General features: G+C 43.1%; 2 protein-coding genes across 4 annotated transcripts; one reads left to right on the top strand and one right to left on the bottom strand.

Annotated features, from left to right (window-relative positions):
* The first annotated feature begins 3568 nt into the window (after nucleotides 1-3568).
* On the top strand, nucleotides 3569-21935 carry YEATS4 (YEATS domain containing 4). The gene is made up of 7 exons (XM_075856928.1): nucleotides 3569-3774; nucleotides 14680-14799; nucleotides 16115-16181; nucleotides 16256-16350; nucleotides 19934-20026; nucleotides 21473-21560; nucleotides 21663-21935. The coding sequence occupies exons 1-7, from the start codon at nucleotides 3724-3726 to the stop codon at nucleotides 21830-21832; spliced, it is 684 nt and encodes a 227-aa protein (XP_075713043.1). The 5' UTR covers nucleotides 3569-3723; the 3' UTR covers nucleotides 21833-21935.
* A 4135-nt stretch (nucleotides 21936-26070) lies between these two features.
* Nucleotides 26071-120626, bottom strand: NUP107 (nucleoporin 107). Of its 3 annotated transcripts, XM_075856925.1 has the most exons (29): nucleotides 120449-120626; nucleotides 118458-118549; nucleotides 116476-116556; nucleotides 116071-116186; nucleotides 115597-115729; nucleotides 102013-102116; nucleotides 99919-100046; nucleotides 92909-92957; nucleotides 81723-81794; nucleotides 80568-80656; nucleotides 71559-71634; nucleotides 69888-70001; nucleotides 69494-69584; nucleotides 69094-69170; nucleotides 68779-68802; nucleotides 51927-51986; nucleotides 51305-51450; nucleotides 51182-51230; nucleotides 50383-50452; nucleotides 49097-49215; nucleotides 47725-47763; nucleotides 37705-37855; nucleotides 37461-37573; nucleotides 36566-36668; nucleotides 36092-36252; nucleotides 35459-35584; nucleotides 35155-35268; nucleotides 26431-26598; nucleotides 26071-26251 (listed from the first exon to the last, which is right to left on the bottom strand). In XM_075856925.1, exons 1-29 carry the CDS (start codon nucleotides 120550-120552, stop codon nucleotides 26144-26146), a joined length of 2877 nt encoding a protein of 958 aa, XP_075713040.1. In that variant the 5' UTR covers nucleotides 120553-120626; the 3' UTR covers nucleotides 26071-26143. The 3 variants fall into 3 exon arrangements, with proteins under 3 accessions (XP_075713040.1, XP_075713041.1, XP_075713042.1); XM_075856926.1 differs by lacking the exon at nucleotides 68779-68802 and having other exon boundaries at nucleotides 120449-120625; XM_075856927.1 differs by lacking the exons at nucleotides 26071-26251; nucleotides 26431-26598 and adding an exon at nucleotides 26635-26783.
* Nucleotides 120627-144179: the final 23553 nt, after the last annotated feature.

The following is a 144179-nucleotide window of genomic DNA, read 5'->3' as shown; positions in this document are numbered from 1 at the left end:
GGGGTTGAGATCTGGTGACGGCGCTGGCCACTCCATTACAGATAGAATACCAGCTGCCTGCTTCTTCCCTAAATAGTTCTTGTATAATTTGGAGGTGTGCTTTGGGTCATTGTCCTGTTGTAGGATGAAATTGGCTCCAATCAAGCGCTGTCCACAGGGTATGGCATGGCGTTGCAAAATGGAGTGATAGCCTTCCTTATTCAAAATCCCTTTTACCTTGTACAAATCTCCCACTTTACCAGCACCAAAGCAACCCCAGACCATCACATTACCTCCACCATGCTTGACAGATGGCGTCAGGCACTCTTCCAGCATCTTTTCAGTTTTTTCTGCGTCTCACAAATGTTCTTATGTGTGATCCAAACACCTCAAACTGCGATTCGTCTGTCCATAACACTTTTTCCAATCTTCCTCTGTCCAATGTCTGTGTGCTTTTGGACATATTCATCTTTTCCTTTTATTAGCCAGTCTCAGATATGGCTTTTTCTTTGCCACTATGCCCTGAAGGCCAGCATCCCGGAGTCACCTCTTCACTGTAGACATAGACACTGGCGTTTTGTGGGTACTATTTAATGAAGCTGCCAGTTGAGGACCTGTGAGGCGTCTATTTCTCAAACTAGAGACTCTAATGTACTTCTCTTGTTGCTCAGTTGTGCAGCGGGGCCTCCCACTTCTCTTTCTACTCTGGTTAGAGCCTGTTTGTGCTGTCATCTGAAGGGAGTAGTACACACCGTTGTAGGAAATCTTCCGTTTCTTGGCAATTTCTCGCATGGAATAGCCTTTATTTCTAAGAGCAAGAATAGACTGTCGAGTTTCACATGAAAGCTCTCTTTTTCTAGCCATTTTGAGAGTTTAATCGAACCCACAAATGTAATGCTCCAGATTCTCAACTAGCTCAAAGGAAGGTCAGTTTTATAGCTCCTCTAAACAGTAAAACTGTTTACAGCGGTGCTAACATAATTGCACAAGGGTTTTCAAGTGTTTTCTAATCATCCATTAGCCTTCTAACACAGTTAGCAAACACAATGTACCATTAGAACACTGGAGTGATGGTTGCTGGAAATGGGCCTCTATACACCTATGTAGATATTGCATTAAAAACCAGACGTTTGCAGCTAGAATAGTCATTTACCACATTAGCAATGTATAGAGTGTATTTCTGATTCATTTAATGTTATCTTCATTGAAAAAAACTGTGCTTTTCTTTCAAAAATAAGGACATTTCTAAGTGACCCTAAACTTTTGAACGGTAGTGTGTATATATACACAGCACTAGATCCAAGCTCATACATCAATACAACACCAGAACCAAGCTCAGTATATATATATATATATATATATATATATATATATATATATATATATACACACACACACACACACGGCACTGGTACAAACCTCAGTACATATATAAGACACCAGAACCAAGCTCAGTACGTATATAAAACACCAGAACGAACCTTAGTACATATATAAAGCACCAGAACAAACCTCAGTACATATATAAAACACCAGAACCAAGCTCAGTACATAAATGCAGCACTAGAACAAGGCTCATACATATATACAGCACCAGAAGAAAGCTCAATACATATATGCAGCACCAGAACAAATACAGCTAAATTTAGTGCAACCCCTGCTGTATAGGTTTGTACGGTGTAAAACTACAGCTTTCAGCATGGACCGAACAATGGTGAGGATATGCTGGGAGATGCTGTTTCACAAAAAAAAAAAATCATACCACCCATCATCTCGCTGCAGATCATACAGTGACTACAGTACTGATTAGAGGCAGAATAAACATTTACATTAAGTAACTCACCGGTGACGTCTCAGATTCTAGTTCTTTTCTTCTCCCTCCGGTCCGGACCTCTATGATGACTTCTCCCGGCCATGACCCATTTCTGCAGTTTTCTGCTCAGATGTCTTCATGCATTTCTGCACCTATAAACAAAGTTAAAATTCTCTCAACCTCTAAATATAATAGCGCCATACACTGTGTCCCTGATTATAATAGTACCATACACTGTGTCTGTAGATAGTACCTTACATATAGCTCCCCCTGTATATAGTGCCCCACATATAGCTCCCCCTGTATATAATGCCCCACATCCCCATATATAGACCCCCCTGTAAATAGTGCCCCACATATAGACCCCCCTGTATATAGTGTCCCACATCCACACATATATATACCCCCCTGTGCATAGTGCACCACATCCCCATATAGACCCCCCCTGTATATAGCGGCCCACATCCACACATATATACCCTCTTATGCATAGTGCCCCACATCCCCATATAGACCCCCCTGTATATAGTGGCCCAGATCCCCATATAGCCCCCCCTGTATATAGTGGCCCAGATCCCCATATAGCCCCCCCCCGGAAAATGGTGGGCTACATATAGACTAGACCCGACCCCCCCCCTGTATTCAGTGGCCCACGTATAGATGACCCCCCCTCTAGATAGAGCCCCCACTGTAGATAATGGCACTCACAGTTTTAGTATAGAAAAAAGATAAAACTTTACATACTCACATGATCCCGTCCGGTGGCAATGCAGATCTGCTCTCTTCTGAGCAGGTCTGCTGGAGCTGAACGACACGTCGTTCAAAGGCGCTGATTGGCGGTGCAGAATGATGACGTCATCACGACGCTAGAGTTGTTGAAAGGCGCTCCAATCAGCGTCATTGTAAGGTGTTGAATGGTCAGGCATGGAACATGCCCGGCCATTCAGAACTAATGCATGTATTTGTACCTGCGTGCTATAGACGCAAGTACAATTACTGCAAGATGGGGTGGCTGTCGCTAGCACCGGGGCCCCCTCCGGTGCTAGCGACGCCCCTGGGCATGAGGGGGCCCGTGTCGCCCGGCCCATAAATGTTAGAGGCTCAGCGGTGCGGGCCCCATAGTAGCCTTCCCTGCAGCAGTAGTAGCCATAACAGCTGCTAGCGGCGCCAATGGGGGGGGGCGGCGTGTCGGCTAGCGGCACGGCCCCTTCAAGCCACGGGTCCCGTAGCGGCCGCTACCGCGATAGTTACGCCACTGCCTGCCTGTATACAACCAGAGCGATGCTAGCTACCAAAATAGTTGTCAGCCAAACTAGTGCAGAAATTTTTGTTCCTTTATTTGTATGCAGAAATTCTGGAAAGCCACGCCCTCCTAAGACACACCCACCAAAGACGTCACACCCGAAGTGTCCCTGGAAATTTTTTCTAAATGTTGGAAACTATGAACGCTTGCCGTTGGATGTGCAAATTATTCTTACTGAATCCTATATTATGCTCCTACTTATTAGAAAACAAATATTTTCTCACAACAATGTGCCAAAAAAATAAACCCGGCCTATAAAATATTAGCTTGACCAAGAAAAAATCCAAAACAAAACAAAAACCAAAACGGAACTCTTCACTGCGTTCTCCCGCATCTTAATTGTACGTCACTCCTTAGCCCCTCCCGTCACTAAGCCCGCAAGTTGTCGCGACAAAGGGGGAGTGTGTTTGACTGGACTGTACCATTCTCACAATGAAATAGGAGGGTTTCGAGTACCGCAGAAGGTTTGTATCAGCATTCAGCTCACGGCTTCTGGTGCTGAAATTCCCGCAACTCTTTGTACAGTGTGTGCTATCTTCTTGGCGTAGTCTGGTCGTTTCCTGCAGCGAGTGGCGCTGGCTCGTCCGTGAGCTGCTCCTGCCCCTCCCCGGCCGCCTCCCGCTACAATATGTTTAAGAGGATGGCTGAATTCGGCCCGGATTCCGGAGGGAGAGTAAAGGTGAGGGGGCCTGGACCCTTCTATGTATCTGGCCCTAGACGAGTCGTCGACCCCCCAGAGGGCTTTATCTGGAGGTTGTGTGCCCAGAAGTGGGCACTAGGTCGTTGGCATGTGTTCATTATTAGTTTAAACGACTTTTTGTTGTAAGGTGCCATTAGCAGTCGTCATGTGTGCAGCTGGCGCGCGGTCATACGAGCGTGTACCACAACAATGGGCGAGAAGAAGGGTTTGGATTTACTCTGCAGCCTCCCCGAGCTTCTTGTTTTCCTTGTATAGTTATACAAGATTAGGTACATTTGCTAGGGGAGTGTGTTTTACAATATATATATATATATATATATATATATATATATATATATATATATAGCACAATAGGAGTCTGATGGAGGTAGTAGTCCTAGCTGCAGTAAGTCAGTAAGTGGGGGAGAAATCGTCACTAAATACGTGTTTTACCTGAGTTAGGCTATGTACACCTTTTTTATTTATTTATTTTTTAAATAAAAATGTCCATCAGTATATTTGGTGCAACTTTCAGGCAGGATCCACCTGTAATTGATCACCTCTAAATGATGAACCTAGATGTGATAGATTACAGGTGGACCCTGCGTGTCACAGACCCGCCGACACTGAACCTGACCGGTCCGCAGGACTGACTGGTTCAGGCCATGTTTACACTGAGTTTTTTGCAGGCAGAAAAGATTTTGACCTACCTGCAATTTCTTTACCACATTTTTTGCGGTGTTTTTTGGCTGCGGCCATCGAGTGCCGCGGGCAAAAAACACTGAAAAAAAACGCTTTCTCTGCCTCCCATTTATTTCAAAGGGAGGTCAATGACAAAACTGCAGGAAGAAAGAGCATGTCGTTTTTTTTTCCGGCAACAGGTTTTTTTTCCACTCGCGGGGAAAAACTCCTCCGTCTCCCATTGAAATCAATGGGAGGCGATTTTGGAAGTTTTTTGGTGCAGTTTCCTCATCAAGAACAGCGCCAAAAAACTGTGAACTAGACCTCAGTGTAAAACGAACGATACAGCTGTTCTGTATAAAGAAGACAAAACAGCTGTATCCAAAGGTAAAAGGAATTTTGAATAAAGACTAATTATAAAGTTACTCTAAGCACACTAAGGGCGGATTTACACGAACGTGACATATACGTCCGTGCAAAATCACGCGCCTCGCACGGACCTATGTTAGTCTATGGGGCCGTGCAGAGAGTCCGTGATTTTCACGCAGCGTGAGTCCGCTGTGTGAAACACACGACATGTCCTATATTTGTGCGTTGTTCGCGCATCACACACCCATTGAAGTCAATGGGTGCGTGAAAATCACGCGCAGCACACGGAAGCACTTCCGTGGGACGCTCGTGATTCGCGCAACAGCAGTAAAAAGTATGAATGAAAAAAGAAAAGAACCACGTACTTCTCTGTTTACAAACATACAAACCGTGTCATAATGATGGCGGCTGCGCGAAAATCACACATCATATGGTGATGCCACACGGAGCTGTTAAGTACCTTTTGCGCGTGCAAAAACGCCACGTTTTTTTGCGTGCGCAAAATGCACACGCTCGTGTGAATACGGCCTAATGCTTCGTTCACATCTGCGATGGGATTCCATTCATGGGTTCCGTCGGAGCTTTCTGTCAGGGAAACCATAGTTTTTCATTTGCATCACCATTGATTTCAATGCGTAGTTTACTATGGTATTGATTTAGGCAAAACGACGGAACCCTTACACAACGGTGACCCATTTGCATCGGCTCCGTCATTATTGAAATCAATGGTGAACCTATGGTTTCGGTTTGTTTGTTTGGATTCTGTTCATGGGTTTCCCTGACAGAAAGCTCTGAAGGAACCCATGAACGGACCCTGACCTATTTGTATATGCCCTCAAAAGGTCTCCATAGCCTTTAAGTTCCGCCTAGTCAAGAATTGGTTCACCAGCCATAAGGATGCACTGGGTGAATTTATATTCTAAATTTGAGGCTTGCTTTTGGCGAATTTAGGATTATCGGAAAATTGATTTGCCCCTTGTGATTGATGACCTGGTGAATTAGGTGAAACTATTCGCTCATGTTTAGCTGTCAACTGTTAGTCTATTCACACGGTGCGGTCAAATAGCGGTAATCACTTCAATAAACCGTGATTTGATCGCACCATGTGAATGGATCCTTAGGCTGGGGCTAGACGTAGACTTTTGTTTTGCAGGGAGCGATAAATCGCTGACCAAAGGAATTACATTAGGCTAGGGCTCAGAGTACTACAAAAAAAATAGCTGTGATAAATGGCTGTCCCTGGGAATGCATTGTGTAGCTTAACCCCTTAATGACCGGGCATGTTTGTACCTTAATGACCAAGCCAGATTTGTCAAATCTGGTATGTCTGACTTTATCAGAGAATAACTCTGTGAAAGTTTTGAATATCCAAGTAATTCTGACATTGTTTTTTCGTCACATGTTGTACTTTATTTTAGTGGTAAAAGTAGACTGATACGATTTGCGGAAATTAATTAAAAAATAGAAGGAAGAAACTTTGTAAAAATTACCATTTTCCCCTATTTTTAACTGCAATATGTCACATATGTACACACATACTGTACAATTTTTTTAATTAAATATATATTTCCATCTCTTTACTCTATTTTGGCAGCACTTTTGAAAAAATAAAATACATTTTCAGCAATTTAGAGGACTTACAAATTGAATAATAATTTTATAAATTTTGAAGTACATTTTGTTTTCCTGCACCAAGCCAGGTTTTCAGAGGCTCATTGGTCTCAGAGTGATGGAAACCCCCACAAATGACCCCATTTAGAAAACTAGACCCCTTAAGGTATTTACCTAAGGGTATAGTAAGTATTTTTACCCCACAGTTTTTTGCTAAATTGAATACATAGCAGGTGAAAAAAAAAAGTCACTTTTTTTTTCATAAAATTATCAGTTTGAAGACCAATTTCTTTGTAAAGCGACCATGAGAATGAAGAAACACCACAAAATCTATAACCCTGTTTCTCCTGTTTTCAAAAATACCCACATTGTGGCCCTAATGCGTTGTTTGGACACACGGCAGGGCCCCAAAGGAAGGGAGCACCCGGAGGCTTTCAGAACTCATATTTTGCTTGAAAATGTTTTAGGCCCCACTGTACATTTGGAGAAGCTTTGAGCTGCCAGAACGATAGAAACTCCCCATAACCGACCCCATTTAGAAAACTAGACCCCTTAAGGTATTTATCTAGGGGTATAGTTAGCATTTTGACCACACAGGTTTTTCGCTAAATATATTGGAATTAGTCTGTAAAAATTAAAATTTACCTTTTTTCTGAAACCTAGAAATTTTTATTATTTACAAGGAATAACGAAGAAAATGCACCCCAACATTTGTAAAGCAATGTCTCCCGATTACGACAATACCCCATATGTGGTAATAAACTGCTGTTTGGACCCACAGCAGGGCTCAGAAGGGAAGGAGCGCCATTTGGATTTATGATTTTGCTGGAATGGTTTTCGGTGCCATGTCGCATTTGCAATGCACTGGAGGGACCAAAACAGTGGAAACCCACCAAAAGTGACCCCATTTTGGAAAAACCTTCAAGGAATTTTTCTAGGGGTATAGTGAGCATTTAGACCCCACGGGTCTTTTGCAGAGTTTATTAGAATTAGGGCGCGAAAATTAATATCAACATTTTTTCCACTAAAATGTTGCATTTTCTCATTTTCACAAGGGATAAAGGAGGAAAAAAACAACCATTTTTTTATAAAGCAATTTCTCCCGAGTATGGAAATACCCCACATGTGATCATACGTTTTTTTCATTAGAAATGAATTAACCCTTTCAGGACTGATCCATTTTTTGCTTTCATATTTTAGATTTTCACTCCCCGCTTTCCAAGAGCCATAACTTTTTTATTTTTCCATCAATAGAGCGGTGTGAGGGCTTATTTCTTGCGGGAGGAGCTGCAGTTTTTATTGGTACCATTTTTTGGTACATAAAGTGATTCAAAAGTTGTATTACATTTTTTTTTTAGAGCGAAGATGACGAAAAAAAAAAACAGCGATTTTGGCGGTTTCAATTATTTTATTTTTTTAAGGTGTGCACTGTGCAAATTAAATAATGGTATATTGTAATAGTTCGGACTTTTACGGACGTAGCGATACCGATTTTGTTCATTTTTTTTACATTACTTTAGAAAAAAAATGCGAAAAGGTGTTTTGTTTTTTTTAACTTTAAAAAAAAAATAATTCTCACTACTAATAACTATAATTCTTCTACACATTTTATTAATCAGTCCCCTTAGGGGACTTGAGCCAGCGATCATTGGATCACTGGTACAATACACTGCAATACTAATGTATTGCAGTATATTGTTAATCTTACAGGCTTCTGTAACAGAGCGATCGCTGTTCCTGTCCGTTAGTACCGAGGGGGCCTGCTGTAATACACAGCCAACACCCGCAGCGTATGGAGCGGGCTCAGCACGTGAGCCGGCTCCATACATCAAGCCCCGCACCATGACGGGCAATTAAGTCATAGTGCGCAAAGGGGTTAATGCACAGCGGATGGTTCAAAGTGAATATTGCAATTTTCCACTGATATGCCATTTTAGTGCATAATATGTTGTGCCCAGTTTGTGCCACAGAAGACAAATACCTCATAAAACGTTAAGCGGGTTCTCTCGGGTATGGCGACGCCATATGTGTGGGCGCAAACTGCTGCTTGGGCACGCTGCAGGGCTCAGAAGGGAGGGACGCCATTTTGCTTTTGGAGCGCAGATTTTGCTTGGCAGTAGTTTTGTTTTGGGTTTTGCTGGTATTTCAGTTTATAATGTGGGGGTATGCGTAATCTGTGCGAAGAACATCAGAGTATAATAAGAGGGTATAATAATGGGGTAAATAAATAATAATTCATAGATATGTGGCCGGCGTCGCACTGATAAATGGCGCCCGATCTTATCCGCTTTTGGACACTCTGCACATTTTGCATCGCCATATTCTGAAAGCCAAAACTTTTTTATTTTTTTCACCACCGGAGCCCTGTGAGGGCTTGTTTGTTGCGGGACAATCTGTAGTTTTCATTGGTACCATTTTGGGGTACATGCGATTTTATTTATTTTTTTTGATCACTTTTTATTAAATTTTTTTTGCAATCCTGAGCAAAAAACAGGAATTCTGACACCGTTTTTTAGGTTTTCTTTTTGCGGCGCTCACCGTACGCTATAAATGACATTTTTACTTTATTCTGCGGGTCGGTACGATTACGGTGATACTATATGTATATAGGTTTGGTCCTTTTTTTTTTTTTTAGCGTTTGCACAATAAAATGACTTATTTATATATAAAAAAAAAAAATTCTGTCACCATATTCTGAGAGCCATAATTTTTTTTATTTTTTTAGTCCAAAAAGCTGTGTAAGGGCTTGTTTTTTGTGGGACGGATAGAAGTTTTTATTGGTACTATTTTCGGGTACATGCGACTTTTTGATCACTTTTTATTCTTTATTTAGGGAGCGGTGGTGACCAAAAAAATTGTGATTCTATCATAGTTTTTTATAGATTTTTTTTTTTTTTGGGGTGTTCATCGTGCGGGAAAAATAACATTACAGTTTTATTGTTGGGGTCGTTACGAACGCGGTGATACAAAATATGTGTACTTTTTTAACGTGTTCATTTTTTTTCTATAATAAAAGTCTTATTATAGGGGAAAAAAGCATTTTGTGTTTATAGAACTTATAACTTTTATTTTTACACTTTTTTTAAAACCTTTTTTTTACTTTTTTCACTTGTCCCACTAGGGGACACTTAGTCTTGCAGCTTTGATCGCTGCTAGAGTACATTACACTACACACGTAGTGTAATGTACTCTAACTGTCATTGTGACGTGACTGTCACACTGACAGGAAGCCGAGGAGGCCCGGCCGGAGGATGCTCCTCCGAGGCTTCCGTACATGGCAACCCGGAGGTCATTATCTGACCTCCGATTGCCACGACAAGCATCGGTAGCCCCCACGATCACTTCGTGGGGGCTGCCGATGTGCTTCAAACCACTTAAATGTGGCGACGGCAATCCGTCGCCGCACTTAAGGGGTTAATTGCCGAAAGCAGCGGCGATGGTCCGCTGTCCGGCGAGACTGATATGTCAGCTGTCTAGGACAGCTGTCAGCGCGCGCCTGGCACTCTGTGTTTACACAGAGTGACCGTTTTAAATACTGCCGAAAATGAACGTCCTGGGGCAGGAACTAGCAGCCGACCAGGACGTTAATTTTCGTCATTGGTCGTGAAAGAGTTAAAGAGGCTCTGTCACCAGGTTCTCAAATCCCTATCTCCTATTGCATGTGATCGGCGCTGCAATGTAGATAACAGTAACGTTTTGTTTTTTTTAAACGATCATTTTTGGCCAAGTTATGAGCAATTTTATATTTATGCAAAAGAGCATTTCTAATGGACAACTGGGCGTGTTTTCTCTTATTTCCAACTGGGCGTGTATTGTGTTTGTAACATCTGGGCGTGTTTACTTGTTTTACTAGCTGGGCGTTGTGAATAGAAGTGTTTGTCAGAATCATATGTCAGCATCATCCACTTCTATTCACAACGCCCAGATGTTACAAACACAATACACGCCCAGATGTTACAAACACAATACACGCCCAGATGTTACAAACACAATACACGCCCAGATGTTACAAACACAATACACGCCCAGATGTTACAAACACAATACACGCCCAGATGTTACACACACAATACACGCCCAGATGTTACACACACAATACACGCCCAGATGTTACACACACAATACACGCCCAGATGTTACACACACAATACACGCCCAGATGTTACACACACAATACACGCCCAGATGGAAATAAGAGAAAACACGCCCAGTTGTCCATTAGAAAGGCTCATTTGCATAAATATAAAATTGCTCATAACTTGGACAAAAATGATCGTTTTTTAAAAAAAACAAACGTTACTGTTATCTACATTGCAGCGCCGATCACATGCAATAGGAGATAGGGATTTGATAATCTGGTGACAGAGCCTCTTTAAAAATCGCTGCAGCTCTGAAATCCCAGCATGTCGCGATTACAAAAAAAATGCTAAAGTCGCTTGACTGGAACGATTTTGAAGAGTTTTTCAAGCTACTCATTGCATTCCTCTGTACAGCCAGTTATCACAGCTTTTTCTGCCTCCCATCGATTTCAATGAGAGATCAGAGGCGGCAAGAAAGAACATGGCCCTCTGTTTAAAAAAAAAAAAAAAAAAATTAACTGGAGGCGGTTTCAGACAATTTTTGGCGCTAATTCTGACACAGTTTCCAAGACACAATCCGCACCAAAAAAACTGTGTGAACTGGCCCTTAGATAAATCTATAGGGCCTTATCAAAACTGTGGTTTTGTTGACCATTTTAGTTTAACCCCTTAAAGGGAGTCGGTCACCAAGTGTATGCTGCCCTATCTGAGGGCAGTGCCAGAGATCCTGATTGCTGTATTACTTTCCTGAAAGAATTTTGAGACAGATTTTTTTTTATTTTTAAAAACTCAGTGTGAACAGGGCCCAAAGCTTTGTTCACATCTGCGTCAGTCTCCGATAGGATCTTCCATCGCAGATCCAGTCTAAGCATGCTGCGCAATTCTTTAGGTATTTTAAAGATGGTGTCCGTATTGCGACGGATCCTGCACTTATGTTGACAGAGCAGAAAAACGGAAACCCGGAAAGAGTAACTTCAAATTTTTGATGTGTCGTAGAGACATATCAAAAGTTTGATTAAATGGACGTCTGGGTGCTGAGACCCCGCATCGACGCTGAAATGAAGGTGCAGAAGCACTTAGCTGAGCGCCCTGCACCTTTGACCGTAATCAGCGCTCCTTATTAGACTGAAGATGGCTCACATAGAACGTCTGTGAGCCGTCTTCATCTGGACAAAGAGCGCGGATCACGGCCGAAGGTGCAGAGTGCTTATCTTGGCATTTCTGCTCCTTGGTTTCAGCAACGGTTGGGAGTCTCAGCACCCGGACCCCACCGATCTAAACATTTCATATGTCTCTATGATATATCAAAAGTTAGCAGAAAGTGCAGTTACTCTTTTCAGCCCTGCACCGTTGCTATGCTTCGCCCCCTGGGATGTTCCCTAGCTGAAAATGAACGGATCATCATGGTTTCTACAAGACTGTAGGATTTTCTACATGTTCCTAAAACAGACTGACAATCTGGAGCAAAATATCTCCGGTTTACGTTTATCCATTAATTTCTATGTTTATTGTCCCTTTAATGTCAGTGCAGTGCATATAGAAGCATATTTTATCATTATAATGTAAAATATGTCGACATAAGGCCTCATGCCCACTTCAGTTTTTTCCCTTCAGGGTGCTGTCCGTTTTTGTCACTAATAGCACCCTGAACCCATTTATTTCAATGGGCCCATGCACGCTTCCGTTATTTTGACAGATCCGTTGTTCCGTTACGTCAAAAATAGAGCATGTCCTACTTTGATTAGTGAATCTGTGACCGTGGGGCCCATAGAAGTCAATGGGTCTGCCAAAAATACAGGCGGCACATGGAAGGTTTCCGTGTACCGTCCGTTTTTGACGGATCCGTTGCCCTAGCAACGGCAGGGCGTGCCAAAGTTCACAGACTGGGACAAGTTCAAATAAAGTTCAATACCTTCCGTTTTTTTAATGGAAACACGGAAGCCAAACGGAAGCACAACGTCCGTTTGAAACGGAAACACGGAACGGACACGGAGTAGACACGAATACCATAACGGACACACGGATCCGTGAGAAACGCCTGTGAAAATGGTGATGGAAGTGTGCATGAGGCCTAAGGGGGAGTTAACACAGCGTTATTTTGTCTGGCAGAAAAAATCTGCCTCAAATATAGATCAGAAATTGTGAGGCAGATTTTGAAATGGCAGCATTTTGTTAAAGCTTTTTTTTTGCAGTTGTTTTTGTTAGCCGTATGAATGTAATGCATTTGTTAAAGCTTTTTTTTTGCAGTGGTTTTTGTTAGCCGTATGAATGTAATGCAACAAAAATGCTCCAAATGAGCGTTGCAGATTTTTTTTCTACCTCCCATTGATAAAAAAAAAAAAGTGGCATGCTCTTTCTTAGAGCAGTTTCTGGTTTTTCCGCGAGCTGCCCGGTATAATAAAAATGCCTCTGCCACCCACTGAAAAAAATAGGGGGCCATTTGGGGTGTGTGTTTGGTGCTGATTCAGATGCAGTTTCTGCATCGATATCGGCACCAAAACATGCTGTGTGGACTACCCCTTAAAGAGGCTCTGTCACCAGATTATAAGTGCCCTATCTCCTACATAATCTGATCGGCGCTGTAATGTAGATAAGTGTTCTTTTATTTTGAAAAACAATCAATTTTGAGCAAGTTATGAGAACGATCTCACCTTAGAGGAGCGCCGTTTTCTCTTCTTTTTTTATCTTTTTCTCAAGAAGGAGCAAGTTATGAGCAAATTTAGATTTATGCTAATTACTTTCTTAATAGACAACTGGGCGCTGTAAAGAGAAGTGTATGACGCTGACCAATCAGCGTCGTACACTTCTCTCCATTCATTTTTAGCAGTACTCGCAACATAGCGTGATCTTGCGAGATCACGTGCACTGTCATTCACAGAAACTTTACCGAAGTGTCGGGAGTGATGAATAGACATCGCTTCCTGGCTGGAGGTGGTGTCTATTCACTCCCAAGACACTTCGGTAAAGTTAATATGGGAGTATGTGACAGCACAGCGTGATCTCGCAAGAGTACTGCTAAAAATGAATGGAGAGAAGTGTATGACGCTGATTGGTCAGCGTCATACACTCCTCTGTACAACGCCCAGTTGGTAAAAAGTAAAAACACGGCCAGTTGTCTATTAAGATACTAATTAGCATAAATCTAAAATTTTTGATAACTTGCTCAAAAATGATTGTTTTTCAAAATAAAAACCACTGTTATCTACATTACAGCGCCGATCACATTATGTAGGAAATAGGGCACTTATAATCTGGTGACAGAGCCTCTTTAAAGAGGCTCTGTCACCAGATTTTGCAACCCCTATCTGCTATTGCAGCAGATAGGCGCTGCAATGTAGATTACAGTAACGTTTTTATTTTAAAAAAACGAGCATTTTTGGCCAAGTTATGACCATTTTTGTAGTTATGCAAATGAGGCTTGCAAAAGTCCAAGTGGGTGTGTTTAAAAGTACAAGTCCAAGTGGGTGTGTATTATGTGCGTACATCGGGGCGTTTTTAATACTTTTACTAGCTGGGCGCTGTGAAGAGAAGTAACATCCTCTTCTCTTCAGAACGCCCAGCTTGTGACAGTGCAGATCTGTGACGTCACTCACAGGTCCTGCATCGTGACGGCCACATCGGCAGCAGAGGCTACAGTTGATTCTGCAGCAGCATCAGCGTTTGCAGGTAAGATCGACTTACCTGCAAACGCTGATGCTGCTGCAGAATCATCTGTAGCCTCTGGTGCCGATGTGGCCGTCACGATGCAGGACCTGTGAGTGACGTCACAGATCTGCACTGTCACAAGCTGGGCGTTCTGAAGAGAAGAGGATGTTACTTCTCATCAGAGCGCCCAGCTAGTGAAAGTATTAAAAACGCCCCGATGTACGCACATAATACACACCCACTTGGACTTGTACTTTTAAACACACCCACTTGGACTTTTGCAAGCCTCATTTGCATAACTACAAAAATGGTCATAACTTGGCCAAAAATGCTCGTTTTTTTAAAATAAAAACGTTACTGTAATCTACATTGCAGCGCCTATCTGCTGCAATAGCAGATAGGGGTTGCAAAATCTGGTGACAGAGCCTCTTTAAATAGAAGCTGCCATATCTCTGTGGTGTTTTGTTTGTGTTTTTTCTCTGTTCAGAATTTTAGTATTTCTTTTTTTTGCTCAATTTAGGGAGTCACAATTGTCAAACCTATCGTCTATGGAAATGTTGCACGTTACTTTGGTAAGAAGAGAGAAGAAGATGGGCATACTCACCAGTGGACCGTTTACGTGAAACCTTATCGTAATGAGGTACTGGCAACAAGATTTTTTTTTTTTTTGTCAGATATGTTATATATCTATAATGGTGACAATAAAGGTAACACATTATTTACGTTGCACGGTGAACTGGGCAAATTTCAAACGCAAAAAACAATGGCGGAATTGCTGTTTTTAAATGGGTTTTCCAACATTTGAAAATAAGATAACAGCAGCAAATGTTATAAAATAACAAAAATAATAATATCCACCTTTTCGATTCCCTATCGCTCCAGCACAGATATTTTGACGGGCCCACCAGTATTTTTTTTATGTACTACTGTTATCACTGCGCAGTGATGGGAGCCATGATGAAAGTTGAAAGGAGCTTGACTGCGGAGGCCACTGATTGGCTGCAACAGTCCCATTTGCTGCTGATCTTATTTTTTAAGAGTTTAGATAACCACTTTAAGTTAATCAATAAGTTATATGTACCCCTAAATGGTGCCATCTCGTCCCACAATAAACAAGCTCTCATACGGCTCTGTCGACAGTAAGGCTGGGTTCACACGACCTATTTTCAGGCGTAAACGAGGCGTATTATGCCTCGATTTACGGCTGAAAATACGGCTCCAATACGTTGGCAAACATCTGCCCATTCATTTGAATGGGTTTGCCGACGTACTGTGCCGACGACCTGTCATTTTACGCGTCGCTGTCAAAAGACGACGCGTAAAATAACAGCCTCGTCAAAGACGTGCAGGACACTTCTTTGGACGTAATTTGAGCAGTTTTTCATTGAATCCAATGAAGAACAGCTCCAAATTACGGCCGTCAAAGACGTCTTGCAAAATGCGAGTACGAGCAATTACGTCTGAAATTACGGAGCTGTTTTCGCCTGAAAACGGCTCCGTAATTTCAGACGTAATGGTCGTTATCGTGTGCACATACCCTTAAAGTTATGGCTCTCAGAACGTGGTGCCGCAACAAATTTTAATTCAATAAAAACTGTTTGTTGTGCGATAGTCGTAAAACCGAAAAAAATTCTAAATTTGTCTCACCGTAATTGTAGCAAGCCACAGAATAAAGTTCACATGTCATTTATACCACACAATAAACGATGATAAAACTAATCCCAAAAAGTGTTTTTTTTTTTTTTTATCCCCCTCCCCATAATGTATATTTTTGTATACTTTAAATGTTCCCCAACAAGGGTGCCATTAAAAAATAAAAATTTTCTCACAAAAAACAAGCCCTCATACGGCTATATAGACGGAAAATTTCAAGTTGTGTGCCTTGGAATACATTAAAGTAGAACAAATAGCTGCTTCCCGAAAAAGGTTAATATGTGGCCTTTATTTCTTTTCAGGATATGTCGGCCTATGTGAAGAAAATTCAGTTTAAATTGCATGAAAGCTATGGAAATCCTTTAAGAGGTAGGTTTTAATCCCCTTACACAAAAAGGGACATCGTACAAAATATTAAATCTAATTTTTTTATTTTATTTTAGTTGTTACGAAGCCACCTTATGAAATTACTGAGACTGGATGGGGTGAATTTGAGATAATCATCAAAATATTTTTTATTGATCCAAATGAACGACCTGTAAGTATTTTTGCATGTATTGGTAGTATGCAAGGTATTCAAATAATTGGAGTTGGATGAATAGAATATTGCTGCGTAACAACTTCACGGACACTTATTAGTTAGATAAAACCGGTAATGGCTGTTTGGGCAAGTGCTCGTACTAACAATAGACGCTTAAAGGGAATGTGTTGCCAGAAAAACATGTTTTTTTTAAAAAAATTAAACATTTAGTGTGTGGGTGATTAAACATTGTTCAAATTTTTTTTATTTTTTTGCACGAGTCCATGTAATATTATAAATTATTTCTAATTTATAATACTACCCATTTTTGGTCACTAGATGGAGCTGTTCCCAAAATTGCAGCATTGCAACATTGGGTTAAAAGCCCTCGCTCTAGTGAGCTCTCAGCATCCCCCCCTCCTTTATCCTGGCTAGTGCCGGGATAAACGAGGGGTTTGAACGATGTAACCTCCTACACTGTGTGTCGCCATTTTTTGAGCTAACCCACAGTGTAGTAGGTTTGCATACAGTAGTAAACACACACAAACCCGAACATACATTGAAATCTCTTACCTGCTCCTGCCGCCGCGGCTCCCTCCGGCCCGTCCGCTCCGTTTGCTGCCGCTGGTGCAAGTGCACAAATCCGGAAGCCGCGACCGGAAGTAGTAATATTACTGTCCGGCCGCGACTTCCGGTCCACAGGAAAATGGCGCCGGACGGCGCCAATTTCGAATAGGACTGTGTGGGAGCGGCGCATGCGCAGTTCCCACACAGACGCCGTACACTGCAGTCAATGGGACGGGAGCCGTTCGCAGTCCCTATGGGACTGTGGCTGCCGTATTCCATGTCTGTATGTGTCGTTAATCGACACACACAGAAATGGAACAAAAAATGGCAGCCCCCATAGGGAAGAAAAAGTGTAAAAATAAGAAAAAGTAAAACACAAACACACAAATGAATATAAACGTTTTTAATAAAGCACTAACATCTTTAACATATAAAAAAATAATTTGTGATGACACTGTTCCTTTAATTTTACTTCTATATATCTTACTTTCCACTCTTGTGTGCATTGGTAATGGAGACAAATAAATTGTCACTCAACTAATCTTTGTCGGTGGGAAATGCGCCAAATTTAGAGGTGCACATCATACTAATATATAAAAGGCAAGCTGTGTTGCCAATGACTGACTTCTTCTGATTGGCTGCAACAGTCACATGGTGTATACAGCCAATCAGTAGCAGGTTGAAGCAGACATATATAGTGCTAACTGTTAGGGTATTTTCACACGCAGAGTCTAAAACGTCTCAAAATACGGAGCTGTTTTCAAGAGAAAACAGCTCCTGATTTTCAGACGTTTTTGTGCCACTTGCGAGTTTCTGAGCTTTTTTCAGTAGAGTCTATGGAAAACAGCTCTAAAAAGTCCCAAGAAGTGTCCTGCACTTTTTCGCAGCCGTTTGTTTACGCGTAAAAAAACGCTCCGTTGGAACAGAATGCAGTTTTACCATTGAAATCAATGGGCAGATGTTTAGAGGCGTTCTGCCTCTGATTTTTCGGCCTGAAAAACGGACGAAAATAAGTCGTGTGAACATACCCTTACTGCTTTTTAGCTTTCCCTCTTTAATGTTAAAAATCACCTGTTTACCTATAAAGAAAAAAACAAAAACCTTCAAAGTCATATGCAAATTAGCTGAAAGTCACACACTGTCTGTTAACTGAGGAGGAGTCGGGCTGAGCGGCTGGAGGGGTCACTTCGGATGCCCCTATCTTTGGCTCTGTAGAACCTAAAACCATGGTTCTGGTGTAGATTTAAAGAGAATCTGAGCTGTAGACCATTGCGATTTTATGTGCTATAGAACCAGCGATACAGGTGGTTAAAGACATATAGTGGAGAATGGGATCTACAGCTCGCATTCCCCAGTCTTTAGCTGCCCGTATCTCCTGGTCTATAGCACCTAGAACTGTGATTCTCTAGAGCGGATATTCTCATCTTTAAAACCACACCAGAACCAAATATAGGGGCATCTAAAATGACGACACCCCCCCACTTCAGCCTCCCCACATGACTCCTCAGATAATAGCCAGTTATGACAGAACAAGTGACAACCGCAAACTGCAGATGAAAGAAATGCTGAGCTGAGCGTAATACTAGTCCGGGTGCTGTTTGTTTAAATAACTCACGGCACACAGACCCCTTCATTTCCATGGGGCTATTCAGATATGCGTGAGTTTTCACATTGCGACTGTCCGTTGCGTGAACCTCACTGCATGTCCTATATTGGTGCGTTTTCACTCACCTAGTCGCAAATTGCAGTCTGTGTGCGTGAAACCCACGGGCAGCATACGGACGACATCTGTGTGCTGTCCGTGTTTCACACATCAAATACATTGAAAAGCAGAGAAATAATTTTTTTTTAAAAAGTGCTTGCACGGACGTGAAAAACGCATGCCACACACAAAGCACACTGATGCCAATACGTGACGCACTCGGCAAGAAATGTAGGAAAACGCTGCGTTTTTTACGTGTGCAAATCGGACACGATCGTCTGAATGCCTTAGGTAAATATGGTTTCATTCTAGTGCAGTGTTGCCATAAACACTTTGTATCTCCAAATACAATTGAATAGTGTGTGCGTGCGTGCGTGCGTGCGTGTGTGTGTGCGTGCGTGCGTGCGCACGCACATCTATGTATTAGGGGATTTCAATACACAGTAGATTGACATGAAAAAATTGCACCTGGCCCAAATTTGAACAGAAAATATCGGAAATTGGCCCAGTTAACACCAGTTCTTTTTGACGCGGAAACCCTATTTGAATCAGTGCCAAAAAATGTCCGAAACCGCCACCTATTGATTTCAATGGGAGGCGGAGGAGTTTTATTTTTTGCTGCTTGCGGTAAAAAAACCAAAAACCAGCATGGTCTTTCTTGCCACGTCACTTGCACCTCTGACCCCCCATTGAAATCCATGGGATGCAGAGAAAGCGGTTTTTGCCCGCGGTGCTCAGAGGCCACGGGTGAAAATCGCAGTAAAAAATTGCAGGCAGATTTTCCGGCCTGCAAAAAACTCTGAACAGAGCCTCTCTCTTCAGGCTTTAGTCCTGTAAACAAGCAATATCTGAAACTTCAGGACAAATTTTAAGAAAAACTTTTTTTTTTTTTGTACACAGCCTTTTTGTTTTATCTGGTAGGTGTCTTTTAATTTGATAATAGTCCATTTCTAATCTTTCAGACGCACTTAAAAAGTCCCTACTAGCAAGGCCACGTATTGCATGTGGTGGATGCCTGAGGAATTTGATGAACTTTGCTACTACACCTTTTTATCCTAGAACCGCAGTGAACAAAATATCATTCCTCTCATATATGCTAGACCACCAGGTATTAATCCCCCACTTTTATCTTAGACTGCCAGAAATAGTGACATTAACCCATCCACTACTTTGACCAACAGGGAAGTTGTTTTTTTTTCTTCAAGCCTGGATGCGTTACCTTTAGTTTAAAATATACGGTAGTTCTTTAGTTAAGGATGGCTTGTTTTACAAAAGCTTAGTGGTTTAGTTGGCTATTTTCTTTTTCTGATTTTTTTTTTTCCTTCTGTTTAGGTCACTTTGTACCATCTGCTTAAGTTATTTCAGTCAGACACAAATGCTATGCTTGGGAAGAAGACTGTTGTTTCAGAATTTTATGATGAAATGGTAAGAAACCTCTGTCTATTCAAGGGAAATAACTTGTGCATTAGATTTCACTTTCAGTATGGTGTTGTGATTGATCTTCTAAGGGTAAGAACGCACACATGGTGTTCAAGGCGGATACGCTGCGTCAAGTTGCACAGCGTATTCACCCTAAACACCGCAGGGACCGCCGTATGAAAAAAAATATTCGCTGCGGAAAGCAGCATCTGAAAAACACAAACCATGTTCGTATTTACCCCTTCCCTCTCTTCTGTGGATTCCGGCCTCCTGCGATGACGTTGCAGGTCGTGTGACACCTGCAGCCTGTGATTGGCTGCAGTGGTCACTTGGGATGAAACGTTATCCCAGGAGGCCAGACTGGAGCAGCGGCGAACTCTGGGTAAGTAGAATTATTATTTTTTTCTCGCGCGATTTTTGTTGCGGAATTGCTTAGATTCTGCCACAAACGTCGCAACACACACTTTGTTGTGGCTTTAAGCACCCTATTAAATTCAATGGGGGGAAACTGCAACACATGAGCAGCAATAAAACCGCACCGCAGGTCAATTTGTGCGTTTTTTTTTCCCAGCTGTTTTTTTCCGCTGTGTGGGGAAGAGATTTGTTAAAATCTCACACACACTGCTGCTGCTACTGTAATATGCTGCAGATTTTCTGCGATGAAATCCGTTGCGGAGGATCCACAGTTTATGCCTAGTGTGTTGCTACCCTATAGCTGTCTAGCATCAAAGAAAAAATAAATCAGATTACGCCTTTTATTTCTCAGAGGCCCTCTGAAAGCAGCAAACAGATTGTTTGCCATGAGCAACTACTCCACTTTTCCTTTGCACCATAAATCGGTCTGTGCCCAACGCTCACAGATAGGGCTTGATTTCATACGTGGCATTCTCCATTGGATGCCATATGTGCGGCGTCACACGGGAGTGATCTGGTATGAGGCTTCTGTAATTGGCTCCTAGGAAGGATGCTCTTTTATCTTGCCTAGTTCTAGGTAGGAGTAAGCCTATCTACACAGTGTTTTTTGCCTACGTTTAATGTAGTAGTCAGCAAAAAAGCAGTCGACATATTTTAAATGTAGGCTGTGGCACATCCGTAATAGCCTATGTAACTGATAAGCTATGAACTCTCATGACATATTTGTTAAACATTCTATAATATATGGGTGATGGATGCTACTGTTGAACAGAGATCAGTGACTGGCTAATGGATATGTCGGAAAGCTCCAGTGACCTATATGGACAGTTGCACTGGAGCTTACAAACACAGCAGGGGAAGCTTGGTCTGCCCTGTCAACTCACCGGGATCCACACATAGAACATTTTCCCGACCTACCTGCTAAACGTAGGGCATTAAGGCCCTGTTCACATCACATTTGTCTCTTTTACTTTTGTGTGCACATATTGACCTATATATTTATATAGTATCTGAAGAATTGTCATGTTATTACTGTAGATTTTCCAAGACCCTACAGCAATGATGCAGCAGCTTCTAACTACTTCCCGCCAATTAACCCTTGGAGCATATAAACATGAAACGGAATGTAAGTTTCAGTTCATCATTTTACATTAAATGACAACCTCATTCGGAATTTCTTTAACCCTAGTTTTGGTGATCACCTAAATGCTTTCATTTGCTATTTTAGTCACAGAACTAGAAGCTAAAACCAGAGAAAAATTGGACACTGCCAAGAAGAAAACAAGTTTTGAAATCTCTGAGTTGAAGGAGAGATTAAAAGCCAGCCGGGAGACAATTAACTGTTTGAAAAATGAGATCAAGAAACTTGAAGACGACGATCAGTCTAAAGATATATAGACGGAATATAGACTCTGCCTGTGTAGTTTTTTTTGTTTTTTGTTAGCAACATTGTAAATAAATGTAATATTTTATAGCATTAAAAAGTGATCTATGCTTTAAACTAACGTTAAGATTTTAGGGCATTGGTACCTTGTGCGACTATATTTAAACCAGCATTGACATTGGCCATGGGCAGAAACATCTTTCCAGACCCTTTGGTGCGAGGGTATATTCACACGAGCACGTTACGTCCGTAATTGACGGACGTATTTCGGCCAAAAGTACCGGACTGAACACACTGCAGGGAGCCGGGCTCCTAGCATCAGTTATGTATGACGCTAGGAGGCCCTGCCTCGCTGCGGGACAACTGTCCCGTACTGTAATCATGTTTTCAGTACGGGACAGTAGTTCCATGGAGAGGCAGGGACTCCTAGCGTCGTACATAACTATGATGCTAGGAGCCCGGCTCCCTGCAGTGTGTTCAGTCCGGTACTTGCGGCCGAAATACGTCCGTCAATTACGGATGTAATGACCTCGTGTGAACATACCCTGATAGTTTATCCATGAAAAATTGTTAGTCTCAAGTGCAATGCTTTTCAAACTGAAGCACCCCCTACTAGTTGTTGTGTAGGGTAGTTTTGACAGGCCTGTGCCGCATAACCCCTCCTGTGGTTTTGTTGGAGTATCCAAGGAAAAGTTGCAGCAAAGTGGATGAGATGATGAAAATCTCATGCCCACGCTGCAGAAAAAACCTGCAGCATAAACATTAAATGACCTGCGGTGCAGAATTTAATTCCGCAGCATGGCAATGTGATACGTTTTTGTTCTTGCTTTGCGGGTTTTCCCCATTGAATTCAATGGGGATGCAAAACCTGCAACAGAAAACCCAGTGTCGTGGCTTTGGCGGCATATGTGCAGCGAGACAGACAGAAACCACAACGTGTTGCAGGTCGATACGCTGTGTAAAAACCACACAGCGTATCGGTCCCGTGGGAACCCAGCCTAACCAATCAGATGACAAACATAGAATACGTACGTCCAAACTTCTATATATGGCAGCACATTTCTTCCAAGCTAAAAACTTTCCAGATGTATTCCAGGTATATTTGTAATGTCTCATGATATCTATATACTGTCTTGAGTAGTGGGGGAATTTCTTCTTACAAAGAATTTAAAACATCTCTACAATAGTTAGATACAGCAATTTAGTTAACTAATATACATTTTATACATATTACTCAGTTTCAGCAACATAACTCATTTTGTGCTTCTATTTATTAATGTTCTAGTGGGTTAAGGAGACATTAATATAAAATTGAGGTAATTATTTTTATACATCTTGGCATAGACTGGCCACTGGTAGGGTCTCACTAGAGCAGGGTTTCTCCATATTTTTCTATTAAGTGGTCAAGTAAACTGCTTTAAGAGTACGCTTGTTTCCTACAAGGAATTAGCTGGGGGTTTTTTTTTTCCATTTTACCCCCTTCCCTTTTAAAATAGGCCCAAAAGCAGTTTTTTTTTCTTTCTTGTTAAATCGGAAAATACCCTGAACCGAGCATTAGCTGAAAAATAAGCAAGTCAGTACCTATAGGAGAAGTTTACCTGTTATTTTTTGCTCAACGCTTGCTACAAAATTGCAGGTACATTATGCGACTATATTATTCTAAGGAACGCACTAACATGGTCATATGCGTTTGTCCTAAAAGTGAACGTCAAGTCATATGAAGCATTCTAGCTACACTGGTTGATCTTGTGATGTTACACTAATAAATTACAAGCATTAACATTCTATTCTCTCGGACAACCCCTTTAAGTTAAAATAGAAATAAAGTACAAGTACCAAGCCTATTTTGGAAGCCCTGAAGGAATTTTTTCGTTTTTTGCATCACCACATTAAAGCAAGCCATAATGTTATTTTTCCATCAACATAACCATATGAAGGATTCTTTGATGCGGGATGAGTTGTAGTTTTCAATGGCACCATTTTTAGGTACATATACTTACTAAGGGTATGTTCACACGTAGTCAACCAAAACGTCTGAATATCCAGAGCTGTTTTCAAGGGAAAACAGACCCTGCTTTTCAGACGTTTTTTTACCAACTCGCATTTTTCGCGGCGTTTTTCACGTCCGTTTTTGGAGCTGTTTTCATTGGAGTCTATGAGAAAACAGCTCCAAAAACGTCTGAAAGAAGTGTCCTGCACTTCTTTTGACGAGGCTGTATTTTTACGAGTCGTCGTTTGACAGCTGTCAAACGACGACGCGTAAATAACAGGTCGTCTGCACAGTACGTCGTCAAACCCATTCAAATGAATGGGCAGATGTTTGCCGACGTATTGGAGCCCTATTTTCAGACGTAAAACGAGGCATAATACGCCTCGTATACGTCTGAAATTTGGCCGTGTGAACATACCCTAACTTAGAGAACCTTTCACCTCCCCAAACATGTGCAGCATGTTATAGGAAAGGCTTCACAAACCCAGTCTCACGTAAAAAAAAATAAAAAAATTCTAACTCCCTCCGTTATTTACATATCGGTGCCGTTATATTTGGCGCCCGATATGTAAATAAGCCCCTGAACAGTCAATGGGGCGTTTCTAACTAACTAAAAGGCAAGGGGGCGTTAGGTCTCCAATCTGACACTGTCCAATCAGCTGCAGACAGTGTCAGGGCGGCTAGCGCTGCGTTCTCCCGCGAAAACACACAGCCGTTTGCGCGCACAGACGGATGTAAGTAGATCTCCTCGTCTCTTCTTGTCGGTGGCAGCGGTGTCTGACGTCGATGTGCGAGCGAACGGCTGTGAGGGTGCGCGCACTCTATCTGCAGCACAAACTGTGTGTGTGTGTGTGTTCTCTCACGGGAGGGAACACAGCGCAAGCCGCCCTGACACTGTCCGCAATGGATTGGACAGTGTCAGAGCGAAGACATCACGCCCCCTTTCCTGTTAGTTAGAAACGCCCCATTGACTGTTCAGGGGCTTATTTACATATTGGGCGCCAAATATAACGGCACCAATATCTAAACGGAGGGAACTAGAAGAATAATTTTACGTGAGACAGGGTTTGTGAAGCCTTTCCTATAACATGCTGCACATGTTTGGGGAGGTGACAGGTGCTCTTTAAAAAAATAAAACAATTATGCAATTAACAGTTTGCCATAAAGAACAGGTTACCTCTGTCAAACCACTTAAAATGCCACAGTTCCATTTGACTGTTGCATTTAAGGGGTTGTACTGCTCATCTCCAATCCCTCGTGTTGCAGTGGGCCCCCATAGCGATTGCTCATGCACAGCTTCAACTAATTTGCCATTACTATGTCATGGTGGCTTAATGTTAACTGCACATCATTGATTGGCTATGTCATGGTTGGTTAAGGGGTTAATAAGCGCATGTACACACACACACACACACACACACACACACACACTATTTCTGACCTAATTAGCCAATAATTCTGGATTTTTTTTACTCTCTAAAGCAAATAAATATCTATCATCATAATCTTAGAAGTCTCCATCTCCTCCCTCCAAGTTACATGATCATAACTGACCAGCTCAATCATCCACTGGCCTAGGTTGTTTCTCCCAATTAGAATTACTTTTGGAGGAGGATGATGTTGGCTGTATTTCTTGGAGACGTTCATCCTTCCATGAATTCAGATGTTTGATGATATCCAACCACCTTGGCAATGAATCCTTGACCGTTGTTTTCTTATAAGTTGATGCTAGCCCTTTCCCACAAATAGCATACTTTCCGCAGTGTGGTTTGTGCAGGGTCTTGGAATTATAGCTGCATAGGGATACAACCAGAACCACAAAGCCAATTGCACACTCACTGAGCTGGAACTCCTTACAGATGTCCTTACAATCTACACTGCACACAGAATAGCCATTCGGTGTGTGCTTACCTTATATGAAGACCTCAGACCAGAGCCTTGTTTGGATTTTCTACTTGCTACTCATTACAGCATCTCCTCTCAGGATTCTCTGCTATTTATATGCAGCTTTCCAACTTGGACGCATGATGTTAGAAAAGGATGTCCTACCGGTGATCCAGCCACTCAATTGACCTTTATATTCGCCAACTACCAATTAGTCCATATTGAAGGGGAGCGCTGACTAGACAGGGAGTATGCACAAGGCAAAATGAGGCTGCTTGTACTCGCAAATGAATAGTATATGCCCAAAGGTGTTTGTGACCCTCCAAAGACACAAGCGTGAAATATATGTATTGACAAATAAGCGCTACCAATACAAAATTCATTTATTTATTTTTTAATACAAAAAATACAAACTATTACAATACCAGATAACCAGAACTTCAAGTAAACTTTAGGGTTGATTTTCATAACCCAAAGGATCAAACTGTAAATCCAACAACATTAGGGATGATTCTCTCAGTTTTTTCAGGAGCTTCTTTAGTTCTGACTTGGAGAATACCTGCAGACACAAAGAAAATATATACATAGATATAATCTAGAATATATAAAGATGCACATGCATTGCAACTAATGGAGTGTTTCCCTTAGTATACGATGCCTCTTAATAAAACAAGGTGGTAGGTCTCAAATGGTCTAGTGCGTGCAGAAAATCCAGAGTCTGTGATGGATACTACTTACCTTATATAATTTCTGATTTTCAGATGCGATTACATCCGCCAGGCGGAGACAATCCTGGTATTGTTCTGTATTATGCAGCACTGTGTGCAGCAAGAAGCACATCATGGGCAAACAAAGACTCCGAAGAAGTTCCATTTGATGTTTACGTTCAGGATCTTCTTCCGCATCCTACGTTACATTATAGCATTTAATGTAACACAAAATCATACAGAAATTAACACCCATGTATCTATAATTAGATGAACGATCACATGTGAATATGTCTGGTTCTCCACAAAGCTATTTAATAGTCCATGTCATTGGTGACACAGATGATGACCTTGGGTGTAGCTGCTGCAACCAGAGGGAAGACGCTAGGTGAAAAAAAAAAAAAAGTGTTAGCTCCTCCTACTAGGCTATAACCCCCTCTGGCAGACCACCTTGCTAGACATGGAAATGAAGATGGACCTTTTAGGTTGGAACCACAGGATCAACTTAATCACCCTTACCCATTATGAGGGGGGACGGAATGGGGGACAGTGCGACAAACTCACTGTTGACTGTCCTACCTCTAAAATGATAAGGTGACGCCCCCCCCCCCTTACCTGTGGGAAAACTAGCTATAAAAGGAAATCCCTATCTTATGACTTCTCTCGAGGCATCCAACTCCATATAAAAAAAAATAAAAATGTTCTTCTCACCCCTTCCGGTCTCTGCACAACTCCCAGGTTATGGCCAACAATCCTCGCTGCAGCTCTCTCACAGATGGCAGCACGTGGTCTCCTCCTCCTCCCTCCACAGTGCGCACATAAATTTGGCTGCTAGTGTGTGGCCGGAGGGCCCACACTGACTGTCATAAATTTAGTCCCTGTTTTTTTTTTTGAGAGCCAAAAGGGCAGGGCATTATTTCTACTGGTTCTCATTGGCTGCAAAACATGCAGTGGGATCTCCCCTCTTCAGCACGCTCCTCCCAATAGTGTGTTCGCACGCTTTCATAAACCAGAGATGAAGACAGGCAAAGGCAAAGGGCTGAGTCCAGCGCTGAAGAGGATAAAAAGGAAACTAGTTCCAAGTTTACTGAATTTTCAATTAAAAAGGTCCAATAGGTTGGAGTCCTGGTGTGCAGACAGGAGTAAGTAACGATCCAGTCCTGGAGCCTACGCGTTTCAGACGTTAAGCACGTCCTTAATCATGGCTGTTTTTGAAGACCCCAGAAAGGAAACAGCCACGGCTAGCTATTTTTCCGGTTTCTGCTGTAATACTAAATTTCAGTGCAGCCAGCCTGACCACCTATGCACAATTTTGTCTGCAACCAAGACCGCAACCTTGAACCACCTCATACCGTGCTTACTGCTCAGCCCCCATTGGGTCCTAAACCAGAATGGGAACGCTCTTTTCTTGGCGGTATCAGACCTTACCAGCGTTTCCCAGTTCATACTCGGCACACTAGGCCGGTTGCAAGACCAGACTCCTCATGGTTCATCGAACTGCATAGCTTCCTACTCCGCAGACGTACTTCAGGGTAGACCCTGTAAACAGGCTACAGCTGCTTGCTGTCGCCACTACTACGTCTCTCATGCTTCTACCTCCCAACCCTCCATGAGTACGCTCCGATGTCTCCTCCAGGGATGAGGACAGTTCCAAGGGCGAACAAATGTCTCTATGGTCGACAGCCTCATTGCGGCTGTGCGAGACACTTATGTGCTCCAGAAAGGTTTCCTGCTCACTTGAAGTTAGAAGAAATTCTCTCATGAGTGTAATTCCTCTCATGAGTGGAAGTTTGGTTTTGAAAAGCGCGTAAGCCCCTATACGTTATCTATTCCAAGAGGATTTGTTGGAATGCTTTGTCAGGCTATACTTTCTGGCACACCCACTGAGGAAATGACAGAAATTTGGCCACCAACTTTTGTCCATTCAGCAGTCTCCGGGATAAAGGTCATCTGAGGCCCCAAAGCAGTTCCATCACTCTGGTCCTGCCAGAAAGAGAGTAGCTCCATTTCAGCCCTTTTGGCACTTCTGAAGCCCGAAACCCTTCTCCCAAGAAGAAAGTCTCCCAAGATCAAAAGAAAAGGCCATTCTTTAAATTATGTCCCTCCTGTCACACCCAACCTCAGCCTTCCAAGCTGGCCCACAGCAGAAATAGTTTTGGATGAAGGATGGCCCCTGCTAAAGTTCACTTAGCCAGAAAAATGAGTTATGCCCACCATACCTATCCCATATTTTCGATGCCTGGATAGGCACGGTGGTCTCTACAGTCTACAAAAAAAGATTTTTTTGGGTACTCACCGTAAAATCCAGTGTATTTGGGGGGACAGAACCTGGTAAATTCTGTTGCCACTAGGAGGCACTAAGAATAAAAAAAAGTATTGACCCCTCCTACAGGAACAGAGCTAGCCAGTCTTTACAGAAGAAGCAGAACACAAGGTAATAGAAACAATATCAGAACCAGATTAGAAGCATGTCGAAAGGACAACCTTTACTCTACAACAAAAGGCTGGGAGCTATATCTCCCAATGGGGCGACCGGCGTGTCATTGTCTGTCTGGACTCTGACTTGGCCGCCGGCCAGAAGAGTTGTCCAGTGACAGAGGAAAATTGCCCTTCGTTCCAGAATGTTGATGGGAAGGCCAGATTCCTGGTGAGGACGGCGGCCACTGCAGACACGGTCGGACGGTCTGGGGAAGTCTGATTCGGTGGTCTAGAGAATCTGGGGAGCAGTTCCACAGGAAAAGGAGAGTCTTTTGAAGAGGGCAAGTGTGAAACTGTGAAAAGGGGGATGGCCTCGATGGTGCCCAGTACCTTTATTTAAAAGCGAGAAGTTGGGAGTGCCTTGGGGCAGAGCACGGACCCCTCTTGAAGGGTGGACAGTTTCTCTGGAGGAAGGGACACCCAAGCCGAGACCGTGTACCATTCCCAGGAAGACAAGTCAGACAGGACTTGGACTTGTTAAATATCCATCCGAACCGAGCCATGGTATCCAGAGGGAATTGTAGTATGGCCAGATTGTCCTGTCAGGACAGAGGACTTAATGAGAATATCGTCCTGATATGGGACAACTAAAATCCCTGTGAAACAAAGAATCGCCACTGAATTTTGGTGAAAAAATGCACGATCTTCGACAGGCCTGAATGGGAGCACCACAAAATGGTAGGGGTGAGCGAGAACTGCAAACCGCAGAAAGTTCTCGTGTGATGGGCAAATGGGGACGTGTAGGTACACGTCCCCCTGTTCCCTGGAGGAGATGACTGACCACAGAATGATGAATTTTGACAAAATTGTTCAACCATTTGCAGTCCAGGATGGGACAAACAGATCAGTCTATTTTGCGAATGACAAAAAGATTGGAGTAAAATCCTCATCATGCTTGGTCTGGAGGAACGGACAACGATTCCTTGACTCGATTAATCTTTTGCCAGAAAAAAAAGTCAGCTGCCCTGGCAGGCAACAGGTGGGGTGGACTGGAAGAATCTGTTGGGTGGAAGGTACACAAAACTTTATCCTGTACCCTGAGGAGACTACGTCTCGCACCATGTGAAAGAGACAGATGTCCTTGAAAAGTAGAAGTCTGCCCCCCACTCGAGAATCTAGTGTGGGTGCAGCTCCAGGCGGAATTGGACTTACACACTGCAGGCTTAGTAGCCTGCGTGCAGAGGCACCAAGAAAAACGGGGCTTGAAGTAAAAGTTTCACTTTTCTGGTGGAAAGTTGTCCAGGTGCCATGCACCAAGGAATCTGCGAAAGGGGCAAAAACAATTTTGGTTTTCAGGGAGTGGGAGCACAATGAACCTTAGTTTGGAGGCGAATGAGTACTCTTCCCACCAGTCACTTCTGCGATTATTTTGTTAAGGAAGTCCCATAGATGAGAGCCAGTGAAGGGAAGAGCAGTCAAGGAGCGCTTAATAGTGGTTTCAACGGACCAGCATTTAAGACATGCAGTCCAGTGCATGGCGACAATGGATGAGGAGGAGCAAACCACAAAGCTACCCGAATCCAGGGAGGCCTTGATTAAGTTGGTGAACCCATTCAGAAGTGTACCGAAAATCGGCCTCCTGGGAGAGCCAGCGGATTCAAAAGGAGGACCGGGATAAGAACTGCCTAAGAAATTGTGGAAAAACATGGAGCATGTCAATTGATAGAGTAGTGGTCTGGGCCAGAAGAGATAGGAGACTTTGCCCATTTTGAGGAAATATTCTCTGGAAAAGGATACATTAGATCCTGACTTGAGGTCTGGGCAAATTTCTTGTCAGTTTGTTTCAACTCCTTGCATACTACCTCTTCAAACTCTAGGGACAAGGAAAACTAACCGTCTCCATTGGAAGGGACGGGTCAGTATCAATGAGATGTAAGTTGTATCTGACCACAGTGGGGAGACTGTCCACCAAGGAGTACAGCTTGGAGGATTGCTCTTCATACAGTTGGAATTCAAAGTTTCTGTCAGGCTGAGGCTTCCTAAGACAAGATAGGGGATACAGAGAGCGGGTGGGACCGTATTGATCTGACCTGTTTAGGAGGCCTGCCACGTGAAGATTGATGGGGAGCCCCAAAAATTTTGGTGGGAAAGGTGGATCAAGACGCCCATCATGGAGAAGACAAAATTAGATGGGTCACCGATGACCCTGGAAAGGGAATGAGCCCATTGCAGTTCGGCCTGTTCAGCACTAGGTGTGGGTAATGCTTGGGGGTGGCCGAGACAGCTTGGCCTGGAGGCCAGCACCCATCGCAGAGGAGTAGGTTGACCACATGAGATTTTTTTTGGACACACGTGGAACAGGTGATACATAAAAAGGTACCTGTAGGGAGGATTCTCCTCTGATGTCTGACATGGCAGCATAGGGGGGTACTGGGTCAGGAACACCACCAAATGATCAATCAGTGTCTTCAACTGGAGGATAGGAGGAATCCTCCAGCTCACCTGAACATAATGGTTACACTGTCAGTAGCGCTCGGGTCCTCGTGTCGGCACACGCAGTGAATGAACGAGAAGGAGAAAGGAATGGATCCAGCGCTGAGACCAGGTGGTTTGATTTAAAATCGGAAACTTCTTCCAAGATTTATTTGGCAAAAAACAAAAAGGGTGAGTTAAAAAATAGACAAACGGTGTTCCTTCAGGATACAGTGGCTAGTTGAAGGGAATAGGCTGGTGCCTACACGTTTCAGATGCGATCTGCGTCCTTCGCCATGGCTTCCTTTTTTCAATAGTACTGAGGTTGCGTGTTTTTTCGGATCAAGTGGTTCAAACCATGCTTAAGCCCTTGACGTATTATCACGTACATGATAAATGTCATAGGGAAATCTGGAGGGCGCTCGCGGGCTGAGTGCCCTCCATATCCTGCGTGTCAGCTATGTTTTACAGCTGACAGCCCAGACTAACGGCCGGGAACAGCGATCCAGCTGTTCGTGGCCGTTTAACCCCTAAAACGCTGCGGTCAATCGTGACCGCAGCATCTGATACGTCGGAAAGAGGGGGTGGCGCCCACCGCGATCGGGGGACGCTGTTGGTTGTCATGGCAGTCTAATATAGGCCCCCAGGTCTGCCTAATGAAGGCCCCCAGGTCTGCCTTTTGTCTGCCTCTGTTAAGCCGTGCTCCGGCACGGCTTAACAGAAACCTGTGTTAATGACGATCTACTTCAACACGTTCGTATTGCAGTATATTGTACCAGCGATCTAACGATCGCTGGTTCAAGTCCCCAGGCGCAGTGATCCACAACCACCGGCCCGCGGATCATTTAGTACAGGTCCGCGGTATCCGCCCCGGTGGCCTCAGGGAATCGGGCGAAAAACCGCACCAAACTGCACCTGGGATGATGTTTCATCCCATGTGACCGCCGCTGGTCCCAGTTCCAACTGCATCCTGCTGGAGCAAGGAGTGACGGCCCCTTGCCCCAGCATTCACTCTGCTGTGAGCGGCTCAGCGCAGGGCAGCTATGGGAGGCATTATACTATTGGGGGATTATACTGTGTGGGGTCATTATACCGCTGAAGCAGCTATGGGGGCATTATACTGTGTGGGGGCATCCATGGGGACTGTTGGGCAAGGCAGCTGGACATAGGCGCGGGAAGGGGCACGGCGAAAGCCGTAAAAACGAAAAGCCCAAAAAAAACACTGTAGGAAATCAAAGTTTTTTCCAATTTCAGCCCGCAATTATATATTTTTTCAGTTTCCCAGTACATTATATGGTACTTTAAATGGTGTCATTAGAAACTACAACTCCTCCTGTAAACAATCCCTCACACCGCTCCACTGACTGACTGAAAAAAAAAAAAAAAAAGTTACGGCTCTTGGAAGGCGGGGAGTGGAAAACGAAAAATGGCTCGGTCCTTAAGTGGTTAAAAGGGAATGTATCACTTAGATTTTTTTTTTTTACAAATGAAAAACCAAATGGTGAAACAATCCCTTCTTTTCGTTTTTTTCTTTTTTGATTGTAGATTTTTTTTAAATTCTATTTTCTGTACATAATTATGGGGGCAGCCATCTTGCCTAAGCTGCTATCAGCATTTAGAGATATGCTTTACAGCAGCCACATGGCCCATAGGAAGCGGTGAACACGAGGTGACCCAATGACTTCTATGGGAGAGTTTTCTAGGCATGCACTGTGACCTGTGCAGTGGTCATTATGCAGAAAGGGATAGGAGGAAAGCGGTCTCCACTACCTATTCTCAATGGTGGATACTGTGTTACGTATGCATGTATGTGATCTACGCAGAACAGGAACTGTCTATTATGAGGCTCAGTGGCCAAATGTGAAAACTCCAAGATAAGAAGATTATTTAATACAGATAATGACATAGAAAAAAAATAACAAAAAAAGCACCAAAAATTCTTATGTGTTGAACATAAAAACTTAATTTAAACAATAGGTCATTTTCTGATGACATTTCCTTTGAGGATAGAAAAGAATCTTCCTCTCCAATCTACCATAGACATGGAAAAAAAAATTCCACTGATGTGAGGAGAGACAGTTTCTTCTGTTACCTTTCTTCAGGAAGCCAAGTCCACTGTTCGTACCGTCCTGCAGGGGGTGTTCCATGCTGTGACCCCCCTTTTCCCTACAGTCAGCCTACTTCTCCATGGGACCTTAATGTGGTACTTGATGAATCGCAGCCTACTCAATTTGAGCCATTGGACAATATTTCTATTCGCCTCATTTCTTGTAAGGTATCCTTCTTGGTGGCAATCAGCTCAATTTGGCATGTTTCTGAATTGGCATCCCTTTCCTGTAAGTCCTAGTTTCTGGAGACTCACCAGGACAAAGTGGTGGCTTAGCCCCCTGTGCCCACCTTACTTCCCAAGGTAGTTTCAGCCTTTCATATTAATGAAGACATTGTTCTCCCGTACTACGGCCCCCCACTTCCTACTCTAGGGAGCGTTCCCTCCACAATTTGGATATAGTTTGTGCATTATAGATTTACCTTCATCAGACTTCTTCTATCCCATAATTGTACTCCTTCCATTAGAATGACAGCTCAATCCATTAGAGCGGTGAGTGAAGAGCCAAAGCCCTATGCTAAACTGCCCCCAAGTCAGTTTGTAAGGGCGCTACTTGTTCTTAACACCTTCTATAGGGTGCATACCGTTGCATCCTCTGGCACCTCTTTTGGTCACAGGGTTTTGCAGGCCACGGACCTCACTCAGTTTTCTTTGACAACCATAGGGACTGCTTTTGAATGTCATCATCTTGGTCCCCCAATGACACGGACGAGAAAAAATGTTTTTTTTACTCAATGTAAATTCCCTTTCTTCTCACATTCATTGGGGGATACAGCATCCGCCCAATGTTTTCCTTTCAGGTGTTATGACTGTTTCCTTCTACGGAAATTTCTCTCTGGTTTTTCATTTACGTTTTTAGTTGTAACGTTTATCTTTTTTCTCAGCTTCTCCTATGGTTTATGTACAAGTAGCTCAGTGTCTGCAGAACAGATATAACCTTGTAGGGGGAGCTAACACTTTCACTTAGTGTCCACGTGTTCGTGGCAGCAGCTATACCCAAGGTCATCATCTGTGCCCACCAATAAACATGACAGGAATGGGATTTTACGGGAAGTAAAAAATAATTTTGATTTTAGCACACTTAAAGAGGCTTTGTCACCACATTATAAGTGCCCTATCTCCTACATAAGGAGATGGGCGCTATAATGTAGGTGACAGCAGTGCTTTTTATTTAGAAAATTACCATGTATATGACAGGTTACAGCGAGATTACGCTTGCTCTGCTGTAAATACCACAGAAACATTACCGAAGTGTCGGGATTGTGAATAGACATCCCGTCCTGTCTGGAAGGAATGTCTATTCACTGTCTAAACACTTCAGTATTGTTAATGTGTCAGTATAAGACAGCACATACTGATCTAGCAGGATCCCTATGCGCTGACTAAATGAATGAAGAGTACATGACGCTGATTGGTCAGCGTCATACACTCCTCTAGACCAAGTGGGCGTTGTACAAAGTAAAAATACGCCCAGTTGGGCATTAAGAAAGTCATTAGCATGAAGCTAAAAATCGCTAATAACGTGGTAAAAAGAGTTTTTCTAAATAAAAAGCACTTCTGTCACCTACATTATAGCGCCCATCTCCTTATGTAGGAGATAGGCCACTTATAATGTGGTGACAGAGCCTCTTTAACTATTGCACATTTTACCTACTTTCGCCATTTTCACATGCTATTCTCCTATGCATATTCTAAAATATTAGATGGGCACAAATTTTACACATATCTTGACATTTGAGTAAAAGAAAGATGACGTACATCTCTTACATCCACCATCCAGCCTCCATCGACAAACAGCAAAACATTGTACATTTTCTCTTTCACATCAACTGTTAACGCATCCAGGTGATTCTTCCAAGTAATATATTCCATCTAAAAAGAAATAAAATAAAGATCTAGATTATTCTAATAAGACTTACTATAAGGACGTTCAGACTACATTGTGAATAGGTTATTCTCTTTCAATGTGTAAAGCAATATGAAGTATTCTGTGAATTTTACATTTAAACACAATTTTCTTATTACCCCCTACCTGCATGCCAAACGCAGCATAAATACTTGCCTCATACTTCTTTTCCTTGTGCTCATAAGCCACTTTCTCTGTGAAGGAAGCATGTTCAACCAGTCCTGGTTTCTGAGGTGGAGAATTCATATGCTTGAACCACTCATTGAATGCTTCATGTGCTTCCTGTAGAATAAACCGCCAGACCTTTTACAGTTACTTAGGCAGAAGAGATACACCTTGATCTAGTTTAACCTCTGCGATCTAGATATTTGCTCTAGAGGAAGGAAAAACAAACCCTTCCCAGCACACCCAGGCAATGGTAGAGCATTTCAACGTTTACCTATTCTAACTGTACAGAACCCTTTGATGTTTGAGTCGCCTTTTCTCCACACAATGTATAAAAGGATGTTCTCTTGGTTCTCTAAGGTGTCTTACAGGGAAAAGGTTGGGACATTTTTTATCTATAAGGGCTCTTGCACATATTGTGGATTATGGATCAGTGTTAGGACCAGATCCTTAATACGATGCACATAGCCTGATCATATTCAAGATAAAAGGGATTTATAACAGATTACTACATTTAGCTGCTGGTTGCATTAGACTCCTATCTAAGTTTACTAGGTTATCCAACTGCTTTAGTACTGCTTTAGTACGCAAATAATACCCATCAACAAGATAACAAGTTCTCACCAAATAGGCTCTTATACACAAATGCTCCCGGATAGCATTGTCATCCTCAGCTGGCAGAGCACTTTCCATCCCTTGCTCCTCCCATTGAGAGTAAATTTCTGCTATTGAGTCATGTGGTATTTTACCAAATACCTCTTTTGCAGCTTCATGCTTCTTTGAGGCTAAGAAAGTGTATGAAAAATAAATAAATTAAAAAACCACAACAATTATTTATCTGAGAAACCAGAAACCAATTCGGCAGCTACAGATAAAGGACACTACTAAAATACATAAATATCCCAAATACTAGCCTTAAGGTTTTTGGGAGTTTCAGATTATTCTTGTTAGGTTATGAAAACTATTCTCAAGAAAGTGGATACTCTGTGTGGCAGAGAGTTACACAGTTACCACCCCGCCACACAGTTACCACCCCATTTGAATGTTGTACTTGCTGGATGAAATACTGCACCACTTTGCAAAAACACAGAAGCATACCCAAAAATGTCCGCATGATAGCATTGCTTTGTTTTAAAGCTTCAGCCCTTTGTGAAGGATCGAAAACCAGCCAGTCTATCACATCAATCTTTGCTCTGTCCTCCTGTTCGGAAAAAAAAGTAGCATTTTAAAAACAAACAACTGTGTTAATATTTAGAAATGAAGGTAGGAACACTTCTATACATCAACATTACCCATCACGTAATATTTGTCACAATAAACGGTGATGCAAATCTCATGTATTTTGTAAGAGACAACAAGCAGACCAGGTGAGCCTTCACACAGACTGTTTTATTTATTAAGCTGTATGGTCTGGTGAATTTCTGACCTGTAGTCCTTGAGGTATTCTGGTCTTAGCCACAGTAATTCTAAATTCTTGTTTTACTGGAGGATGGCGCATATAGATAATGGTTTTGAGCAGCTGTAAATCAAACTTGGATTTTTATTTCTATAATGCTGCATGAATACACTTCCGACGTAACGGAGCCCTGACAGACACAAACTGAAACCATAGGTTTCCGTTTCCATCACCATTGATTTCAATGGTGACAAATCCGGTGCCAATGGTTTTCCTTCCTCTCCGTTGTGCAGGGGTTCCGTCGGAATACCGTAGTCGATTACGCTATTCAATCAGTCAAAACAATGGAAACCTTGCACAACGGAGACAAACGGAAACCATTGGCAACGGATCAGCTACTATTAAAATCAATGGTGATGCAAACGGATGCCTATGGTTTCCGTTTGTGTCGGTCAGGGCTCCGTTCCGACGGAAAGCTCAGACGGAACGGAGCCCTAGCGCAGATGTGAACGAAGCCTAACAAGGGTGAATGCTCAAACAGTTGAGTGACAGGTTCTTTCAGATTAACATAAGAGTAGATTAGACTAGTTTTATTACCTCATTCGTGCCAGAATCCAGAGCTGGTGTAAAGTCATGATGCGCAAATTCACCAACGTTTTTTCTTCGAGTGTTTTCGACCACTCGCTTAGTAATGGTTGCAACATCCAAACCTGCATATAAATAAATGACATGTTTACCACAAAATGGAGCAAACAGCTTGTTTGATTAGACAATGCAATTCTCATCTATCACTGCCCCCTTTTTTTGTGGTATTGTGTAAGACATTTGTCTCTGTAATAACCTGCTTCCTTTGCAAGTTCCAGACACCGATGGCGCTCTTCTGGTTCGGTCACATTTTCCAAAAATGAAGCATATTGGGAGATGCCCAGGTCTTGTGGAAGGTGGCTGACATAGAAGGCAATTAAACTAACTTGCTTCTCATTTACAAGTTTCTAAAGTATAAAAAAAGACAACAAAATAAATAAACCAATGAGCTAGGGTTACATTTAATTCATGTTTAATAATCCAAAACTTATTCATAAAAAAAACACTGGAGTTGTTATAGACTATAATGGCACCCACCTACATTAACGTGTGCACCATAAATAGAACAGGGTTTGTAATCAGATTGTGTAGAGGTAAGAAATGGAGAGGCAACAGCATTTCTGACTAAAATCAATAGATCTCTTTATTGACCAATCATGTGAACCAAAATGAACGCCCACATGCTTGCTCAATAAAGACATCCACTGAAGTGATTGAGGAATGCGGTTGCCATTTTAGAATACGATGATCGAATGAGGAATTAGATTAGCCCTTTAGCGACTCAGAAAATGAAACTCTACTGCACGGCCGCTAAGGGGGGGGGGAAAGAGTATGGAGCGGGCTCAGCCCATGAGCCATACTCAGCGGGTGTGAAGAGGAAAATGAGATGAGCCACCTGTTATGCTACGTATTACATTCTCAGGTTACATAGGCAATTCGCCACATTCCAAGGTGTGGGGGGGGGGGGGGGGGAGGGGTGTAGACTACTGCAAAGAATGATTAGTTGGGCTTTGGACAGGACAAAATTTGGCCTAGTGAGACTGATGTAAGCAATATTTTGACCATGAGAAAACAACTAGAGAATCACAAGCTGTGCATGCATTTGTGTGTCCAATGGGATGGAGGTATTGATGTTAGTCACCCAATTTGGGTAAGGATTTGTTGTACAACTCAATGTATAAAAGTAGAGGGGCATTTCATTGAAACTGTACAAGATGTGGCAATGCTCCCGGCTGGTCGTGAATAAACATTATTTTGTTGAAGACTCGTTTCTCGTGAGTGGTATTCTACGACAGGTGTCAGCTGTATGTTACAGCCAACATCGCACTGCAACAGCCGGGAACAATAGCGACTGGCAGGGCTTAATAGGAGCTAGTTAAAAGTATCATACACTGCAATACATAAATATTGCTGTGTATGTTACCAGTGATCAAACGATTGCTTGCTCAAATCCCCTAGGAGGCTTAAAAAAAAAAGTTAAAAGTGTAGCTAGATGTTTGACAAACTTCTGACATGTCATAGTGACATGTAAGAAATTTTGATTGGTGGGGATCCGAGCACAGAGTCCCCCACCAATCACTAGAACGAAGCAGATGAAGTGCTCGTGTGATCGCTCAGCCGCTTCGTGTCTGTTCGGCTTTTTACGGAAATCAACGTATCGGTGTACAGACTCAATAGAAAGTCTATGAGCCCGTACTCCAATACATCGGCTTTCCAGAAAAAGCCGAACAGACCCAAAGCGGCTGAGTGCTCACACGAGTGCTTCAGCTGCTTCGTTCCAGCGATTCTCAGTTCTTGGACCCCCACCAATCCAAACTTCTGACATGTCACTATGACAGGTCAGAAGTTTGTCAAAAGTTTAGCTAAACTTTAAAGTTAAACATTAAAAATAAATTAATATACTAAAAAAAAGTTAGGAAGTTCTCATTTTTCCTCTAAAGTGTTAAACCCCCAAACAAACCATAATTGGTATCGTGTGTCTAAAAGCCCAAATTCTAATATAACATTTGTCCCGCACAGCGAATTCCATAAATAAAAACGCTAATAGTTTTTTTTTGTCATCTCGATTCCTCCCCCAAAAGAGGATAAAAAGTGATGAAAAAGTTGCATGTACCCTAAAATGGTACTAATAAAAATTACAGCTCGCCCCGCAAAAATAAAAAAAAAAGCCCTCACACCACTCCATTGATAGAAAAATGTAAGTGTTATGGCTCTCTGATTATAGAGACAACTAATTTTAATTTTTAACAGTTTTTTCTTTGTAAAAGTAGTTAAAAAAACAAAAACAAACAAACGTAGGATCCCAGTGTCATTTTTATTGTACTATGAACGCCGTAAAATCGAAACCCAAAAACCAATGAAGGAATCTGTGTTTTCTTCCCCAGTTTTTTTTTAACAAACTTTCCAGAAATCAATTGTACAAGTAAATATAAGAAACTTTGAAATATATTTTATTACATAAAAATGCATTTTTCTCCACTCAACAGCCTCCATTCCTCCACCACCCCTCCCCTCCTAACTGTTCACAATCTCCGAAAGACAAGATGGACTATCAGCTCACTGAGGGATCAGGTTACATGCTGCCCATAACAGTCTAGAGGAGTGAGAGAGGCAGAGAGACATATAGAGACGCTGCTGCTCATAGTAAGGATACATTCACATGAGCGTATCAGATTTACACTCGCGTAAATCTGGTCCGTGTGCGCTGCGTTATGCATCAGTGTGCTTTGGGAGTGGCATGCGTTTTTCACACACTCGCAAAGCACATTTTATTTTTTTAGATGGAATTGATGCGCAAATCACGCACCGCACACTGATGTGCATCCGTGTGCGGTGCGTGGTTTTCACGCAACCATTGACTTCAATGGGTGCGTAAAAAATGCACCAATATAGGACATGCAGTGAGTTTCACGCAACAGACATGCTGCGTAAAAACTTTTGCATGTGTGAATGGCCCCATTAAAATCAATGGGTCCATGTGCTGTGCGTGATTTTCACGCACAGCACACAGACGAGTTTTACACTCTTCCGAAAGAGCCCTAAGGCTACATTCAGACGAGCATAGCTGACCTCGGACGTGAAGAACTGCAGCTTTTTACGTTCGAGGTGCACCCGTGCGGGGCACGTTGTCGCGGATCCCTCATAGACTAGAGTCTATGGAGGGATGCGTGACACGCAGTAAAATAGGACATGTCCTATTTTTTCACGGACCCTTCACACGCTCCATTGAAACAACAGTCGTGTGAACGGCCTCATTGAAGTACATGAGTCCGCGTGAGGGCCGTTGTTTTAACGGCCGTCACATGGACTACCTATACGCTTGTCTAAATGAGCCCTCAGTGTTACATTTCACAACTACACTGCACATTACTGCTGTATGAGCTCCTCTATGCTGCTGCGGTTTCCACAAAGAGCCATGAGAGCAACATGTATGTGCATGGCAGACATGTTAGCAGTTGGGCTCCACCCACTAGCTCAGGGAAAACTGAGAATTAGAAATAGAATCTGCAGAGAGCAAAACTGATAAAATTATTAAATGCAGGATACAAGTCATAATGGCCAGAAAAAGTGTTATTCCTCATTTACACACGACAGCCTATTCTGAAATGTCACCTGAAACAGATGCGCTTTAAAAGGCAATTCTGTTGCTACTGGTCTTTCTATTAAATGCAGTATTTATTAACCCCTTCCCGACCATCCCACTAGATTAACGGGCTGCAGCGCTTGTCTGTGTGCCTGCAGCCCGTTAATCTACGTGTGCTCCTAACAGAGCACACAGACGCTCCCCGCAGCCCGGCTTCTCTCAGTACAGGCTGCTACTACCGTAGCAGCCTTAGTACTGGGGGAAAACAATCGGGTTGGATCACAGCAGTTATCCCCGTCGATTAACCCCTTAAATGCGGTGGTCAATAGCGACCGCCACATTTAAGTTGTTATAACAGCGGCACGATTGCCGATTGTTGCTATGGCAACCGGAAGTCTAACAAAGGCTTCTGGTCTGCCATCTATCAAAGGCGATTAGGTTCTGCCAGGGACAGGACCTAATATGCCCCCTGTCAGTGTGAAACTGACAGGTAGAACACGTATTGCAGGGTATTATAACAACGATCCAACAATTGGAACTTCAAGTCCCTAGTGGGACTAAAAAAAAAAAAAAGCACGAAAAATCGCCCTTGTTCCCTTATAAAGTCCTTTATTAATTTTTTTTTCTAATAATAAACTATGCATAATTGGCATCGCCACGTCCGTAATGGCCTTAACTATGAAAATATAATGCAATTTATCCTGCACGGTGACCGCCTTAAGATAAAAAAGCTATACCGGAATCGCTATTGTTAGTCACTTCCGCTCCCAAAAAATTGAATAAATCGGGATCAAAAAGTCGCATGTACCCAAAAATGGTACCAATATAAACTACAGTTTGTTCCGCAAAAAACAAGCCCTCACACAACTTTCTTGATGGAAAAATAAAAAAAGTTGTGGCTCTTCGAATATGGCGACGCATAAACAAATCGTGCAAACACCGTAAAACATAAAAAACCTATATACATATGGTAAAGCCGTAATCGCATCGACCCACAGAATAAATTAAATATGTCATTTATAACACACGGTGAACGCCGAAAAAATAAATAAAATTAAAAAAATGAATAAGAAACAATAGAAGTTTTCACAGCCTGATTACACTAAATTCAGCAAAAGACCTATGGGATCAAAATGCTCACTATACCCCCTAGATAAATTCTTTTTAGGGCTGTAGTTTCCCAAATGGGGTCACTTCTGGGGGGTGTCCACTTTTTTGGTATTTGCAAATGCGACATGACACCCGAAAACCAATCCAGCAAACTTAGGGCTTATCCAGACGAATGGGATATACGTCCGTGAAAATCACGCGCGTCGCACGGACCTATATTAGTCTATGGGGCCGTGCAGACAGTTGCGTGATTTTTACGCAGCGTGAGTCCGCTGCGAAAAACTCACGACATGTCCGTTCTTTGTGCGTATTTCGCGCATCACGCACCCACTGAAATCAATGGGTGCGTGAAAATCACGCGCACCACACGGAAGCACTTCCGTGGGACGAGCGTGATTCGCGCAACAGCTGTAAATCTATGAATGATAACAGAAAAGCACCACGTATGTAGATGTGCCGGCTCGAGGGGAACGTTTCTTCTGTTTCAAGTGGCGAATTATCAAGGCCCCTAAAATTAGGGAACCAGGAAGGGGAGGGCCCAAACATATCTGCTGGAAGTGAGGGCGCCCGTATTATACCAGGACAACACTTCCCAGCAAAATTCCCCAAACTTCAAAGGTGCCGAGTGTGGAACAAAAGTAAAGACCATTTATTAGTGCGACACCGGCCTGTGCAGAAAGGATTGTGTCACAGCATAACACACATCTATGGATTATTTTATTGTTTTTTTTTACCCCACTATACCACCTGACTATGCCCCTTATATACTCCGCCCGCCTTACATGTACCCAACATTATAAACGGAAACACCAGTAAGACTCAAAACAAAACTACTACAAGCAAAATCCACACTCCAAAAGCCAAATGGCGCTATCTCCCTTCTGAACCCTACAGTGTGCCCAAACAGCAGTTTACTTCCACATATATGGCATCGCCATACCCGGGAGAACCCTTTTAACAATTTTTGGGGTGTGTGTCTCCAGTGGCACAAGCTGGGCGCCACATATTGGCATATCTATTGAAAAAACATTTTCACACCAATTTCTGCAAATCACCTGTGGGGTTAATATGCTCACTACACCCCTAGGTGAATACCTTGAGGGGTGTAGTTTCCAAAATGGGGTCACTTCTGGGGGGTTTCCACTGTTTTGGTCCCACAGGGACTTTGCAAATGTGACATAGCGCCCAGAAACCAATCCAGCAAAATCTGTACTCCAAAAGCCAAATGGAGCTCCTTCCTTCTGAGCCCTACTCTGTGCCCAAACAGCAGTTTACGACCACATATGTGGTATTGCCGTACACAGAAGTTGCTTTACAAGTGTTGGGGTGCTTTTTTTCATTTATTTGTTTAGAATATGAAACATTTTCAGCTAAAACTACGTCTTATTGAAGAAAAAGGATTTTTTTTATTTTCACTGCCCAATTCTAATAAAATCTATGAAAAACCTGTGGGGTCAAAATGCTCACTACACCCCTAGATGAATTCCTCAAGGGGTGTAGTTTCGTGAATCGAGTCACTTTTGGGGAGTTTCCACTGTACTGGTACCTTAGGAGCTTTGCAAATGTGACATGGTGTCAAGAAACCAATCCAGCAAAATCTGTGCTCCAAAAGCCAAATGGCACTCCTTCTCTTCTGATCCTTGCCGTGTGCCCAAACAGCCGTTTATGACCACAAATTGGGTATTGCCGTACTCCAGAGAAGTTGCTTTACAAATGTTGGGGTTCTTTTATTCCTTTATTTGTTGAGAAAATGCAAAAATTTTGAGCTAAAGCTACGTCTTATTGGAAAAAAATGTTTTTTTTTTAATGTTCACTGCCCAATTCTAATAAAATCTATGAAACCCCTGTGGGTTCAAAATGCTCACCCCTTGAAGAATCCATCTAGGGGTGTAGTTTCCTAAATGGAGTCACTTTTTTGGTGTTTTCACTGTTTTGGTCCCTTAGGGGCTTTGCAAATGCGACGTGGTCTCCGCAAACCATTCCTGCTAAATTTGAGCTCCAAAAGACAAATGGCGCTCTTTCCCTTCTAAGCTCCGCTGTGTGTCCAAACAGCCGTTTATGACCACATGCGGGGTCTTGTTTTACTCGGGAGAAATTGCTTTACAAAAGTAGTGGTGCATTTTCTCCTTTTAGTCCTTGTGGAAATTAGAAAAAATTAGCTAAACCTACATTTTCTTTGAAAGAATGTAGATTTTAATTTTCACGGCCTACTTCCAATAATTTCTGCAATAAACCTGCAGGGTCAAAATGCTAACTATACCCCTAGATAATTTCCTCAAGGGGTATAGTTTCCAAAATGGGGTCACTTTTGGGGGATTTCCACTGTTTTGGCGCCGCAAGAGCCTTTCAGACCCGACATGGAGCCTAAAATATTTTCTAATAAAAAGGAGGCCCCAAAATCCTCTAGGTGCTCCTTTGCTTCTAAGGCCTGTGCTTCAGTCAATAAGTGCACTAGGACCACATGTGGGGTATTTCTAAAAACTGCAGATTCTGGGCAATAGATATTGAGTTGCATTTCTCTGGTAAAACTTTGTGTTACAAAAAAAATAGATGAAAAATGAATTTCTGCAAAAAAAAAAAAGAAATTCGAACATTTCACATCTACTTTGCCTTAATTCCTGTGAAACATCTAAAGGGTTAATAAACTTTCTAAATGCGGTTTTGAATACTTTGAGGGGTGAAGTTTTTAAAATGGGGTGACTTATCGAGGGTTTCTAATATATAAGGCCCTAAAATCCACTTCACAACTGAACTGGCCCCTGTAAAAACAGCCTTTTGACATTTTCTTGAAAATGTGAGAAATTGCTGCTAAAGTTCTAAGCCTTGTGATGTCATAGAAAAATAAAAGGATGTTCAAAAAACGATGCCAATCTAAAGTAGACATATGGGTGATGTTAATTAGCAACAATTTTGTGTGCTATTACTATCTGTCTTACAAGCAGATACATATAAATTTAGAAAAATGCTAATTTTTGAAATTTTTCGCTAAATTGGTGTTTTTCACAATTAAATACTTAACTCCTTAACGCCGAAGGACGGATATATCCGTCCTCAGCAGCTGCTAGTTCGTGCAGGAGGACGGATATATCCGTCCTGTGATGGCGCGGGTACTGCCACTGTACCCATGCGATCAGCGGCAGGAGCACGGCTGTTATACACAGCCTGGCTCCTGCTGCAACTGCCGGAATCGAAGCGCGCGCCGATTCCGGCAGTTTAACCCATTAAATGCCGCTGTCAATAGTGACAGCGGCATTTAATGTGTTTGACAGAGGGGGGAGCTCCCTCTGTCACCCGATCGGCGCCCCCGCAAACAAATCGCAAGTCGCCGTCGGGTTTCCATGACAGCCGGGGGTCTAACAAAGACCCCCAGGTCTGCCTTCAGCATCTGCCTGTTAGGCGATGCCAGAGGCATGACCTAACAGGTTGCCTGTCAGTTTTACACTGACAGGCAATAATGCTTCGGTATACTAAGTATACCAAAGCATTATATATGCGATCGGCACATCGCATAGTGAAGACCCCTGGTGGGACTAAAAAAAAAATGTAAAACAGTTAAATAAAGTTTGTGAAAAAAAAATAAAAATAATTACAGTCAAAGTCAAATAAAACTACTTTTTTGGCCCAAAAAGTGGTTTTATTTAGTAAAACGGTCAAAACAAAATCACACATACACATATATGGTATCCCCGCGTTCGTAACAACTTGACCAATAAAATGAACATATTAATTAAACCGCCGGATGAACGGCGTCCAAAGAAAACGCAAAAAACGTCAAAATTCTCTCTTTTCTCCCATTCCCCCCATAAAAAATAAAATAAAAGTTAATCTATAAGTCCTATGTACCCCAAAATAGTACTAATAAAAACTACACATTGTCCCGCAAAAATCAAGCCCACGTACGGCCACATCGACGGAAAAATAAAAACGTTACGGCTCTTGGAATGCGGCGATGCAAAAACAAGTAATTTTTTTCTAAAAGGGTTTTTATTGTGCAAACGTAGGAAAAACATATAAAACCTTTACATATTTGGTATCCCCGTAATCGTGCCGACCCACAGAATAAAGTTAACATGTTATTTACGCTGCGTAGTAAACGGTGTAAACTTATAACGTGAAAATCAATGCTGGAATAGCTGCTTATTTTCAATTCTCTCCTAAAATAAAGTTAATAAAAGTTAATCAATATGTTATAAGCATCTAAAAATGGTCCAATTACAAAATACATCTCGTCCCGCAAAAAACAAGCCCTTATATGGCTATATAGACGGAATAAAAAAAGAGTTACGACTCTTGGAATGCGACCGTGAAAAAACAAAAAATAATCCTTGGTCATTAACGTGCAAAATGGCCCGGTCATTAAGGGGTTAATGTATCGAGCAAATTTTGCCAGTAACAAAGTCCAATGTGTCACGAGAAAACAATCTCAGAATCGCTTGGATAGGTAAAAGCATTCCGGAGTTATTACCACATAAAGTGACACATGTCAGATTTGAAAAATAGGCTGTGTCCTTAAGGCCAAAGCAGGCTCAGTCCTTAAGGGGTTAAAGGGAATGTGTCATCACAAAATGAGCTATTGTTTAAGTCAAGTTTTCATGGTCAACATTTACTTTTAAGAATTTCTGGCGATTGTTTTTTACATTTTCTATGTCACGTTTAAAAATAATGCTAAAATCTTGCAGTTTTCACTCTGACCACAGAGCTGCACTGTAGACTGGCACTTCCTGTTCTGTGGAGATCACTTCTCAGCAGTCATCTCATTATCATCACATCCAGGATTACAACGAAAGGTAACACCTCTATATGGATAACATAGGATCTACCATTTACAATAGGTGATTGTCACAGCTCCCCTCCTATCCTTTCCTGCACTGGTCCAAAAACATGCCTAGAACACTCTCCCATAGAAGTTAATGGATCCCCTCTTGTTTAGAGGTTCCTATGGTCAATGTGGCTGCTGTAAAGCATCGCTCTAAATGCTGTTAACAGCCACTCAAGCAAGAAGGCTGTCCCCATAATCATGTACAGATAAATTAAAAATCGAAAATTAAAAAATGAAAACAGATAAGAAAATATATAGGCGATACATTCTTCCATACTTTAAAACGATCTTCCACAACTGCTTCTGACTTCATAAGTGGAGCCTCTCTGCCGAATTCTCTCTCAGGCCCATATGTAAAATGTTATCTGTGACCACAAGAGTTATGTCTGTTGTGAGACTAAACTCTTCGGTCACTGAAACTCTAAGTGATGTCATTTGCTTGACATATGCAGAAAGGAGGACATACAGTACATCAGTAAGAACTTTCTGACATATTCTAAGTCTTTCTTATGTACAAGAAAAAACCTTGTGACAATACAGATAAACATGGCTTTTCAGAGCTGTAAATATCCATTGCATTCCATTTGCTAAAAAAATAAAAATAAAAGACTGTAGAAATCTCGGTTAAACCAAAGCCGCATATTTGCTAATTGCAGGCATCTATGTTATGCCGTCAGACATTTATGTGGAAGTAGAAAATAAAGTTTATCAAAACGATGCAAATAAAAACGCTTTTGCTAAATCAACATCAATAAAACGCTTACCTGTATGTAAGTTGTTAGGACCTCTACTGAGACTTCCTCCTAAAAATAAGTTGGTAAATGAGTTATAGCATCGTAATTGGTATTCTAAGACATAAAACAAATCTGAAATTCAATTCAAAACTACCCCACTAAAGATACGTACAAAGCAATTACTTCAATATTTGGCAATACTTCATTATGATAAAGAGTACTACAAAAAAATAGAATGTGTGCTAGAATACGTTATTTTTAAGCTGGAATCACACGTGGTTTTTGATGTAGTTATTTTTAAACGAAGCCACAAGTAGATCCAAATGGAAGGAAAAAGTATAAAGTAAAGACATACATCTCTTCTCTTTGTAACCACTCATGTTTGGCTCAAGAACCTGCATACATCATTCCTACAGCACATGTGAGAAGCTACTTAAGTGTTCTAAATAAGACCTTATTCACATGAAAGTATTTCACATCCATGTGCTGTCCGTTTAAATAACTGGCAGCACACTGAGCAATGCAATTCAATGGGGCTGTTCACACAAACGTGTTTGTTCACGGAACTTGTGTCTGTTGCGTGAAACGCATCGCATGTCCTATTCTGGTCCATTTTTGCGGATCAGACTCACCCATGGGCACGTATAAAAGACGGAGTCATCCGCGCACTGTCCGTTTTTCAGTTGCTAATGAAAACAAAACGAAAAAAAAAAAAAAAAAAAAGGAAAACCAGGAAACGCTTGCAGAGGAGAAAGTCGAAAAAAGCGTATGACATACGGAAACCAAACTGACAACACGGAGAGTTGTTTGAATGGAAATCATCCTGTTTTTTTGCAGATGCTAATCTGACACTCGTGTGAATAAGGTCTAATAGACAAGGGGGGGTAATATATGAAAGTTATACATAAAAATAAAAAAGCCATAAGCTTTGCCGTTTGCCAAATTTTCCACTTACTTCTCTCGCCACCTTCCCAACGTGACGAAAATAGGGTTGGGGGGGGGTTTATCAAAAGAGGGTGTGGCCTCTACCTGAACAGGGTAAACATAATTTATGCAAAACTGGCGTAAGTTATGGTGCAAATCGACACCTGCTCATAGCAGGTGTAGATTTGGATTTGTCACAAGGATAGAAAAAGTGGCGCCAAATATATTAAGAAGCATGCACCTCTTAATAGATGTGGCACATTCTCCACGAACGGAAATTCGTTGAAGACTGGCCTTTGAAACGCCAGTCTTAATATATTCCTACCACTGACTTGATAGGCTTAGAGGGCAGGCAGTACAAACACCTTAGCACCTCTACCGTAAACACTGGATATGAAGTTCACATTTCTCAGGAAGGATCTACAATGTTTAATTTTAGTCTAATTATTTTAGTAGATATTTCTGTTCAAAACGCTACCTTGGTTTGCAGTCCGAGTGTTCGGAAGAACAATATGAGATGTGTCATAAAACGTAGAAGGTGACCAAGGAGCAGATTTTTTCCTTTTGACAGCCATTCACTGAGCTCGTCCATTAAACCTAGAATTTAAATGAACAAAAAATAAATAATCAAATACAAAAAACTATGTAATCAAAATCCATAAGTAATTTATGTAAGCTCAAGCTTGCATGAGTTCATTTGTGTCCCATGTAAGGCTCAGCACACATCACGCTTTTGGTTTAACGTATATGCCGGGAAAAGCGCACGACGGATGTGTTAAATGAAGGCTGTGACTGGCATTTGTCACCATAGAGTTTAATGGTATATGTAAGGGTATGTGCACACGACCTATTTCAGGTGTTTTACGCCTCGAATTACGCCTGAAAAACGGCTCCATTACGTCTGCAAACATCTGCCCATTGCTTGCAATGGGTTTTACGATGTTCTGTTCAGACGAGGTGTCATTTTACGCGTTGCTGTCAAAAGACGGCGCAAAAAATACGCCCGCAAAGTGCAGGACACTTCTTGGGATGTTTTTGAAGCAGTTTTTCATTGACTTCATTGAAAAACAGCTCCAATTATGTCCGTAATTGACGCCGCGAATAACGCGAGTACTTGCAATTACGTCTGAAATTCAGGAGCGGTTTTCGCCTGAAACCAGCCCCGTAATTTCAGACGTATTTTGCGTTTGCGTGTGAACATACCCTTAAACGTATACATCATGAACGCTCCTGACCCTGTTCATTGGCCTGACAGAGCCCGATAGACACGTTTATACATACATGCCAAATCCTAATGGGCACAGAGCCCAAGGATACCACATCAACATATATCTAAATAGTTTTCACAACCCAAATTCTCTAATCGAGGGGTGATGGAAAAATGATATGATATATACTTAAATAATATAATCAAACACTTAGTGGCCAGTTTATTATGACCAGGACGACAGTTTATACAAAGCTCTTATTCCGCAGATATTGCGGACATTAGATCACAGGTGTAGAAAATTAATGTGAGGGCACTTCGCAACGTTCAAAAAGTTTACTTTAACCTGATGCCAGTGATGAAACAATTATTGGATTTTGTAACTGAGCAGATGGTTGTTAGACGTGAACAGGCAAACAGGTATCGAACAACTAAATAAAAGACAATCTGAAACCGGGATCATCCAATCTCAGCCTCTCAAAAAATGGCCCAGCAAGGTATTAATTACTCATAATAAACTAGCCACTAAGTGCATAGTATAAAAAAGTAACACTTACCATCTACATCTCCCAAAATGATATACTTCTGAATGATATGGTAATGCTCTTTATTTTCTTCCAACACCCTCTGGAAAAAAATAATAATTCATCATTACACGTAAAACAAATCTATTGCTTCTGGCCATGGATAGAGCATCCTTAAAAATGCATCACTAACACTAGCTTGCCCGAAGGCAAGATAAAGCCCTGGTTTCCCAAGAGCCTACTAACTAATCAATTGAAAATATAACAACTTTTATTCAGATATATTTAATGCTTAATTTAACCACACTAAATTAAATTAAAATTGCCACTGCGATCTGGTAGTGTGGGTAATATCAAGATTGAAATGTAGCAACGCTATTGCAAAATTAGTACAACATATTCGTTGTATATTTGCTAACTTGCAGCTACAGTCCACCAATAACATACAACTACCAGTTTTATCTTCAGGGGTATTGGGGCTAATTGCAATCTTCTCCCATTTATAACCACTTATGATGGGAGTGGCAAATTGGCAATTTTAATTTTATTTATTGTGGTTAAATTAACCATTAAATATATCGAAATAGAAGTGAAGCTATATTTTCAATGGATTAGTTAGTAGGCGCTTGGGAAACTAGGTCTTTATCTGGTCTTCGGACAAGCTAGTGTTAGTGATGATTTAAATGGTCGCCCACCAGATGCCTGGGTCTATTTTTTTTAAATTCTTAAAAATGAACAAACAAGCAAGCACCTTAAAAAGGCTAATCACAATGTGAACAGAGCCATATTATACTAGTAGAAAGGAAAACGTATAGAAAAATAAATGGCCTACCTTCTTATCAGTAGCTTGAAGTTCCTCAAAAACCCTCTCTAGAGTCCAGCTAGAAAACAAAGGGATACATTGCAATGAGAACCGGAGGCACACTGGCAGTCTGAACAATAGAATTCCCCTTACTTTGCTTCCAAGTACTCTCTGGGCAATTCATCTTCTTCAATAGAGGAGATAAAAGATGCTCGGATCTCCTGTTCAACCAGACTGTCCACCATTACTCGGAAATGTGCCCAAACGGTGTCTTCCCAAGTTTCACAAACCGGAAGTAGCTGTCAAAATAAAACGATCTTGTATAAATGCACTAATGTTTAGCTATAGATCGTATACTATAATTAAAAAAATGGTTTACATTTGTCTCAGTTGTGCAAGGGTTCCGTTGTATCGACGGAATCAATACCGTAATCTACTACGCTATTCATTCCGTCAACTGACAAACTGAAAGTATTGGCACCAGATCAGTCACCATTAAGATCAATGGTGTTGCAAACTGAAACTTATGGTTTGTTTCAGTCAGGGTCCAGTTCTGACGGGAAGCTCCGAAGGAACGTCAGAACGGGACCCTGACGCAGATGTGAACGAAGCCCAACTTCGGAGAAAAAATACATTCTAAAACTGGCATTAGCAAACATTCTAATCAGAACTAGGAAGCATGGACATACATTTTATCGATTGTTTTGTTATACGACTAGTGGTATACAGTGAACATATGTATCAACAGTAACTAGTGTAAACATGAAAATCATACCTGCTTTAGGTTTCCGCTTAGCGTGGCATAAATGGCTCTTTCATATCGACTGAACTGCTCCTGAGACACAAAAAGTCATACAAATTTATGTTCACACTAAAAACAAAATAGCAAGGGGGGGGGGGGGGGGTTTGAAGGGGTTGTCCAGTGGCAAAAAATTGCTTGCCTATCCTTAGGATAGGCAATCAATATCTGATCGGTCAGGATCCGGTTACTGGGACCCCCGATCAGCTGTTTTGAAGGGGCCGCAGCGCTCGTACGAGTGCTGCTTCTCCTTCATTCCTTATCTGCTCGTACTGTGAATTGCCGACACGCTTGTAGCGGTGGTTCACAGTATTACAGCCTTCTTCTACCATTGAAGTAAATGGGAGGAGGCTGTAGTACTGTGAACTGCCACTACTAGTGTGTTGGCGATTCACAGTACGAGCAGATAAGGAATGAAGGGGAAGAATTGCTCACACGAGCGCTTCGGTCCCTTCAAAACAGCTGATCGGCCGGGGTCCCGTGAGTCGGACCCTCACCGATCAGATATAGAAGGCCTACCTCGAAGAAAGGGCATCAATTTTAGGGACTGGACAATCCCTTTAAAACTTCACATACAGCATTTACAGAAAACAGCAGAAATAGATAAGGTAAAGCTTTTTTTCATCTGGACACACACACACACACTTTTGATAAGCCTGCATGAATTTCAGCAAGCGGCAGGGACAAGCAGTTTTACTGAAATTTTGCAGGAATGAGGGAGACCTTTCCTCCCAGCCTCCTCCACGACGACGGCTCCCCCGGACGAAGGCATTTCCGCCGAAACGCGCATCGGGTTTGACGCTCTCTCTATGCAGAGCTGGTATACTCCTTTGCTACTTTAGCATCATATCCCTACATGTCATGACAGACTGTTAAGGTTTTTTTTACCTAGCTGCTATCAGACTTGTGGATAGATCCATATTGTGTTACATATTTATGTATTGTTCATACCCTTCTTTCAATTGATTGTTTACATTTAGGCATCTGCATTTGACAGATGTTTTTATTCATGCTTTGCATGACTCATCTTTTAACATGTTGTTATTTTTAATAAAATGTGTAATTTTTCATTACTTATGTGTTGTGTTAATTCTACCCCACACTCTATAGGCTATATATCAAGTATTGTGGGTCAGTGCACCAAGATACTCTTGGTTAAATTGTGGTCTTGTTTTAACCCCTTCCCGCGATTGGGCGTAACTGTACGTCCAAATTCCAAGTGATTTCCCGCACTCGGGCGTACAGTTACGCCCGGCAGATAAAGCGAGCACAGGAGCTGTGCGCGCTTTATCTTCAGCGGCTGTCAGCTGTTATACACAGCTGACATGCCGCTGCAATGGCTGTTACCGCCGATCGCAGCCATTTAACCCCTTCAATGCGGCTGTCAATGACGTCCGCCGCATTGAAGTGGTTTACAGAGGGAGGGAGCTCCCTCTGTACCCCCCCGGGCCTCCCCGCGATGGATCTCGGGTGGCGATTGTTGCTATGGCAACCAGGAAGCCGTTACTAGGCTTCCTGGTTGCCCAGGTACGGTAGCCTATTAGGTCCTGACCGAGGCAGGACCTAATCGGCTAACTGTCAAATGAAAAATGACAGTTACGATCCACTGCACTACATAAGTAGTGCAGTGCATCGCAGCGGGGATCAGAAGACCAGATCTTCAAGTCCCCAGGTCAGTGTAAAAGAAAAAGTGAAAAATGTAAAAAAAAATGTGAAAGAAAAATAAATGAATAAATAATAAATAAATAATAAAAACAACAACACTTGCCCTGTTTCCCTGATCAACTCCTTTATTATTAGAAAAAACATGAAAATATGAAAAAAAACTATACATAATAGGTATCGCCGCGTTCAGGACGGCCTGATCTATAAAAATATCACATTATTTTTACCGCACGGTGAACACCGTAAAAAATTGTAATAAAAAACAATGACAGTATTTTATTTTTTGGTCATCTTGTCTCAAAATTTTTTTAATAAAAAGTGATCAAAAAGTTGCAAGTAACGCAAAATGGTACCAATAGAAACTACAGTTCGTCACGCATAAAACAAGCCATCCCGCAGCGATATCAACTAAAAAATAAAAAAGTTATGGCTGTCAGAAAATGGCGACACTAAAACATTATTTTTTTAGAAAATAGTATTTTTATTGTGGGAACGTAGTGAAACGTAAAAAAACAATATAAATTTGGTGTCGCTGTAATCGTATCGCCCCGCAGAATAAAGTTAACATGTGGTTTATACTGCACGGTGAACACTGTAAAAAACAAACAAAAAAGAAACGTGCTGGAATGGCTGTTTTTTGGTTTCCTCATCTCCCAAAAAATGGAATAAATAGTGATAAAAAAATCTCATGTACCCCAAAATGGAACCAATAAAAATTACAGCTCGTTCCACAAAAAACACGCGCTCACACACGCCCTAATGGAAAAATAACACGTTATGACTCTCAAAACGCAATGATGCAAAATGATTCTAAATGACGGCCCAGACTCATTTTTAGGTCCAGTAGAATTTCACTAAACACCCCACATCGTCATTTGCTGGACCCCCCCAGGTGGACCCCATGGACACAGCGGAGATGAGGAAACTTTAGGGCCTTGTGCGGCTTATAGGGCTGGTGAAGAAGTCAAAGATTAGGCAATAACTGAGCGCAGATATTTTGTATAATACCCAATAAACCCGGCCTGTGCATAAAGGATTGGTTCAAATCCATGGATTATTCATTCACCCCATTATTACATCATCCTATTATGAAATCATGTACTCCGCCCAGCTTACATATACCCTGATGTACTCCGCACAGATTACATATACCCTGATGTACTCCGCACAGATTACATATACCCTGATGTACTCCGCCCAGCTTATATATACCCTGATGTACTCCGCACATATTACATATACCCTGATGTACTCCAGTTTACATATATCCTGATGTACTCCGCCGAGTTTACATATATCCTGATGTACTCCGCACAGATTACATATACCCTGATGTACTCCGCCCAGTTTACATATACCCTGATGTACCCGCACATATTACATATACCCTGATGTACTCCACAGTTTACATATACCCTGATGTACTCCACAGTTTACATATACCCTGATGTACTCCACAGTTTACATATATCCTGATGTACTCCGCACAGATTACATATACCCTGATGTACTCTGCCCAGCTTACATATACCCTGATGTACTCCGCCCAGCTCACATATGCCCCCACATTATAAGATAAAATACCACTAAAACACCAGGCAAAATCTGCGCTTCAAAAGCCAAACGGTGGTCCAACTGAGCCTGGCCGTGTACACAAACGGCAATTTATCACCACATATGGGGTATTACTGTATTCTGGAGAACCCGCTTAACAATTTATGGGATGTGTGTCTACGGTGTTACAAGCTGGGCACAACACATTGGGCACTGAAATGGCATATCTGTGGAAAACAGCAATTTTCAATCTGCAACATCTATTGTTTACTCATTTTTGCAAAACACTTGTGCGGTCAAAATGCTCACTACACCCCTAGATAAATTCTTTGAGGGATCTAGTTTCCAAAACGGGGTAATTTATCGGGGGTACCACTGTACTGGTAATATAGCTCAATGCAACATGGTGTCAAAAAACGAATCTTGTAAAATCTCCACTCCAAATACTAAATGGCGCTCCTTCCCTTTAGAGCCTTGCTGTGTGTCCAAATAGCAGTTTATGATCACGTGTGGGGTATTTCCCTACTCTGAAGAAGTTGCTTTACAAATGTTACGGTGCTTTTTCTCCTTTATTTGTTGAAAAAAATAAAAATTTTGAGGTAAAGCTACATCTTATTGGAAAATAATGTGATTTTTCATTTTCACTGCCCAATTCTAATGAAATCTATGAAACACCTGTGGGGTCAAAATGCTCACTACACCCCTACATTAATTCCTCAATGGGTGTAGTTTGCCAAATGGAGTCACTTTTGGGTAGTTTCCACTGTACTGCTACCTAAGGGGCTTTGCAAGAGCGACATGGTGCAGAGAAATCAATCCAGCAAAATCTGCTCTCCAAAAGCCAAATGGCGCTCCTTCCCTTCTGAGCCGTGATGTGTATTCATACAGTACTTTATTACCACATATGGCGTATTTCCGTACTCTGGAGAAGTTGCTTTACAAATGTTACAGTGATTTTTCGCCTTTATTTGATGAGAAAATGAATTTTTTTTACCTAAAGCTACGTTAGTGGAAAAAAATGAAATTTTTCATGTTTACTGCCCAATTCTAATGAAATCTATGAAACACCCGGGGGGTCAAAATGCTCACTACACCCCTAGTTGAATTCCTTTAGGGGTGTAGTTTCCCAAATGGAGTCACTTTTGGGGGTTTCCACTGTACTGGTACCTAAGGAGCTTTACAAATGCGACATGGTGCAAAGAAATCAAACCAGCAAAATCTGTACTCCAAAAGCTAAATGGCGTGCCTTCCCTTCGGAGACCTGCCGCTTCCCCAAACAGCAGTTTATGACCACATGTTTGGTATTTCCGTACTCTGGAGAAGTTGCTTTATAAATGTTGGGGTGCTTTTCATCATTTATTTGTTGAAAAAAAATGAAACATTTTGCGTTAAAGCTACATCTTATTGGAAAATAATGTAATTTTTCATTTTCACTGCCCAATTCTAATGAAATCTATGAAACACCTGTGGGGTCAAAATGCTCACTACACCCCTAGATGAATTCCTCAAGCGGTGTAGTTTCCAAAATGGGGTCTTTTTTGGGGTGTTTACGTTATTTTTGCACCACAAGACCTCTTCTAACCTGACATGGTGCCTGAAATATAATTTAAGAAAAGGAAGGCCCAAAAATCCTCTAGGTGCTCCTTTGTTCTGGGGCTTTTGTTTCAGGCCCGTAGCACACTAGGGCCACATGTGGGATATTTCTAAAAACTTCAGAATCAGGGCAATAAATATTCAGTTGTGTTTCTCTGGTAAAAACCTTCAGTATTACAGGAAAAATTGATTAAAATGGAATTTCTGCAAAAAAAAATGAAATTTGCAAATTTCCCTCCACTTTGTTTTAATTCCTGTGAAACGCATAAAGGGTTAAGAAACTTTCTAAATGCTGTTTTGAATACTTTAAGGGGTGCAGTTTTTAAAATGGGGTGATTTGTGGGGTTCCTAATATATAAGGCCCTCAAAGCCACTTCAGAACTGAACTAATCCCTAAAAAAAATAGGCTTTTGAAATTTTCTTGAAAATTTGAGAAATTGCTGCTAAACTTATAAGCCTTGTAACGTCCTAGAAAAATAAAAGTATGTTCAAAAAAATGATGCTAATCTAAAGTAGACATATGGGAAATGTTAGCTAGTAACTATTTTGTGTGGTATAACCATCTGTCTTACAAGCAGATACATTTGAATTTAGAAAATGCAAATTTTTTGCAAATTTTCTCTAAATTTTGGTGTTTTTCACACAAAAATATTGAATATATCGACCAAATTTTTTCACTAACTTAAAGTGCAATATGTCACGAGAAAATCTCAGAATCGCTTGGATAGGTAAAAGCATTCCCAAGTTATTACCACATATAGTAACACACGTCAGATTTAAAAAAAGTGTCATTTGGTCCAAAAGTGGCTGGGTCCTGAAGGGGTTAAACATCGTCCACAATACACACTTTTTAGTGTGTGTTGACAGGATCACTTCCTGATTGTACCATTAGGTTTATGCATGTTTGGCAGGGGACCGGCTGGTATTAGCATTGTGCACCCGCGTAACAAAGCTGCTGAAAGTAGAAGTTTGGGAAAAGGGGCGGGTGTAGTCCCATTTGACTATAATGGAGTGTGTAAGCTGTACACTGATGAATTACTCTTGGAAAAACGTTTTTTTTTTTTTACTTAGTTACAGTGTACAAGGACAATTGTATATAATTTTTCTTTTCACGCTAAATGTTTGTATGCTGTTAGGCCCTGTTCACGTTTTTTTGGCACAGATTTTGACACGGAAACCGTGTCTGAATCAGCGTAAAAACATAAAAACACCTGAAAGTGCCTCCAATTGATTTCAACAGGAGACCGAGGCATTTTTTTCCACCGCTTGGAAAAAAAACGACATGCTCTTTCTTCTTGCAGTTTCGTCTCTAACCTCCTATTGAAATCAATGCCTGTAAAATATTCAGTGTGAATAGGGCCTAAGAATGCTTTCAAATATAGTTGTTTTTTTGATCAATTAAAAATGAATGAACATAAGTGAAATCTAAAGCAAATCAATATTTGGTGTCCCCACCCATTACATTAAAATGCTAGAAAAATTGGGCTTGTTCAGCTTGGAAAAAAACAACTTGTGATATTATTAACATGTATAAATATGTGTAGCCCATACAAAGTACTAGCACATAATCTGTGCTTTCCAATGACTCTACAAAAGGACCAGTCAAAATTGATTGCGTGTGGAATAAAAACGTTTCAAACATCAATATAAGAAAGGATTCTTTACAGTTAGAGTGGTCAAGCTATGGAATGCTCTACCCCAAGAGGTAGTGATGGCAGATACTATGTCAGCATTTAAAAAAGGGCAAGATGTTGGTTTACGGATGAATGGCATTGAGGGTTATAATCAAGGGATGAATGACGGGTAATTTATTGAGAAAGGTTGAACTTCATGGACCTGTGTCTTTTTTCATCTATGTACCAGAACTAATTCCCATGCTCAAAATCATTCAAAGAATAAAAGCACAACCTCATGCCATCACAGTCCCTTCTCAGAAAGAAACACCTCTGTTCATTGTAATGTAAATCGAGGAAGTAGTGAAAGGACCTTTTACACCGGCCAATCTTGGCAGTAACAACGTGCGCCGATCAAAAAGACAGCTAGTTGATCATAGCTTTTTGTGAAAGGCGTTAACGAGCGCCGATAAGTAATAAACAACCCCATACAATTCCATCATGTCAGTATCACGTCTCCCTGTTGACACAGGGAAGTGTGCTAACAAAAAAAATATATATATATATATATATATTTTTATTTTTTTTTCTGCTGCATAAACGATACGATCGGCTGATTAACCCCTTAAGGACGCAGCCTAGTTTGGGCCTTAAGGCTCAGAGCCCATTTTTCAAATCTGACATATTTCACTTTATGTGGTAATAACGTCGGAATGCTTAAACCTATCCAAGCGATTCTGAGATTGTTTTCTCGTGACACTTTGGGCTTCATGTTCGTGGTAAAATTTGGTCGATATATTCAGTCTTTATTTGTGAAAAATTGCAAAATTTAGAGAAAATTTACAAAAAATAGCATTTTTCAGAATTTAAATGCATCTGCTTGAAAAACAGACGGTTATACCACCCAAAATAGTTACTAGTTCACATTTCCCATATGTCTACTTTAGATTGGCATCGTTTTTTGAACATTCTTTTATTTTTCTTGGACGTTACAAGGCTTAGAACATAAACAGAAATTTCTCATATTCTTAAGAAAATTTCAAAAGCCTTTTTTTGAAGGTGCCAGTTCAGTTCTGAAGTGGATTTGAGGGGCCTATGTATTAGAAACCCCCATAAAACACCCCATTTTAAAAACTAGACCCCTCAAAGTATTCAAAACAGCATATAGAAAGTTTTTTAACCCTTCAGGCATTTCACAGGAATTAAAGCAAAGTGGAAATTAAATTTGCAAATTTCATTTTTTCTGCTGAATTTCAATTTTATTCAATTTTTTTTTAGTAACAGAGAAGGTTTTACCAGAGAAACACTACTAAATATGTATTGTCCAGATTCTGCAGTTTTTAGAAATGTCCCACATGTGGCTCTAGTGCGCTCGTGGACTAAAACACAAGCCCTAGAAGCAAAGAAGCACCTAGTGCATTTTGAGGCCTCTTTTTTATTAGAATATATTTTAGGCAGCATGCCAGGTTTGAAGAGGCGTTGAGGTATCAAAACAATGGAAACCCACCAGAAGTGACCCCATTTTGGAAATTACACCCCTCAAGGAATTCATTTATGGTTTTTGTTATCATTTTGACCGCACAGTTTTTTCACAGCACCTATTTGAATTGGGCTGTGAAATGAAAAAAATGATATTTTTTCCAATAAAATGTCATTTTTGATCAAATTTTCTTATTTTCACAGGGAACAACATACCCCATTTTGTTGCCCAATTTGTCCTTAGTGCGGCAATACCCCATTTGTGGTGATAAACTGCCGTTTGGGCCCATGGGAGGGCTCAGAAGGAAAGGAGCGCTATGTGTTTGTTGGAGTCCAGATTTTGCTGGATTGGTTTTCGGGTGCCATGTCGCATTTGCAGAGCCCCAGAGGTATCAAAGCAATGGAAACCCACCAGAAGTGACCCCATTTTGGAAACTACACCCCTCAAGGAATTCATTTATGGTTTTTGTTATCATTTTGACCGCACAGGTTTTTCACAGCACCTATTTGAATTGGGCTGTGAAATGAAAAAAATGATATTTTTTCCAATAAGATGTCATTTTTGATCAAAATTTCTTATTTTCACAAGGAACAACATACCCCATTTTGTTGCCCAATTTGTCCTGAGTGCGGCAATACCCCATTTGTGGTGATAAACTGCCGTTTGGGCCCATGGGAGGGCTCAGAAGGAAAGGACCACCATTTGGCCTACTGGAGCTTTTCTGGTGCTAAGTCATGTGTGCAGAAGCCCCTGAGGTACCAGTACAGTTGAAACCCCCGAGAAGTGACCCCATTTTAAAAACTACACCCCTTAAGACATTCATCTAGAGGTGTAGTGAGCATTTTGACCCCACAGGTACTGTGTAAAAGATAATGCGCAGCAGATGGTGCAGTGTGAGATTTGCAATTTTATATATGTATATGCCATTTCAGTGTCCAATATAGTGTGCCCAGCATGCGCCACCGGAGATATACACCCCTTAAATTGTAATGTGGGTTCTCCTGGGTACGACAATACCCTACATGTGGCTGTTATCAGCTGCCTGGGCATACGGCAGGGCTCAGAAGGGAAAGATGAGGGGGGTAAGCTGTGCGGAGTGCATCAGGGTAAATTGAAAATCAAGGGATGTATGATACATTTTAAAACAATCTTTTATACAGAGCCCTGGTTTTTCGGGACACGTGTCACATTGGTATATTGTGTTCTTCCTTATCCCCCTCTTATAGCAGACTCTGCACCTCTTTTGACTCTTTCCCTTTCCACCGGTTTGGGGACCTTCTCCTGGAAAGTGTTGCCCTGGTACGATGCGCCCCCCCTTCCTGGTCCCTAAAGATTAGATCTTGAAATTCCAGGAAAGTTCCCCTCTGGCCTGCACATCGACGTAGCACATACGCATTGTACAAAGCCATCTGTATGATGTGCCCGGCCAGCTTCTTATACTACACCGCATGGCGCTGTAGGGCTTCAGGACTTGATTTGACAAGTCCATCCCTCCCATGTACCTATTGTAGTCCAGGATGCAGTCTGGTTTGGGGGTGGCCTTTCCTTCATATATCCTAAACCTGTAGGTATACCCTGATGCACTCTCGCACAGCTTATACATCTTCACGCCATACCTTGCCCTCTTACCTGGCAGGTACTGGCGGAATTGAACCCTCCCTTTAAAATGTACCAGGGACTCATCAATAGAAAAACACTTCTCGGGGGTGTATGCTTGGGAAAACCGGGCACTGGAACGGTCTAATAGGGGTCTCCGTTTATACAAACGGTCAAAACTGGGGTCATCTCGGAGTGGGCACGGCTCATTATCAGTATAATGTAAGAAGCGAAGTATTGCCTCATTTATTTATTTTTTTAGGTTCCAGTTCATTTCTGAAGTTGCTTTGAGGGGCCCATATATTAGAAACCCCTATCAAACACCCCATTTTAGAAACTAGACCCCTCAAAGTATTCACAACAGCATTTAGAAAGTTTATGAACCCTTTAGGTGTTTCACAGAAATTTAGAGCAAAGTAGAGGTGAAATTTACTCTTTTTATACCATTTTTTTTATAACACAAAAGGATTTATCAGAGAAACGCAACTCAATACTTATTGCCCAGATTCTGCAGTTTAGAGAAATATCCCACATGTTGCCCTCGGGCGGTAATGGACTGAAGCACCGGCCTCCGAAGCAAAGGAGCACCTAGCGGATTTTGAGCCCTCTTTTTTATTAGGCACCATGTCCGGTTTGAAGAGGTCTTGTGGTGCCAAAACATTGGAAACCCCCCAAAAGTGACCCCAATTTGGAAACTAGACCCCTTGAGGAATCCATTGTAGTTTTCTTGGGGTGCATGCGGCTTTTTGATCAGTTTTTATTCCATTTTTAGGTGGCGTGGTGACTAATAAACAGCAATTCTACTATTGTTTTTGTATACTTTTTTTTTTACAGCGTTCACCGTGCGCTATAAATGATATATTAACTTTATTCTGCGGGGCGATACGATCACGGCGATACCAGATGTTTATAGTTTTTTTTTATGTCTTATGGCGTTTGCACAATAAAATACGTTTTGTAAACAATCATTCACTTTTTGTGTTACCTTATTCTAAGAGCCATAACGTTTTTATTTTTCAATCAATAAAGCCGTGCGAGGACTTATTTTTTGCGTAACGAACTGTATTTTCCATCAGTACCATTTTTAGGTACATGCGACTTTTTGATCTCTTTTTATTCCATTTTTTGGGAGGTGAAGTGACCAAACAATTGTGATTGTGGTACGGTTTATTAATATTTTTTTTTACGGCGTTCACCGTGCGGGATAAATAACAAAATAATTTTGTAGTTCAGGCCGTTACGGACGCGGCGATACCAATTATGTATAGTTTATTTGTTTGTTTATATATTTTTATTAATAATAAAGGCCTGATAAGGGAAAAAGTGGGACTTTTACTTTTATTACTTTTAAAACTTTTATTTTCTTATTTTTACACATCTTTTTTTAACTTTTTTTTTACTTTATTACTTTGTCCCACTAGGGGACATGAGGGCAGGAGGCCCTGATCGCTATTCTAATACACTGCACTACATGCGTAGTGCAGTGTATTAGAACTGTCAGCTACTCACTGACAGCAAGCATAGTGGGTCCTGACGTTGTCAGGACCCACTAGGCTTCCGTCTATGGCATAGCCGGACGCCATTGTTTGGTGTCCGGTTGCCATAGTCACCATCGCCGGCCGCTATCGCGTAGCAGGCCGGCGATGGCAGCTTAACCCCTAAAAAGCCGCGATCTCTATAGAACGCGGCTTTTAAGGGGTTAATCAGCGGGGACACAGCGATCAGTCCCCGCTGTAGGAGCTGTGACAGCTGCTGTACGAGACAGCAGCTGTCACAGCTCCTGTATGTGTCGGGAGGACGGCCGAAACGGCCGTTACTCCCGAGACGTACTATTACGGCATGGAGCGCGAACGATACAGCTGCCATGACGTAATAGTACGTCAAGGAGCGGGAAGGGGTTAACAAGCGTTTGCTCGTACATTGGCTGATCGTTGCCGTTTACACAGGGCAATTATCAGGAACAAGTGTTCAAATGAACGCTCTTTTGCCCAATTATTGGCCTGTGTAAAAGGGCTTTAGAGAGGCTCTGTCACCACATTATAAGTGCCCTATCTCCTACATAAGGAGATCGGCGCTATAATGTAGATGACAGCAGTGCTTTTTATTTAAAAAAAACGATCCTTTTTCACCACATTATTAGCGATTTTAGATTTATGCTAATGAGTTGCTTAATGCCCACGTGGGCGTATTTTTACTTTAGACCAAGTGGGCGTTGTACAGAGGAGTGTATGACGCTGACCAATCAGCATCATGCACTCCTCTCCATTTACTCAGCGCATAGGGATCCTGCTAGATCCTTAGGTGCTGTCTTATACTAACACATTAACAATACTGAAGTGTTTAGACAGTGAATAGACATTCCACGGGATGTCTATTCACAATCTCTGCACTTCGTTACTCTGTCTGTGGTAGTTACAGCAGAGGAAGCGTGATCTCGCTGTAAATGACAGGTTACAACGAGACCACGCTTCCTCTGCTGTAACTACCACAGACAGAGTAACAAAGTGCAGAGATTGTGAATAGACATCCCGTGGAATGTCTATTCACTGTCTAAACACTTCAGTATTGTTAATGTGTTAGTATAAGACAGCACATAAGGATCTAGCAGGATCCCTATGCGCTGAGTAAATGAATGGAGAGGAGTGCATGACTGATTGGTCAGCGTCATACACTCCCCTGTACAATGCCCACTTGGTCTAAAGTAAAAATACGCCCACTTAGGCATTAAGCAACTCATTAGCATAAATCTAAAATCGCTAATAAAGTGGTGAAAACAGATCGTTTTTTTTAAAATAAAAAGCACTGCTGTCACCTACATTATAGCGCCGATCTCCTTATGTAGGAGATAGGGCACTTATAATGTGGTGACAGAGCCTCTAACATCTCCTACCAGATCGGATGATGGTAGTCTGGGATCGGCCAACCACAGAGCCCACTGTCACTCAATTATTATTATTTTTTTTAAAGTTTTCTTTTTGATACGAATAAATCCATTTAGGTTGATTAATCAACTCTCTATATATTCCAGAGGAGCCGCACCTAACCAATTAGCGGCTATAAATTTGGAAGCCTTATTGGATTTTTGTACACACCATAAAATCTCTCGCTCGTTCAATTCATAGGGGAACACAGCACCATGGGTATAGGCCGTTGCTACTAGGAGGCTGAGACGTGGTAGGATGAGTCTCGGCTCCACCCAGGTAGGCCATACCTTTCCCAGAGACACGGGCTAAATCTGTTTTTCGATCCATATTTTTATCAATAGGATCACTAAGGGAACCTGCAACTGACAGTGGGATGGTAGTGCTCATTGATGGCCGCGATATAGACTAATTTACAGAGGGAGAAACAGACCATTTTGAGACCAAGCACTCCAAGGAAACCGTGTATTCATGTTTTGAAACAGCCAATAGCCTGTCAGGATGTTTCCATTCTTTGGGTATAATATCCTCAAACTCGCTATGGTTGGGAAAACATAGCCTTTGGCAACATAGAGGTGCCTCTTCCTGTGGAGGAGTATTGGGGCCATTTTTTACATTAAAGGCAAGGTGGCATGAAATTTTTTTTTTTTTATATATGCTATTGCTTTTAGTATGTCTTTAAAATAAATTTTAGTTGTGTTTTTTGTGTTGTACTTTTTTCTTTTTACTTCTCTATGGGGGCTGACATTTTTGTTTTTCATCTCCGTATGTGTCGATTAACGACACATACAGAGATGGAATACGGCACATACATCCCCATAGAGAATGCGAACGGGAGCCGTTCCATTCACTATAGCGTACGCTGTCTGTGTGGGAACGGCGCATGCGCCGCTCCCACACAGACCAAAGAAAAAGGTCTTCGGCAGAGCGACATCCGGCGCCATATTCATGTGGACCGGAAGCCGCAGCCGGACAGTAAGATGACTACTTCCGGTCGCGGCTTCCGGCCATATGTTCAGACGCAAGGACTAGGAGTGGAGGGAGCGGAGGCGGCAGGAGCAGGTAAGTTATTTTTGTGTATGTGATGTGTGTGTATGTTAGTGTTCTACTGTCTGATTACCACTGTATCTAATCCTGAACATTCAACCCCCTCCTTTCTCCTGGCACTAGCCAGGATAAAGGAGGGGGGATTGTGTGAGGACACTAGAGCGAGTGTGTCTTCTCCAATTTTGCAGCATAAAGCAATGAGGTTGCTTTACCACATGCCAATGCTGCAACTTTGGGAATTGCTCTCTCTAGTGACCAACACATGGAAATGTTATAAATTAGAATCTAATTGATAATATTTCCTGACTTGTGAAAAAATTAAAAAAATTAGAAAAATGTTTAATCATTTATATACTGTTTAACTAAAAAGAAAAAAAAGAAATGAATGTGTCGCTAGAACATTTCCTTTAAAGATGTCCCTGATAGCACGTATTAAAGGCTATGTACACGTTTAAAAGGCATATTTTTTTTTTTATAAAAAGGTCAGTGTGATTGGTGCAACTTTATAATTTTTTTTTAATTCATTTTTTTCACTTTTTAAGATACAGCTGCTTTGTATATTCTATACATATCAGCTGTATCATTCGCAAAGACCTGAATCCGTTAGCCCCGCGGACATGACAGGAACAGGGTTTAGCTAACGATACAGCCGTTCGGTATAAAAAAATACAAAGCAGCTGTATCTCAAAACATAAAAATAATTTTTAAATAAAAACAAATTATAAAGTTGCACCACTCACACAGACTAACCTTTTTATTTAAAAGGAAAAATAATCCCTTTCAAAGGTTTACATAGCCTTTAACACCTGGAATGTTGCTATTAACTGGGAGTCCTGTTTTGATTCTAAATCAAAATCTAAGGATTCACAAGAGGAAAAAATCTAATACTGTCTGGAAGCAGCTTCTTTATTATTGAACCTTAGAGGGGACCCTTGGATAGAACCTAAAAAGTATTCGGACTTGTCGTTGGCACTTCTGAGCCTCTTATGTGGCCTATCACAAGAGGAAAACTGCGTGTTATACAAGGGAGAGGATAGAGGGGCATTAAGCTCTGCCACTATTTGGGAAAGCAAATGTCCTAAAGACTAAACCATGGTTTGGGGGAAGTCTGGAAAAGTTTCCTCAGGCTAAAGCAAGGAACGTCACCCATTCAGCGGGTGTCACAATCTTGTGTGGGTAGCATCCCAGGGGTTCTGGATTGCAAACACTGTGGGAAAGGTAGGGTAGGCTGGCCACATGTGAACTTTTTATTGCCACAAGCATAGTATGTAGCCATGCCTACCTGGGCCGGCTGCCTGATGGGATCCCCGAGACGAAGACATGTCACAAGGGGAACACAGACAAGACAGTCTCAGAGGGAAGAGAGTGAGCCCCTGGGGAAAGCTGCACCTAGTTAAAAAAAAAAAAAAAAAAGGTGACCCCGGCCCCCTTGGTTCCGTGTGTCGCTAGAAGAGATTGGGGACTCTTAAGGGCAGCTGGAAAATGGCCCCTGGAGCAAGAGATGTGTATCAGGCAAAGGCGTTCCTGAAATGGCGCAGGCACCTGTAATCTGAAAGAGGCAGCACGGCAGGAAAAAAACACCCCCTGAAAAGTCTGCATTTAGGAGCAAATCGCCCTGCTCTTTGGACCCGCCTCCACCAGGGCCCACCTTCTAAGCAGTCGATGTGTCAGAAGGAGCGTCCTATAGGCCGAACAAGGGCTGGGAAGAACAAATGTGGAGCTTGTGGCCAAGACCTATAACAAGTCTGGGGACTAAATTTGAAGACCCAAAAAGACTGCATATGACCCCCAGCAATAAGAAGAACGTTCCCCTGAATAGGGCGCAGCGGTTATTTTAAGAGGGAAAAGCCCATGGCTTAGAAAAAATAAAAATATTCAGAAGTTTTCATGTATCCTGTAATAAGAGGTTTAATAGATGAGCTACAAAAACACGATTTCAGAAAGGCAAAATTACCTTAATAGCATAAAGTGGGACAACGTCTTTTAAAATAAAAGTAAAAAATATGTAGCGCAAGTACACACGTATAGTAAACTGCACTTCTAAGTATGAATGAAATCATTCATACCCAAAATATAAAATACAAAATGAAAAGAATAAAGCAAACAGACAAAATCGTACTAAAAGGGTATGTGCACACGAGAACTGTCTTTTACGTCTGAAATGACACTGTTTTCAGGAGCAAACAGCTGCGTCTTTTCAGACGTAAAAGTTCCTCCTCGCATTATGCGAGGCGTCTGACGCTCGTAAATCTTGAGCTGCTCTTCATTGACTTCAATGAAGAACGGCTCAAATTACGTTTCAAAGAAGTGTCCTGCACTTCTTTGCCGAGGCAGTCATTTTACGCGTCGTCATTTGACAGCTGTCAAACGACGACGCGTAAATGACAGGTCGTCTGCACGGTACGTCGGCAAACCCATTCAAATGATTGGGCAGATGTTTGCCGACGTATTGTAGCCCTATTTTCAGACGTAAAACGAGGCATAATACGCCTCGTTTACGTCTGAAAATAGGTCGCGTGAACCCAGCCTTACAGCGAGACCAGTTCGTTTTTTTATGTTTTACTACTTTTACATAATAGAAACACCTTTTTAAAAACAAAATCATGTTTTTGTCTCTCAATTTTCTTAGAGCCATAACTTTTATTTTTCCGTCGATGGAGCTGTATAATAGCTTGTTTTTGCAAGATGAGTTGTAGTTTTTATTGGCACCATTTTGGTCACTTTTTATTCCTTTTTTTTTTTTAAGAAGTAGACAAAGAGCAATTCTGGCATGATTTAATTTTTTACGGCGTTCATCCTGCTGTATAACGACATTTTAACTTTATTCTGTGGGTCAATACGATTACAGCAATACAAAATTTATATAGATTATTTTTTTTTGACTACTTTTACACAATAAACACTTTCTAACTCATATTTTTGTGTTACCATATTCCGAGATAATTTTTTTCCCCCCAATCAATGGTGTTATGTAAGGGCTTGTTTTTTGCAGGTGAGCAGTAGTTTATTGGTACTATTTTGGGGTACATGCAATTTTTTAATCACTAATAGATTTTACTAGGGTACTTAAAAAGGTCTGTACTTCTGACCGCCTGTACAATGCACTGCACTACGTACTTATACGCCCTGCTGCACTATTCTATTATCGGGGGTGGGGCTTGGAAATCATAATCTAGGATACCAAATTTGTCAAACAGGTCATTACAGATAGGTCATGCATCATGTACAAAAAAAAAAAAAATGGCCACTACGTCAAAAGAAAAACAAAAAAAAAAAAACAAAAACCTACAAACCAATTTTCTCAAATATTTAAAAAACAGAAACATCTGATACATAAGAAATAATCAGGTTTTATTCACCTTTTCCTGCCCTGGGACCCTTCCCTATTGGGAAAATGGGGTTCTGGTTAACACTAAGCTGCAGAGCACCATAACATTTAGTTCACAACTCTGCTATTTGAAAAAAAATTGTAAAGGGGCTGGCTCATGGAGATCCAGGGCTCCAGGCGAAAATTAAAACACTGAAAAAAGATAGTAATAATTACTATGGCGCCTTTGGTTCGAAAGTCTAAAACTTTAGGAGCCAAATTGGAACTAAAATCCCAAGTAGGATCCCATAATATCCATATGCCCAATTAGGACAACACCTCTAAACAGTATATTATAACTACTTACATCATCAGCCATACGCCAACAGCAAGCTTTCCACACACAGCGATATGGATTGCCCTCCACTTGCTGCAATTCTCCACCTTCAAGAAAAGCACAAAAATGCCAAAAATAGCAGAAATAAATTAAAATGTGATCACCATCCGAAGTAGATCTAGCAATCTGTACACTCTCCATTTACATATGGATATTTCTCTTCCAATCTTGCTACTCCACATGAATAACCACCCCATCCAGTCCGATCCTCCAGAAAATCCCAGATTGACCATGTAGACCAGTGTAGTATTAAGAGAGTGTATATAATTTCCCTGCAGCCAGTGAAAAAATAAAAAAAAAACGACAAGAAAGACCCTAGAACAGTAAATGCCACTGCTAGAGACTTGAGGGCCAAACTAGTGAAGACTACCTTTCTTTATGTTGGGGTCATGATAAAGTTTCCATCCTTCCAATGTTGCTGCTCTCCAGGCTTGACCACATCTTTTACACAAGCGCTGTGCCTGATCAGATCGGATAAAAATTACTGTTGATTATTCACAAAAAGCAGCAATGCTAAACAAGCACAACTGAACCATAAGAAGAAGTGAATTAATCAAAATCTAGACTGGCATAGCTTTAGGTAAGTACTGTATTTTGTTGTCTGTTTTTCCATACTGAGACTACGTTCACACAGGGCTGCGCATCCCAGCCGAAAAAGCGCAGCAAATTGTGGTTCAGTTTTTTTTGTGTGCTATAAAATGTGTGTCTGGCACAGACAAAAGTGAATGTCCTATTATGCAACAAAATTTAATAAAATAGATTACCTCATCAGTCATGCCAGCTCTGATCAAGGCGAAGAGATACTTCAGAAGTCTGATGTCATCTTCTCGATCAAGATCATCCAAGGGAAGTTTCTGTCTTATGGGAGCATCAGGATCCTACAGCAAATTTAAAGAAAAAGAAAAAGAAAATTAAAAAAATGATAGGGTAAACTAGAGGGCCAAATGTATTCCAGTGCTATAATAAAGGGCAAGATGAGGCTGCCGACAGATTGACAATAGATAAGAAACCTGGCCATCACATCTTTGTTTATGAACTTCGATGTGATCGTTATTAGCTGGTTCGTGCGTGTCAGACACGCAGGAACAGCTTTCAGCAGAGCAGTCAATCCAGCTGACCTGACGGAATCGGCTTTGACAGCAAGATAGAGCTTCTATGCATACAGGAAACCATGAAGCTATATCTTAAATAGTAAAAAACGAACTCTTTATAAATACAAAATTTAAAAATTGCTTAAAATCACAGAAAAGAGTGTTATTTTTGTCAAAGGTTTACATACGCCTTTAATGTCTAATGTTTAACTCCTTCCCGACCACCCACTGTCTTGACGTCAGGCGGTGCAGGTGCTGAGCGCTCATCCTCTAAGCAGGTGCTGTAACTAACAGCTCCTGATCTTAGAGCAGCCTCCTGAATACAGCTGGGGTCGGAAAACATTCAGACCCCAGCTGTTTAACCCTTTGATTGCCGCGGTCCGTGACTGCGGCATGATCAAAGGGAATTCCCCTCTTTGATCGCATCACCGGGATTCCGGTGATGCGATCAAACACCAGGGAATCCCTCTGCAGTCAGCCCTGGGGACCTACAAAGGACCCCAGGGCTGTCTGTTCCGTTTGCCTGCTGTTCGGGCACACTATGTGCTGCCCGATCAGCAGCCTGTGTCATAGTAAACACAGTGTAATGTATTAGCATACAGGAGTATACTAATACATTACAAGTAAAAAATAAAGTTACAAATAAAGTTATCCCTTGATGGGATTTAAAAAAAAAAAAAAAAAACTAACTAAAAAAAGTCATTTTGCATACAATACATTTTATTGCCCCTACACTAAATAAAAACAAAAAACCTACACATTAGGTATCTACACAACCGTAATAATCTGAAGAATTCTAATGGGGTATTTAGCGTGAAACGTGAACGGCATAAAAAATAAACAAGAAAAACAATGTCGAGAATCATTTTCCTATATTCACACTGTAAAAAAATTTTTTTTTACCCCCCAAACTGTGGGAAAAAAAATACTATTTCTCTCGCATAAAACAAGACCTCATACAGCCACATCAATGAAAAAATAAAAAAAAAGTTATGGCTGCTGAAAGGCAGAGGCAAAAACAGAAATATTTAGCTGGTCATTAAGGTGTTTTCAGGCCCGGTCATTAAGGGGTTAATAGCCCTTAATGTTTTGTAAATCTTTCCCATTTATATTTGGTGGCAAGAGACCTAGAAGGCCCATTTTTGGCGTGTGTCAAATTATTTTTCGAGTTATCAAGTCTATCTACATTGTCACAAACAGTCATCCAGAAGGCAGAATGCATTGGGCAATGCCACCATATATGAATAAATGAGCCTATAATGGATAAGCATCTCCAACATTTGGAGCTTACATCAGGATACATCGTTTGGAGTGAGATAACATCTGTTTACAGTTTATACATACCAGTTCTGTGACCAATGGTCGCTTGCTTCCCAATACTGAAAAACCTTTCTGTTTCAATGTGTGTAGAGTATTTTCCCTATGAACGAAAAAAAATGGAAGTGAAAAGGCACCATTATTGATGGTTGAACAGCACATATGTTACCAGGCAAAGTAGGTTCAATTCTTGCAGTGACTCATGCGGCAGCATTAGTCCGAGCAGTGGCTAGAAAGTCCCCTGCCATAGTAGGGCCAAAACCCTCATTACATATTAAAAGGGAATGTTATCAAGTGATTAATTTCAGATTGGATTATGTAAAAGACAAATAAAGCATAGCTATAGATATAAGATTATTGCAAACTTCTCAGGCGGCTGCCATGTTGGAGATACACACTTCCTTTCTGTATCGCCTGTATGGAGTGCAGCAGGGTGTGTATACGCAATTTATAATAGTTCCAATGGCTACCGGCCCTCTGCTGCTAATCCTAACAGCAGGGCCGAGAAAAAAAGCTGCAGAAAACAGGAAAATATCCTATTGTGCTTACTCTATTGGCCAGTGTGAAAACTACAATCAAAAAAATAAGTATTCTAGCGACAAAGCTGAAAAAAAATAAAAATAAAAAAAAAGTTTACAGTTAAACCAGATAGAAAGTACTTTTCTTGTTAAGTTCATTGGGGGATAAAGAAGAACGTGGTTATAGGCTGCTGCCAATAGAAGGTGACACTAAGCAAAAAAAGGATTTTATGCACTCACTTGTGTCTTTGGTGGATAAAGGTGACCGTGGGACATTCTAAAGCAGTCCCAGGGGGAGGGAACAAACATTGCCCAACCGGTCTTACCTATTGCTGCCTGCAGCACTTTGTGATTGGGAAAAAAGCTTCCCAATCACAAAGGTTGCAAAAGTATGCACCCTATAAAAAAAGCGCACAGTGTGGAGAGAGACCAGGCAGCGGTCTTATGCACCTGTAGAGTAGTAGCCGATGGCACGCCGGCCAAGAGGCTCCCACAGTACTGGTGGAATAAGCAGTTAGTCAGAAAGTGAGAGCTCTGCCTTTAGCGCAATACGCTTGGATGAAGTCCATTAGGATGAAAATGGAGAGTAGTACTAGCAGTAAGTCGCCGATAACTGCTACTTGAGATGCCAAAAGTTGAGTACCCAGTCTAGAAAAGAGGGAAATCTGCGGGAACACAATTACTCTGCCATGGTAGGAGATAACGTGCCCTCCTGATGTTCGCAATAACTGCATAGTCAAGTCAGGTACGGAGTCTAGCAATTGCACAATAACGCCCGCCTATGGACAGTAACTACATGTCAGTTACAACTTCCCGCGTAAGCACCATTGACTCCAACTATGTAAGTGGGTAAAGTGGCTGTCTGGTCCTTGAAGTAACAAAGTAGCCATGTCAGATACAGGGTCTTACAATAGCACAATTACTTGGCCGAAGTTAGGGGCTAAAGTGACTGCCTGGAGCTCGCAATAACCGTGCAGCCGTGTCCGATACAATGTACAGCGTTAGCAAAATTAACCTGCCTGATTGGGGGGGGGGGGGTAATGCAGCTGGCTGATACTTGCAGTAGCCGCATAGCAATGTCAGACAATAGTACAATTACTTCGCCTACAGAGGGGTGTAATGAGGCTACCGGATTCTTGTAAGACTCACGGTAGAATTTCAGTTTTACAGTGTAGCAAAGGAGTGTAATATGTAAAACAATTACTCTACGTATGGAAGAAGGTAATGTTGCTTACAGGTGCTCTCGGTCACACCAATCAGCAAAGGAAAGTAATTGTCTAATGCTTGTAATAACTGCTTAGCAATGTCAGATGCACCATCTACCAAAAGAGGGTAGTGTGCAAAAAAGTGAGACAGGCCAAAAGGAGGACAGTGGGGCATGGAGAGAAAAAAAAAATCTGCGTCGGGCGGACCAAGCAAGAGCGCAAGGAAAAAAGGTTGGGAACTGCAGCTGGAGATCCGGAAAAACTGGGAAAGGCCTAAGTTAAAGAGGAGAAAACCCGGGGAGAGAAGTTACACTTTCCTGGCAGATTAAGTGCCCAGAGGAGATCCAGTGTAATGGATTAAGGAGAGTTGTTTGGGGAGCAGAATACACTCACCCCTCAGGTTACTCAACTCAGCTCCAAGGTGCAAACCAACAGGAATACCCCTTCAGTGTGCGCCTCTCTGGTCAGAGGGAGCACTGGTGGGCAGCAGGCTTTAAAGGAACAGTGTCATCACAATTTTTTTTTTCATATGTTAAAGATGTTAGTGCTTTATTAAAAACGTTTATATTTGTGTGTTTGTGTTTTACTTTTTCTTATTTTTACACTTTTTCTTCCCTATGGGGGCTGCCATTTTTTGTTCCATTTCTGTATGTGTCGATTGACACATACAGACATGGAATACGGCAGCCACAGTCCCATAGGGACTGCGAACGGCTCCCGTCCCATTCACTTGTGTGTACGGCGTCTGTGTGGGAACTGCGCATGCGCCGCTCCCACACAGTCCAATTTGAAATTGGCGCCGTCCGGCGCCATTTTCCTGTGGACCGGAAGTCACGGCCGGACAGTAAGATTACTACTTCCGGTCGCGGCTTCCGGACTTGTGCACTTGGACCAGCGGCAGCAGACGGAGCGGACGGGCCGGAGGGAGCCGCGGCGGCAGGAGCAGGTAAGAGATTTCAATGTATGTTCGTGTTTGTGTACGTTTACTACTGTATGTAAACCTACTACACTGTGTGTTAGCTCAAAAAATGGCGACACACAGTGTAGGAGGTTAGACCGTTCAAACCCCTCGTTTATCCCGGCACTAGCCAGGATAAAGGAGGGGGGGATGCTGAGAGCTCACTAGAGCGAGGGCTTTTTACCCAATTTTGCAATGCTGCAATTTTGGGAATGGCTCCATCTAGTGACCAGCAATGGGAAATATTATAAATTAGAATCTAATTTATAATATTTCCTGATTCGTGAAAAAAATAAAAAAAATTTGAACAATGTTTAATCACCTACACACTAAATGTTTAATTAAAAAAAAACAAACATGTTTTTCTGGCAACACATTCCCTTTAAAGAGGCTCTGTCACCAGATTATAAATGCCCTATCTCCTACATAATCTGATCGGCGCTGTAATGTAGATAACAGCAGTGGTTTTTATTTTGAAAAACGATCATTTTTGAGCGAGTTAGGAGCAATTTTAGATTTAGTTTCTTAATGCCCAACTGGGTGTGTTTTTACTTTTGACCAAGTGGGTGTTGTAAAGAAGTGTATGAGGCTGACCAAACAGGTACCAATCAGTGACATACACTTCTCATTGTTCCAGCCCAGCATGATCCACAGCACAGTGAGATTGTGCAGTGAAAGAAGCTGGGCTGGAACAATGAGAAGTGTATGTCACTGATTGGTCACTGTTTGGTCAGCCTCATAAACTTCTTTACAACACCCACTTGGTCAAAAGTAAAAACACGCCCAGTTGGGCATTAAGAAACGAAATCTAAAATTGCTCCTAACTCGCTCAAAAATGATCGTTTTTCAAAATAAAAACCACTGCTGTTATCTACATTACAGCGCCGATCAGATTATGTAGGAGATAGGGCACTTATAATCTGGTGACAGAGCCTCTTTAAACTGGGTTGACCCTGGGATTAATGGGTGACAGAGGAGCGCTGGTACTATTCTTTTGGCAGGGGTATACTTTTTTGCTTAGTGTCGTCTCCTAGTGACAGCAGCCAATACCCACATTCTTCTGCCTCTCCCAAAGACTAGCAGAAAATGTCCTTTTCTAATGTTAAATTCCCTTTAACACCACACAATACAACTATACTAGTGACAGATACAAAAATAAATGAGAAAAATACATTGGGAGGTGCAGTATAAAATTAAAGTGACGTCATCACTTTATAAAGGGAATATATACAGATTTATTCTGCAGCTGCTGTGATTTTTATATTAATAAAAATTTATATAGAATATATTGGTGTCACAAAGTGCGCCACGGGCAAGGCCCCCCTGTAGACAGTGCCACACAGTCACAAACACACTCACACTCACCTGACCCCGTTGCCATGCTGTGGCCTCTTCTAACCAGACATGCTACAGCAGAACGACATCATTGCGCCTCCTGCATCATAGGAAAAGCGCAGAATGGCAGGGAACAGAAGTTTCCCTTGCATCGGCCAGTGCTAAATGAGCTGCAGTGTAACTGCGTCTGAAGTAGATTGAGAAACAGTTGGAACCCATCCCTGCTTGTAGAGGAGAAACATTCCTCCTGAGCAGCAGCAGAGAAGGGATGTTCCTCTTCACTGCCCAATCTGCCTGCTGGCTGTTAGCAGTGGTCTGGACAGCAGGGGTCCACGGTCTGGAATGGTGTCCCCTGCACTACATGGTCACAGCCACCCACCTGTGTACAGAAAAGACTCAGCCACGACAATGTGGCACCTCTCAGTCCTGGGGGTTCTGTAGTTAGAATACACAATGCTTTAGTGAACAGTGCCCCAAACTCAGATTCAGCGGGTGAAATAGAATTCACTGCATTACTTTTTAAAGCACATCTTATAAAGTTGACCTTCAAAGAGTAATTACATAACCCCTTTAATAGCAAGGTTCTACACAACAATTTTAGAATATGTACCGCTGTGCTGGGGGAGAGAATTCTAGCTGGGGTGGCGGAGTATTTAAACTAGGGCTGAGGAGGGAGGCCAATGTAGAAAATAAAGGGGTAGTCAGGTTAGAGAGGGGTCAGACTATATTGGTGGGGGGGGGGGGGGAAGAAACAGACTGTGGGGAGAGGACTAGGCAACAAGATAAGGAGAGCCTTTCGTTACAAAACAGCAATGAAAATAAAAATGCCCAAATGTCAAATAATCACATTTCTGATAATGAAAGTGAAACATTTAAAGGCAAGTTAAAGTGTATGTTCACAAATGGCAGAAGTCTAGCAAGCAAAATGGGGGAGCTGGAGGCCTTGGTACTGGAAGAAAATATAGATATAGTTGGTATTGCTGAAACATGGCTGGGCTCTTCACATGACTGGGCTGTAAATCTACAGGGTTTTACACTGTTTCAGAAAGACAGGACAAATAGAAATGCGGTGGTGTATGTCTGTATGTGAGAAGTGATATGAAGGCGAGTGTGAAAGAGACAATAGAGGGTGAAGATTGTGAGGAGGTTGAAACCTTGTGGGTGGAATTACAAAGGGAGGTAAACACTGAAAAAATTACTTTTGGTGTAAGCTATAGACCCCCCCCCCCCCCAATATAACTGAGGAGATGGAAGGTCAGCTATATAAACAGATGGAACGGGCTGCACAGGCGAGTACAGTAGTAATAATGGGAGATTCTAATTACCGGGATATTAATTGGTGTCATGGTTCGGCTTCAACTGCAAAGGGGAGAAATTTCCTTAACCTGTTGCAAGAAAATTTGATGGGCCAGTTTGTGGAAAACCCGACTAGAGGTGAAGCTCTGTTGGATCTGGTCATTTCTAATAATGCAGAGCTTATTGGGATCGTCAATGTTCGTGAAAACCTCGGTAACAGTGATCACAATATAGTTATATTTTACCTATACTGTAAAAAACAAACATAGGCTGGGAGGGCAAACACACTTAATTTTAAGAAGGCCAATTTCCCCAGGATGAGGGCTGCAATTCAGGATATAGACTGGGAAGAACTAATGTCAAATAATGGTACAAATGATAAATGGGAGATTTTCAAATCTACTTTGGGTAATTTTAGTGCAAAATTTATTCCTATAGGTAACAAGTATAAACGACTAAAATTAAACCCCACATAACTTACACCTTCTGTGAAAGGGGCAATACATGACAAAAAAAGGGCATTTGAAAAATACAAATCTGAGGGTACATCTGTAGCCTTTGTAATTTATAAAGAGTTTAATAAAATCTGTAAAAATACAAAATGAAAGGCAGGTGGCCTAGGATAGTAAAACAAATCCCCAAAAATTCTTCAAGTATATAAATGCAAAAAAAACAAGGTCTGAACATGTAGGACCCCTAGATAGTGGTAATGGGGAGTTGGTCACAGGGGATCAAGAGAAGGCAGAGTTACTAAATGGGTTCTTCAGCTCTGTATATACAACAGACAGAAGAAAGAGCAGCTGATATAGCCAGTGCCAGTCCTGTTATTATATCAGTTGATATACTGAATTGGATGAATGTAGATATGGTGCAAGCTAAATTAAATAAAATAAATGTACACAAGGCCCCGGGACCAGATGGGTTACACCCTAGAGTTCTTAAAGAGCTTAGTTCAGTTATTTATGTCCCCCTCTTCATAATATTTTGAGATTCTCTAGTGACTGGTTTAGTGCCAAGGGACTGGCGCAGGGCAAATGTGGTGCCTATTTTCAAAAAGGGCTCTAGGTCTTCCCCGGGTAATTATAGACCAGTAAGCTTAACATCCATTGTGGGGAAAATGTTTGAGGGGCTATTGAGGGACTATATACAGGATTATGTGACAAAAAATAGTATTATAAGTGACAGCCAGCACGGTTTTACTAAGGTCAGAAGCTGTCAAACTAACCAGATTTGTTTTTATGAAGAGGTGAGCAGAAGCCTAGATACAGGGGCCGCTGTGGATGTAGTGTTTTTGGACTTTGCAAAGGCATTTGACACTGTCCCTCATAGACGTCTAATGGGTCAATTAAGGACTATAGGTTTAGAAAGTATAGTTTGTAATTGGATTGAGAATTGGCTCAAGGACCGTATCCAGAGAGTTGTGGTAAATTATTCCTACTCTGAATGGTCCCCGGGTATAAGTGGTGTACCCCAGGGTTCAGTGCTGGGACCACTATTATTCAACTTATTTATTAATGATATAGAGGATGGGATTAATAGCACTATTTCTATTTTTGCAGATGACACCAAGCTATGTAGTAATGTTCAGTCTATGGAAGATATTCGTGAATTGCAAGCGGATTTAAACAGTGTTTGGGCGTCCACTTTGCAAATGAAGTTTAATGTAGATAAATGTAAAGTTATGCATCTGGGTACCAACAACCTGCATGCATCATATGTCCTAGGGGGAGCTACACTGGGGGAGTAACTTGTTGAGAAGGATCTGGGTGTACTTGTAAATCATAAACTAAATAACAGCTTGCAATGTCAATCAGCTGCTTCAAAGGCCAGCAAGATATTGTAGTGTATTAAAAGAGGCATGGACTCGTGGGACAGGGATGTAATATTACCACTTTACAAAGCATTAGGGAGGCCTCATCTAGAATATGCAGTTCAGTTCTGGGCTCCAGTTCATAGAAGGGATGCCCTGGAGTTGGAAAAAATACAAAGAAGAGCAACGAAGCTAATAAGGGGAATGGAGAATTTAAGTTATGAGGAAAGATTGAAAGAATTAAACCTATTTAGCCTTGAAAAAAAGACGACTAAGAGGGGACATGATGAACTTATATAAATATATTAATGGCACATACAAAAAATATGGTGAAATCCTGTTCCATGTAAAACCCCCTCAAAAAACAAGGGGGCACTCCCCCCGTCTGGAGAAAAAAAGGTTCAACCTGCAGAGGCGACAAGCCTTCTTTACTGTGAGAACTGGGACTCTATGGAATAGTCCACAGCAGGGGCTGGTCACAGCAGGGACAGTAGATGACTTTAAAAAAGGCTTAGATAATTTCCTAGAACAAAAAAATATTAGCTCCTATGTGTAGAATTTTTTTACTTCCCCTTTCCCATCACTTGGTTGAACTTGATGGACATGTGTCTTTTTTCAACCGTACAAACTATGCAACTAGGTATCTGTACAATAGCCAACATACACAAATTATAGCATTCCTGGATTACGGTCCGATGATTCACTCAGCTAAAAAGTAGTAATAACATGCTGCTATAGAAGAAACCATCCACTGAGTTGGAAAGCAAACTAGGTATATTGTACTTTAATAACAAAATGGGGTAGATTTACTAAGCTAAATGCACCAGAATTGGGACTCAGTGTGGAAATATATCAACAGATTTACACCAGTTCTCTGGCATAAAAAGAGTTGCATTAAAATCTGACCTTTTACTTTTCTTGCCACTTTGCGAAAGCTGCGAGAAAAAGAGGCAGGCTTAGCTAGAGGTGGCGGGGGATCCACCTAAACGACAGATTTATCATAACTTACGCCAGAAACTGGTGTAATTTATGTCGCAAACCTACAACCTGCTCATAGCAGGCATAGATTTTCACTTCTGTCTCACGGACAGCCAAAGATGCAACAAATATATTAAGAGGAGCGCCAGCGTACATTAGTTTAAGACTGGCGTTTTTGCAATTTTTGCTTATAAGCATTTTTCGATTCAAAATAGTGGGAAGGTGGCTGTGTGTATTTGTTTTAGAAAAACCGGTATACATGCCTTGTGCCAGTTTTTGTATTTTAGACCCTTTATGCATCTTACTAGACAGTTTAAAAAAATAATAAGGCCTCGAAATGGGGGCATCGCTTAAAAAAGGGGAGTGGCTTAACCCTTTTTCCTCGCATATGTCCTGGAAGGAAGGCACTTTAGTGTTTGATACATCCTTGCTACTTACAGCTGTAACTCAGGCTGGAACGTAGCTAGAATCTTAGCCTTCAAACGAGCCCTGGACCAGAGATCTAGCTAATTTAGCCAGAGCTAGAGCTTAATATACTTGCAGCTCTTGCGTCAACCTAGGTTTCTAACGGCTCTAACTCAGGCTCTTCAGGAGCAAAGGACATATTTGGTACAACAGATGTAACATATGCTTGATCATAGCTAGAGCTGTGATCCAGGGTTTGTTTGAATAGATTTCCATATAGTTGCAGCTTCCATTTCAGACTGTTAAAATGCACCAAAATTTTGGCGCAAGAATTAAGCCAAACAAGAAGTAGCGTAAGAAAGAGAAGTGACTAACATGTCATATGTGCCATATCTATCATACAGCATGCACCACTAACCAATTTCCACATCTTCTGCCTGCCTGGCCAAGTTTTAAGTGGTCTAAGATGATAACAATATATCTGTTCCAGGGTGTGGTTATAATAGTCATCCACTTTTATTCATTACATACCAATATACAGCTTTAGCATAAAACTCAATGTTCTCAGAGAAATCTCCAACATCATCCTTGGCAATACTTTCCAGCCAGTCTACTACCAGCTAAAAAACAAAAAAGAAAAAAGATTGTATAATACCGAGTAAAATCTCATAACTAGAACAACCCAGTGAGAATTCCGAAACAGTATCTGCAAGTAGAATACTGAAGTCTAAAGGGCCTTTTCTAATGGCCGATGATGGGCCGTACAAGTTTTTGTTCGCAATGGTTGCCCAGTATTAAAAATGAGCTGACAAACGAGCAAACGATAGTTTGTCATTTATCGCATCTTTTATGCACTTAAAAAAAATCACCATTTGTCGGCAGTACATCTCCTTGTGTAAATAGGGCATTTGCAGCCAAAAATAAACTGTATGGGGACAAACGATCGTATGAACCCATACAGTCTGCATAATCACAATAATTGGCGTATGTAAATGGAAGTTAAACAAGAGCCGATTTACTTGCTCTAACGTCGTTCGGTGCTCATTACGGGAGGGAAATCGACCCATGTTTCAAGCTAGATTCCCACATTGCCTATTTGTTGCAGATTTTTTAGCTAAAGCCAGAAGTGATTTTAAAAAGGTATTGGCACTATAAAAGAAAGAACTTTTACTTCTTCCTCCTGGATCAAAATCTGCAATAAATACGCAATGTGAGAATTCAGCTTCAGGCCCCTTATTTGTTCTCCCCGTGTTTGCGTGGGTTTCCTTCGGGTACTCCGGTTTCCTCCCACACCCCAAAAACATACCAATTGGGAATTTAGATTTTGAGCTCCAATGGGGACAGAAAAAAAAAAAAAAAAAAAAAGAAGAGGACCTCTGTACAGCGCTGCATAATATGTTGGCGCTATATAAGTAACTGAAATAAATATTTGGGTCAATTCTATCAGTTCACAAGTGGTGAAATGTTAGTTATTCAGTAGTGAACACCATGTGCTCAGGTTATTAATCACCACTACATTTAAATACAAAATACATCAAAACTTTATTACGGACAACCACCATGGTAGACTTCATAGCAAGTCCATAAACGTGGGTAAAAAGTTTTTTTTTGGTTTTGTTTTTTTTTACTGGTTTCCTGAAAAGCTACAATTTGCAAGCTGCAATTAGAGGACATTCTGTACTATACCTGACTCTGTCTTACAAGTGAATCCCGCTCAAATAGTTTGTCCATAATCATTTTTTCACTGGCATTTGGGGTCTAATGAAGAGGGGAAAAAAGAAAAAACATTGAAATATTATTCCACTCTTAACAGATTACCTCTCCATAAACAGTGGAGTAGTGCTATTTTCACATAGCATTAAGTTGAGACTGAAAAATGTGGATCTGCCTCCAAAATGAGTGCAGTTACCAGGCGGATTTTAAAATGCAAGTTGAATTAGACGCGGATTACGATACTTTTTTTTTTAGACCACGTGCACACTATGCGTATTACGTGCGGATTTTACTGCAACAGTCGCAGCGTAATGCAATACTAGCAAAGTAAATGCTCATGTTACAGAATCTTTTCGCACGTAAATTTACCTGCAGTGCAGTCATGTAGCCTTTTTAATGTATAGACAAAAATCAATTCTGGCTGCAGCATTTAAAAAGGAAAAAAAACGAAAAACGAAAAAAAAAAACGCAAAGATTGGCAAAAAAAAAAAAAACACAGGAAAAAGCTGCATGTGAAAATAGCCTTTGTCGTCTAAGCTCCTACAATACTATGCTCTCTGGGATGAAGAAAACAGCAGAAATCTGAATAGTGTTCGATACGAATGTGGAGGATATCATCTCTCAAAATCAGTTTAAGATTGCAAAGTCTTTCCAAAGTTACTAAATATATTATGTACAATTTACAATTCCCTGCCAAGGACACTTCAGTAGGCAAGGATGTATCAGATACGTCCTTGCTACTAACGGCTGTAACTCAGGCTGGATCATGCCGCGCTCACTTTTACCGGTGTTCCTAAATTACAGCGGAGGAGGGAGGTCAATGTAGAAAATTTAAAGTGTAGCTAAACGTTTGACAAACTTCTGACATGTCATAGTGCTCGGACCGCCACCAATCCAAACTTCTGACAGATCACTATGACATGTCAGAAGTTTGTCAAAAGTTTAGCTACACTTTAAGGGATAGTTAGGTTAGAGAGGGATCAGACTATATTAGTGGGGGGAGAGGACTAGGCAACAGGATAAGGAGATCCATGTGTTACACAACAACATTAAAGATAAAGATACCCACAAACGTCAAATAAATCACATTTCTAATACTGAATGTGAAAAATTGGACTTGAAAAACTAGGTATAGTGTATATTCCCAAATATCAGAAGTCTAGCAAGCAAAGTGGAGGATTGAGGCCTTGGTACTGGAGAAACATACAGTGAAGGAAAGAAGTATTTGATCCCTTGCTGATTTTGTAAGTTTGCCCACTGTCAAAGACATAAACAGTCTAGAATTTTTAGGCTAGGTTAATTTTACCAGTGAGAGATAGATTATATATTTAAAAAAAAAACAGAAAATCACATTGTCACAATTATATAGATTTATTTGCATTGTGCACAGAGAAATAAGTATTTGATCCCTTTGGCAAACAAGACTTAATACTTGGTGGCAAAACCCTTGTTGGCAAGCACAGCAGTCAGACCTTTTTTGTAGTTGATGATGAGGTTTGCACACATGTTAGATGGAATTTTGGCCCACTCCTCTTTGCAGATCATCTGTAAATCATTAAGATTTCAAGGCTGTCGCTTCGCAACTCGGATCTTCAGCTCCCTCCATAAGTTTTCGATGGGATTAAGGTCTGGAGACTGGCTAGGCCACTCCATGACCTTAATGTGCTTCTTCTTGAGCCACTCCTTTGTTGCCTTGGCAGTATGTTTTGGGTCATTGTCGTGCAGGAAAACCCAGCCATGAGCCATTTTTAAGGTCTTGGTGGAGGGAAGGAGGTTGTCACTCAGGATTTGACGGTAGATGGCTCCATCCATTCTCCCATTGATGCGGTGAAGTAGTCCTGAGCCCTTAGCAGAGAAACACCCCCAAAACATAATGTTTCCACCTCCATGCTTGACAGTGGGGACGGTGTTCTTTGGGTCATAGGCAGCATTTCTCTTCCTCCAAAAACGGCGAGTTGAGTTAATGCCAAAGAGCTCAATTTTAGTCTCATCTGACCACAGCACCTTCTCCCAATCACTCTCAGAATCATCCAGATGTTCATTTGCAAACTTCAGACGGGCCTGTACATGTGCCTTCTTGAGCAGGGGGACCTTGCGGGCACTGCAGGATTTTAATCCATTACGGCGTAATGTGTTACCAATGGTTTTCTTGGTGACTGTGGTCCCAGCTGCCTGGAGATCATTAACAAGTTCCCCCCGGGTAGTTTTCGGCTGAGCGCTCACCTTCCTCAGGATCAAGGATACCCCACGAGGTGAGATTTTGCATGGAGCTCCAGATCGATGTCGATTGACAGTCCTTTTGTAGGTCTTCCATTTTCTCACTATTGAACCAACAGTTGTCCCCTTGTCTTACTTACTGATTAATGGAGTCTGTGGACAGGAGTCTTTTATACAGGTGACCATTTAAGACAGCTGTCTTTAATGCAGGCACCAAGTTGATTTGGAGCGTGTAACTGGTCTGGAGGAGGCTGAACTCTTAATGGTTGGTAGGGGATCAAATACTTATTTCTCTGTGCACAATGCAAATAAATATATATAATTTTGACTATGTGATTTTCAGTTTTTTTTTATTTTATATAATCTATCTCTCACTGGTAAAATTAACCTAGCCTAAAAATGCTAGACTGTTCATGACTGACAGTGGGCAAACTTACAAAATCAGCAAGTGATCAAATACTTATTTCCTTCACTGTAGATATAGTTGGTGTTGCTGAAACATGGCTGGACTCTTCTCATGACTGGGCTGCAAATCTACAGGGTTTTAGACTTTTTCGGAAAGACCGGACAAATAGGAAAGGTGGTGGTGTATGTCTTTATGTGAGAAGTGATATAAAGGAGAGTGTGAAAGAGACAATAGTGGGTGAAGATTGTGAGGAGGTTAAAATCTTGTGGGTGGAAAATACTGAAAAAAATTACTTTTGGTGTACTTTATAGACCCCCCAATATAACTAAAGAGATAGAAGGTCAGCTATACAAACAGATGGAGCGGACTGCACAGGCGGGTACAGTAGTGATAATGGGAGATTTTAATTACCGGGATATTAATTGGTGTCATGGTTCGGCTTCAACTGCAAAGGGGGAGAAACTTCCTCAACCTGTTGCAGGAAAAATTTATGGGCCAGTTTGTGGAAGACCCGACTAGAGGTGAAGCTCTGTTGGATCTGGTCATTTCTAATAATGCAGAGCTTGTTGGGAATGTCAATGTTCGTGAAAACCTCGGTAACAGTGATCACAATATAGTTCTATTTTACCTATACTGTACAAAGCAAACACAGGCTGGGAGGGCAAAAACACTTAATTTTAAGAAGGCCAATTTCCCCAGGTTGAGGACTGCAATTCAGAATATAGACAGGGAAGAACTAATTTCAAATAAAGGTACAAATGATAAATGGGAGATCTTAAAACCTACTTTGCATGATTATAGTGCAAAATTGATTATTATAAAGTAACCAGTATAAACGTCTAAAATGAAACCCCACATGGCTTACACCTTCTGTAAAAAGGGAAAATAGATGACAAAAAAAAAAACACATTTGAGAAATATAAATCTGAGGGTTCAGCTCTAGCCTTTGAAAATGACAGAGCTTAATAAAATCTGTAAGAAAAGAGTAATAATACCAAAAAAAAAACAACAAAATATACAAAAGTGAAAGGCAGGTAGCCAAAGATAGCAAAACAAATCCCCAAAAAATTCTTCAAGTATATAAATGCAAAAAAGCCAAGGTCTGAACATGTAGGACCCCTATATAGTAGTAATGGGGAGTTGGTCACAGGGGAAAAAGAGAAGGCAGAGTCACTAAATGGGTTCTTCAGCTCTGTATATACACAACAGAAGAAAGAACAGCTGATGTAGCCGGTGCCAGTGCTGTTAATATATCAGTTTATATACTGAATTAGATGAATGTAGATATGGTCCAAGCTAAATTAAATAAAATAAATGTGCACAAGGCCCCGGGACCAGATGGTTTACACCCTAGAGTTCTTAAAGAACTTAGTTCAGTTATTTCTGTCCCCCTCTTCATAATATTTAGAGATTCTCTAGTGACTGGTATAGTGCCAAGGAAATGGCACAGGGCAAACGTGTTGCCTATTTTCAAGGTCGTCCCCAGGTAATTAAAGACTAGTAAGCTTAACATCAATCGTGGGAAAAATGCTTGAGGAGCTATATACAGGATCACGTGACCAAAAAAAAATAATTGTATTGTAAGCGACAGACAGGTCGGTTTTACTAAAGGACAGAAGCTGTCAAACCAACTCGATTTGTTTTTATGAAGAGGTGAGTAGAAGCCCAGACAGAGGGGGCGTTGTGGACATCGTGTTTTTGGACTTTGCAAAGGCATCTGACACTTTCCCTCAGACGGCGAATGGGTAAATTGAGGTGTATAAGTTTAGAAAGTATAGTTTGTAATTGGATTGAACATTTTCTCAAAGGACCGTATCCAGAGAGTTGTGGTCAATGATTTCTACTCTGAATGGTCCCCGGTTACAAGTGGTGTACCCCACGGTCAGTGCTGGGACCACTATTATTCAACTTATTTATTAATGATATAGAGGATGGGATTAATAGCACGGTTTCTATTTTTCTAAATGACACCAAACTATGTAGTATTGCTCAGTCTAGGAATTACAAGGCGATTTGGACACACTGAGTGTTTGGGCATCAATGTAAAGTTAGGCTCCAGGCACACGACCGTGGTTTCCACGGTCCGTTCATGGCCCAGGAGCCTAGACCGCAGAAAGAACGGATATGTCTTATTACGGCCGTGTTCTGCGGTCCAGGCACATAGAAAATAATGGACGTGGCCATGGTCACTGCCCGCGACTTGCGGGCGGGCTCACGATGACACTTCGCGACCAACTGACCCGAAAATCACGGCCGTGCACATGGCTATGGTTGTGTGTAGAGATGAGCGAACTTATGAAACGTTCGGTTGGTTCGCTGGAATTTCATGAAAAAGTTCGATTCGGACCGAACTAGTTCTGACCGAACCTGTAATTCAACAAAGCCCCTAAAAATCGTGTATAACACTGTTTAAAAGCCCTAGAAGCCCTGTATAACACTCTTAGGTCACCCATGAGTGTATCCAAGTACTTTTGAGCTGTCTTTAAGGCAAAGTTAGTGTCAAAGTTACGCCAACATGTATGGCTATAGGAAAATGGATGGGACACGGTGATAACTAACAGAAACCACTGCACTTGTGCATGTTGTATGCTTAATGCATTGTTAAAAAAGGTACAAAAATAAACCATTTTTGGCGGCAGATGCCTGCCAGGGTTCATACATATAAGGTGGTAAAAGAAGAAGCAATGGCTTTTGACAAGCCCTCAAAAAATGTACCCTTTATGGTGGAAGATGCCTGCCGGGGTTCATCCATACATGGATGTAAAAGCAACAAGCAATGGCTTTTCACAAGCCCTCAAAAAATGTACCCTTTTTATTGGCAGATGCCTGCCGGGGTTCATCCATACATGGATGTAAAAGCAACAACAAGCAATGGCTTTTCACAAGCCCTCAAAAAAATGTACCCTTTATGGTGGCAGATGCCTGCCGGGGTTCATACATATATGGTGGTAAAAGAAGAAGAAGTCATTACTTAGCCATTGCTTTTTCAAAGCCCTCAAAAAATTAACCCTTTTTGGGAGTAGCAACAGGTTTTGCATCTGGAAAGTGAAGAAGCTATAAAAGAACAAAAATGATCAATTTTTTAGGATCATCTGGCAGTATCAGACGGCAGCAGGGATGGTGGATTGGTGGTAGAAGTTGTAGTAGCAGATCCAACAGCAGCAAATGAAAACAGACTGGACAGGACAGAATCCCGGTGGTTGTGTAGGCCAGCTTGTAGCAGAGAGCAGTGGAGGTGGATTGGTGGTGGTTGACTGGTAGTAGTGGTGGTGGTGGACTACTGACAGCACGGGTGGTGGTGGTAGTAGTAGCTGCATCAACAGCACAGCAGCACATAAAAAAAAAAAAAAAAGAGTGGACAGGACAAAGCCCTGTGGTTGTTTTTCTGAGACTTGTCAGAGGTACTGCGGATGGTGCGGTGTATGAGGACCGGCGTCGGTTACTAGGCAGACACAGACAACATGGAAGATCAAGCCAAGGCTTACTTTGGAACAAAACATGTGTAAAATAAACTTTGGCAGAATTTTACAATCCCCAAGATAAAACGAGGACATTAAAAAAAGACTGTGGTGGGGCAGGCCTGCTTGTAGCAGACGGCAGTGGAGGTGTATTGGTGGTAGTAGAGGTAGCCAACGGACAGCAAGGGTGGTGGTAGTAGTAGTAGTAGTAGCAGCACATTAAAACAGACTGGACAGTCACAGACAAAGCCTTGTGGTGGGATTGGTGGTAGAAGTAGTATCAGCACCAACAGCGGCACATTAAAAAAAAAAAAAAAAAAAAAAAAAAGAGTGGACAGGACAGAATCCCGTAGTAGCAGGCGGCAGCAGCAGCAATGTCAGATCTAATCAGTGGCATCAGGCACAGGGGTTTTAAAATCCTCACCGATCCACGCTTGATTCATTTTCAGAAACGTGAGATTTTCCAAGCTGTTGGCGGACAATCTTGTTCGCTTAGGGGTGACGAAGCCCCCTGCCGCGCTGAATACCCTCTCTGACGCTACACTGGAGGGTGGACAAAACAGTACACCCATGGCAAACTGGGCCAGTTCCTGCCAATGATCCAATCTGCTGACCCAGAAGTCCATGGGGTCTGGGATCAGGATTTCTGACGGAGAAAGGGCACAGTCCAGGTACGAGTGAACCTGGTTGTTTAGGTGCTGGTGAACATCCCTTTGGTGACTACGATGTGTGTCAGGTCGGGATATTGGATGTAAAAATGTTGTCGTCATATTTTCCAAACTGAATTGCCTGCTGCCAGAGGTGGTGGAACGATGAGACAGTGGGGAGCGGAGAGTGGCCCCCCCGGTCAGACATGCTTGCAGCAGGTGTTTGCCGTTTGAAAGCCGTGACAAGCTGGCTGCATAGCTTCTCTCGATAATAAGCCAATTTTGCCTCCCTCTCGGAAGGTGCAAAAAACTCCCCCATTCTGGCTTTATACCGAGGGTCTAAAAGTGTGGCTATCCAGTACTCATCTCTTTGAAACAAAGAGGAAGCCTCCAGCTCACCTTGTATGTGGACTTGTAATTTGTAGTCCTTGCGCACGGGTCCTCGTGTCGGCACACGACTAGCTGATTGCAACAAAGAGAAAAGTTGGATCCAGCGCTGTTAGGGGTTAAAAAGAAACTATTTCCAAGTTTTAATGGTATCTGTTTTTAAAACAGGATCAGGGGAAAGGAAATCAAGGTGTCCTGGAATGCAGAGAGTTTTCAATGAGGTAAGTAGCCTACGCGTTTCGAACGCTAGCTGCGTCCTCATCTCATCCCGGCGATCTCTCAGAGCCACTCCATTCTCCAGCTCCGCTAGCAGTTAGTTTCCACGGACGGCACACATTTTCACTCGATTTTTGCTTACAATTACGGTTTGGATGCAAAGTTGCGTGAAAGTGGTCGTGTATATACACATTTTCACGCAATTTTTCCTTACAATTACAGTTTGATGCAAAGTTGCGTTAAACTGGTTGTGTAAATAAAATTATTAGGTTGTATTTAAATACATTTGTGCTTTAAAAAAAATAAAATATTCGATTTTGGTAGCATAGTAGCGGTTTGCCGTGTGCCGTATATATTTAACACATTTATGAATGACTGCCAAATATTGCACGGCCTCGGATTCTGCATTTTTGAGAGCACAAGCTGTTGGTGACGTAGACTTGTGGTATATATTAATTCAGCACACCTTGGTCTATTTGTACATTGTTTGTGTGTGTAAAACTCTGCTTCTATTCTAAGTAAGGCTTTGTTCACATCTGTGCCCGTTCGAATTTTCCGTCGGAACGGAGCCCTGACTGATACAAACTGAAACCATAGGTTTGATTTCAATGGTGATGGATCCGGTGCCAATGGTTTCAGTTAGGCTCCGTTGTGCAAGGGTTCCCTTGTGGTTTTTGACAGAATCAATAGCGTAGTCGACTAAGACAACTGAACGAAGCCTAAGGCACAAGTGTATGTTACAATGCATTTAAAAAAATATATAAAAATGCTTCGGTTTGTCACAGAGTTACGTGAAAGTGGACACAATTGTCAACAGCACGGCAATACAACTGCAATAGTAAGGATGTCTGCTTTCAGGAAATATATAGGGTTGTGGTGCACTTACGTTTGTAAGGTGAGTAATCCCTGTATTTTGTAGGTTGTTGCTTTTTATAAATTTCAATCATAAAAAACGATTTTTAGTCTCATTAACTGCTGATTTTATGGAGATATGTGCATGTAGAGAGACAGGCATAAATGGTATGAAATCTGCACATGTTGAACTTTTCTTTTTAGGATGTGTGGTGCATCTAATTTTCTACTAGGAAAACCAATCAAAAGCCCCATAATATAAACGTGGTGATAGTGAACCGATAATAACTCAACCCAGAAAAAAGTCACGACCATATATTGAAAAATAGAATACAAAAAAATGAACCATAATATACATAAAACACCAATTTAAAAACAAAAAGACACAGAGCCCTTACAGGAATAATTGGGAGTCAGAAAAACAAAGCAGTGGATGACCCAGGTAGATGCCGTGTCAAGGTCAATCAGAAGAATTACAAATAAACTAGTCAGCACATATAAAATTAGTATCCAAAAGGTAATAGTGATCTATTAGTAACAAATGCACATTGCAATGAATATATGCATGACTGACAGGTGAAGCCTCGGTGAAATGCGCAAGGGTCTGCAGGGGTGGTCTGGTCTTGGTCCCTCTTATATCATTATCTATATGTGTATGTATACATTCCATGTCAGTCATATTTTCATTGCAATGTGCATTTACTACTAGTCGTTTACCATTATCTTTGGATACTAATTTTATATGTGCTGCCTAGATTATTAGTAATTCTTCTGAAGGACCTTGACAATGTGAATCCAACTGGATCATCCAGTGCTCAGTTTTTCTGACTCCATTCATTCCTGTGAGGGCTCCATGTCTTGGTTTTTATGTATTTTATGGCTCATTAATAAAGTATTTTTTTTAATTATATATATTTTTTCAATATATGGTTCTGATTTTTTCTGGGTTGGATAATTTTCTACTAGGGTCACACTATTAACCAAACATACATTTTTATACATTTTTTAAAATAAAAATATGAATTTTGACAGAAAATTGCATGACGGTGCTTGTGTGTATAAGGCCCTGTTCACATCAGCGTTGCCCTTCCGTTGGAGGTTTCCGTTGGGTTAACCCCTCAACGGAAAGGCAAACAGAAACCTTAGCTTCAGTTTGCATCAACATGGATATCGATGGTGACAGAAATCATTAGGTGACCAATGGAAACTTTGCTATGTGAACGGATTCTGTTGTTTTAAAGGAATCAATAGCGTAGTCGACTGTGCTATTGATTCCGTCAAAACGACGGAACCCAGTCAACGAAGCAAAGGTTTCAGTATGCCTTTCCGTCGAGGGGGTTACCCGACGGAAACCTCCGATGTAACACCTCAACGGAAGGGCGACGCTGTGAACAGGCCCTAAAAGGGTCGAGAGGCATTTTGTCAGGTGTCTTTCAGAAAATATATAGGTATGGGGGTTTAACCCCTTCCTGACATCCGCCGTATATATACGGCGCACGCCGGGTGGGGGAATATGGAGCGGGCTCACGGGCTGAGTACGCTCCATAGAGCGAGTGTGTCGGCTGTGTGTTACAGCCGACACTTCCGGGTTACGAGCGCGATCCCGCTTGTTTAACCCGTTAAATGCCGCGTTCAATAGAGATCGCGGCATTTAAATTACTAAAAACAGGGGGGCGGCCCCCTGTAACTTCTCAACGGCCCCCCCACGGCGAGATCGGGGGGAGCCGTTGGTTCACACGGCTGCCTGGGTGTCTGACGAAGTCCCCCAGGTCCGCCATCTTGGTACGCCTGTGAAGCTCTGCCTCCGGCAGGGCTTCATAGGAGACTGTCAGAATCACGATATACTGCAATACATTAGTATTGCAGTATATCGTGCAAGCGATCTAACGATCGCTGGTTGAAGTCCCCTAGGGGGACTAATAAAAAAAATGTAAAAATGAGTTAAAAAGGTTTTTTTTTTGTGTAAAAAAAAAAAAAAAAAATATATTAAAAGTTGAAAAAACCCCCTTTTCCCATTTTCCCCCTAGAGCATAATAAAAAATGTAATAAACATAATTGGTATCGCCGCGTCCATAAAAGTCTGAACTATTACAATATATCATTATTTAACACGCACGGTGAACGCCGTAAAAAAAAAAACAAAACAAAAATTGTAAACCGCCAGAATCTCTATTTTTGTCACCTAATCTCCCACAAAAAATGAAATAAAAAGTGATCAAACCGTCACATTTACACCAAAATGGTATTATTAAAAACCACAGCTTATCCCGCAAAAAATAAGCTCTCATACCACTTAATCGACGGAAAAATAAAGACGTTACGGCTCTCGGAATTTGGCGAAACAAAATAAATTTTCTTTTTTACACTTAGGTTTTTACTTGTAAAAGTAGTAAAATATAGAAAAACCTACACATATTTGGTATCGGCGTAATCGTATTGACCCATAGAATAAAATGAATATGTTGTTTTAATTGTACAGTGAATTCCGTAAAAATGGCGCGCAAAACACCATGGCGGAATCGCTGTTTTTTTCATTTTCTACCCCACAAATAATTTTTTCCCCGTTTCCTAGTACATTATACGGCAAAATAAATGGTGCTACGAAAAACTACAACTCATCCTGCAAAAAATCAAGCCCTCATAGTACTATATCGACAGAAAAATAAAGGCGTTATGGCCTTTTGAAAGTGGGGAGGGAAAAACGAAAATGAAAATCTGAAAAAGGGCTGCGGCGTGAAAGGGTTAATGATCCTTTATTTTGTAAATAATTAGGTTTTATTGGTATATGTCAAATGTGTGAAAATTGTCCTGGCTAGTAAATGTCCATATTTTTCAAAAAACCCCAGCAGCAAAAGGGGTCAACCCTTTGTACGACAAGAAATTACTTGAACGCCATGGATCAGAGTTCAAAATGTGCAAAATATTTCTAACATGTTTCTTTTACATTGTTTAATACGCAATAAGAAGAAAACTTACCACAATCTCAAACATATTTTCATCTTCTAACACGGACTGTATCCGGTCTCTAAAGTCGATTAAAAAATAAATAAAAATATATGACAACATGTTGCAGGTAATCTTAAAAACACTAAATGAAATATTTTAATTAACACTTGTTTTTTTCCTAAAGAAAACCAATAATCCTGAGTTTGTAAAAATGAGAGAAGTGGTCTTACAAATAGGCAATCACAGCGTAAGGCCCCACTGACCTAGCCACAATGCGGCTGAAAACTGAGCCAAATAGGTTGTCAAATGGATTGTTGACAGCCACGCAGTGTTGTGAGGTAAAACCGCTGGTTACCTGCAAAAACATGCGACCATAAGGGTCTATTCATTAATAGCAGCACAATTTTGAAGGTAACCTGCAGTTCTAACGTTAACACTGCACAGCCATAAACAAGCAATTTGACAACCTCGCCAGACATAAGTTTTTGGCCGCATTGCGGCCAGGTCAATACCAGTCCACGTTATCCTTACTGATCGGTGGATCCCAGGAGTCAGAATAAAGGAGAAGCAGTGCTGGTTGGGCACTACTGCTCCTGCACAATATTTCCCTGCACAATGATGCTCACTTGAATGGACAGTGTTGCAGTTCCCTGCACAGCGGTTCGGACCTTCCGCCAATCATACTGTTATGGCATATCCAAATGATATGCCCAAGATGAAAATTGAATTCCCCTAAGGCCACATGCACACGAACATATTTTTGTCCTCCCGTAAATACGGGTCCTTGGTCCCACGTATTCGACCCGTATTGCACCAGTATTTACGGACCCGTGCCCGTAAATACGGGTCCGGTGTCACCACTATTCCACCCGTATTTATGGGCACGTTTTCGCTGCAAAATTGCACTGCACTAATCGGCAGCCCCTTCTCTCTATCAGTGCAGGATAGAGAGAAGGGACAGCCCTTTCCGTAGTAAAAGTACAAGAAATTCATACTTACCCGGCCGTTGTCTTGGTGACGCGTCCCTCTCTTGACATCCAGCCCGACCTCCCTGGATGACGAGGCAGTCCATGAGACCGCTGCAGCCAATCACAGGCTGAAATGTCATCCTAGGAGGCCGGACTGGGGGAAGAAGCAGGGAGTTCTGGGTAAGTATGAACGTCTTTTTTTTCTTACAAGTTGGTCTATATTGTGATTGGCAGTTTCTGTCCAGGGTGCTGAAAGAGTTACTGCCGATCGTTTAACTCTTCCAGCACCCTGGACAGTGACTATTCACTGACGTCGCCTAGCAACGCTCCCGTAATTACGGGTACACACACGTAGTCACCCGTAATTACGGGAGCCCCATAGACTTCTATGGGCCTGCCCGTGCCGTAATTACGGCCTGAAATAGGACATGTTCTATATTTTTCAACGGCACGGGCACCTTCCGATAAGCATACGGGGAGGTACCCGTGGCCAACAGAAGTCTATGGGCCCGTAAAAACGTGCCGTAATTACAGGCGTTTTTACGTTCGTGTGCATGGGGCCTAAGAATGATTGCAGAACAAAAAAAATATGATACATACAGCACATTATTCACTGGCTACTTTTCTAGCAAAAAAGCCATACTACTAAAGAGATGACTAAACATTCCTTCAGGAATTTGGAGGCTGATTTTGACCTGCCTGCATTTTTGCTAAAAAATGCTGTAGAAAACACTTTTTCTATCTCCAAAATTGATATCAATGGGAGGTCAGAGACATAACCACAGCAAGAAAGGACATGCAGCTTTTTTCCCCCCCGCGAGCGGCTAGAAGCCACACGGAAAATAAAACACCTCTGGTTCCCGATGAATTCAATGGCAGGCGATTTTGGCAGTTTTTTGGTGCGGATTCCGACGTGGTTTCTGCGTAAAAAAAAAAAACAACTCTGAACTGGGCCTAAAGCTTCCACTTTGCAATAATACCACTCAGTTGATTGTGGAATCTGTTGTATGTCTTCTCCGGTCTCCTTTAACTGTGTGCACTGGAACTCTCGGTCCATGTTGTACAAACTCTCCAATGTATGAATTATTCCTTTCAAACTCTCTCAACCTCCTGACTCTTACAGAAACATGGCTTCAACAGTCAGACACCGCTTTACCTGCCGATTTATCCTATGGTGGTCTACACATCTCATACCACCAAAACTCCAGACAGGCATGCTTGTTTCCCCACACAGCACTTTCCAGGCCTTTCCCTTGGTACACTAACATTCCCCTCAGGTCCAGACCCTCACTCTTCCACCCGCTCCTTTTGGGATTAGCGATTGCCTACCGCCTCCCTGGTTCACCTTGCCAGTTCCTTGATGACTTTGCTGCCTGGCTTCCTAATTTCATATCCTGTGAATTACCCACACATTGTGAGCAACTTTAACATGCCCATTGACAACCCAACTTCATCCGCCTCTCAGTTTTTATCTTTAACCTGCTACATAGGCCTTTTGAAACTGACTAAATCTCCTACACATAAAGACAGGCATTCACACGATCTGGTCTTCAAGCTCTTCTCAGTTCCGGACTTCACTAAGGCTACATTCACACGAGCGTGTCCGATTAACATGCGCAAAAAACAGACCGTATTTCCTGCATCTCATGTTCGTGTGCCATCAGTGTGCGTTCCGTGTGGTATCTATTTTTCACATCAGTGATTTTCCTCTGTAAGCACTTTATTTCTCTGCATTTTTTTAGCTACTGATTTGTGAAACACTGACAGCACACGGATGTCGTCCGTGTGCGGTAAATGTTTTTCATGAACCCATTGACTTCAACGGGCAACAAGGTCCGCAAAAATGGACCAATGTAGGACATGTAGTAAGCTTCACGCAACGGACATACGTTGCTTGAAAAATCACGCATGTCTGAATAGCCTTATTGATTTGCATGGGTCCGTGTGCTGTCCGTTATTTCAGCCTCCATCGTCACCTGCCTATTCCCAATATGGCTGCCAAACATTACAATGAAACTCTCAAAAGTGCCCTGGCCAAAGCACTCTTTGCTCCGAACCTCCTGACGGACAACGGAAACCTCAAACCAGTTTACTTGAGCGGTGATCAAAAGTGTACCAAACCTCTATGGAAAAAAATCATGTCAGCAAACTTCCTCCATTACAAGTCCATGCCCAAAACGCACAACTCTGTCCTTCACCATGCAAATAAGTCTATTCACCTCTCATCTCCACACTAATAATCTAAAACGACTATTTGGAAAAGTATCAAACTAACAAAGATTGCAGTGATAAATACCCGGCCACTTATTTCAAAATTAAAACGGACATCTGGCATTAAAATATCTGCCAGCCCCCCTAGAAGCAACAATCCCCTTCCCTCCCACACATCCTCCTCTTCACTTTCGGCATTTGACCCAATAACAAGACAAGAAGGAGAGGAGCCTAGAGACTATTACTATCTGCATCCTGCTCCCCAATCTCTCCTAACAACTTCAGAAGCAGGAGCATGGAGGAGATTATACAGCAGTAATGAGCAGTGTAGCTGTGTATCTAGCGCTGGATTGATGATAGCGGATAACGGAACCGATTGGTTCCGTTATCATAGGAGAGGTCCCAAGAATGCAAGCAGCATGGGTGGGAAACTGTTCCTGAGAGCGTGAACGGAAGCATGCTTCAGGAACAGCAGAGCGACTTTTATTAATGTGGCTGCAGCGACGTTTAAAGACAGTGCAGTGAAAGGAGCAGGTTAATGGTATCGTCATGTACTGGGATCATGAGAGTCCATGACGTATCCATTAAACGGAAACCATTATACTCGACAGATGTCGACAGATGCCACTATTATAAATCCGTTTAACGTCACGAAAGGCTATTGAAAAGCCCATGACGTATACGTTAAACTTATACGGTCGTACACCAGCTCGATGGAGGCCAAGACGGCACATTTTTGGCTTGTGTCAGGCTAATGGAGTCCTATGGACATTTTTAGTGTGTACATCAGAAACTTTCCTGATGTACAACACTAAAAGTAGGGCAAAAACGTGATGTGAACAGGGTGTGAACAGTAAATTCAGTATAAGAGAACATTTTAGGAGCGGGAATGAAGCCGGATAATTAAAAAAAAAAAAAAAAAAAAAAGCATGTTTCGGGAATAAGATATATTACAAAGTTTCTTATGACTGCTTAGAGTACGGATTTTGTTGAAACGACTAGAACCACTTCTGGGATCTTTACCTCGTCTTTCAAACATGCGGTTATAACCCCATTACTAAACCAAAAAAACAAAAACAAACACTATCTCTTGACCCGTCCTGTGATTCTAACTACCGATCGTTCTCTAATCTCTCCATCTTTAAGCTCCTGGAACGCTTGGTCTACTCTCATCTGATCCACTATCTCTCTCCTGGACTTCTTACAGCCTGGTTTCCATACACTACAGAACTTGTCCTTGCTATAGCCTCAAATAATCTCCGGACAACTAAATCTAACGGCAACTATTCTCTATTGATTCTTCTAAGTTTTTCTGAAGCATTCGGATCAGAAATTCCAAATTCGTATGCTCCATGTTGGCCTTATTCACATGAACGTGTCAGTTTTGCGCACCTAAAAAAAAACAAAAAACTTTTTCTAACATTGCTGTTCCGTGCGACATTCGCATACGGTATGCGTCTGCGTTTTTTACGTGCGCATGTCATGCTTTCATTTTTGTCAGCAAAAAAAAAAGTAAAACCGAAGGAGGTTTTTATTCCCCCTCATGATCTCTTTAGCAACTGTTCTGGGATTTTTTTTTTTCCATGCACCCATTGACTTCAATGGGCTGCGTGGTGCGCAAAAACACACCAAAATAGGACATGCAGTGAGCTTCACGCAATGGAAAAACGACACATGTCTGAATAGCCCCATTGATTTTCATAGGTCCGTGAAAAAAAACAGACCGCACACGGACATTAAATACGCTTGTGTGAATAAGGCCTTAAGCCTACTGAGCTTTCTTGCCTCTTGTCCAGTGTATCATTTAATGGCTATACTTCTCCTTTTCACCTTGCTGTTGGGGTTCTCAGTGTTTAGGTGTGCGGTCCTTTCCTCTCTACACAGCCCGTATTGGACAAGCTTTCACCAGATTTGGCTTTCGGTTACATTTGTATGCTACGAACACCCAATGATATACCTCTTCGTGATGTCACCCCCGGCTCTAGTACAAAACAGCAGTGATTGTCTGACAGCGGTCTCTAACACCATGTCCTCTCTATCTAAAAGTAAATCTTTAAAAAAAAATAAAAAAATTGAGATCCCTGTGTTTCCATATTCTGCTAACACAAGATGTGCATAGAGTTTAGTGAGCCCGGACCGCAAACGCAGCCCGTAAAATGTCGTCCTATTTTTTTTTTGCGGTCCGGGCTCCGGCCAATGCGCGGACCTTGGAAACCACGGTCGTGTACGTTGGCCCTTAGGATAGAATATGCCCTATGTTATCCGCAATTGCTGATGGTATACGGACGCAAACGCACTGTCATGTGCATGGGGCCGAATATGGTCTATAATGCAAACCTCAAACTCCATCTCCAAAACTGTGTGCTGCACCAGTTCTTTAGAATGCTTTATCCAGGACAATCAGATTATTTCCCAACATCCAGTTATAAGCGTGCCTTAAAAACTATATAAATTAGCTTCTGTCCTTTTTGCACTATTATTCCTCAATAATTGACCCATTTATTCAGCAGTATCCCTCACACTGCTTGCACCCTAATGCACTTCAGATCTGTGCATACAGATACTGGCAGGCGATTGGCTCATGCAGCTTTATGTGTACTACCTCATTTATTATAAAAAGATGGCTGGACCATTGTACAAAACACACTTTTACCTCTTATATCACATCCTATTTCCTGATAGATTGTAAGCTCTTTCAAACAGGACCAGCATTCCTTTTAATTTGTTACTCTAACGTCTGATTTGTTCTTACGTGCTAATTATCGAAATACATGAAACAACGATATCGAACCGTTTGGGAATGCAGAGTATCGAAACAGTATCGAAGTTTCGATGCTTTGTGCATCCCTATATAGGAGTATTAAAGATTAAAAACACTGAATGTGGGGAAACCTTTAAATTCAAGGAAACAAGTTAAAAAGCCCAGACCAACTCTGTAATTGGAACACTGTCTGTAAGTCAGGATTTAACACTGAACACCAGTGCCTGACCTCACTAATGCTCGTGACAAAAACCATGAAATGCCTTATAGATAAGTTTTACCTAATGTGTACCTCTCAGCTTTGAAGTATTGTAAAGAGGAAAAACTCCTGCGCGCGTCAAAGGTATTTCCGTTAAGCCACACTTCTAACCCGGCCCATACCCACCCAGTTCAGCCCGAACAGTAAAATTACCTAGTACCCCCCAAAAGTACAATGTCACATACTGCCTTCCAGTGTAGTGCCCCCCACACAGTATAATGTCCCCTACACAGCATAATGACACCATGGTGGCCACCACACACAGCCCTATACATTATAAAATACCCCAACAGCTGCCCCCACACAGTATAATGCCCCCGACACCCAGTATAACACCTTCATCGTGTCTAGTGAAAATAAAATAAATTAACTTAGCCCTGTTCCCACAACGAATGGAGGAGATTCCTCAGCATGTCTCCCTTGGTCTGTGCAGTGAGTGGCTTGGCACAGACAGGCGCGATGACGTCGCTGCATCACATTTATCTGCGCAATGCCGCTAACTGCTCCTGAAGACACAGAGGACATTGGGACATGCCACCAGCCACCCGGGACACCACCCGGAATCCAGGATTGTCCCGCTGGATCTAGGACAGATTTGAGGCATGCTAAGGGAAAGCATTCATAGAAGGGAAGAGGCTTCATAATATACTACAATTCTGGATGCTTACCAAAAATTTTTGTGTGGTGTTCGGGAGTATAAATTATTTTGGCTATGGACAGAAAAAAATTCTTAAAACCACGTCAATCACGTTTAAGAATAACTTATGCTATCTATGCTCTTGTCACAATGTTGCAACTGTGAGGGATAATTAGTCTTAGCAAGAGGTATGAGAGAACAAACCTGTATAAAGAAGCAATTAACCTCCAAGTCACCATTTCTTGCCGAAGTAGCCATAAGACACTAGCAGTTTTAGAAAACTTCTGCTGTCCTGGAGTGACACGATTGGCAATCTTTCTTAATAAAATGACCTAAAAGTAACAAAATTACAATAGGAGTATGAATGAGAAACAACTCTTAACAAAATTGCTATACCTTATTCCAATTAGAAATTAAAGCAGACGGAAAACTTTGGGCAAAAAAAATGAGAATGATATTGATGGCTATTGACTAGAACTATAACAGTATATTCACACACTGCAGAGTTAGTGCAGAAATTTTAGTGACTGTCCCATTGATCTGAATGGAGCTTGTAGAAATCCATGGACATGCTCTAGGGGAAAAAAACAAAAAACCCATCAAGAGGTATGGAACCGATTTTCAGTCACGGAAATTTCTGCAATAAATCTGTGCGAAAGAGACCTAAGTATAAGTATATTCACATGTGGCAGAAGTATTTTGCATAAGTATTTGAGTGGAACATAAACAGAAAAAGTATATTAGAAAGATTTGCACAGGTGTAAATCACTTTGGTTCATTGACAAACTTCTCTTAGGCTTCTTTCACACTACCGTTTGGATACGTTTACCTCTCTTCCGTCAGAGGAAGAGCGGATCGAAAGATTTAAACTGAAAGCAACGGTTCCATTAGAATTACCATTGCTTTCAACGGTAATTATTTTGTTTCAGTAGCTTTCCGTTTGTCTCCGTTCACTAGGTTTCCCTTTTTTTCACAGAAACAAAAAGTTCTGCAGACTGCACTTTTTGCTTCCATCAAAAAAAACTGAAACCTAGCGAACGGAGCCAAACGGAAAGCTACTGAAACAAAAGAATCACCATTGAAATCAATGGTAATTCTAACGGAACCTTTGCTTTCAGTTTAAATCTTTCGATCCTCTCTTCCTCTGACGAAAGAGAGGTAAACGTATACAAACGTTAGTGTGAAAGAAGTCTTATAAATCATCGCGGTCCATAAGCCAAGACATCGGGATGAAAAATATAAACGGTTCATGTTTTACATCCTACTTAGACCATGTGAAGATGCGTATAAGAGAGGCAATTCAATATGAAAGAAGGTCAATGTGGAAGAAAGCATTCTGGATATTGGAACGCTTATACTCTATATTGCAAGTGGACCATAATATATGAGAAACGTTTGAATATTTGATGATCACCCAACAACCATAACTGCACCTTTCGGCCTCTATATTGAAAATGCTATGTCAGATGCTACAACACATAACAAGGTACAAATGCAGGCTCTCAGGACAAGCCATGACATACCACATGGAGTGGCTCCATGGCCCTGTTTGTTAAGCGCACAAATGTTGCAGAGATACGTGGAGGGACTGCACAGCAAACTATACAACATCCTCACAGTAAGGCTGGGTTGCACACGGGACGGAGATGCTGCAGACTACTGTACTAGTCTTGTAGAATAAATCTCATCCACATGCTGCGGAACATTAATAAGAGCATGCTGCGGAACATTAATAAGAGCATGCTGCAGATCATCAAAACCGCAGCATGCTCATTCGGGTCTGGATATGTACAGCCTGATTTCACTCTTTTCAAAGTAGAATGGGCAAAATTCGCAGCAAAACGCGCACACAACATGATCGGATATTGCTGTGGAAAATCTGCTACGTTGTGGGGGTAGATTGTGATTACATTTTACTACTTAGTGGAGAATAAATAAATTGGAAAGATCTCAGCTCCACAGAATTGCAGATGTTATGACAGATGTACAGATAATGCATGCAAAATTGTAGGAGACTTGGGACAATTCATACACAATAACTATGTAATAAGACGGTCAGTCTTAATATTTATGACAAACATGTGTGGAGAGATTGGTATTTCATATGATTTTATAATGTTTTTTTTATAAGCGCTAGGAGAATTTTGAACAAGATATATGGTTCAGGACTTGGATTTATTATCCTAGATTAGAAGCACCATATTCTATCATCACTGACTTGCTGTACATAGAAAAATAAAATGTTAGTAAATAGGCCCTATTTCAAGACACAATAACAAGCCTACCCATTTTATTTACCTGTTCACTGCACATACTTTCATACTCTCCTACAAGATCAAAAACGGAACTGGAAGGAAGCTTCTGAAATGACTTCAGGAATTCTTGATAAAGACTCATTGTTGCTGAATTAAAAAAAACAAAAAAACAACAAAAAAAAAAAAACTGGTTAAGGCCAAGGCAAGACATGTTGAAAAAAAATCTGCAACAAACCCCCTGCAAAATGGACATACTGTGGATTTGAAAATCTACGGCACGCCCTGAATTCTGCACAGATTTTTTTCCTGCTACATTGAAAAGGGGTTTGAAAACCCCATCCACATACATTGTTGTGTAAATGTTACATTTATGTTTTTCATTAATATCATTGGGGAACAGCACCATGGATATAGGACCTTGCCACCAGGAGGCTGACACTAGGTAGAAAGAAAGTGTTGGCTCTGTGGTAAGGGTATGGCTTGCCTACGCAGACACTGATCTAATCAGTTTTAGCCTAGTATTTCTCAGGTCTGCTGCACTTAAGTGTCATCTCTTTCCTCCTGTTTCCACTAGGAAGTATTGCCAGCCTGGTCTACAGCCTAGTAAACCGCCTGCCAGAAAACCAGGCAGTCTTCTGTACTTCCTCTACCATCAGTCACTTGACAGCCCTTTTTCTGCTTCCACAGTTGGCATGGCAATTTCCCCACTATATGTGCGAGGTTACTGAAGAGGTGAGACTGCGTGCACCTGAAGACATTGGAGGGTGAATATGAGGGGTGTCATCACCCCCCTCCCTTTGCATAACTTTATCCCTATTGGTGAGACTAGGCCTCCTTATGCTGGGAGAGTCCCGTTGGTAATTAGCTACTTGCCTCGGTCCTATGCTGGTGGTGCGTGTCAGACCTGGTTATCCCAGGGAGACGTGCCCTGCGTTTTTTTGGTAGACTCCATTGTTAGGACCTTCCTAATTGAACCCTCTGCTTTTCGGCTAAGGGGTGTTTTTCCTGCCTTCCAGCGTCCGAGGGCAAGGTTCCTCCCTTTAGGGTTGCTGCCTCCTGGACTGTATCACACCAAACTTTGTTCTCAGATTTGCAAGGCCGCTCCCTGGGCTTCAGTGCATACCTTAACAGATTTCTACTATATTCATACGATCTTCCTCCGATGCTAATCTGGCTTGCAAGGTACTCCAAGCTGCATGCTGAAAAGCTGCTATTCCTTAGCCGGGTCGCAAAGCAGATGCTTTCTTTTGCCCACCTTCTGGGACTGCTTTAGGACATCCCATGATGCAGTCCCCCAATTATATTTTTTTGAGTAAATTCGAGTTTTATACAAATCTTAAAATCCCCTTCTCGTTGCATTCATTGTTGGACATAGATCCCGCCCTCGTTGGTTCTGGTTGTTGTTTTCCTGGGACCATAGATGTGCGGTTTTCGTTCTACTACTGCTTTTTTACAAACAGATTAGCTCAATGTCCTTTTGCTACCTAGTGTCAGCCTCCTAGTGGCAGGGGTATATACCCATGGTGCAGTGTCCCTTAATGTACTTAAAGGAACAGTGTCATCACCCAAAAAAATTTTCATATGTTCAAGATGTTAGTGCTTTATTAAAAACGTTTATATTTATTTGTGTGTTTGTGTTTTACTTTTTCTTATTTTTACACTTTTTCTTCCCTATGGGGGCTGCCATTTTTTGTTCCATTTCTGTCTGTCGATTAACGACACATACAGACATGGAATACGGCAGCCACAGTCCCATAGGGACTGCGAACGGCTCCCGTCCCATTGACTTCAGTGTACGGCGTCTGTGTGGGAACTGCGCATGCGCCGCTCCCACACAGTCCAATTCGAAATTGGCGCCGTCCGGCACCATTTTCCTGTGGACCGGAAGTCGCGGCCGGACAGTAATATTACTACTTCCGGTCGCGGCTTCCGGATTTGTGCACTTGGACCAGCGGCAGCAAACGGAGCGGACGGGCAGGAGGGAGCCGCGGCGGCAGGAGCAGGTAAGAGATTTCAATGTATGTTCGTGTTTGTGTGTGTTTACTACTGTATGTAAACCTACTACACTGTGTGTTAGCTCAAAAAATGGCGACACACAGTGTAGGAGGTTACACCGTTCAAACCCCTCGTTTATCCCGGCACTAGCCAGGATAAAGGAGGGGGGGTTGCTGAGAGCTCACTAGAGCGAGGGCTTTTAACCCAATGTTGCAATGCTGCAATTTTGGGAATAGCTCCATCTAGTGACCAAAAATGGGTAGTATTATAAATTAGAATTAATTTATAATATTTCCTGACTATTTCCTTACTCGTGAAAAAAATAAAAAAAAATTTGAACAATGGTTAATCACCCACACACTAAATGTTTAATTTTTAAAAAAAAAAACATGTTTTTCTGGCAACACATTCCCTTTAACGAGAAAGATTTTACAGTGAGTACAAAAATCTATTTTTCCATATGCTACATGAAGTTTTTTCTGTGTTTTGGCTGCTACTTGTTACCCTGAAGAGAATGGGATTTACAGAGAAAAAAAAACAAAACCACCACGTAATCTTAAAGCATGCTGCAGCATCCTCCTCTACATTGCTTGCATTTCTGCCCCCTACAAATATGGTAAAAAACAAACAAACATTGCAGCGTTCTCCATAGTAAGAGTTCTGCAGAATAGCGCAAGGAAAAAAAATGCAGTAAAAACATGTGTATTTACCACATGGTTTGGAAGTAGTTTGTTCTTTTATTTAGATGCAATAAGGCCTAGGTCACAGTTTTTTGGCATATTTTTTGACATGGAAATTGTGTCGGAAACCGCGCCAAAGAACGGCCGAAATCGCCTCACATTGATTTCAATGGGAGGCAGTGGCATTTTTTTCCCCGCGAGCCACGAAACCTGTTCGTGGCTCATGGGAAAAAGCAGCATCATGCCCTTTCTTTAGGCGTTTCCATCTCTGACATGAATGGGAGGCAGAGAAAGCTGTTTTCGTGGCGGTTTTTGCCCGCAGCGCTCAATGGCCGTGGCCGAAAAATGCAGCAAAAAAAATAAAAAATGCGGCAAGTGTTTTGCCAGCTGGTCAAAATCTCTGAAGGAATATGTAGGCAGATTTTTCCGCCTGCAAAAAACGGTGTGAACAGGGCCTTATACTGTAGTACTGGAACATGTAAAACAAAAGCCTCCTCCACAATTTTTTTTATCTAAAAAAAAGTGTAAAATAAAGACATGTAAAATCTGCACTAAAAATACTACAGTACAGGTCAAAGAGGAGGTTCACGAATAATTGAACATGTAACATCGATTACAATTAAGAAACAATTCTTTAGACCACACCCCCTTTTGCATACCAAGCCTCCTATTTGAATGCTATGCCATTGAATCCATATTTATCCAGAGCCTGCTGTTTACTACTGTATATATAAATAAACCCCCCCCCCCCCCCCCGACTCTGCCCCCACACAGTAGAATGCCCCCCCGCAGCTGCTCCTCACAGTGTAACATCACCATAGCTGCCCCTCACACACTATAATGCCGACGTAGTTGCCCCCCACGCAGCACAATGCCGACGTAGTTGCCCCCCACGCAGCACAATGCCGACTTAGTTGCCCCCCACGCAGCACAATGCCGACTTAGTTGCCCCCCACGCAGCACAACGACTTAGTTGCCCCCCCACGCAGCACAAGGCCGACTTAGTTGCCCCCCCACGCAGCACAAGGCCGACTTAGTTGCCCCCCCACGCAGCACAAGGCCGACTTAGTTGCCCCCCCACGCAGCACAAGGCCGACTTAGTTGCCCCCCCACGCAGCACAAGGCCGACTTAGTTGCCCCCCCACGCAGCACAAGGCCGACTTAGTTGCCCCCCCACGCAGCACAAGGCCGACTTAGTTGCCCCCCCACGCAGCACAAGGCCGACTTAGTTGCCCCCCCACGCAGCACAAGGCCGACTTAGTTGCCCCCCCACGCAGCACAAGGCCGACTTAGTTGCCCCCCCACGCAGCACAAGGCCGACTTAGTTGCCCCCCCACGCAGCACAAGGCCGACTTAGTTGCCCCCCCACGCAGCACAAGGCCGACTTAGTTGCCCCCCCACGCAGCACAAGGCCGACTTAGTTGCCCCCCCACGCAGCACAAGGCCGACTTAGTTGCCCCCCCACGCAGCACAAGGCCGACTTAGTTGCCCCCCCACGCAGCACAAGGCCGACTTAGTTGCCCCCCCACGCAGCACAAGGCCGACTTAGTTGCCCCCCCACGCAGCACAAGGCCGACTTAGTTGCCCCCCCACGCAGCACAAGGCCGACTTAGTTGCCCCCCCACGCAGCACAAGGCCGACTTAGTTGCCCCCCCACGCAGCACAAGGCCGACTTAGTTGCCCCCCCACGCAGCACAAGGCCGACTTAGTTGCCCCCCCACGCAGCACAAGGCCGACTTAGTTGCCCCCCCACGCAGCACAAGGCCGACTTAGTTGCCCCCCCACGCAGCACAAGGCCGACTTAGTTGCCCCCCCACGCAGCACAAGGCCGACTTAGTTGCCCCCCCACGCAGCACAAGGCCGACTTAGTTGCCCCCCCACGCAGCACAAGGCCGACTTAGTTGCCCCCCCACGCAGCACAAGGCCGACTTAGTTGCCCCCCCACGCAGCACAAGGCCGACTTAGTTGCCCCCCCACGCAGCACAAGGCCGACTTAGTTGCCCCCCCACGCAGCACAAGGCCGACTTAGTTGCCCCCCCACGCAGCACAAGGCCGACTTAGTTGCCCCCCCACGCAGCACAAGGCCGACTTAGTTGCCCCCCCACGCAGCACAAGGCCGACTTAGTTGCCCCCCCACGCAGCACAAGGCCGACTTAGTTGCCCCCCCACGCAGCACAAGGCCGACTTAGTTGCCCCCCCACGCAGCACAAGGCCGACTTAGTTGCCCCCCCACGCAGCACAAGGCCGACTTAGTTGCCCCCCCACGCAGCACAAGGCCGACTTAGTTGCCCCCCCACGCAGCACAAGGCCGACTTAGTTGCCCCCCCACGCAGCACAAGGCCGACTTAGTTGCCCCCCCACGCAGCACAAGGCCGACTTAGTTGCCCCCCCACGCAGCACAAGGCCGACTTAGTTGCCCCCCCACGCAGCACAAGGCCGACTTAGTTGCCCCCCCACGCAGCACAAGGCCGACTTAGTTGCCCCCCCACGCAGCACAAGGCCGACTTAGTTGCCCCCCCACGCAGCACAAGGCCGACTTAGTTGCCCCCCCACGCAGCACAAGGCCGACTTAGTTGCCCCCCCACGCAGCACAAGGCCGACTTAGTTGCCCCCCCACGCAGCACAAGGCCGACTTAGTTGCCCCCCCACGCAGCACAAGGCCGACTTAGTTGCCCCCCCACGCAGCACAAGGCCGACTTAGTTGCCCCCCCACGCAGCACAAGGCCGACTTAGTTGCCCCCCCACGCAGCACAAGGCCGACTTAGTTGCCCCCCCACGCAGCACAAGGCCGACTTAGTTGCCCCCCCACGCAGCACAAGGCCGACTTAGTTGCCCCCCCACGCAGCACAAGGCCGACTTAGTTGCCCCCCCACGCAGCACAAGGCCGACTTAGTTGCCCCCCCACGCAGCACAAGGCCGACTTAGTTGCCCCCCCACGCAGCACAAGGCCGACTTAGTTGCCCCCCCACGCAGCACAAGGCCGACTTAGTTGCCCCCCCACGCAGCACAAGGCCGACTTAGTTGCCCCCCCACGCAGCACAAGGCCGACTTAGTTGCCCCCCCACGCAGCACAAGGCCGACTTAGTTGCCCCCCCACGCAGCACAAGGCCGACTTAGTTGCCCCCCCACGCAGCACAAGGCCGACTTAGTTGCCCCCCCACGCAGCACAAGGCCGACTTAGTTGCCCCCCCACGCAGCACAAGGCCGACTTAGTTGCCCCCCCACGCAGCACAAGGCCGACTTAGTTGCCCCCCCACGCAGCACAAGGCCGACTTAGTTGCCCCCCCACGCAGCACAAGGCCGACTTAGTTGCCCCCCCACGCAGCACAAGGCCGACTTAGTTGCCCCCCCACGCAGCACAAGGCCGACTTAGTTGCCCCCCCACGCAGCACAAGGCCGACTTAGTTGCCCCCCCACGCAGCACAAGGCCGACTTAGTTGCCCCCCCACGCAGCACAAGGCCGACTTAGTTGCCCCCCCACGCAGCACAAGGCCGACTTAGTTGCCCCCCCACGCAGCACAAGGCCGACTTAGTTGCCCCCCCACGCAGCACAAGGCCGACTTAGTTGCCCCCCCACGCAGCACAAGGCCGACTTAGTTGCCCCCCCACGCAGCACAAGGCCGACTTAGTTGCCCCCCCACGCAGCACAAGGCCGACTTAGTTGCCCCCCCACGCAGCACAAGGCCGACTTAGTTGCCCCCCCACGCAGCACAAGGCCGACTTAGTTGCCCCCCCACGCAGCACAAGGCCGACTTAGTTGCCCCCCCACGCAGCACAAGGCCGACTTAGTTGCCCCCCCACGCAGCACAAGGCCGACTTAGTTGCCCCCCCACGCAGCACAAGGCCGACTTAGTTGCCCCCCCACGCAGCACAAGGCCGACTTAGTTGCCCCCCCACGCAGCACAAGGCCGACTTAGTTGCCCCCCCACGCAGCACAAGGCCGACTTAGTTGCCCCCCCACGCAGCACAAGGCCGACTTAGTTGCCCCCCCACGCAGCACAAGGCCGACTTAGTTGCCCCCCCACGCAGCACAAGGCCGACTTAGTTGCCCCCCCACGCAGCACAAGGCCGACTTAGTTGCCCCCCCACGCAGCACAAGGCCGACTTAGTTGCCCCCCCACGCAGCACAAGGCCGACTTAGTTGCCCCCCCACGCAGCACAAGGCCGACTTAGTTGCCCCCCCACGCAGCACAAGGCCGACTTAGTTGCCCCCCCACGCAGCACAAGGCCGACTTAGTTGCCCCCCCACGCAGCACAAGGCCGACTTAGTTGCCCCCCCACGCAGCACAAGGCCGACTTAGTTGCCCCCCCACGCAGCACAAGGCCGACTTAGTTGCCCCCCCACGCAGCACAAGGCCGACTTAGTTGCCCCCCCACGCAGCACAAGGCCGACTTAGTTGCCCCCCCACGCAGCACAAGGCCGACTTAGTTGCCCCCCCACGCAGCACAAGGCCGACTTAGTTGCCCCCCCACGCAGCACAAGGCCGACTTAGTTGCCCCCCCACGCAGCACAAGGCCGACTTAGTTGCCCCCCCACGCAGCACAAGGCCGACTTAGTTGCCCCCCCACGCAGCACAAGGCCGACTTAGTTGCCCCCCCACGCAGCACAAGGCCGACTTAGTTGCCCCCCCACGCAGCACAAGGCCGACTTAGTTGCCCCCCCACGCAGCACAAGGCCGACTTAGTTGCCCCCCCACGCAGCACAAGGCCGACTTAGTTGCCCCCCCACGCAGCACAAGGCCGACTTAGTTGCCCCCCCACGCAGCACAAGGCCGACTTAGTTGCCCCCCCACGCAGCACAAGGCCGACTTAGTTGCCCCCCCACGCAGCACAAGGCCGACTTAGTTGCCCCCCCACGCAGCACAAGGCCGACTTAGTTGCCCCCCCACGCAGCACAAGGCCGACTTAGTTGCCCCCCCACGCAGCACAAGGCCGACTTAGTTGCCCCCCCACGCAGCACAAGGCCGACTTAGTTGCCCCCCCACGCAGCACAAGGCCGACTTAGTTGCCCCCCCACGCAGCACAAGGCCGACTTAGTTGCCCCCCCACGCAGCACAAGGCCGACTTAGTTGCCCCCCCACGCAGCACAAGGCCGACTTAGTTGCCCCCCCACGCAGCACAAGGCCGACTTAGTTGCCCCCCCACGCAGCACAAGGCCGACTTAGTTGCCCCCCCACGCAGCACAAGGCCGACTTAGTTGCCCCCCCACGCAGCACAAGGCCGACTTAGTTGCCCCCCCACGCAGCACAAGGCCGACTTAGTTGCCCCCCCACGCAGCACAAGGCCGACTTAGTTGCCCCCCCACGCAGCACAAGGCCGACTTAGTTGCCCCCCCACGCAGCACAAGGCCGACTTAGTTGCCCCCCCACGCAGCACAAGGCCGACTTAGTTGCCCCCCCACGCAGCACAAGGCCGACGTAGTTGCCCCCCCACGCAGCACAAGGCCGACGTAGTTGCCCCCCCACGCAGCACAAGGCCGACTTAGTTGCCCCCCCACGCAGCACAAGGCCGACTTAGTTGCCCCCCCACGCAGCACAAGGCCGACGTAGTTGCCCCCCACGCAGCACAAGGCCGACTTAGTTGCCCCCCACGCAGCACAAGGCCGACGTAGTTGCCCCCCACGCAGCACAAGGCCGACGTAGTTGCCCCCCACGCAGCACAAGGCCGACGTAGTTGCCCCCCACGCAGCACAAGGCCGACGTAGTTGCCCCCCACGCAGCACAAGGCCGACGTAGTTGCCCCCCACGCAGCACAAGGCCGACGTAGTTGCCCCCCACGCAGCACAAGGCCGACGTAGTTGCCCCCCACGCAGCACAAGGCCGACGTAGTTGCCCCCCACGCAGCACAAGGCCGACGTAGTTGCCCCCCACGCAGCACAAGGCCGACGTAGTTGCCCCCCACGCAGCACAAGGCCGACGTAGTTGCCCCCCACGCAGCACAATGCCGACGTAGTTGCCCCCCACGCAGCACAATGCCGACGTAGTTGCCCCCCACGCAGCACAATGCCGACGTAGTTGCCCCCCACGCAGCACAATGCCGACGTAGTTGCCCCCCACGCAGCACAATGCCGACGTAGTTGCCCCCCACGCAGCACAATGCCGACGTAGTTGCCCCCCACGCAGCACAATGCCGACGTAGTTGCCCCCCACGCAGCACAATGCCGACGTAGTTGCCCCCCACGCAGCACAATGCCGACGTAGTTGCCCCCCACGCAGCACAATGCCGACGTAGTTGCCCCCCACGCAGCACAATGCCGACGTAGTTGCCCCCCACGCAGCACAATGCCGACGTAGTTGCCCCCCACGCAGCACAATGCCGACGTAGTTGCCCCCCACGCAGCACAATGCCGACGTAGTTGCCCCCCACGCAGCACAATGCCGACGTAGTTGCCCCCCACGCAGCACAATGCCGACGTAGTTGCCCCCCACGCAGCACAATGCCGACGTAGTTGCCCCCCACGCAGCACAATGCCGACGTAGTTGCCCCCCACGCAGCACAATGCCGACGTAGTTGCCCCCCACGCAGCACAATGCCGACGTAGTTGCCCCCCACGCAGCACAATGCCGACGTAGTTGCCCCCCACGCAGCACAATGCCGACGTAGTTGCCCCCCACGCAGCACAATGCCGACGTAGTTGCCCCCCACGCAGCACAATGCCGACGTAGTTGCCCCCCACGCAGCACAATGCCGACGTAGTTGCCCCCCACGCAGCACAATGCCGACGTAGTTGCCCCCCACGCAGCACAATGCCGACGTAGTTGCCCCCCACGCAGCACAATGCCGACGTAGTTGCCCCCCACGCAGCACAATGCCGACGTAGTTGCCCCCCACGCAGCACAATGCCGACGTAGTTGCCCCCCACGCAGCACAATGCCGACGTAGTTGCCCCCCACGCAGCACAATGCCGACGTAGTTGCCCCCCACGCAGCACAATGCCGACGTAGTTGCCCCCCACGCAGCACAATGCCGACGTAGTTGCCCCCCACGCAGCACAATGCCGACGTAGTTGCCCCCCACGCAGCACAATGCCGACGTAGTTGCCCCCCACGCAGCACAATGCCGACGTAGTTGCCCCCCACGCAGCACAATGCCGACGTAGTTGCCCCCCACGCAGCACAATGCCGACGTAGTTGCCCCCCACGCAGCACAATGCCGACGTAGTTGCCCCCCACGCAGCACAATGCCGACGTAGTTGCCCCCCACGCAGCACAATGCCGACGTAGTTGCCCCCCACGCAGCACAATGCCGACGTAGTTGCCCCCCACGCAGCACAATGCCGACGTAGTTGCCCCCCACGCAGCACAATGCCGACGTAGTTGCCCCCCACGCAGCACAATGCCGACGTAGTTGCCCCCCACGCAGCACAATGCCGACGTAGTTGCCCCCCACGCAGCACAATGCCGACGTAGTTGCCCCCCACGCAGCACAATGCCGACGTAGTTGCCCCCCACGCAGCACAATGCCGACGTAGTTGCCCCCCACGCAGCACAATGCCGACGTAGTTGCCCCCCACGCAGCACAATGCCGACGTAGTTGCCCCCCACGCAGCACAATGCCGACGTAGTTGCCCCCCACGCAGCACAATGCCGACGTAGTTGCCCCCCACGCAGCACAATGCCGACGTAGTTGCCCCCCACGCAGCACAATGCCGACGTAGTTGCCCCCCACGCAGCACAATGCCGACGTAGTTGCCCCCCACGCAGCACAATGCCGACGTAGTTGCCCCCCACGCAGCACAATGCCGACGTAGTTGCCCCCCACGCAGCACAATGCCGACGTAGTTGCCCCCCACGCAGCACAATGCCGACGTAGTTGCCCCCCACGCAGCACAATGCCGACGTAGTTGCCCCCCACGCAGCACAATGCCGACGTAGTTGCCCCCCACGCAGCACAATGCCGACGTAGTTGCCCCCCACGCAGCACAATGCCGACGTAGTTGCCCCCCACGCAGCACAATGCCGACGTAGTTGCCCCCCACGCAGCACAATGCCGACGTAGTTGCCCCCCACGCAGCACAATGCCGACGTAGTTGCCCCCCACGCAGCACAATGCCGACGTAGTTGCCCCCCACGCAGCACAATGCCGACGTAGTTGCCCCCCCACGCAGCACAATGCCGACGTAGTTGCCCCCCACGCAGCACAATGCCGACGTAGTTGCCCCCCACGCAGCACAATGCCGACGTAGTTGCCCCCCACGCAGCACAATGCCGACGTAGTTGCCCCCCACGCAGCACAATGCCGACGTAGTTGCCCCCCACGCAGCACAATGCCGACGTAGTTGCCCCCCACGCAGCACAATGCCGACGTAGTTGCCCCCCACGCAGCACAATGCCGACGTAGTTGCCCCCCACGCAGCACAATGCCGACGTAGTTGCCCCCCACGCAGCACAATGCCGACGTAGTTGCCCCCCACGCAGCACAATGCCGACGTAGTTGCCCCCCACGCAGCACAATGCCGACGTAGTTGCCCCCCACGCAGCACAATGCCGACGTAGTTGCCCCCCACGCAGCACAATGCCGACGTAGTTGCCCCCCACGCAGCACAATGCCGACGTAGTTGCCCCCCACGCAGCACAATGCCGACGTAGTTGCCCCCCACGCAGCACAATGCCGACGTAGTTGCCCCCCACGCAGCACAATGCCGACGTAGTTGCCCCCCACGCAGCACAATGCCGACGTAGTTGCCCCCCACGCAGCACAATGCCGACGTAGTTGCCCCCCACGCAGCACAATGCAGACGTAGCTGTCCCAATAGTGCCTAATAAACTGAATAAAATATATACTCACCTAACCCCGTTCCAACGACGAGTGGAGGAGATCCCTCCTTCCGTCTGTGTAGATCGGCGCATGTTTTCTGGTTTCGCTGCACTTCTAGCATCTACCCGCGTTTCAGGCATCCTATTGCTCCACTGTGTCCTCAATGTCCACCCCATTTACTTGTTTAGCCTCAATGCCCATGCGCTACTGCAAGTGGACAGTGCCCACCCCAACGGTATATACATGGATGATAGGGTTATATACAGGGATATTGACAGGCTGGTATATACAGGGATGATGGGGGTCCATGTATATTACCTCCCGTCATCCCTGTATATTATCTCCAATCATCCCTGTATATAGGGATGATGTGAGGGGTTACATACAAGGACCCCCATCATCCGTTTATATTATATTGGGTATTGAGGATTAACAAAAAATAAATGTGGCGGGTATTGAAGATTCCATGGACCAATAAGATGCCTGGAACACAGTTATATGGGAAAAGGGCAGCGGACTTAATACATTCATGCTGAGCTGCTCGGCACAGACAGGCGCGAGGTAGTGACGCCATCGCGCCTGAATGTGCCGAGACGTGAGCAGCCAGCATTATACAGTGAATGGTAGAGCAGGGAACTAGCGTTCCCCTGCTCTACTATAGGTTTCAACTGTATCTGCGTCCTGAGGAAAAAACTAATTGCGTAAGATGACCTTATCTGCGCTGAATATTGGTTTTTTTCCGATTAATTGCCCAGCCCTATTTGTCTAACTTTAAGCCAACTCTTGGTTGGCTTAAGACCAACTTTTTTGCACAGAAATGTTGCCACAACGTGATGCCATTTTAACCCCTTAAGGACTGAGCCAGTTTTCATTTTTTCACTCCCTGCGTTCCAAGTCATAACTTTTTTCATTTTCCGTCAATAGAGTGGTGTGAGGGCTTATCATTTGTGGGAGGAGTTGTAGTTTCTAGTGGCACCATTTAAACTACCATATAATGTACTGGGACATGGGGAAAAAATTATTTGCGGGCTGAAAATCGAAAAAAAAAAAAACTGAGATTCCTACGCACCATGCGGTAAAAACGACAACTTTATTCTGCGGCTCAATAGGATTACGGGGATACCAAATTTATATATTTTTTAAAATTTATTACCTTAAAAAACAAAAAAAAAAGAAACAACTTTTGGTTAAAAAAAACTGTTTCATCGAATTCTGAAAGCCATAACTTTATTTTTCCGTGGATTGAGCGGTGTGAGGGCTTATTTATATGCGGGACGAGCTGTCGTTTTTATTCGTACCATATTTTGGTACGTACATCTTTTTGATCACTTTTTATTAAATGTTTTTTGCAAACCCAAAAAAAACGCCGATTTTGGCGGTTTCCATTTTTTTGTTTTTTTTATGGCGTTCACCGTGCGAGTTAAATAATGGTATATTGTAATAGTTCAGATTTTTACGAATGCAGCGATACCAATTTTTTTTATTTTTTACATTACTTTAAAAAGGTTTTTTTTAACTATTAAATTATTATTCCCCCCCCCCCACTACCAATAACTATAATATAGGGTTTTTTTCTGCACATTTTATTAGCCCCCCCCCCCATCAAGACGACGGAACCCTTGCACAACTGAAACAAACGGAAACCATTTGCACCGTATCCGTTGGCATTGAAATCAATGGTGATGCAAACGGAAACCTATGGTTTTCATTTCTTTCAGTCAGGGCTCTGTTCTGACGGGAAGCTCAGACGGAACGTCAGAACGGAGCCCTGATGCAGATGTGAACAGTGCCTAAATGTGGCACACGGCATATGCGGCAGAATTCTGGTTCAATCGGAGACAGAATTTTTTTTGCATTTTTAATAATAAATGTGCCCAATTGTGTTTAAGACTTAATATTTTCATAGAGACTAACAGCAAACATCTGGCATTAAAGTTTTACAATAAAACATGGCAGAAAAAAACCAAAATGAAAAAGTGCTATGAAAACCACGTTCACAAAGGACAGATTTGGTTGGTATTTTGCATCCATATTTCTATGCCCAAACAAGTAGAAGAGACAGAAAACGCATGGAAAAGAAAAAAGGAAGATATACTTTTTTCGATTAACTCCTGGTTGTAGCATAAAAATACGTATGAAAAATACTGACCAAATCTGCAGTGTGAAAGTAGCCTAAAGATGTTTTTGCCTCCTACCAGCTTCTCCTGGATCTTCTGCTCTCATCATGACTGCACTGAGTGTGATGTCTTCCGTAAAGCTAGGATTATCAAATGCAGTTCGTTGAGGGGAAAATGAGGACGTGTACGCACTATCATCCAGATTAGGTAGCTACAATACAGTAAAAAAGAGTGGTAAAGAAAATATATTAAACAATCATTTTTGTGCAAAAAGGATGAAGAAAGAAGTTAATTGTTTTAAGAGAATGAAGCTGAATTTTCTTAATTTTACTAGGACAGTATCAATTAAAAATAAATCACACAATATATATCATATAGCGTGTTTAGAGAAATAATTGATATTCTGACAGGTAAAGAAAAGTGATCAACATAGTGTATATACCTAGTAAGACCAGTCCAAAAGTGTAAAAAAAATTAAGTTGAATTTTCAATTTCAACATCAATTTCAAGACAAAAATATAACAAATATGAACAAGAACAAGTTTCACCTACCGCTGAAATGTCTAAAAAGCGCCCAGGAGTCTGAAGTAAACGAGGCGATCTGCCGACTGAACCTATAATTGCAGATACGTCTGGTGGCCTTGCTGTATTCCAGGGTTGTGGAGTCACTAAGAAAAATAAATCCTTAATATTTAAAATAAGGCAGAACAATTTGAAGATATATCTGATAATTGGGGAAGAAATGACTGAACAAGATTTTAAATTTGGGAAGAAAAGGGGGTTTATGTTTTATTGGCAGAGATGTGAACAGATGTCTAAGCTCAATGCGATTTGGCTGAAATTTCTAACACTGGAGGACGTGTGAGTAACTGTTTGGTGATCTTGAGACTGTACAGACACCATTTCTCAGCCTAGACACCCTTTACCATAACGTATACCTTTTTAAAACGTACTTACTGTTCTGTCGGAGAAGAGATGCAGGAGTCCTAGAAGCAATGGAGGTTCTTACTGGATTATATCCACTCCAGCTATCATTAGCTTCGGCACGTAATTAAGGAAAAATACTTAGAGGATCTGTCACCGGATTTTGAAATACAAACTGCATACATTAATAAATATATCTCTTAGACCTGATGAAGCTGGTGTACGTACTTTGAAAATCTGTGTAAGAAAGGCTGTATAATCTGCTAGATCCTTATGTGCTGTCTTATACTAACACATCAACGATACTGAAGTGTTTAGACAGTGAATAGACATTCCACGGGATGTCTATTCACAATCTCTGCACTTCGTTACTCTGTGGTAGTTACAGCAGAGGAAGCGTAATCTTGCGAGATTACGCGGTAAATGACAGGTTACAACGAGTTTACGCCTCCTCTGCTGTAACTACCATAGAAACAGTAACAAAGTGCAGAGATTGTGAATAGACATCCCGTGGAATGTCTATTCACTGTCTAAACACTTCAGTATCGTTGATGTGTTAGTATAAGACAGCACATAAGGATCTAGCAGGATCCCTATGCGCTGAGTAAATGAATGGAGAGAAGTGTATGACGCTGATTGGTCAGCGTCACACACTCCTGTGTACAACACCCACTTGGTCTAAAGTAAAAACATGCCCACTTGGGCATTAAGCAACTCATTAGCATAAATGTAAAATCGCTAATAAAGTGGTGAAAACAGATCGTTTTTTTAAAATAAAAAGCACTGCTGTCACCTACATTATAGCGCCGATCTCCTTATGTAGGAGATAAGGCACTTATAATGTGGTGACAGAGCCTCTTTAAAAAAGCACTGCAGTGACTTTTTTTTCAGCTCCATCAAACCTAGACTGGTAGTCAAATAAAACAATAGCATTATTTCATTGAGTCACGCATTCCGTACTTGTACCGCGATCTCGTGATTTTCTCGATTGGCAGCTATGTTGGAACTTTCTTCCTCCTCATCTTCTGCATACCAGATGTGCTCCTGCTCTCATCTTATGCTGAAGCACGTTAGTATAGGGGTGTGGAGGGAACAGAAGGAGTTAGTAATTTAGGAGGGCAGTGCCTATTCAGGGTAACACGGAGGATGCATGTTTGCAGTCTTCAAAAAGCGGGTCACGCAGGCTGATGGTGACCCCCGGCTGATACAGAAACAAGACTAAAACAAAGGGAGTCACATGACCCAGCGAAATAGAAAAAAAGGCACTGATTTTCAGGCAGAAAGTAGCGTTTAAAAAAGGTAATAACCTCACATATCTATAGCGATGATCATTAGACCTGTCTGTGCATACAACAACATTTTTCACCGGAGTCATTCTTTAAAAAATTAATTAGCACAGAATTAAGAGATTTAAAAAAAAAAAAAAAAACACAAAGTGATCTTCAAGGGTGGATACTAAAGGGGCTCTCAGGGACTTTTATATTGATGCCCTGTCCTTAGAATAGGTCATCAATATCAAATTGGTGGGGGTTAGACTCCCAGCACCCCCCCCCCCCAATCAATCAGCCATCTGAAGAGGCCTCGGCGATGTATACTTCCAGAGCGTTTGTGCCTGGGATTGCCGTTCAGGTCCCATTCAAGCGAATGGGATCAGACAGCAGAAAACTGCAATCTCAGGCACAGCCACTACAGAAGTGGATGGCGATGTGTCTGGTAAGCTATGAAGAAGCTGAGGCATTCGTCGCCACGGTCCCTTCAGACAGCCGGGAGTTAAACCCCACCAATCTGATATTGATGACCTATCCCAAGGATAGGCCATTGATAGAAAAACCACAGAGAATCCCTTTTACTTGAAAGCTAGTTTCTGCTCTCACTTTTTTTTTTTGTCTTTTTAAATCCAAGGTGGGATTTGATTAAAGTACAAGGGAAACAGTTCTTATGGAATTATACCTACTTTTTACCTACACATAATTACAGTTATAAAATAATGAAAAACAAATATGTATAAAGGATACATGACAATCTTTGATGAGAACTTTGGCGCCTAGCTGTTCTGGAAATCTCAGCTTCCCGAATAACTGGAGAAGACATATCCACATGCGTCTTCCTGTAAGAGAAAAGAACTTAAGACCGTTATCTAATACATTGGTCGTTTCGGTACATATATCACGTAGCCAGTGTTTAGTTGCAGCAGCCACAGATTCAGTAATGTAAATACAAATTTCAAGGGACTACAGAAGCGGTGGCACTTCGGCAGAAGATTTAAAGAGTGAATAGACATCACCTCCAGCCAGGACGCGATGTCTATTCACAATCCCGACACTTCGGTAACATTTGTGTGGGACTTTGCAGCACAGCGAGATCACGTTGTGCTGTTATTTACAGCGTGATCTAGCGAGGACACTCTGTGCTGTCATTAAGTACCACACAAACGTTATCGAAGTGTCGAGATTGTGATAGACATTGCGTCCTGGCTGGAAGCAATGTCTATTCACTCTCAAGGCACTTCAGTAACGTTAATGTGTGAGTAAGTGACAGATCCCTATGTGCTGTGTAAATGAATGGAGAGAAGTGTATGACGCTGATTGGTCAGCGTCATACACTCCTCTTTACAACGCCCACTTGGTCAAAAAGTAAATACACGCCCAGTTGTCTATTAAGAAAGTCATTAGCATAAATCTAAAATAGGTCAGAACGCCATCAAAATGTATAGTTTTTCTAAATAAAAACCACTTATCTACATTACTGCGCTGATCAGATTATGTAAGAGATAGGGAACTTATAATGTGGTGACAGAGCCTCTTTAAAGGGGTTTCCTGGGACTATAATATTAATGGCCCATCAGTGCTTGATTAGCAGGAGTCCAACCTCTGGGCCGTCCTCTGAAGCGGCTTGACCATATGGCGGCTGTGCCTGGCACTGCAGCTCATCCCATATAATTGTATTTGGGGACTTCGTATACTAAATGACTACCAACCAGAGGCGTAGCTAGCAGGGGGGCAAAGGGAGCGGTAGCCCTGGGCCCACTGAGACGGTGGGACCCAGTAGCAGGATGGGCCGATAACCACCAGTGGCATGTTGGGGTTTCAACTGTATCTGCGCCCTCAGGACACAGATACAGTTGAATCCAACGGTCGAGCAGGGAGCCGTCATCTCCCTGCTCCACCATTTACTATGCAACGCCGGCAGTGAGCGGCTTGGTGCAGACAAGTGCGATGTAGTGACGCCTTCACGCCTGTCTGCACCGAGACACAAAGAGCACAGACCAGAAGAACAGAGGGATCTCCACCACTCATCGTGGGAACGGGGTTAGGTAGAAATGTATTTTATTAGGCACAAAAAAACTGCATTATATTGGGTGTGGCGGGCAGCTATAGTGGCATTACTGTGTGTGTGTGTGTGTGTGTGTGTGTGTGTGTGTGTGTGTGTGGTCAGCTATAGGGGCATTATACTGTGTGTGTGGGGCTGCTATGGGGGCAACATACGGTGTGGGGGCATTATACTATGTGTTGAGCAGCTATGGGAGAATTATACTGTGTGGGGTTGCACTATACTGTGAATGGAAGTTACGTAAACAGCGGCATAGCAGTTACAGAAACAGCGCTCGCTATGCCATTTCTGTAGCGTCCATTCACTTCCGTTGGGGCCCACTCAGGTGTCCGTCCCCCCCTATGCTAAACCCATAGATACGCCTCTGCTACTAACCCTGAATAATCTAAGCTAATATATATATATATATATACACACACACACACACACACACACATATTCAGGGTAATGCAGATTCTGTGCCCTGAGGTATTACCACAGGTTTACTATAGATTTACTGTGGACTATATCCATTCTAATGGTTCTACTCAGAACTGCACCATGTCAACGCATATAGCAGAGGACTAACAATTAACACGGCAACTACATCCGCCAGTTCTCTTCACACCAGAAGACCCTCCCTGGTCTGCCGTGTGCAAGCTGAACCGCTACGTAAGCCGCCCGTTCCCTGACTTACTTTTCCACGATGCCTACACACAAGCACAGACTTCCCGCTCGGCAGCTTCTGACAGTCCCCTCACAGAGAGCCAGTGAGAAAAGCTGGCCTCCGGAAGATGTCATACGTTAACGCGCCGAATTTCCGGGATATACAACTCGAACAGCCATTTTTGTGAAGGGACCCTGCCAGGAATGTCCCACTGCCGACTGCGTCTATGTTTTTGGGCGTGTCTGGAGAGGCAGCCTCTTGTGTCTGTCGCCATAATGCGCATACAGTGTATTTCCTATGATTGGCAGCAAACTCACTGTAACTTGAACGCCTCTTGAAGCTACAAACACTCATTTATATTATTTGCCTGATATCTCTAAATTACCACAGCACAAAAAAACGAAGGGTTGTGTATCATAGCCCTCAACTTAAAAAATGGAAAATATGTGCACCTCCCTTCCTCAGCAACATATAGTTAAAATGATGTGCTACACTGAGGGTGCAAATTTTTCCCTTGACATTGTGCCAGCCACATATGCCCCCTTAAGTGTTTAAGGGCTGATTCAGACGAACGTGTGCGTTTTGCGCGCGCAAAATACGCTGCGTTTTGCGCGCGCAAAAGGCACTTGATAGCTCCGTGTGCCCTGTTCATATGGATGCGCGGCTGCGTTCTTTTCACGCAGCCGCCATCATTATGACACTCCGTTTGGATGTTTGTAAACAGAAAAGCACGTGGTTCATTTCTGTTTACATTCATTCTTTTACTGCTGTTGCGCGAATAACGCTTGTCCCACGGAAGTGCTTCCGTGTGGTGTGCGTGATTTTCACGCACCCATTGACTTCAATGGGTGCGTGATGCGCGGAAAACGCAGAAATAGAGTACATAGCGCGATTTTTACGCAGTGGACTAACGCTGCGCAAAACTCATGGACAGTCTGCACTGCCCCATAGACTTGCATAGGTCCGTGCGACCCGCGTGAAAACCATGCGGGCTGCACGGACGCAAATCACGTTCATGTGAATCCCCCCTAAGACACAGATGTTTAAGTGCGTCAGTTAGGGTATGTTCACACGCAGTGTCCAGAAACGTCTGAAAATGCGGAGCTGTTTTCAGGCGAAACAGCTCCTGATTTTCAGACGTTTTTGTAGCAACTCGCGTTTTTCGCGGTGTATTTTACGGCCGTTATTGGAGCTGTTTTTCAATTGAGTCAATAAAAAACAGCTCAAAAAACGTCCCAAGAAGTGACATGCACTTCTTTTTCGCGGTCGTCTTTTTACGCGCCGTATTTTGACAGCAACGCGTAAAATTACACCTTGTGGGAACAGAACACCGTAAAACCCATTGCAAGCAATGGGCAGATGTTTGTAGGCGTAATGGTGCCGTTTTTTTGAGGCGTAATTCCAGGCGTAAAACGCCCGAATTACGTCTGCAAACACTGCGTGTGACCATACCCTAAAAGCGATCAAAAGATCGCACAGTGAAGTCCACTAGTGGGGCTAAAAAAAGCTAAATAAAGTTTGAAATAAATAAAAGTCCCAAGTAAAAAAAAATTAAAAACCCATTTCCCCTTAAAAAATACTTGGTATCGCCACAGTCGTAATGACCTGCTGAATAAAGTTATTATGTTATTTATATCACACGGTAAACGGCGTAAAGTTAAGACGCAAAAAAGAATGGCGAAATTTGTGTTTTTTTCAAGTACCCCACTAAAAAAGTTAATCAATAAATTATTTGTGCCCCAAAACGGTGCTATTATAAAATACAACTTGTCCCGCAAAAAAGTCCTTATACAGCGACGTCGATGGAAAAATAAAGAAGTTATAGCTCATTGAATGCGACGATGGAAAAACGTAAAAAATTGCTCTGTCAATGTTTAAAATACCTTCGGTATTAAGGGGTTCAAATCCAGGATAACTCCTTTAAGTTGTAACATCACCATCTATGTCTAAATGATTTTCGCTCATATTCATGACCGCCAGAACACGTCATGTGATACATTGGCATATCTGCCAACGGTTAGTACTTACCCTTCGCTATCAGTGCCTGAACTTATTCTCTGCTTTATTTAGAAATAGACATTAGAACATTAATGGCCGACATATTGTCATTGGTAACCGTTGTAATTTTACTAATTTATAGCATGTCATAGTTAGGTTATAACATCGCCGTCTATGTTTACATACATAATGATTATTTTTCATTACGTTCTAGTAGATCAACGGTAGGCATTTATAGATTGTTAGAAGCTATATTTCATGTTTAGATTTTATTTATAAACAGCAGCAATTTTCCTATAAGTACACATTGTATGAAAATACTTTCTAGTCTCTAAGGCCCCATGCACACGGCAATGCCCGTAATGACGACCCGTGATTGCCCGCTGACGGCTGCCTGCATTTTCGGGCCGTGCTCCCATACAAAATATGGGAGCACGGCCCGTATAACACGAAAAAACGGACATGCTCCATAATTCCCGGGACAGTTCTACAGCACGGACACCCATCCGTAGTGATATGGCAGGGTGTCCGCGGCCAATAGAACTAAATGGCTCCATAAAACGGTCGTGTGCATGGGGCCTTAGTGTGGGCGCAAATGAGCCCCACATTTTGAACATCTTGCAATGATGACCTGTGCCCACTGGAGGCCCTACTTGTAGCAGAATATGTGTTTTTTTTATCCGCTGTTGCGACATGCACGGTAGAAAACTAAATCTGACTATATGTCTTGTACTTGCCATGTGCAGTCTTCACTCTTGGATGCCGAGCCAAGTTTGAAAAAGGTTGTTTTTAAGCCGAAACTTCGCTCAATGTTGGAGTAAAGATAACCTTCTAAACACCTAGTCTGGTTGATTCTTGTGCTGTCGCCGATATTGTTTGAGGAATTTGGATAGTGTGGACCAGTCGGACCTAACCCACCAGGTGATGAGCACTTATTATATTGCATACAGGATGCTGCTGGGAAAAAAATTGAGGGTGAAAACTTTGTCGGCGACACTGCCTCTAAAAATAAATAGTGCTCCATCCCCTCTCATGGAAATTACGTTTTTGGACCAGAGCTTGGCAAGATACTTGAGAAAGCAAGAAAAAAAGGCTTCCCTGAAGAAAGACCTTTTAGGCTGGATTCACACGACCATGTTACGTCCGTAATGGACGGAACGTATTTCGGCCACTAATCCCGGACCGAACACAGTGCAGGGAGCCGGGCTCCTAGCATCATAGTTATGTACGACGCTAGGAGTCCCTGCCTCGCTGCGGGACAACTGTCCCGTACTGTAATCATGTTTTCAGTACGGGACAGTTGTCCTGCAGCGAGGCAGGGACTCCTAGCGTCGTACATAACTATGATGCTAGGAGCCCGGCTCCCTGCACTGTGTTTGGTCCGGGACTTCCGGCCGAAATACGTTCTGTCCATTACGGACGTAACATGGTCGTGTGAATCCTGCCTTAGGGTATGTTTACACAGGGCGTATTCACTGCGTTTAAGTACACACCTGGTCGCCGCAGGGAATTCAGACCGAAAAATTGTGGTGCAGTTTTTCGACCAGAATGTCCGCTGCTGAAAATAGCAGGTAAATAAGAAAAAGCCCACACTTACCCGTAGTCATGGGTGACATTTCATCCCATGTGACCGCTGCAGCCTGTGATTGGCTGCAGCAGTCACATGGAATGAAACATCATCCCTGGTGGCCGGGCTGGACGCAGGAGCATAGAGATCTAGGTAAGCCGATCAGAAACCAAGCGGCACAACGCTCACCCGAGCGCTTTTGCCACTTTGTTTTAGCGATCGGTGGGGGTCTCAGTGCTCAAACCCCCACCGATCAAAACTTCTGGCATGTCACTATGACATGTCAGAAGTTTTCTTAAAGTTTAGATACCCTATAAAGGGAATGTGTTGCATATATATATATATATATATATATATATATATATATTTATTTTTTATTTTTTTTGTACACCTTTGAAAACACATTCTTTTTTAATAGAAATGTGTCTCAGTGTGATTGGTGCAACTTTCTTATTACTTTTTATTAAAGGGAGTCTGTCACCAGAAATGTCCGTATTGAACTACCAACAGGCTATTATAGAGTAGGCTAATCTGATTCTGACGTGTATTATGTTTTTACACAGAATGCCTCCTTTGAAGAGAGAAAGCTTTTATTACATTTATGCAAATGAGCATTTTGGAGCAACGAGGGCTCCAAAATGCTCTCTCGTCATTCCCCAGTTCGACCCTCCTCCCTCCCTGCTTCCTTTGATTGACAGGGTCCAGGCAGCTTACTAGTCGAGTTCACGCCTTGCCCCGTAGTGTAGTGAACGCGCTTCCCTACATCCTAATCGGCGCATTTCTGGTGACCGACTCCCTTTAAAAATTATTTTAACTTTTTGAGATACTGCTGCTTTGTATTCTGTATACAGAGCAGCTGTATCTTGCGCTGAAACCTGTATCCTTCAGGTCAGCGGCACTAACGGGTTATCCATCACATCTTAGGCCTCATGCACATGGCCGTGCCCGTAATCACTGTCAGGGTATGTTCACACGGCCTATTTACGGACGTAATTCGGGCGTTTTTGCCCCGAATTACGTCTGAAAATAGCGCCTCAATAGCGTTGACAAACATCTGCCCATTGAAAGCAATGGGCAGACGTTTGTCTGTTCACACGAGGCGTAATTTACGCGCCGCTGTCAAAAGACGGCGCGTAAATAGACGCCCGCGTCAAAGAAGTGACCTGTCACTTCTTTGGCCGTAATTGGAGCCGTTATTCATTGACTCCAATGAATAGCAGCGCCAATTACGCCCGTAATTGACGCGGCGTTCAAGCGCCTGCACATGCCGTTCCGGCTGAAATTATGGGGATGTTTTCAGGCTGAAACATCCCCGTAATTTCAGCCGTAACGGACGCCCTCGTGTGAACATACCCTCAGGCTGGGTTCACACGACCTATTTTCAGGCGTAAACGAGGCGTATTATGCCTCGATTTACGACTGAAAATACGGCTCCAATACGTCAGCAAACATCTGCCCATTCATTTGAATGGGTTTGCCGACGTACTATGCCGACGACCTGTAATTTACGCGTCGTCGTTTGACAGCTGTCAAAAGACGACGCGTAAAATTACAGCCTCGTCAAAAGAAGTGCAGGACACTTCTTGGGACGTTTTTGGAGCTGTTTTCTCATAGACTCTATTGAAAACAGCTCCAAAAACGGCCGAAAAAACGGCGCGAAAAACGCAGCGAAAAACGTCTGAAAATCAGGTGCTGTTTTCCCTTGAAAACAGCTCCGTATTTTCAGACGTTTTTGGCTCAGCGTGAGAACATACCCTCAGTGATTGCGGGCACGGCTGGCCGCCGATGGTCTCGGACAGCCACCCGCATTTTCGTCCAGTGCTCCCATACACAGTAAAAAGCAAAAGATAGGACATGTCCTATCTTTTGCGGCGGCTTTCTACGGCCCAGACACCTTCCCGTAAATATGCGGAAAGGTGTCCATGGACAATAGAAGTGAATTGGGCCGTAATTACGGACAATTTTTACGGTCGTGTGCATGGGGCCTTAGTTATGAACTCGATGTGATCGCTGACAGCTTGGTCCTACGTGTCATTGACACGCAGAACCTGCTGACACTAAACTCGTCAGTGACGCTGACCTAACGGATACAGGTTTCAGCGCTAGATACAACTGCTCTGAATACAGGATACAGAGCAGCTGTATCTCAAAAAGTTAAAATAATTTTTAGTAAAACGTAATAAGAAAGTTGCACCAAACAATAATTTTTATTTAAAAATAACAAAAACGTTTTCAACGGTGTACATAGCCTTTAAGTTACTTATTTTTATTATATTTTTCAAATTTCTTGGGTGTATTTTTTTTTCTTCCACAAGGTAGGTAATATTAAAAATTAAATAATAATTTTTAATGTTTCCCTATGTTGACCACCAGGGGGAGCACTTCTCATAATTACCGCAAGGTGAATCGAAAAAAGCAGCCTAATTCACGGTTGCTGTAAATATGAGAGGGATACTCTTTTTATTAATGACCACATTCAACACCCCTCCCTATTTTTGGCTATAAGCCAGGAGGGGGTGTCTTGAAATTGTCTACTACTGTGCAGTGCCATTTTTGGAGTGACTTCACAGTGGTATGATGTGCTAATCATGGCAGCAACATCTAAAGGAGACACAAAGGGGCTGAGAACAATGAAAGTCAAGAGGGAAGACCCTGTGATGTATGATGTTTCAGTTGACAGGTAGCAGAGTTACTTGATGGGAAATTATTTTTCCCTGTCATGTCGAATTACCAGGTTAACGCTTTCTTGTACTCCTCCATGGGGAAACATTATTCCCTCTAGTGGATGATTTTTCCATTGAAAGGTAGCAGAGCTACATGACAGGGGAAAATAATACCCCAAATGTAACTCTGCTACCTGTCAACTGAAAAATCATCCGCCAGAGGAAAAAATGCTTCCCAATGGCGGTGTACAAGAAAACATCACCTGGAAATTAGGCATTACGAGGAAAAATAATTAACTAGAGGGAAAATATTTACCCGTGTAGGAGTGCAAGAAAGTATCACCTGGGAAATAGACATGACGAGCAATGATATAACTAGCGGATGACTTTTCACATGACAGGTTATGAAGGGGAATTGTTTTTCATTGACCTCTTGTTTCTATTGCGCCACAGGGGAGAAGAAAGAAGACAAAAGACTGTTGTGGGTGAGTATACGTTTTTTTATTTTTCATAAAGCGAACTTTTTTTTTTTTGGTTTTGCAGGTTTCGCTGGACCCTTTGGACTACGTTGTACATTCATTGGACTGCTTCGCTAATATAATTTTTATTTTTAGTATTTTGTTTAACCCCTTGAGTACCCAGCTAATTTTGGCCTTGAGGACCAGACCCATTTTTTCAAATCTGACATGTATCACTTTATGTGGTAATAACTCCGGAATGCTTTTACCTATCCAATTGATTCTGAGATTGTTTTCTCGTGACATATTGTACTTTAGTTTAGCGCAAAAATTTGGTCGATAAATTCATTGCTTATTTGTGAAAAACACCAACATTTAGCGAAAATATGAAGAAATTATGATTTTTCCAATTTTAAATGCATCTGCTTGTAAAACAGATGGTAATACCACACAAAATAGTTACCAATTAACATCTCCCATATGTCTACTTTATGTTTGCATCGTTTTTTGAACATCCTTTTATTTTTCTATGACCTCACAAGGCTTAGAACTTTAGCAGCAATTTCTCATATTTTTAAGAAAATTTCAAAAAGCGATTTTTTCAGGGACCAGTTCAGTTCTGAAGTGGTTTTGAGTGCCCTATATATTAGAAACCCCCATAAAACACCCCATTTTGAAAACTGCACCCCTCAAAGTATCCAAAACAGCATTCAGAAAGTGTTTCAACCCTTTAGGTGTTTTACAGGAATTGAAGGAAAGTAGAGCTGAAATTTTCAAAAATTTTACAAAATTCATATGTAATACATTTTCTTCTGTACCACAGAAGGTTTTACCTGAGAAACGCAACTCAATATTTATTGCCCAGATTCTGCAGTTTTTAGAAATATCCCACATGTGGCCCTAGTGCGCTAATGGACTGAAACACAGGCCTCAGACGCAAAGGAGCACCTAGAGGATTTTGGGGCCTCCTTTTTTCAGAATATATTTTAGGCACCATGTCAGGTTTGAAGAGGTCTTGTGGTGCCAAAACAGTGGAAACCCCCAAAAGTGACCCCCATTTTTTAAACTACACCCCTCAGGGAATTTATGTAGGGGTATAGTTAGCATTTTGACCCCACAGGTATTTTGCTATATTTTCTGGAGTTAGTCTGTGAAAATGAAAATCTACTTTTTTTCTGGAAAAACTTAAAAATTTCTAATTTTTGCAACAAATAAAGGAGAGAAAGCACCCCAACATTTGTAAAGCAATTTCTCGCGATTACGGAAATACCCCATATGTGGTAATAAACTGCTCAGAAGGGAAGGACCCCCATTTGGATTTGGAGCTCTGATTTTACTGGAATGGTTTTCAGTGCCGTGTCACGTTTGCAACGCCCTGGAGGGACCTAAACAGTGGAATCCCCCCAAAAGTGACCCCATTTTGGAAACTATACCCCTCAAGGAATTTTTCTAGTGGTATAGTTATCATTTTGACCCCACAGGTTTTTTGCTGAATTTATTGGAATTAGTCTGTGAAGATGAAAAGAGACTTTTTTTTGGAAAAAACACAGAATTTTCTAATTTTTATAAGGAATAAAGGAGAAAAAGCACCTCAACATTTGTAAAGCAATTTCTCCTGATTACGGAAATATCCCATTATGTGGTAATAAACTGCTGTTTGGACCCATGGCAGGGCTCAGAAGGGACGGAGCACCATTTGGATTTTGCAGCTCAGATTTTGCTGAATTGGTTTCTGGGGGCCATGTCGCATTTGCAGAGTCCCTGAAGTACCAGTACAGTAGAAATTCCCCAGATGTGATCCCAATTTGGAGACTATACCCCTGAAAGAATTAAATTAGAGGTGTAGTGAGCATTTTGAGCCCTCAGGTGTTTTATAGATTTTATTAGAATTGGTCCGTGAAAATGAAAACATTTTTTTTTTCCAATAACCTGTAGCTTTAGCTCAGAATTTTTCATTTCCACAAGGAATACAGGAGAAAAGACACCCCAAAATGTGTTACACAATTTCTCCTGATTACGGAAATACCCCATATGTGGTTGTAAACGGCTATTTGGACATACGGCAAGGGTCTAAACGGAAAAAGTGCAATTTCGTTTTTGGAGTGGAGATTTTACAAAATTTGTTTTTGACGCCATGTTGCATTGCGCTGAGGTACCAGTACAGTGAAAACTCCCGAGAAGTGACCCCATTTAGGAAACTACAACCCTCAAGGAATTCATCTAGAAGTGTAGTGAGCATTTTGACCCCCAAAGGTTTTGCAGAAATTAGTGCACAGTGGATGTTGCAGATTGAAAATTGACATTTTCCACATATATGCTATTTCAGTGCCCAATGCGTTGGGCCCAGCTTGTACCACTGGAGACATACGCCCCATAAATTGTTAAGCGGTTCTCCAGAGTACGGTAATACCCCATATGTGGTCATAAACCGCTGTTTGGGCACACTGCCAGGCCCAGAAGGAGCGCCATTTGGCTTTTGGAGCGCAGATTTTGCTTGGTAGTAGTTTTGTTTAGTGTTTTACTGGTGTTTCAGTTTATAATGTGGGGGCATATGTAATCTGTGCGGAGTACATAAATTTTTTGCGTAACACACTGTCGTTTTTATTGGTACCATGTTTGGCTACGCGCGACTTTTTGATCACTTTTTATTCCATTTTTTTGGAAACAACGTGACCAAAAAAGGAAATTCTGCCATTGTTTTTTATGGTATTTTTTTTACGGTGTTCACCGTGCGGGATAAATAATATTATATTTTTTTAGGTCAGGCCGATACGAACGCTGCGATACCTATTATGTCTAGTTTTTGTCTTTTTTTTTATTTTTTTTCTAATTATAAAGGGCTTGATCAGGGAAACAAGGCGATTATTGTTTTTATTATGAAAAACTTGTATTTATTTATTTATTTATCTAAAACTTTTTTTTTACTTTTTTATCACTTTTTATTTTACACATACTAGGGGACTGGAAGATCTGATCTTCTGATCCCCTGCACAATACACTGCACTACTTCTGTAGTTGCCTGGTTGCCATTGCAACCATCAGAACCCTGCGATTTTTCGCGGGGGGGGGCAAAGGGGTACAGAGGGAGCCCCCTCCCTCTGTATCAATCACTTAAATGCCGCTGTCGATATTGACAGCGGCATTTAAGGGGTTAAACTACAGCGATCGGAGAGGACAGTGATCGCTGTAGTTGCAGTGGGATGTCGGCTGTATATTACAGCCGACATCCGATGAAGATGGAGCGAGCACAGCTCCTGTGCCCGCTTCATCCTCAGGGCGTTACTATACGCACATTTTCGGGAAGGGGTTAATAAAAATAGTGTTTTTTTTTTTTACACCGCTTTCTCTGATCTCCTCACGTATCTCACAGAAGTGAGGAGATCAGAGAAAGTGACAGGAGCTTTCTCCTGCAGACGACGTCACAGACGGCTATGATTGGTCAGTCTTCAGAGACTGACCAATCACAGCAATCGCCGGCATTGGGGACTGCTAATTGGTCCCCAGGCCGGTAGCAGAGACGGTTAGCTGTCAATGACAGCTGCTGCCGCTGTTCTGTCACTATGTGATTTCACATAGTGACAGTTTATTCCTGCGCCGTAATAGTACGTCGAAGGTACGCTGGAATAAGCGGCCAGCGACGTACTATTACGTCGAAGGTACGCAAGGGGTTAATTTCAGTAAAAAATTCTATCTTATGTTTTTTTAATACTTTATTGCCGCCATAGTAATAACCGCTGACTGATGACAGCGTACATTACTAAGGCGGGGCTTAGTGTTAGCTAGTAAAAGGCTAGCACTAACCCCCCCATTATTACCCTGGTTACATAGTTACATAGTTAGTACGGTTAAAAAAAGACACATGTCCATCAAGTTCAACCAAGGGATGGGAAAGGGGAAGGAATGAAACAACATTTCTACATATTGACATAGGAGCTAATATTTTTTTGTTCTAGGAAATTATCTAATCCTTTTTTAAAGCCATCTACTGTCCCTGCTGTGACGGCTCCTGCGGTAGTCTATTCCATAGATTCACAGTTCTCACAGTAAAGAAGGCTTGTCGCCTCTGCAGGTTGAACCTTTCTTTTTCCAGACGAAGGTAGTGCCCCCTTGTTTTTTGGTGGGGTTTACATGGAACAGGATTTCACCATATTTTTTTTATGTGTCATTAATATATTTATATAAGTTAATCATGTCACCCCTTAGTCGTCTCTTTTCAAGGCTAAATAGGTTTAATTCTTTTAATCTTTCCTAATAACTTAGATTCTCCATGCCCCTTATTAGTTTCGTTGCTCTTCTTTCTATTTTTTTCCCAACTCCAGGGCAGCCTTTCTATGAACTGGAGCCCAGAACTGAACTGCATATTCTAGATGAGGCCTGACTAATGCTTTGTAAAGTGGTAATATTACATCCCTGTCCCGCGAGTCCATGCCTCTTTTAGTACACGACAATATCTTGCTGGCTGTTGAAGCAGCTGATTGACACTGCATGCTGTTATTTAGTTTATGATCTACAAGTACACCCAGATCCTTCTCAACAAGAGACTCCCCCAGTGTAGCTCCCCCTAGGACATATGATGCATGCAGGTTGTTGGTACCCAGATGCATAACTTTACATTTATCTACATTAAACTTCATCTTCCAAGTGGACGCCCAAACACTCAGTTTGTTTAAAGGAAAGGTGTCGCAAAATATATATTTTTTATATCAATTTGCTTTTAGTGTTTTAGTAAAATAAATTTTATTTATTTGTGTGTTTGTGTTTTACCTTTTTTTTTTTTCTAACTTTTTCTTCACTATGTGGGCTGCCATTTTTTTTTCATCTCTGTATGTGTCGATTAACGACACATACAGAGATGGAATACGGCACATAAATCCCCATAGAGAATACGAACGGGAGCCGTTTCATTCACTATGGTGTACGCCGTCTGTGTGGGAACGGAGCATGCGCCGCTCCCACACAGTCCAAATGGAAGGTCTTCGGCCGAGCGACATCCGGCACCTTTTTCTTGTGGAGCGGAAGCCGCGGCTGGATAGTAAGATGACTACTTCCGGTCGCGGCTTCCGGACATGTGATTAGAAGCAAGCACTAGGAGCGGACGGACCGGAGGAGCGGCGGCGGCTGGAGCAGGTAAGTTATGTTTGTGTATGTTCGTGTTTTAGTGTGTGATTACCACTGAATGTAAGCCTACTACACTGTGTATTCACTCAAAAAATGGCGGAACACAGTGTAGGAGGTTTGAACATTCAATCCCCTCCTTTCTCCTGGCACTAGCCAGGATAAAGGAAGGGGGATTGTTTGAGGACGCTAGAGCAAGTGTGTCTACTCAAATTTTGCAGCATAAAGCAATGTGGTTGCTTTACCACATGCCAATGCTGCAATTTTGGGAATTGCTCCCTCTAGTGACCAGCACAGGGAAATGTTATAAATTAGAATCTAATATATAATATTTCCTGACTTGTGAAAAAATAAAAAAAATTAGAACAATGTCTAATCATGTATATAGTAACTGTTTAACAAAAAAAATAAAAAATTCTAGCGACGCAATCCCTTTAAATCCGCTTGCAATTCACGAACACCTTCCATAGACTGAACTAGATTACATAGCTTGGTGTCATCTGCAAAAATAGAAATAGTGCTATTAATCCCATCCTCTATATCATTAATAAATAAGTTGAATAATAGTGGTCCTAGCACTGAACCCTGGGGTACACCACTTATAACCGGGGAACATTCAGAGTAGGAATCATTGACCACAACTCTCTGGATACGGTCCTTGAGCCAATTCTCAATCCAATTACAAACTATACTTTCTAAACCTATAGACCTGAATTTACCCATTAGGGTATGTGCACACACAAACTCAAAAATGTCTGAAAATACTGAGCTGTTTTTTAAGCCACTCGCGTTTTTCGCGGCGTTTTTACGGCCGTTTTTGGAGCTGCTTTTCTATAGAGTCTATGAAAAACGGCTGAAGAAGTGACATGCACTTCTTTTTCGCAGCCGTTTTTTTACGTGAAGAAAACGGCCCGTCGGCACAGAACGCCATTTTCCCATTGAAATCAATGGGCAGTTGTTGTTGTCTGCTTCCGATTTTTCAGCTGTTTTTCGGGACGTTTACGGCCCGAAAAACGTCTGAAATCACTCCGTGTGAACATACTCTTAGACATCTATGAGGGACAGTGTCAAATGCCTTTGCAAAGTCCAAAAACACTATATCCACAGCGGCCCCTCTGTCTAGGCTTCTGCTCACCTCTTCATAAAAACAAATCAGGTTGGTTTGCCAACTTCTGTCCTCAGTAAAACCGTGCTGGCTATCACTTATAATACAGTTTTTTGTCATATACTCCTGTATATAGTCCCTCAATAGCCCCTTGTCAAAGATATTTTAATTATCTTTATATGTGTGAACATATATTGCTTTAAATGGACTGTTGAGTTGTCACTAAAGCTCAAAGATCTGCTGAAACAAGAGCCTACATGGGGGGATGGCTATTCTATTTCAAGTCGTTTAGTTTATGGCTTTGCATTTCAGCTGTTACAAAGGCAACGTGAGAAAACGTGCTGACATTGTATTTCTTATGGCTAAAGATATATGTGGAGTTTTGGGATATTACCATATTTAGAATGTTCATGCTTTGCAAGTATGAGGTTACCACCTACTCTCATTTTCTTATAAATAAAGATGGATCGCCCCCTGTGGGCAGAGACTGTTTGAACACTGAAGCTGCGTGTCATGGTCTCTCTCCGGCCGGCCTCTCTCAGATCCACCATTGAGAGAGCATTCATTAATTTGGAACTCATAGACAAATGCAGATAATGTCCAACGTTAATGGACAATGTAAATTCTGCAGCGACATTACTTAGGGGCTCGTCCGGGATTCTCAACACAGATCGAAGGCGACAATCGAAGGTGGATGACGGCTAAGATAACGGAGAACTGCACACAAAACCGGTGAGTAAGAAATGTTATTCTTACTGTGCACTTCTCTCTTGTTTTAGCTGCCGTCCAGGTATTGTCTCTTTTGACTATTTGGGAACCATGAACAACATTTGTCTATGAGTTGTATGTATGAATTATAGGAATAGGTGTGTGAGTAGAAATGAATCTGTGAGTGTATCTGTGAGAGGCTGAGATAAGGGAGCGTTTGTTTTCTGATCCCAAAACATACAGAAACAACCAAATACCGAGATAACACTAAACGGCCTGTCCGAAGTGTTCCCTCCGGCCCCTGGGTTTAGTATGTATTAAGATCAGGTTGCAAATTGATCCTTGCAGAAGTGACGGGTAACCATCCCCGCCCAAGTGATTGTTAGGACTTTCGCGTATCCAGACTGTGACCCATAGGAGGCGCACCTGGCCGGAAGTAAGAGTATGTATGTGGGCTAATCCTCGGACGCCCGAACTGAATGAGTTGCTGATTATTAAGTAACATCTCTGTGACTAGAAAGTTTATGGAATATCCACGGGCCCCTGAGACAGTGAGATAGTTATAAATCGCACCCATCCCTTTAAATACAACATAAAGTAGGTTAACGTACACTGCACCGAGGGACTTGCAATAATTGTGATCTTGTTGACAATAGTTGTGATTTGGCTGCTGTTTAGGAGACCGGATCAGAGACGTGGTTGCCCAACGACAGTCTAAAACATTTAGCAGAGCGCGTGGGGGGGTAAACTCCATGACAGTCTAGAATATTTAGCAGAGCGCGTGAGGGGGAAACCACCATGACAGACTAGAAATAGGCCCAGGATTTAGCAGAGTGCTTTGAGGAGCCCTATGGACAGACTAAACACAGGAGTTAGCAGAGTGCCTAGGGAATTCTCATTGACAGACTAAGAAAGCCGAAAGTCTAGCAGAGGGCATGGGGACTTCTGATTCAAAGTATGCCCAAGGTAAAGTGCTGGCCAGCCGGGAATTGGGGCATAACACCCAAGGTACAGGGTGTGGAAAAACAGCAGCAGATATTGTTAGGAAACTAAGTGGGAAAAGGTTTAGTTTAGAACCTAGAGAAAATAACGTAGAAATCGAGAATGTCCAAGCAGGTAGTTTTCAGCTATACTGGATGGGATGGTTTCTTGAGAGATGATGGGCCCTGGATTAATAGACAAGGTTATAGAGAACAGGTAGAAGCCTGGTTGAATGTCTCAAAAGAAATGAAAGAAGAGGGGTATACCGAGAGATTAACGGAAAAGACAGGACAGCAGATTTATTTTTATGACCAAAATGATGAGGAAGAACATAATACTGCTGACAGGACAGGGAGGCATCTGATTGATTTTGATGCGGCCATAGCATCAGGAGGGCATGGTAGATTCGCCTCTCCTCTTGTGCCACCTCCATCTCTCATGTCATATACCTCAACCCCTACCCCTTCTGCTCCCTCCCTCTACCCACAGTTGCCCAAATCCCCTCCCTCTGATATAGAAAGCAGTGGTATGGCACAGCAGGGACCACCTCCTTATATAAATACACAAAGAAAACAGTCTAAAAAATATGGTTCAGGCATATGTATTCATTGCCAACAGGGCACGAATATAAATACTAGTCAAGAATGTATAGCTTGCGCTCTGACAGCAGCTGTACGGGCGGTTCAGAAAGCTCCCACAGGAACTAGCACATCTAATAGTATGGTGTCCGCATTATCACCACCACAGATTTCAGGCCCTTATTCTGCTGTAAGGTCATTCCCTGTTATCACCCAGACCACGCAAGGGTCTTCTGGAGGAACTGCATGGACAACATGGTATAAACCATGGTCACCTTCAGAACAAATAACCTTGGCCTCCTCCTTACCCGACCCCTACAAAGACCCAGTAGGGTTTTATAGAAAATTCCACATGTTAAGAGAAACCTATAAGGCTACATGGGCTGACCTGGCTAGTTTAATCTCGGCCGCAAGGGGTCTCCCGTTTCTCAAACAAGTGGAACACCATAAAACAGGGTACGAAACCACCCTCGTTGAAACTGAGGACTCTGGAGATCAGTTCCTGGAGGTTCTTAAAGGCTGGGTGGATAACAAAATCCAAAGTGGGAGTTTTAGTGTACAAACCCTCAGACAAGAGACTGATGAGACAGCACAGAATTTCCATACTAGATTGCAGATGGCTTTTGTAGATCAGGATCATGATCTTGATACGCCCAGAGATAAGGGATTGTTTAGGAGCTGTTTTATAAATGGTCTCAGGGCATCTCTGCGAGATGAGTTATTTAAGTTAAGACCAGAATGTTGGGAGGTGGATGTCAGTCAGTCCTTGCAAGTGGTTAAGGGATTAGAAGAACAGCTGCGTAAACGTAAGAAACCCACCACAGTCCAGATGGTCATGCTAGTCAAGCCAGACCAGGAAATCCAAAAGATTCCTCAAAAGAAGGGTTACCGTAGGTCCCAAGCTCAAAGACTGCAAGGTCCCAGAGTATGTTATAACTGTGGTGAGGAAGGTCATTTCATAAGGGACTGTAACAATCCTAGAAAGCCCCAAAACCAGAGGGTACACATAGGGGAAAATGAAGCCCAGTCTCCATAGGGATTGGGCAGCCCCTGTGTGTCTCCTCAAGTAACAGTAGCGGCCCTGCAAGTACCAGATAAAATTGGACCGTCCGCTATATTAGATTTACAGTTACCATGGGGTAAACACATAGATTGTATAGTCGATACAGGGGCGAGCCGTTCTATTTTGTCATCTGGCATTGTGCCACCTCATCACATGACCTCCACTCAATTACCTGGTACAGGTCTTGCAGGCACTGCTGTTACTTTACAGGAGACTAAACCTCTTAAAATAAGATTACAGCATTCTCAAGAGCTTGTTGCTAAGTTTTTGGTGTCAGAAACTTGTCCAGTCAATCTTATTGGGGCTGACATCCTTGAAGCAATTCAGGCTGTCATCCGATATAGGCCTGATGGACAAATTGAAGTCACTAGCCCTTTAACAGATGACACTCTAAATTTTTTGTGTGCTATACTCTATGGGGGATTGCACGGAGTGGAGGATCCCACACCTCAGGAATTGTTGAGGGCGGTCCCGTCCTCCTTCTGGGCAAATAGTAAAACAGATGTAGGTCACATGCCTGTGGCCCCTGTAACTGTTAAAATGATTGCGAACAGCCCCAAACCTCAGTTAAAGCAATACCCCCTAAGCCTTCCACAGTTGCAAAATATTGACATCCAGATACGAGAGTATTTGCAAGCAGGGATATTGAAGAAATGTGTATCTCCTTATAACACACCCTTGTTCTCTGTCAGGAAAAAGACACCTAAGGGTGAACCTGATACTTACAGGATGGTTCATGACTTAAGGGCCATCAATCAGATCACAGAAGCCGACACTCCAGTTGTCCCCAATCCACACACACTGTTGTCACAGATACCCTCTAAGTCTAAGTGCTTCTCTGTTATTGATTTAGCAAACGCCTTCTTTTCAGTACCCCTCAGTGAAGAGAGTCAGCTGTTGTTTGCCTTTACCTATGATAGACAACAGTATTGCTGGACATGTCAGCCTCAGGGAGGGAAAAACTCCCCCACTCAATATAACCAGGCACTGTTGCAGGTGCTCCAAGGATGGGCTCCTAAATATGAACAAAGTTCTCTTTTACAATATGTTGATGATTTGTTACTTTGTTGTTTCTCTGCTGAAGAGTGTCAGGAGGATTCCATTTCTCTTATGATATATCTTGCAGCTAATGGATGTAAAGCATCTAGGGACAAACTTCAGTTCTGTCTTCCTACAGTCACCTTCCTTGGCCATTGTATCTCACAAGGTACAAAGCACCTTTCCCAGGAAAGGCGTGATACTATTTTAAACGCCCCTCTCCCAAAGAATGCTAAACAACTTCGTACCTTTTTGGGTCTCATAGGATATTGTAGAGAATGGGTGCCCTCTGCCTCTGCCCTTATGCAACCCCTATACGATGCGATAGGGCGGCAACCCTTCACTTTGACTGGGGAAGAAGTTGAAGCCATTAACTGTCTGAAACATGCTATTGTTTCTGCCCCAGCATTAGGCCTCCCTAACTATGCCAGGCCCTTCTTCCTGTTTTGCCATGAGACCAAAGGACATGCCCAGGGAGTTCTCACTCAACTCCATGGAGGGAAGCAGCGTCCTGTGGCCTACTACTCTGGCAGACTTGATCCTGTCATACGTGGGTCACCATCCTGTATCCGTGCAGTAGCGGCGGCTGCCCTACTCAAAGATAAAGCAACAGACATAGTGCTAGACTACCCTCTAATTCTCATGGTACCTCATGCAGTTAGTGAGATTCTTAATCAAACACACACAAAACATATGTCTACTTCACGTCTCACCAAGTATGAGACAAGTCTCCTTACCCCATCTAACCTAACCATACAGAGATGTACAGTGTTAAACCCTGCTACATTGCTTCCGCAGGGACCAACAGAGGAGGAAGAGAGGGATAGGTTACATGATCAATGGGAAACTTTTGAGAGGGAATGGGATAAGTCACAGGAAACAGCAGATAGTGAATTTCCACCCTGGTGGGAAGTTGATTTCCCAGCACATTTGATTCCCCAGTACCCAGATCATCAACATAATTGTCTTGAATTAATGAAAATAGAGATGAAAACGTTAGAAAATGTAACAGAGGATCCAATATCTAATGCAGATTTTGAGTTTTTCGTAGATGGTTCCAGGTATCACCATGAAGGATGCTACAAGACTGGGTATGCTGTCACCACCGAAACAGAGGTAATAAAGAAACAACCACTCCCATCCTCCGTGTCAGCACAGGAGGCGGAGTTGAAGGCACTCGCTGAGGCGTGTAGGCTGGCTGAAGGTAAAACCGCAAACATATATACTGACTCTAGATATGCTTTTGGTATTGCACATGATTATGGCCCAATCTGGAGGAGCAGAGATTTTGTTGGATCCTCGGGTAAACCCATAAAAAATGTTGAGAGAGTGAGAGAACTGTTTGAGGCTCTGACACTGCCAAAGCAGGTAAATATACGTAAAGTGCAAGCTCTTACTAAAATGCAAACTACCCCCGAAGCAAGGGGAAATAGACTAGTAGACAAGGCTGCGAAAGCTGCGGCTCTCATGTCCCTCATAGAGGAGGACGTAGTATTCTTGACCAGCATAGTATCTGGTCCCATAGACATGATAATATTAAGTAGACTACAAAGTCAAGCCATATAAGAGGAAAAAGGACATTGGCAGACAAAAGGTGCCAGTGAGGGGGAGGATGGAATATGGAAGGTGGGTAACAGGATGTGCCTACCCAGAGTCCTCTTCCCCATGATAACCCAACTAATGCACGGACCAACGCAGGTGTCAAGAGAAGGAATGAGTGCAATGGTGACCAAATGGTGGGTACCCCCGGGGTTTCAGCAAGTGCTGCTGCCAGATTTGTCCAGAGGTGCATGATATGTGTCTGCCATAACATAGGCAAAACTGTGCAGGTTGCAAAAAGGCATATGGTAAAGGCGGCCTACCCATATCAGCGATTGCAGATTGACTCAGTTACCAAAGGTAGGACAGTATGAACATGTACCGGTCTGTGTAGATCTGTTCTCTGGGTGGCCTGAGGCGTGGCCAGTAACGTGGGCCACAGCAAAAGTAAAAGATGGCTCTCAGAAGTGGTATGTAGATATGGGGTCCCTGAGACAATAGAAAGTGATAGAGGAATTCACTTTACTGGAGAGGAACTCCAAGACATCCTGCAGGTCCTGGGTATAGAGCAGCTTTTTCACACCCTGTATCCCAAGATCAGTGGGAAGGTAGAAAGGTGGAATGGGACTTTTAAGTTAAAAATCCAGAAGGTCATGGCTGAAACCCATAAACCCTGGACTGAGCGCCTGTCCATTGCCCTCTGACCTCACCCGTTATGTGGGAGCTCTGAAGAAACAGCTCACGCATAAATATGTTTATGATTCCATTCCAGAACCTAAGCGAAAGGAGGACATTGTATACAGTCAGGGGACTTGGCCTGTTTAAAGAGACACCGTAAAGCACTAGAGCCGAACTGTGACGTCCGCACCAAGTCCAGCTCACAACTTCCACATCCGTTAAATTGGAAGAAAAGAACTTGGACACGCCGGTCACTGCTGACAGGTCCTCAATCACGATGAACTGTGGGTCTCGTCAAGCTCCAGCTGACCACCATCTTCTCCGTCATCTCTACATTACCTATTGTCTAATGATGAGCTGGAAGAAGAGTTTAATGACAAGTTTATCAAACATCAAGTGATATCAGTATTGACTAAATTACTGGACTGTTGTATATGTCTCCATTCAGAAACTATGCCATATGTGAAGATAGATGAAGTTATTGCTTGGCCTTGCTGTCCCATCTCTTTTCTCTAGCGCTTAACCCTCACTCTCCTGGAGTTGTCGTTCTTGTAATAGCAGCGGGGGTATTGGTTCCGTCTGTTTACCCGTGTAAGATATTCAAAGAGGGAAGCGCTGTGGAAAACAGATCTCAGGCTAGGAATGCTGCCGTCCATGATTGGATGTTACCCCAATGACAGTGTGTGATGTGTAAACAGAGGTCAGGTTAATAAAAATGACATGTTGTTTGATGCTGTAGACCTCACCGACTGTGAGGGAAGAGACACAGAATATGTATAGTCTGGGGATAAGAACAACTGGCAGCTCCTAGTGCTCAGAAACAGCTAGAAAATGGATGACGCAGGGTCTAGAGGGTGTAACACGAGGTAATCTAACTAATAAAGGGGGTGGCATCGATGAATGCCACCGGACGGAACATGATCTTGTTCTCCTGGATTGCAGGAGTGTTAAATCACTCCAGGGATGTGCTTCAACCCAACATGTATGTCATATATGTGGGTACGAGGCATATAAGTGGTTGCCACCCAGGAGACCAGGAGTATGTACCTTAGCTAGACTACAACCAGCTACTTAGATAGAGATATTTTATGTTTAAACTTGTAACATGTTTGATTGCAAAAGTATCAGCACACGATATTAAAGTGCATGAGGTCCAGACCACCCTAAGAACCGAGGTGGGAGGAAACATTCAGAGCCACCTGTTTATGTGACACTAAATGCTTCCATACCTGATAAAGTGATCTGTCAAGCCGTAGCACAACACCGAGATAGATGGGTTTGCCCGAATTGTGAAACCTGTAATTCCCTAAATCTTCAGGGGTGTACAGTATGTAACGCTGTGCACTCACCTATTGCTAGACACGTATCCTGAGTATTCATCTCGCGGTGAATGGCATTAAATGCCCTGGTCTAGGGGATCTAGCCAGAACGTAATCTCGAACGAATATTCGAATACATGGCTAAGCAATTTTATGTTCAAAAGAAGGGAATTGTCAAAGATATTTTAATTATTTTTATATGTGTGAACATATATTGCTTTAAATGGACAGTTGAGTTGTCACTAAAGCTCAAAGATCTGCTGAAACAAGAGCCTACATGGGGGGATGGCTATTCTATTTCAAGTCGTTTAGTTTATGGCTTTGCATTTCAGCTGTTACAAAGGCAACGTGAGAAAACGTGCTGACATTGTATTTCTTATGGCTAAAGATATATGTGGAGTTTTGGGATATTACCATATTTAGAATGTTCATGCTTTGCAAGTATGAGGTTACCACCTACTCTCATTTTCTTATAAATAAAGATGGATCGCCCCCTGTGGGCAGAGACTGTTTTGAACACCAACCCATGCGTGTCATTGTGTCTCTGGCCGGCCACTCTCTGAACCTCCAGGAGAGAGAAGATCAACAATTTGAAACTCATAGACAAATGCAGAAAATGTCCGAAGTTAACTGACATACTGAATTCTGCAGCGACACCCTCAAACATTTTTCCCATGATGGATGTTAAACTTACTGGTCTATAATTACCCGGGGAAGACCTAGAGCCCTTTTTGAAACTTAAATGTGATTGAATACAGTTGGATTCTGCGTGTCAGAGACACGCAGGAGCCGCTGACACTGAACCCGTCAATGCTGCGGACCTGACGGATTCAGGAATTAGTGAACGATACAGCTGCTCTGTATACAGGAAACAGAGCAGCTGTATCTCAAAACGTACATAGACCATCACACAAAATATAAAACAACATATAATAAAAATGTGGTAGTGGTATGAGGAGTCACAATGCATCACATTACATATACATGTGATAGGGCGGTATAATATATAGATATTCACAAATGCTGTACAAAAACACCTCATAAATTACCAATACATAAATGTGTAATAACTGGATAAGGGGTACAGGTGAAGAGGTGAAAAAATTATTAAAGATCCAATTTCATATCAGATACCAACCCGTATTTTGCATGTTTGCCCCTCAATAAAACAGACCACAGACCACGACCAAACACCGCGACTCATGTTTCGCTGTCAGCTTTTTCACCTCTTGGATCTTTGATCATTTTTTCACCTCTTCACTTGTACCCCTTATCCAGTTATCACATATTTATGTATTGGTAATTTATGAGGTGTTTTTGTGCAGCGTTTGTGAATATCTATATATTATACCACCCTATCACATGTATATATAATATGATGCATTGTGATTCCTCATACCACTACCATATTTTTATTATATGTGGTTTTATATTTTGTGTGATGGTCTATGTATGTTTTTATAATACATTCTAATATCTAATAAAAATATTTTTTGATATATTGGCTAGTGCTATATTTGTACTACTGGTGATTTATATTCTAGATTTATTGTCTATATATGTCTTGATAGGTATTCTATTTCCAGTGTTGATATATATGGACGTTATTGTTGAAACAGGTTTTCTATCTGGCTTGGAGCTTATAGGTATTGATAATTTGAAAGTTGAACCAAACACACTGACTGACATTTTAATTTTTTTTAAAAAAAATCACTTTAGAAAGTGTACATAGCCTTTAAGTGGTTAAAAAAAAAAAGACGATAATACAGAGGCCACAGAACTGTAATTGAAAAGGGGAAATATCTTGTGTCAGAAGTACAGAATTGCTAAGAAGCTCAGGCTAGCAACACTTCTGCTTTGTCATTTCCCTCTTCTTGGGCAGGATTTGAGTCAGCACATCCATTTAATGGACAGATAATATACTGCTTCCTGGCAATTCCACCTCCCTACTCTAAATTAGAAAAAACATCCTTATATTAACCAGTTCACTGCTGAAACAGAACTGAATGTAAAACGTCAGTGAAATAAATAATTTGAATTATGTGATAATTAGTTATTTATATGTGGTGCGCTATACAGGAAAAGTTGTGGCCTTCCTGTGAATGTGACAAGACAGAGATGTTACTTTTTATCAGCAAAGTCGCAGACCAGCAGAGGGAAAAATATTTCCACACACAGTCCAGCCATTATGCTGTGAGTGGTTCAGAGTCACAGATGCTTCCTGTTCTATTTCCTTTAGTACACAGGTATCCAGTGCCTTCCCATATTTTCACAGCTCACAAGGTCAGAAAAATATAAAGATAAAACTGCTCGTTTTGTGCAGCTCATCCTGCGGCAAACAAGAAATACAAAGGCAACAATGTTTTGCTGCCCTTTAAAACATAACAATGCTACATGTGTTTATAAGTGGGATTGGTTTCAATAATAAGGCTTCGTTCACATCTGTGTCTGAGGCTCCGTTAGGGGCCTCGGCCTCCATTGCAGATCTGGCAGGGATTACCAGAGACAATAACGCATTGTGTCCGGTAATATCGCAGACACCCTGACGGAATGCCGATAGAACCTATTAAAGTCAATGGGTTCCGTCGGTCACCAGCGGTGTCCTCTGTGCAGTGGAACCGTTGCTTCCGTTATTCCCTTGTTCTGATCCTCTGATGGAGCAGAGCAACGGAATGTCACAATGCAGATGTGAACGAAATCTAAGCCTGCTAGGCTGTCGTGACAAGGCGTCAGCACATCGGGACAGCTTCTGTGAGTAGCCCATTCCAGCGTCTGTATGTTGTTGACAGCAACTGCAGGACAGTAGTGTAAAATCAAAATCTTATACTTGACATGTGAGGAATTGTAATTAGATTATGTTAGGAGCTAGGAAGTTCCTCAAAATGCAATTGAACAACTGTGGAGCTAAAGTGGAGGACAGAGAACATGAAGTGTGGACAGGATAGGCAACT

The sequence above is a fragment of the Rhinoderma darwinii genome, chromosome 3 (genome assembly GCF_050947455.1).
Source record: "Rhinoderma darwinii isolate aRhiDar2 chromosome 3, aRhiDar2.hap1, whole genome shotgun sequence".
NCBI lineage: Eukaryota > Metazoa > Chordata > Amphibia > Anura > Rhinodermatidae > Rhinoderma > Rhinoderma darwinii.
This window is presented reverse-complemented; position numbering and strand designations above follow the sequence as displayed.

Coding starts and splice junctions, on each gene's coding strand:
- NUP107 (XM_075856925.1), bottom strand. CDS start 120,552: ATGACATCTTCCGGAGGCCAGCTTTTCTCACTGGCTCTCTGTGAGGGG. Junction 81,795..92,908: donor AAAATATGTTTGAGATTGTG/GTAAGTTTTCTT, acceptor CCTCTTCATTAG/ACCCCAAATGCCAGTGAAAA. Junction 36,253..36,565: donor TATCATGCGGACATTTTTGG/GTATGCTTCTGT, acceptor ACACTTTCTTAG/CCTCAAAGAAGCATGAAGCT.
- YEATS4 (XM_075856928.1), top strand. CDS start 3,724: ATGTTTAAGAGGATGGCTGAATTCGGCCCGGATTCCGGAGGGAGAGTA. Junction 16,182..16,255: donor CTATGGAAATCCTTTAAGAG/GTAGGTTTTAAT, acceptor ATTTTATTTTAG/TTGTTACGAAGCCACCTTAT. Junction 21,561..21,662: donor ATATAAACATGAAACGGAAT/GTAAGTTTCAGT, acceptor TTGCTATTTTAG/TCACAGAACTAGAAGCTAAA.